The sequence below is a fragment of the Pseudopipra pipra genome, chromosome 7 (assembly GCF_036250125.1).
Source record: "Pseudopipra pipra isolate bDixPip1 chromosome 7, bDixPip1.hap1, whole genome shotgun sequence".
Lineage (NCBI taxonomy): Eukaryota > Metazoa > Chordata > Aves > Passeriformes > Pipridae > Pseudopipra > Pseudopipra pipra.
Window position 1 is genome coordinate 14549034 of NC_087555.1, and position 143818 is coordinate 14692851.

Genomic DNA, 143818 nt, shown 5'->3' on the forward strand with positions numbered 1-143818 from the left:
CAAAAGGGAGGAAGGAGGAGAGAAATAAGCCCCAGTTACCCAGCTGTTGCCCATAAAGTTATCTTACCTTGCCTATAATAGCCCATAGCAGAAGCTGCATCCTTGGGGAGTCAGTAAGCTCACTAACTGGCAGGCGTCCCTGCCAAAGGCAATGTTGTCCTTAGTGTAAAGTTAACTCTCTCTAAGAAAGCACTATCTGCTTTTTATACAATTAATTAAGTGGCCACAACCCCCCTAGGTGGGGCCAGCACCGCCCAGCCCCTCAGTCCCACCTCCCGGTTATGTAAGTGCACCTGTTCTACGCACACGTGAGAACTTCGGAAATCCTCTCATGCATGCGCCATATGTTTTGGGGAGTCTTTCTTAATTGAGTCTGGGGCCAAGCCTTCCTCCTCCTCCTCAATCTCTCCTTCAAGCGACCTTGGAGGATAACTAGCCAATCACAGAATACCAATTAAAACAGTTTCTACAAGAAGCTCTCTTCAAGGACAACTTTCCTGTTTATCAGTGCTTGTTTTCCCATAACTTGGCAGGGAAAGAGCAAAGCTTTCACAGGTGGCAGGGCCAAACACAGACCAAAAGTATCAGCATAAATTCACCCTGGTACACACATGCCTAATGTGTTTTGCTCATTTAGTCTAACATTGGCATTTCTATCCTAATCACCACCTTTAGCTAGTGAGCTGTGCAGGGTCAGAGTTAGTTCAGGTCTAACCAGCTTCTGTTTTGCCAAGTGGTGATATATCAGTTTCTATTAGTCCCAGAATAAAATTTCAATGGAAGTGGTACCTTTTAAATTCCTGTACACTACCTGATGCCTACCACACTACAGGTCACAGCTTTACCTGGGCCAGAACAAATTAAAACTCTATTCTAAGAAGGGAGATATTATTTTGTGCTTATACCACGTTCCAACAGTCTGTCCCAGCCTGTACTGGATTGTGCCAAAAGCTACTGGACTGTCTCTCTGAGGCAGAATTTCCCAGTATCTGCTAATCACACAAAGGAAGGAAAGACACAAAGAATGTTAGTTGGTTTTTATTTTAGTCTGAACTAAAACTATTCCTTAAAAAACCCAGAACACAAAACCGTGGATGGAATAGTTTTTCACAGTCATGATCTGATGCTGTATCACAACAGAAAGGGTAAGTAATAGCCCAGGTAATTAGAAGTTTTGCACCTTTATGAATTGGGGGAGGGGAGAAGAGATAACAGTTCCTTTGCTTCACATCCAGTCAGAAGGAGCATAACTAAGTGCAGGGCCTGCATTTAGACACTGCAGCATGACTTTAATAGGATCTTAGCCTGTAAGGCTCGTTTCCAGCATTTACTAAGTGCTTCTTGAATGCTACAGTCCTGACCACAGCAATGGAACCAAATCCCTTAGTGTCAGGATACTCTGCTCCTGTTGGCACTGAAAGATAAATTGAGAGGGATTGCAACAGAGCTGGCATAGCCCTGTGAACCCACTTATACTCATGGACAGTACTGGAGAGAGGAGGACGGTTCTGATTTGAGGTCAGTTGGACAGTAGGTCACTGCCGGTTTGACCAGAGATGTGACACAGACTGGCTTTCAGACTGAGATAAAGAAATAAGAGAAACACAGATCAAAAGTCACAGAGAGAAACCTCAGGTGTGCTGTTAGGAGTCCAGACCCACATTGAACTTGAACAGTATCACATTCATCTGCATGGCAAAAGTAGGGCCTAGCGCAGCAGCTCAAGGGGTTTAAGAAAACATGATCTTTAAAAATTTTAAGTGTTATGTTCATTTTTGTCTAGTGTTTGAAATGTTACACAACAAAGCACGATAAAGTGCCACATATGCCAGCAATGATAGAAAATCCAGGTACGTGTTTGCTCCAATATGCTTAAGTTCCCACTAACTGTTGTAATTCTTTCTTTGGTTTGGGGCATCTGTATTTGTTTTATTTCCTTTAAAGTGTCTGGAGGAACTGCTGCACTGACTGCGCTCAATCAAGTACCCAAAAATTTTATTTCTTTATTTGGTCCTTGACATTTTTCAGGTGGAATTTCAATTTCGCTTTCATGTAATGCTTCCCACACTGCTGCTGCTTCCTCCACCTTTTCATGGGAATCTCCTCCAATTAGAATATCATCTACATATTGGCATAGTTTCACATCTGAGGGGAGTGAGACTGTAAAAATTCAGCAAGTACATCGTGAGCAATTGTGGGCAAATGTTTTTATACCCCTGAGGGAGCCTGTTAAGAAAATCTAGAACTGGTGAGAAAATGACTGTTAAAAGAGCAAGCACAGGAAAAAAGAAAATAAGTGCAATTAAAAACAGTGCAGAAAGTAGTCCTGATATATCTCAAGGTGAAGACTGTGCTCAAAATGAAAAGATGCTTCTTCAGCCAAAAGTTGCAACATGCTCTACTGAGTCTGAAGTTTGTGAGGTGGGGCAAAAGGCTTGTGTGTGGGCTTTTGACAGCAAGGATAAAGACTTTAGTGTGGAGCACCATTCCCGCTGTCCTGATGGAGTCCAAGATCTTGAAAGTACATTTGTGGTGAATCCAGCACAGCTGCCCAGTCTTGAAGGTGGTGACTTAATGCAACAGGTTAAGAAGGGACCTATCTTTGAGATCCAAAATATGGAGAGTTTATTAAAAAGCCCAGTTCATACCTTCTCAAGTGATGATGTTCCCTCGGGTGATTCCAGGCCACAAAATTTGCTTTTCTTCAGGAAAGAGACTTCAAGTGCCTGTGCTTTGCAGGAGGACTCAAGTGTGAGCAGAAAGAGCATCAGACAGAAAACCAACAGAAAAATTAGAGTAATTAGGCAAAGAGTTGATTCTGATGAGGAGTATCTGCCAAAGACTGTGAAAATACCAGAGGCCAAAGATGAAGAACATCCTAAAAGAAGCACAACAAAGCATGATATGGTGCCACTTACGCTCTCATGTAAGTGGGAGACACCTTGCTAGGGGAGCTTGAGTAGAACCCCTGCCTTAAAGTTTGGGCAGAGAGGCCAGCTTCTGCTTCAGGTTTTCAGCGAGCTTGTCCATGAACTCAAAGGTGTTTAGGTAGTCAGAGCGTGTGACACTGGAGGGGGGGGAAACAAAAAACAGGCATTAGTTGTACGCTCTTAAGTGATCAAAGCAGGGGAAGACTGTTCAAAGAACTCTAAGTCTTGCCTCTAAACCCAAAAGAATTATCTCCTACTCATCAGTCTGTGTTCTTTTTTTTTCTGCCAAAAGGCTCCAGAGAAGAGGGTATACAGGTGATATCTGGCAGTTATGTAGGTTTTCTTCATTTATTAGGATGAAGGTAGGATCTGACCAATGTAGCTAGACTGTCATAAAAAAACAACTCTTAACAGTTCCTTCCTTACTTTTTTGCCCATTCATTTGGTACAATAACAGGGACCAAGCAGTCTGGACTAAGCTACTTTGGTCAGGGAGTGTCTCGTGTTCTGTTTGTACATCACTGAGTACAGTGAGTCCTGTTCTGAGGCAGACTCCTGTTCTTCACCATACTAAAATAACATTTGAGCAAATGCTGTTCAGAACCACTACGTAAAACAGCCTCCTTCAAGCATAGCTGGTTATTTCATACACTTACTTAGGTAGGCCTTTGATACAGGCAGCAAGGTCCTTTGTCATGAAGCCAGACTCGATGGTCTCAATGCAGACTTCTTCCAGGGCAGCTGCAAAGTTCTTGAGGCTAGTGTTGTTGTCCAGCTTAGCTCTGTGAGCAAGTCCTCTTGTCCAGGCGAAGATGGAGGCTGAGAGAGAACACTGGGTTATTCTATCCTTCTAGAACTCCCTGGAAATCGTTCTAAATCATCATGTGAAACAATAATTGGATTTTTTATATCAAAAAAACTGAAAATGGAGGAAAAATATAGAAAATCTGGTATGGGAAAGAGAACACTTATCTTCATCTAGGTATTCTTTGCCTTTTGTGCAGCTCTAAAAAAGAATAGACCCCAGAAAGTACTCACTGCCTCCAGTAATCTCTTCACATGTCATTTTATCTTTCTTTCTGACTTGGGTAGGAACAAAGTATGACATGTGGTAGGACTCTGTGGTTACATAGAACATTATCTTTCTGACAGAAGGGTGCAGTCTTCTTCCTCCTACTATATTACAGTCTGGTCTCTATGCAATTTTAAAGGATTCTTTCCCTTATGTCCCGTTCTAAAGTGCATTGACACTTTAAGTGTGTAGTTAAAGTCTGGGGTGTGGCTGGGTCTTTTGGAGCATCAGAAAGATGAGTAAAATAAAAAACAACCAGTCTAAACCTTAAGGCCCTTATGGCTATAAATCGCTTGCTGAAGAGTGAAAGCATGTCTCAAAGTCTAGGTTAGGTCTGGTTTATTCCTCACACTCACTCCATTCCAGCCTGATTTTGCTCCAGTTTCTGTAGAGGCCCAGAGGAGTTCACTATAGTGATGGATTGTGGTGGTGCATTCCCTTGCCCACCCCCTCAGGGCACACTGTGATCCAAGAAATGCTCAGTAGGCCTTGGCTTTAATGAACCATGCCTGGACTAAGCCCCTCTCAGGCTTATCAGAAACACTGTCTGTGGTGTATGTCTCAAACACCAATAACCAATGTCCATAGACCCAACCAAGGACTGTTGATATTAACATGCTGTGAGAAAGAACAAGAGTTGACTGGAGAAGGGGGGGCAGGTGGAGATAGGGCAGCACTTTTCTGTGAGAGAAACCACAACACAGTACAGCACAAGTGCAAGAATGAGTGGCAGGAAGTAGGCATGGTAGGATTGAGACCAAACACCTCCCTCTCTTTTCTCCTCTTCTTTAATTCTCTCTTTTCCTTTCTTTCTTTCATTCATCTTTCCCTCTTTAATTTCTCTCTTCTCTTTCATCCTATCCCTTTATCCAAAACCTACAGCTGTGTGCTTATATAGTATGTCAGGGACTAACATACCAATTTCCATGTCAAGTGTGTAATTCACTAATAAAACTTTATGATTGTTTGTGGACACTCTGACTTTTGTTGTTCCTTTCCACCAATGAGCACTTATGAATGTTAGATGCTTCCTTCCCATTAAGGGTGGATCATCACAGTCACCACTGAAGAAAAATGCATTATGAACTGCATTATTGCAGTTTCAGTGGTGCAATTCTCTGCAGAAAGGATGCAGATGTTCTCACTCTAAGCTTATTCTTTCATGTGTAGAGATCACTGAGGGGCAGTAAAAGGCAGCTCACCAATGGGGTTAGTGGAGGTTTCTTGGCCTTTCTGGTGCATGCGGTAGTGCCGAGTAACTGTGCCGTGAGCAGCTTCTGCTTCAACAGTCTTGCCGTCGGGGCAGATCAGCACACTGGTCATCATTCCCAGAGAACCATAGCCTACAGAATGATACAAGTTTAAAAAGTTCAGTGTCTCCTTTGGACAGCTCCATTAAATTCCCCTTAACCCCCCCATCCTACAGTACCCCTACATACTCCCAGCCTTGATGTGAGTATCCCTGAACAGCAAGTGCCGCTGCAACTAACTGGCTAATCATAACAGCTCATCTGATCAGGAAGTGCTGCTGAACCATGAGATAGAGATATACAGACATTCTGCACCATTTCAAGAAAATCAGTGTTCTTACCTAACTTGCTGGACAGATTTTTACCAAAAAGTACAGTAAAAGAAAAAGAATCATAAATAAGCAATGTTGGGCTGCTTATCTTCCCCACAGGGAAATAGGAAACAAAACTCCTTATCAAGAGCATTTGCTTTAGTGAAAGGAACAGGAGCTAGTGAAACTGGACATTCAGATCACTTCTAACTCTGTAGATTTCAGAGATGTGCATCTCTGAAAGCTTCTTTGTTTAGTAGTCCAACACACATCCTTGTTCTATGGGAGGCAGTTTAGTGGCATTACTTTATAAAGAGCATATCACGTAAAGCCACACATCTTGTCCTGTAGGATTCTGCATTTGTTTTGGCACCAGGCAGCTTGCTTATGTAGGATGCTGATCAAGCACTACAAGTCTATAAAGTTAAGTGGATCAATCTCTCTCTTTACACCTGACAGATTTTCTTAGTTATCGGCAGAGCACCTGCCAGTACACTCATCACCAGTCAGCAACAGTGTCCCAGCTGTCTGGATACCATCCATTAGAATAAGAAGCCTATCACTTATGTTGGTAGGAACTTCCCTCCTGTAAATAAATACACAGTCTACATTCAATAGATTTTCTTGTAAAAGTGAAATCAGAAAACTGACAGCCTGATATCTCCATGACTAGCCACAGGCTTGAAATGTAAGTTCTGAGACCCAAGACCACCTCCTGGGCCACAATAGAAGATGTGACAGAAAGTCCCAAGAGACTGCCACTGAGCCTACTTCAGTGTAGCACAGGAAGCATCTCATACCTTGTGCAACAGAGTCAGACTGCACATCCCCATCATAGTTCTTGCAGGCCCAGACAAAGCCTCCTTCAGATTTCAGGGCCTGAGCAACCATGTCATCAATGAGCCTATGCTCATACCATATCTTTTTGGCTTCAAACTTGGACTTATATTCTCTGGAAAACAGAAGACAGAACACCTTGCCATATAAACAGGGATTGCACAATTTGTGCATAGAGAGGGGCACAGAGATGAGTAAAAACAAAAACTAAAGTAAGTTTGCATTTTCTTTACTCTTTTTTCCCTTGTCTGCTTTGCTAAGCTACTGCAAGGCTGCTTCAGGACCACAGAGGCACCTACAGAGAATCTGACTCTAATGGAAAGGATAAACACCACAGCCATAGTTAGCAGAGCTTTAAATATTGAGTACTGTGCCTTGCAGGACAAGGGAGACCATGACAGAGAAGGCATCCCCTCCCTCCTGAAGTGCTGCTGAATGTTTTAAAATGCAACTCCCAAGGCTGGAGGGGATGTTCCTGCTGCAGACTTATACAGTAGAGGGTACACAACTAGTTACCTGTCATAGATATCTTGGAAGATGTCTTTAAAGCGGCCATCATATCTCTTCAGAATGGTGTTCTTGGTGCTCATGTAGAGGGGCCAGCCTTTAGACAGTGCCATTTGGAAGGAACTGTGGGCAAAATCCTTGATAGACTGGTCAAGATTGTACATTCCCATGGCTACACCGCCACAGCCTGTTAGTGGAGGAAGAACAGATAGGAATCAACTAGATTTAGTTTTGATTAAGAACTTGACATTCTCCCCTAGAATACTCTGGCTGGCTGGCAGGCTGGTGGTATCCCCAAATGTCTTGATCTAGTTCTCAATTTAAAGGCTGATTCTTCCAAGAGAAGATTCTCTTTGCACTATCAGCTCAAAGCTCCAGCAGTCCTGTGACACATGGATAGGAAGGTGGTTTTGTTTTACAGCTAAGTACATCTTAATACTGTGATCTAATCCCCGTAAGAAGTTTCTTCCTACTCCTAAGCAGCCTAAGCAGCAAAACTGTGACAGAAGTGAGTGTGCTTGAACTCCTGCTAACCATCTAAGCAATACAGTATTTTTCTATCAAAGCAGCAGGCAGCAGCTTGGAGCAGGGGATCTCAGTCAAAGCCAGAAACGGATTTGCTCTCATCTTAAATGCTTTGACTGCAGAACTAACTCCAGCAGTCAAAGACTGCTTTGCCTAGCTCAGGTAAACAAGCTGCCACATGCATTCCTGCATCTTTTCAGCACGTGTCTGGCCTACCATGCAGCTTCGTTTCACCTGCTCAGGCTCACTTCCAGCAAGTTGTGGGAAGAATGTGCCAGTCATGTGGGTGCTTGGGCAAGTCCTGAGAAGGCTCTGAAGAACTATCAACACTCACGTGACTTGGATTGTTAATGCAGATGTGTTAGAAGCATGAATGGAAGTGCCTTGAACTTGCAGCCCAGCTCACCTGGGAGAAAGCAGTATTCAGATCATGGAAGAGGCTGATTTTGGGTGAGAGAAGGGTCATGAAAAAGCTTTGCCACCTTCAGAGCACAGCTCTGTGTTTCTAATGAAAAGCAGATACTGTGCACTTAGTTTTAAGCAACTCACTACCACCACCCCTGTAGTTTTTGTACAGTGCCTGTATCAGGGACCTTTGCTCTGGAAACACACAATTTTTTTTTTTAATACCCTCTCCTAATATTCACTTGTCCTTACCTCCAGATGCTTATTACTACATGAACATACATGCAGAATGAAGACGGGAAGCTAGATGAGGTTTATTTGCTTGCCAAGACAGCAAGGTCATTTAAAGTTGATATTGGCAGAGAATGAAATTCCTGTTGTTACCAGTGAAAATACATGTTGTCCCCATGCCTCTTCTAGTGAGTCAAGGATGGAATAGGGTCTGATCAGCTACAGAGACTGTGTCCTCTGAAGCCATGTTTTCATGGTTGCTAGATGACAGCTATTAAGTTTTATTCAAATAGTTATTTCCATATAGGTAAAAAATATTCCTCATTGCAATCATACAATCCTACTGCCTACTAAAATCTCTTGATTCAGTATCAATGTTGCACATATTAGCATAGTAATAAGACAAGCTTCCCTTATGCACTGTAGAAGTATGGTGGCACAACAGTTATCTGTGGGGAGGGCAGTTCCCCAGAGCAACAGAAGCAATCTGCCATCTTTGCACTTCCTTGCTTTCTGCTTGCTGATGCAAAGCAGAGCAGCAATTCAGACTGGCAGCTGGATGGCCAGACATCTCCAGTACAAGCTCACCAGTTACCTAGCAAATGAAAACAAATTAGGACTGGCAGTTAAGCAGGTGAACTCCAAATAAAAGGCTGTGCAACAAGAGACAGTAGAGATTTAGGCTCTTATGAGGAAGAATGCCAGAGAAATCAAATATTACAAGAGCGTCATATGTCAGTCTCGGTATCTGTTTGCCAAACAAATTGCACACAAACCAGGATTCTGTGGACGTAAGTTTTTTTGTAGCTAAACAAACACAAGTAACCCAACACTCACACATAGGTCACCATGGCTACAAATACTGAACTCTTTGATCACTGATAGACAAGAGAGAGAACTTGTGTGATGTTTTCCTGAACCCTGCCCCTGGGGAAAACAGCCTGAGTTCTGGCAGCATGTGTGTAATTGTTTCCATGCAACAAAGCCCAGCAATGTCAGGACTCCTCCTGAGCCTAGGAACCTGTATATAACCCACACAGTCATACAGACAGGAGGGACACCAAAACGTTTGGGACTGTATCTTTTAAAACACTTAGAACCTACTCCTTCCCACCTTGCAGGCTAAGTGTTAGTTCTCATTTTTATTAAGAGGAAAAAAAAGAAAAAAAAAAAAAGACTGCTTCATAAAGAAGGGCAAAAACTGTGAAGGTAGATAGAGACCAGTAAGACAAACTAAACCCAGAAAGAGTTATACCCGAATTGTTCTTAAATATATCTCCCCTTTGGTCAAGCCACGTTTACACAGCAAGTTTCCCTCTGATCAGAGAGAAAAACATAGATGCTGCTACCAGAGTTATCATACAAAGAGCATGACAGGTGGCCAGTCTAGTATGATTGTGTGTTTGATATGCCTCTTTGGTCCCAGGAAGATTTCAAGAAACCTTCAGTACTTGAGAGATAAATGAAGGTGGTGTAAACTTTCTCCCCCGCTCTACCTCAAAATCATATTTTACCATCAAATAGCTCTAACTGACAATTCAAGGTTGAATTAAACCCAAAATCAGTTTTAATCACTACTTAGAGAAAATACCTACTTTCAAAGTTATGGACCAGATATGTGACTGGTTTGCCTCCATCTGTGGGAGTGTAGGTCATCTCTACTTTTCCAGGCCCAGGAACCACAAAATCAGTTGCTCTGTACTGTTAAAAAAAATAAAACTGCCATGATGATTTCATCTATCAGAAAGAGAGAAACATAAAAGACAACCTTCATTTGGGAGGGCAGGGTGCAGAAAAACAGTTGTATTAAAAAAACCATTAAGTAGACTCTTTATTCAGCCATGTGGTCATTGGATTATTATACTAAGGGATTAGAAAGACAAGTAGACTCATAGAATTATTTAGGTTGGAAAAGACTCTTAAGATCAAGTCCAACAGTTAACCTAGCACTGCCACGTGCACCACTAAACCATGTCCCTAAGTAGTCAAGAGTCTGCCAGTTTCAGGAGGCATCCTCCCCTTTAAGGGAAAAAGCTCACAAATTCTTGGGTCCCATCAATGGGCAGAGGATGTACTTTTGCAGATGCACTGATGTTTTAAAGTGCAAAGACTGTTGTGTGGATGGTGAGTAGAATGGCTCCTTCCTCTCTCCCTGCCTCAAAAACAACCACTCATATCACAACTACTGATCTCATAAATAAGGGGGACTCATAGATCATACAAGATGACATCTGAAACCTGTAGTACAAGTTCTTTGAATTCCATACATGGATACACATTTTGGTCCTCTGAGATACACAGAATCAGAAGAGCAAACATGTATTTCAAGTTTTTAAATATCTCCTTTTCCCAGTTGTCCTGAACAGTACTATTTGAAATTTGTTATCCTTTTTTCCATGTTGTTTCCCTCCTATCAAGGGAACATGTTCCCTGAGCTGTTCTGAAGTTAAGGAAGTGTCTCATATGTCCTTTATAAGTTCTTATATCATCCCTTTCACTTTAATCTCATTCTTTGGCAGAGTTTCAATCCTTCCCCTTTAATCCACTGTTTCCTATTATTATTTTGACCTTCTCAGTTATTCAGTACTGTTAAGGATGTTTAATCCCATTCTTTTCTAGTGTCAAGGTTTTTCAATTATTTTCCTCTTTATTTATTACTTTACCTTCCCATCCCAGGTAATTTTGTGACTTGTGGGTTTACTCATCCATTTAAGCACTTGACTCTTTTAGAAGATTTTTCTTTTGTCATGCTTGGCTGTTTTACAGCATATCATTACCTATGGAGAACAGTATGATTGATTCTTGTCCTCTAGCCTACCCAAAGGGCACATCACTGAGTGCCATGCTAGGGCTTTCCATGGCTTTGTACTACCTCTGGCAGGAGAGCTCTGATAAAGGCTGTTTTCCTACTTCTGTACCACATTCCAATGTACTCACTATGGATACCAACTCTGCAGGAGTGCTGTAAAAGTTAAGCAGCAGATCCCAGTTAAAAAATATAAAAAACCCAAACCCACATCCCTATACAGAAGGCAATTTTGCTCACTTCTAAAAATCACTCTCTTGGGTTCATTTTTGCTGTGAGCAACATCTGGCACCAGAAAGTCCTGAGAAGTAAGAAGATGGGCAGTGTAAAGGATATTTTCTCACAACATTGTTGTGTAGGGAATAGGGTTCTGCAGAGATGAACAATAATTCAGAGGAGTTATATACCCTGTATCTAAGTACAGATCTATCCAATCCAATCCAGGCCTCTGAATGCTGTTTATACAGTGACACTATCTAAGGAAGAGAGGCACGAACCAGGCTCTCCCACACTTTGCCGGGTGCAGTACTAACGAAGTGCTAGCAAGTACCTGCTCCCAAGTGGAGTGCAAGGGACAGAGCAGGAGCACAGGGATGTCTAAGTCTGTAGGTCTACAGAGTAAAGAGTAAGGCTGGTAAAATAAAAAGAGAGGTAAGCACTGAAGTGACTCACTTGATCCCCATAGGCATGACGGCCAATGACAATGGGTTTCACCCATCCTGACACCAGCCGGGGAATGTTCTTGCAGATAATGGCCTCCCTGAAAACTGTGCCTCCCAGGATGTTTCTGATTGTCCCATTGGGAGACTTCCACATCTGCTTCAACTTGAACTCCTCCACTCTCTTCTCATCAGGAGTGATGGTTGCACACTTGATGCCAACATTGTATTTCTTTATGGCTTCAGCAGCTTCCATGGTTACTTTATCATTTGTAGCATCACGATGCTCAATGCCCAAGTCATAGCTGTAACAAACCCACAAAGATGGTCAGAACTGCCCAGGACATTTGTTTATGTCCAACAGGATAGAAATCAGACCTCATACGTGCTTATGAGTGTAGTTCCAGCATTCTGTCATAACTGAAGTTGTCCCTCTTCCAGTTCAAATGCTGCTGGACTGGAAGAAAACATGGACTTATACAGTGACACTTCTGCTGCTGGTAGAGAAGGTTAGAGAAAGGAGAGTTTCAGTTTACAGCTGAAGTTCTCTGCCAGCATGGCACAGTGTCTCCTCTGGCCTTCCCTTTTGAGCTTTCTGCAATGGCAGCTTTCAGTCTAGGAATCTAATAGTACGGAGCAGCACAATCCCCAGATGAATATGGGCCTTTGTTTCAAACCTCTTGTGCTGAGGGTTCTGGGTTATTTCATGTACTGAGCACATGAAGCTACAATTGGCTTAAAAGCTGCTTTGACAATGGACCCACAATCCTACTCTGGCAGAAAAATGGCCAATGTTCCCCTCAAGCAGTCAGAGAAAGCACATTTCCCTTACTCACTGTTTTAATAGCTTTGGGAAAACAATGGGTGCCCAGCATGGGACAGCCCTGAACATGGCCAGCTGTACATAAATGTAGCCCTTGTGCTGCCTCAGCCAGGGGTTTGCTTTCCCTCCTCCCACCCCTCTTTGAAAAGGGATGCTCTCCAGACTGTGGGCATGTATTATACTGCTGGTTTCTGTTTGCCTGGTTCTCAACACCAGCAAGCAGAAAGCCTGATGTAGGTGGTATACAAATGACTCCAGTAGCAGGGGAAGAGGTCAGACTTGTGGGTTTAATTATGGTAGATACCATAGAAGGTATGTCTGTCCACGTGGCTAGGAGAAATGTAGCTGGATGCTTCTCTAATAGTTATAGCCTGGTGGCTAGAAAGGGAAGAGAATATTTGACCTTCTTGGCGAGATGCTGTAGATAGCATGCTCTTTTGGCAGTACCAGCTGCTAGTATTTGTTTTTTCCAGAAGCGAGTGCAGAAGCACAGCACAGGCTCAGGAATAATTGCAACAATTAGCTCACTGTCAACAGCAGAGGTCAAGCTTACAGGCATCAGGGCAGAGTCTATGCCCTACAAGCACCCTTTTGTCCTCTGGGCAGACCTTCAAACAGGTATGGCAAGCAGCCATAAGCCTGCTCAGGGTCCACAGGCCAGGCTGCAGGTCATGGAGTGCCTGAAACACCGCATGTTTCTAACTGTTTAGGCTGTAGGGAGTCACATAGACTGCCCAGGTGCTGGGAAGCCAAGGTACAGGAGATAAAATACAGGTGCTGGGAAGCCAAGGTACAGGAGATAAAATACAGGCCATGTCTGTGAGAGACCTTCTTAGAGGTACAGTACAGGAAAAAAACTAACAATTAAGCATTCACTGCTTACTGCTGTGAGGAACCCCAGAGGGGCCGCTCTCAGCACCATCAGCCTAATGACACATGCAAACTGCAGCACAAAGTAGCCATGTGTCACAAAGAGCCATTACCTGTGCAAATCCAGATCTACATAAGGAAAAATCAGCTTTTCTTTAATCAGTTCCCAGATGACCCGTGTCATTTCATCTCCTTGCATCTCCACAACGGAGCCTCCATGGATTTTTTTAGACATCTTGAGCTGCAATAGACATAAAAAAGCCCAACCTAAGTCAAAACCTACCAATTCCTGCATTTTAACAACACAGCTAGGAGAGGCACCAACATAGCATACAAGTTCTCTCCCAAAGTCTTGAAGATAACCACAGTTTGTCTCTAGTTTCATGCTAACTGGTATTTTTCTTAGAGCCCCAGATCCTAGAAGATCTGTGAGGATAAAAAGGTTAATATCTGAGAATTAAGGGCATGTGCTTTAATTATGGTTGTACAAAAGAATTCAAAAGCATGAACAAATTTCCCCCCCAATTTCCACATAAATAAATGAGCTTTGTTTATTTTAGATTTCACAAGTTCTAGTCCAGTTCCCTGTTTCTCCACCTTTTTCTGAAAAACAGGAGTTAACAGACATGATTACAATGACACCTCATATTGCTGGCACTATGAGGATTAATATATTGTCAGCTTCTTTATTAGCTTCCTCCTCCAGGAAGGAAGGAAACAGGTAGAAAAATCCCAAGGCTAAACATCAAGAGTACTTTCTAGTGGCAAACTTTATTTCTACTGTTAAAATAAATACTGGACAGATTTGTTTTGGTGTAGGGAACAGAGGTTTCCCAAGATATTTGTGAAAAAAGCCTCAAAAAAATAAACTTGAACTCTGCTCTACTATTTGCACTTTGTTCTTTGTCAAAAAACCCACCAGCCACTGAACTGCTCTAACACAGTTCCCTGCTCTCCAACAGCCACAGTTTCTCTGTTCTCAGCTCAGATTATGCAAGAGCAATGACTTGGCAAGCTCCCCTTCCAAGATAGTCCTGTTCTTGTGTGCAGCTGTGGGGACACTACAGTGAGATACCAAGCCCTTGTGCCTCAGGTTGCAGTTTCACAGATACGAAGGGCCATGAATGATTTGACCCAGAATGAAGGGCCCTACTGTCCACTGAATCTGTTCATCTAGACAAAGTTATTCAGAGGTGTGAAGTTTGCAGTGCAAGTGCCCCAAGTTACAAGCATGTGGGGAGATTACTTCTAGGTTCAAATTTTCCCTTTTCTTTTATTTTTTTTTTTAAATTAAACCAACTTGTGCTGTACTTCCAAAATCCAATCCATTATACATTTTCAGTCTGGCAAGAGAATAAACTTTCTAAGCTATGTTCAGAGGATCAAGCTTTTCCAAATCTCTTAAGGAGTGAAAATCTAAAAAGAAAAAAAAATGTAAATGAGGTCATGGTACTGAGAATCAATTTACTATAAGCACTTAAATTTGAAAGATAAACTACATTAGGCATTTCTATCCCAAACAAAGACAGTATCTTGGCTTATATTAGGCCTCTCTAGTCCTCGTAGAAAACTTGAGTTTCATATGACCACACTCTGCCTGAACTCAATTTATTTATGCAAGTATTTTGGGCCCAATTTTAAATTGTTACTACCTAAATAAGGACTGTATCACACTCCATGGCCTAGGCACAGAATTGCTACTCAGGAGACTTCAATTTTACTTTTGGCATTTAGTCTGAGAAACAGTCTGATTCATTTAAGTAAAAATGTAGACAGACACCAACCCACCATCACTTGTTTTGTGGTTTGGTTCTACTTAACTGAGGCAAATCAGAGTATGTCAGTCACAGCAATAGGTTTTGCAAAGCTGGCTTCAGAAGCATATGATGCTGCTGTCACACGGAGAGCACAAAGGCAGTCGACACACCTCCACTGAGATACATCTGCACTGATACGTGGAAACAGCAGCTTCTTCAACGTCTCTGACAGCATCCAACACTTTTATCTGATCATGGCCCTGGTACTTTTCCCCTCCTCAGACAGCAACGTCCCCAGTTTCTCCATGAACAAGGGGCAGCACTGCAGTAGCATCCCTCTCCTGCACACCAGAGCCAACATGCCAAGAGGCTCTCTAGAGAGCACACATTCCTTGGAGTTCAGCTCTGTCACTCTTCCCCTTTGATTTTATACTGAACCAGCAAGTTCTTTCTCCTACAGCAACCCTCCTTTAAATATGCTTGACCCCGGCAAGTAGCCAAGGCAGCTTTAAGGAAACTGTGCATTTCCAAATACTCCTTGGTCCTAAAGAAGGGCTCAGGGCCTACAGGCAATAATTCACTATTGCAACAAGTCCTTGACTGCGGCTTACAGACGCTCCGCTCGAAGGAGGTTCACTCGCTGTCACCAACACAGACCTCGCCTGTTTCTCGGCCGCACCGCCCCTTCCCCGCCCGCAACCCGGCCCAGCTCTGCCAAGGCGATCTCCCGGCACAGCGGGATGTGCCCTCCGGGCTGAGGCTGCGATCCCGGCCCCGGCCCCGCCCGGGCACGGCTGTGAGGGGACACGCGAGGGGCTCCGTGCCCGGCCCGCGCTGGGGACACCACGGACTGCCCGGAGAGCCAGGGACAGCGGCAGGAGACACCCAGCCCAGCCCGGGCCGGGCCGGGAGCCGATCCCGGGGTGCAGCACCCGCAGCTCCCGGGGCACCTCCAGCTACACTCGGGGCGGGCGGGGCGCGGCCTCGGGGGTCCCACCCGGACCGCCTGAAAGAAGCCCTTAAACACACACACAAACCCGCCCCTCGAGGCCCCACTGCGGGGCGGGGGAAGGACAAAGGGTGCGGTGCGGCCGCGGGGCCCTGCGGCGGTGCGGATCCCCGTTACCTGCGGCGGTGGCAGTGCCGTTCCCAGTCCCGGTCCGTTCCCAGCGCGGGGCTGTCGCGATGCGGGTCCGGGCCGTGCGCGGGGCCCTTTATGCGGCCCCGCCCCGCCCCTGCCCCGCGGCGCCCCCTGGCGGCCACACCCGGCTCGGCCCCTCCCCTTGACGGGGCGCGCGCCCGCCAGGGGGCGCTATGTTGGCTCAGGCCCGCCCGGGCCCCGCGCGCAGGTGCCCTCGCGCCAGGGGCCCGCGGCAGCACGGACCGCGCCGCCGCCGTTCCGGGCCGCGCCCGTTCCGCGCTCTCCCGCCGCCCGGGCAGTTCCGCAGCCCCGGGCCGCGCGTGCCCACAGCCGTATCCACCCCGCGGCCCCGCAGCAGCCGCACCGCCCGCCCTGAGGGGCCGCGACGGGGAGCGGGACCGGGCAGGAATCCCGGGGAGAGGGTGGAATAGAACGGAATATTAAAGATACATATAATATGTTATGATTTCCCGGGGGTCACGCGAGCTCTCCCCGCTTCCAGCGGCTCCCGAGGTGGGGCGGGGGGCGGAGCGCGGGGCCGGGCCGCGGGCGGAGCGCGCGAGGCTTCGATTGGCGATGCCTGTGCGGGTGCGGCGCGGTCGGCGGGCGATTGGTCGGGGCTGGCGGCGTTGCCGGGGCCGGGCGGGGCCGGGCGGTGAGGGAAGAGCGGCGGTGCCGCCCCAGCCCGTGCCCCGCTCCAGCACCAGGACTGACACCGACGCCGGGACCGGCACTGACACCGGCACCGGATCGACACCAGCACCGGCACCGGACCCGCGGGCAGCAGGTGAGCGCAGCCCGCCGAGGGCCGCGCGGTGCCGCCCGGGCCAGCAGCGGTGGTTCCCCTGCTGCGTGAGCCCTTTCCGGGCTCCCGGCCCGGCCCCGGTGGCGGCTGCCGGCGGCGCTCCGGGGATCGCTTCCTGCCGCTCCCTCCCTGTCCCGTGGCAGGTGACCCCCGCGTGTGCCATCCCCGGCGGAGGGCAGGGGTGTGCCCCTCGCAGGGGGGAGCGGGGCAGCCGGGCGGAGGTTGGGAGGGAAGCGCGTGTGTCGCGCAGCTCTGTGAGAATTGCGGGAGTTCAGCTGGTGCACCCGGGGTGTATTATCCGGGTGCCCGGGAGTGGCGTCCGTGTCACAAGAAGGGGCCGGACCCTTCCGGCACCGGGCGGTTGTGGTCAGTTTTGTGGGACCCGGGATGTCGCGGGTCTGCTCTGGATGTAGCAGCTGGAGGTGTGTGGAGGCTCACAGCCGTGCTTGCGCTCTGTGTTGTATCGGTGATGACCCGGTGATTGCTGAAGCTGCAGCCTCAGGCGGGTTTAGATGCATTCCCCATAACTGTTGGTGAGGTGATGTACTCTGGTTTTCTGCCTGTTGACCAATATGTGCACCTTGCTTTCTGATTAACCTTAATACACAAATAAGTGACTGTTTCCCTGTTTCTTGCAGTGGGGTGCAGTGGAGTGTTTTCCATTTAGTGGGAGAACTAAAGCACTTTAAGAAACGTTGATGCACTCCGCAGCTACTGTGTTGTGTAGCACAGAAGATCCAGGTGTTTATGGAGCTAGTGCCAAGTACAGTGCTCTTCTTTTCAATGTGTTTTAATTAGACTAGTACTGTTGTAACAGAAGCAATTACTGTGTGTTTTTTGCCCCTTGAAACTAGAGTTTATTTGTCTGTAATCACATATATATATATTGCATGCAAGTTCAGAGACTTCCTTTTTATTTTTGTCTTGCCAGGCTATAGTCAGTTGCTGAAATATGAACATAGTTTCCTATAAAACTTCTGGTTGGCTTTGTAATGGCACTTTTAATGTGGTAGTGTGAGCACAACCGTGTTGTGTATTCAACATTTAAAAAGTCAGCTATTAGTTGTCTTAAGATTGAAGAAACAATTCCAAGTTTACCTGAAGATGTGCTCTTGAAGGAAAATTTTCCATCAGCCCTGGTGTTTAGGCATGTTCAAATCACCTGTTTGAATAATATTGCTGGAATGAACAACAAAACATACCCTGCCTTACAGGGGACAGGAATGCAGAAGCATTCCAGACTAAGCCTTACATGAAGAACCTGACCAAAGTTTCTCTTGAAACTTAGTGAATGATGCCTCTCCGTTTTCTTTCCTAAGGATATGTGAATAGCAGGAGACACTCTGGGCTAAAGGTGCTTGCTATGTTGCAGAGCAACAAGCAGAAGTCCTCTGAGAAATCATGTGAATGACTTGCAGATACTATCTTTTGTGCATTCTTTGTAGGAGTGGTCAAACCTTGCCACATGAGCTATATGCAACTTGTTAGCACTTCCAGTGTCAGTTGCTAACCACGTGGATTTTCTCTGGACTGCATAGATGCTTTTTTTTTTTTTTGGTGTGGCTTCTTAGAACTTGGAAGAAACTATTCTAGTCAGTAAAATATGCCTGTTGGTTCCAGGGAACAGTTGTGGAAACTGGAAATTGGTCTTTCATGAAGGAGTGTGTATCAGCTGCTAAGCGGGAGGTTGTCTTGTACAGCGTTTTGGTCCTTGGCACAGGTAGAAGTCAACCAATCACTCACAGATTCCATCAGCTCCCCGTGTTCCTGTTATGTCAAACATTTCACTCAGTCTTGCTTAAACAAAATGAAGGTAGTCAGCACCTTAGCCTACCAGGCTAAGTGAGGCATTGTGAAAGAAACTGGGTGTCTGTTGAGGAAGAATATGGGCTGTGGGAAAATATGGCTCTTGGCTGTAACAAAGCTTTGGTACACAGTAAATAGGCTTTATAAGTAGGGCTTCCCCTCATACAGAAAGTGGTTCGGATTTTTTGTTTGTTTTTTCGTTTAATAGAACTCCTGTAAACAAGGTAGTTTGGAGGTGGTAGATTTGACAACAAATAAACCACAGTCTGGGTTGCTTCCCGGGTAACCTGCACAACAGTCGGTATTGTAACGTGGAGGGGAAAGAAGCAGTTTACCACTGAGCTTAATCTTTCAGTCCTGCTTTTGTTTGTAGTTCATTCTGTTTCTCATTCTGAAGTTAAGCTGGCCAAACAACAGGTCTTTCTTGTGCTTGCTCAGGCATGCCTGTCTTCAATTTTATTGTTACAAGAGCTGTAGAAGTCACAACATTAAGAGAAGAGCTGTCAAAGTTAAAACTTTGTTGTGATATGTGTGCAGAGTCTCCGTTTGGAAACTTCAAGTTCCCATAAAACCGCAGCTGGAGTGTGTTGCCAGTGTAGAGGCTGTTCCCTGCTCTGAATGTTTAACTGGGTGCTCTGAATTGCTCTCTGCAGAGATGTTGATCTCTTGTCAGTGACTGGGCAGGGGACATGGGCTCCTAACTCTGGCACTCGACCTGTGCTAATAGCAGATGTCTGTGGTCAGTTGGGTGAATGTCTCCTCTCTAGAATCTAATAAGAAACCTCCTCTTCAGCTGACTGAAGAGGTTCTGTTTCACCACCCCTGTATAATGCGTGTTGCTGAACTCTTTCCAGGGCACGTGAAATGGCTGCAGATGACAAACGGTCTCCAACACTGGACTCTACCGGTGATCTACCTCATTCTCCCAGCAGTCCATCTCATCTCACTCACTTCAAACCACTGACTCCTGACCAGGATGAGCCTCCTTTTAAATCAGCCTACAGTTCTTTTGTAAATCTCTTCCGTTTCAGCAAAGGTGAGGGCTGGGGGACTGGGTGTATGTGAGCTGTGTGTGCCCTCTGCTGCCACATAAACTTGTAAAAACACCTCTGAATATAAGAGTGTAATGTCAGATGGCTGATGGTGAGTCAGTTCTTTTTCGAGAAATGTTGGATTTTGATTTTAGGTGACATAGTAGAGCTTTGCTATGGGAGAAGATAGCTGGCATCTTGCAGCTAGAAATCTGTGTCTGCCCATGAAAGTCAAGACAAGCCAGTTAGCAGATAGCATTGTATAGATTCTTAGCTTGACATCAGAATTCCCTTTGCTTATGTGAGGTTTTCTTGGGCTGCAAGGAGTAACTCTCTCCCAGCCTGTATGAGCAAAATGCTTGCTTGTCCTTCCAATGCAAGTTCTTGTCCCACTTGCTCCGTCCCTCACCTTCCTGTGCATCTTCTCCCTTCAGTTGGGTGACGTCTGAGCTGCAATAAAGCAATGTATTTACAGGAAGTCCACACTTAATTTCCATGGCTTAGGTGTTCCCCATTAAGAGGTCTGAAATATTGTGACAGTTTTGTATATCAAAAAGTACTAATTAATTTTGGCCTTTGTGCTGTATGTATCACGAAATATGTTCTCAGTAGACAAGCTCTAAAAGAACTTCATGAGTTTCTTATTTGTTTCAAAGAAATATCCTACAAAGAGCGGTGATTGAACGCACCTTGATTTTGTACAAAGTCTGCATACCTCTACTGGAGATGGCAGACTGGTCAGCTGCTTTTGTTTAGTCTGTTCGTTATCCAGCTCTGCTAAGCTGCAGTGTTTGGGCTAGGGGAAAAGGGCCAAGATAGCTTTTTGCATAAGCAGACTGATCTGTTTAGACTCTTCTTGTGCAGAATGAAAAATAATTATCTGCTATGACTGCTATTAGTTTGCATAGTAGAGTAGCACCTGTCATTGCTAATTTATTGAAAGGAAGATAAGATGTGGTCAATATTGGCTTCACTTGTTTGTTTCTGACAAATGTAGCTGGAGTCAGCAAAGTCTTGTGTTGACAGAATGGGAAAACAACCTTGAAACAACACATGAAATGGACACATTACTAGAATCAATGAGAACCTGGCTATGCTTGATCTGCTGATGGAAATTAAAGGCTGCGGTAACTTTAGTGTCACCTCAGTACTGGCTACTAACATAACTGAAAAACTCTTTTCAGGGCAGAAGCTGATAATCAAGTGTAGCTATTCCATAAAGCAAGAATAATTAATGTTTGCCAGTTTTGTTTTTTAGACACTTTTCACATTAGGGATATTTCTGAAATAGCCTGACAGACAAGTTCTAAATACCTTCCTGTTTCCATGATTTCTATGGTACTTTTAAAATTGAAAATTTATGTGTTTTGTGATGCTTAATCATGATCCAGATCTCAATCTATTTGTGAGACTTTTTTACCTTCAGTTTTGCATGCACTACTGGTTTTCTTTATCATGTCTGAACAGTTGTTTTCTTGCTTTTTGTCAACTCTAGATGATGGCAGGCTTTCATCCCCAGCAGAGAGAGCAGAGGCAGGACAGAGTGATCCACAAGCATTGAGTGGTGGCTGGTCCAGTCCTCAGCCTCCCACCAGGGCTCAGTCTCTGAGATCACCGATTCCTTACAAAAAACAACTGACTGGTGAACTGCAAAGAAGATCTTCTGCGACTCTGGGTAATTTCAGCTCTTTGTGCTATAAGGCCGTGTTGTAGTAGCCAGTCTGGGATGCTTCAGGGTGAGGTGAAAGGAGGTGAGCAAAGGTTCATTGACTGTCCAGTTTTATAACAGAATTTATTATGAGGGTATGCTGCTTCTGTTAGTGAGGTTGCACTTTAACCTCAGAAACATGTTCCCTCCACCCTTCTTGGTGTTCCAGCAAGACAACCTGTTGCTGGGGCTCTGCTCTTTCAATTGTAAAACAGTCTGGAACAGAAGACTGCCAAAACACATCCAGCATTTTAAAGTCGCTGAACCTTGATCCTGAAAATTTCTGCTTTGTCTTGAGAGATGACAGTTTTTTAACATCCACATGCTACCTCTAACTTTAGTGCTCAGTCTGAATGGATTCGATGTTTCTGTCTTCAAGGGAGTTATAAATGCAGGTTTTTGCTTGTAGCTGTTTTGAGGAGAATTGAATAGGAAGTTGTGCTTAAGTATTTTTTTTCAGTTCTACCTAACCCTGGAACTATTGCCAGATGCCATACTGAATGTTTTAGCTGGAATGGGAATTGAATGTAATTTTAAAGGTGCAGCTGTGAATTGGCTTTATGAAGATCGGGAAGAGCTAGGAAGGAGATTTCAGGGGTCCCTTTTGAGATCTACCTGGTTCCTGTCAGCTCTTTGTGATAGCCTTGAGGAAACTGCTGAGCTGGGTAACAATCCTGTGCAAGACAGTATTTCCAAGAGTATGGTGCCTAGTGCAGACAAATCAGATCTTAAATGTTGTTAATGTGTATGGGATTTTTAGAAAGATGTCTAGTCTTGGTAACCAGGCAAAAGTCCAGTAGAGATAGCTAACATTTTCATCTAAGTCACTTGCATGCTTAGTTGAACACATTTATCATCTTCCTTTTTGCCTTCTAGTACTCTTTGTTCTATTTAGTTGTGCCTGTCCCAGCAAACCAATTAAGATTTGGGCGTTTTTTAAAGATCTTTCTGGAATATGCCAAGTACAGCCATGTGCTCTTGGCTGAAATGCCAATCTACTTTATTTTTAATTACCTCATGTAGATCACTTGGAAACTGCCTGGGGATTAGAGGTTAGAAACCTTCAGGTGAGGTATGTTGTTTGGTATTCAGAAGGCAGAGATAATCTTGCTGGTTGACTCCTGCTGGGATTAGGCAGCCAGGGAAATAAGACTTAGTTTAATGTGTAGGGGAGGAACTGTTGCTGTATTATTCCAAATCCTTTTCAGGACCTTCATGCATGTCCCTGGATTTGAATTGCAAGTATGCTTAGAAAAATGTCATGATGAATCAGCCTGGAAAGAAGTAAAGTTAGACCAAGCAGGAATTGCTGGATTTTTGAAGAGATTTCTGTGAAGTTGTGCGCTGAGTGGCCTGACTCCCTGTTGAGTATTTTCCCCCAAATAACCTTGGTAACAAACATGAACTCTGTGTAATGCAAGTAGAAGTATGCTGGATTGGTGAGGAGGTTTTGGGGGAGTTTTTAGGCCATCTCACTTTATTTGAAGAGGGAATTCTTGCATTGCCTTTCTCCAAATTCAGGCTTTTTTGAAGCAAACTTAAGATAATTTTTTTCCTTCATTTACCTTAAAAGGTGCTGAATAATCAGGTCTTTGAGGATTTCTGAACACTGAGCAGAGGAGAATTTTACTTCTGCTACTGCAGGTGATGCTGGGCTGCACAAATAATCTTAGAAATTATTCTTATATCTAATTAATGAAAAGTAGGAAAATAAGTGATGTGATTTACATAAACACCTAGAGTGGTAGGTTGGTTCACCCACTCAGTTCAGTGACAGTGAGGTGTCTAATCTAGTTGAGTTTTCTTGTGGTCTTGTATCTGCAGGCCTGTAAATGTCTCTCAAGGCTTTGCCATTACCCAGATACTTCGTAACATCAGCAGGTGTAGGCAAAAAAAGGTGTAAGTACTTCACAAAAGTCTCTAGCCTACTTGATCTTAAATAATATGTCAAGCAAACTGAAAGGAATGAATAAATAAAAGGCTGCTGCTGGTGCCTCTAAATAGTGATGGAATGAAATTGCTCCTGAAGATGCTGACTCTCACCCCTCATCTGTCCATTAGCTTGCCCTGTATGTGCAGCAGATACTCTCATTGCTCAGGGACCGTGCTGGCTGACAACTGCAAGTGCAGAACAACATGGAGGGGTGGTTGCTTTTGTAGGAAACCACCTAGCATCAAATATGTAGGGTTTCAACTGTCTGCTTCCCTTCAGGACTGCTTACGCAAAAACATTATAATAGCACCTTGTTGGCTTTTGTGAAAATAGGAGAAGCTGTGGGTGCCTGGCTCATGTCAGAGATGCTCTGAGGATTGTATGGCTGAAGAACCAGTGCTGAGACTCTATAATTGGCTTCTGTGGCCTCTCTCTTGGATAATCTCTTGCATCCTTGTGTACTGGAGTAGGGTGCTGCAGAGCAGATGTCACTTCTACAGTACCAGAGGGCTCAGCTGGTTGTGTTGGACTGCATGTGTCTGTGCTGTCAGATGAGGGATTTCAAGGTGCTGGATTGAACCAAAATAGTCTGAGAATGAGACTGTTGTCACCGAGATAATGTCACAATAGTAGGGAACTGTAAAGGAGCTTAGTGGGAGTAAGGGATGGCCAGTGATCACATGGTGGGGGAAGAAGGCCTGAGGAAAGCATATGGTGGTTACTGGGAATCATTTAGAGCATTAATTATTACCAGAGCATCTTTTCTAATGAAAAAATATTTTGGAAAATGAAAATGCATGTTGTAAAATGAAGTTAAGGCCAGCTTCCATACTTTTCATATCAGTACTTTGTATGCAAGTGACTTGAGGAAGATGTGATATTTGAACTGTGGTAGTGAACTTGAATAGGAAATTATATGCTTTGGCAGCAAGTGACTGAAAAAACAATTCATGTTGATTTGTTTTAGCAGAACTGTGGCATCCCTGGCAGGGGTATTTTTTTATTGTTGAAACTATGAAGCTCTCTGTACCTCTTGGGTTAGGGTATGGTCATGTAGTTAAGTTGCAACAAAGAAGTTCTTGTGATGTTTTTGCCTTATCATTCACTGTAAAAAACGAATCCTAAAATACTATATAGTCATGAAAGAAACTCTGTAAAAACATATTTGCATGATTCAGAAGATGTATAGGTTTTACCAAGATCAGCAGCCATGAATACATAGGGGAAGAATGAGGGCTACTGTTGAAATAGGAGAACTTTTTTTTTAGTAGCTGTAGGAGTTAACTTTTAGCTTAAGAATGATAAATAGGTTAGAAATAAGTCAATTTGGAAATCTGTATGGAGTCCCTTTGGTATATTGAGATTATGTTCAGTGAACATGTAGATGGGAAGGGAATGGATAGGATAAACACAGTTGCTGCATAAACTGGTATTCCTGAAAAGATGTGTTCCACAGTCATGTTGCTGTGTTATACTTAAGGGCTGAGATGCAGCAATGACAAATAAAAGTTTGTAGAGCTGATCTGATTGTCATAACAGATTAAATAACACTTAATTCAAGTTTACTTTTATTTTAAAACCTGATTTGTTGTGTGTGACTTGAATTGTGGGTGATGGGGTGTGGGGTTTTTAGGGGTTTTTTTGGGTGGTGTGGATTTTTGTGTGTGGGTTTGGTTTTTTATTTCTTTTAGTAGCATATACTGAGTTAGCTATCTCAGAATCATCAAAAACGCTTACCACTACTTAGATGTATAAGTGTAGGCAACCCTCTTGGACCACACCAAAAGAAGATATGAAATCTCTTAAGATGTGCAATTGATGGCAGTTGGGATGATGATGTGGGCAAAGCAAGAAAAGTGCTCTTACAGTTTGTGTTTGTGGAAGGGAACATGGGTTTTGCAGATTTAATGGTGAAATGAGGAAATATGTTTGCAATGCTGAGAATGTATACATCTGTAAATCATGTGTGCATTAGCTGAGAAAATGACTGTGGTATTTCTAATAGTGATGAGGAGTAAGAGTTAACCTAACGTTGATACATCTACATTCTCTTGTAAGGATGTTGGTTTAGACGCAGTGCATCCTATATTGCAGGAATGATAACTTCTGTTCTTGCTATATGATGTGTTTTGCCCCAGAAAGGGAGAAATCCCATGATTGAGAAGGAAAAGAACCAACTGAATTTTAATCTGAGAATCAGTCAGCTTCTCTAGTATAAACAGGTTAGCCATGTGCTGCTACTGCTCATGGCATGTTTTTTTCTCATGTAGATGATAAATCCCTTTTGACGTTGTTTTATATAACAGAGAAAAGGGCATTTAGCTAACTAGAACCAGTGTGACATTTCCTCATGGCTGTGTATGTTTGTATTTTGGGAGTCATCTGCCTGACAAGATTTGTAGCTAATTAGGGAGGAGATCTGATAATAATTCTTAGAATTGGAAGCAGCATTCCTGAAAAGGAGATACTCTTGAATTCAGAGGAATATCCGGGAAGTAAATGCAACATAGATCTTGTGATAGAAGTAAGGAGGAACCAGAGGTTTCTATGGTATTATCAATGTTTTCTTGAAACATGAAAGACCCTTTAATCACCTTAAAATACTCACCTTGGTATTGCCCAAAAGTCTATTTGTTTGATTTTTTTAAAAAATACATTCCAGGTGTCTGGCCACAGAAATGTGTTTAAGCATCCTAGAATCTCTTAAAAAAAAAATGTCTTGTTGTACATAGTAACTATACGTGGGCTGATTAGCTAAAAATATGTACTAAAAACCTGAAGAGGAGGCATAGACTCCCACGGTTTTAGTCACATTACAAGTGAGGGTTTTGGTCTCTTGCACACAAAGCAATAGCCTGGTTGTTACTGCACTGCAACAGTTAACAGGCTTGTGCCAGGGCTGTCAGCATTCCCGCTGACATCAGTGCTATCTGAGGCAGTAAACAGAAAGCAGCCATGACTGTTCTTCCTGTACTGGGGCAAGCTAAATAAAACGCTAGTCAGATGGAGAGCAACGAGGCTGGTAAGAAACTTCAAACTCTTCAGAAAGTTGTTGATGTAGAAAAGGGACTCTGAAAATGTTTAAATATTTAGGTAAATAGAGAACTGTGTTTTCAAATCTTTCTGGAGGGAAGGATCCTGTTTGTAAGTCATACAGCAACGCTTCAAAGTAGTCAAGCGTTTTATAGGAAAGAAATTAGCTGCATTACCTTTTTATTCAGGAGTCACTTTGCTATAGTTAATTAAGAATGACTGTACAAGTTCTCAACAACTTGGCTTTTTTTCTTAGGAAAAAAACAAACCAAAACAAAGAAAAAACCTTAAATATGTGAACTTCTGGGTGCATTTTATTCAGAGCTACTGTTTTTAATAGAAAATGAGCAATTGAGTCCTGGCATTGACTGTAGTAATTTATAAATAAATTTAGGTTGAGGCGTTGACTTATACCACTCCTAGAATGAATGTGAATATTGTTGCAATTCTTTTTTAAGTATTAATATCCTAGAGGGCATTTTTAAAATGAGACTTCAGTGTTTTGTAAAAGACTGCTACAAGCTTCCTATTGTAGGTTGAAAATCACTTCTTTAAAAGATGTTTTTGTTCTCAGAGAACTTGGGTGGCTTCTTGTAAACACAGAGGATGGTATTTAAAATGTCAGTCAAAGCAAACTATCTGGCATCAGAAACTTCTTTTGGGGGAAGAAAGTGCAAAGGCAAGAAGTGATACACACTGTAACTTTAGAAAATGTAATATATGTAATGTAATACATGTAATGTAATATATAAGTGAACATTTTTCCCTCTAATGGGATTTTGTGTTGTGATGTGGATATTGGTGTATCATGAAAGAAATAAGTACTACTCTCTCTTCCCTTTCAGACAATCGAAGGAAAGTAGAACCACCTCTTGGAGGTCATGATCCTCGAACAGCAGTTCAGTTAAGAAGCCTCAGCACTGTTTTAAAACGCCTCAAAGAAATCATGGAGGGGAAGAGCCAGGTAATTCTTTTGAACGATTTGTAGGCCAAACAATCTAAAAAATTGTCTGTTTTCTGGGCTTCTCTGACCTTTGTTTTTAGATACATTATGATAGGGGTTTTTTGTTTGTTTGTTTGGTTGGTTGGTTGGTTTTTTTTTTTTTTTTTTTTTTTTTTTGATATTTGAAGGATGAGTGAATAAACTCAAAAAGCATTGTGTGAACGCAGGGGAAACAATTTCAGTTTATGCTGACTCTTGACTTGTCAAACATCTGTCATATTGTGGGGGTGAATCATTGCAGTTACTGGGCTTCTTGTGCATGGACCAAATGCTGTCTTTAGACTCCTTCCAGCTTAGGTTGGAAGTATTACCTGATGGTTTTCTCCCTAGAAGGCTAACCATGGGCAGGTGAAACACATTGACTGCCACAAATAGTAATGAGAATTCTGGTAATTAATTAAATCTGCTACTTACTATGGTAATGATTGGTCAGCAGTATTTGCTTGAAAGGCTTGTCTTGTTAATCAGTTTCGATTTAGCTAGAGAAGGATCTGGTGGTTGCTACTGACTTGCTGATTTCACCTCCATCTGCTGTTGGACCGTACCTTTAATAGGAGGATCTAGTTGAGAAAAGAAGCCACAACTATTTATAAGTTATGGTATAAATAGCTGTGTCTGTGGGCAAGACATGAACAGGCAAAAGTACATTTAATTAAACTGACTGAGGAGAAAAAAGGCTTTTGGCTTGATTGCTTTTTCAGTAGACTTTGAGTAAACTCACTTAGCTTCCAGTGCTATTCTGCTTGTAAGAATAAGTTTGCTTTGGTAGAAAGGGCAATATTTTTGAGGGTGAAGCAGAAGTCCTTCATTGCAGTAAGCAGGGCATTGAGTGTGACACCTGCTAATAATTCAGTTTGAAGGCCTTAGAGATTTTCAGACATCTCTGAGTGCATTGGAGAAGTGCTGAAACAGATACGATGCAGCAGTAAATGAATATGACCAGATGTTTATCTGGAAGTGGTATGTTAGTTGTCAGCATGCTGACTTCTGGACTAAAGGTAATGCATCAGTGCCTTTAACTGCAGCCATGTCTTGCTTGAGTCACTCCATGCAAAAGTTTCCTGCTGCTGTGGTCTTGGCCTTTCTCTACAGGAGACCACTCTACTGTTGTAGAAAGCTTTCTCAAATTCTGGAAGATGCTGTTCTAATGAGTATCTGCTGCTAATGGAGGTCAGAATCCTGTTCTGAGCCCTTCCTTGTAGGCTGTTCTTGTCATGAGCATTGGCTCTGACTTGGAAGGCAGAGAACTGGAAGGTGTCACCAGCAGTGGCTGAGTTTTTAGTCATGTCCAAACGGGGCAGAGGCACTGCTGCTTGGAACAGTGAGTCTTTCTGTCGAAGAGTCAGAGACTTGGCTTATCATGCAGAGCTGCAGCAAAACCTGTTATTGGCATCCCCTGCAGCTTTGCAGCAAGTCCTTGGCAAAGCTCTTCACTGCAACTTTCCCCATTTTAAAAATTTCTAGATTCTCCAAAACACGAGACTGCCTCGAGCAGTCTTACACCTCTTTCTGTATGAGTTTTCTTGGGTGAGGACAGCATGGAAGTATTGTCTTGTTGATCATAACTGTTTTGGTCTCAAAATTGGTCTAGCAGCTATGTCAAACTTTACTTTGTGAACATCCAAAAATAAACCCCAATTCAGGGTATGGGGTTTTTTTGATTATGTGAAAATCAGAGCACGGATCACTTTTCTTCTGTTTGGTTACTGTCTTCTCTGGTTGTTTTGAGAAAATACTTGCAGCAGTTTCTCTTCCTAAGAAAAAACCTGGAGTATTCAGTCCCTCTGAAAAGGCTTATTGCCAGAACTGAACTCTTGCAAAGAGTGTTTCACAGTCAGGCCTGTCATGTGACCATTAGCAGTTGTTTCCATCCATGGTAGTTGCAGCTGATGTGCTCAGAATCATAATTGAGAGATTTGTCTTGCTCTATAGCTTCAACACCAAATTGAAGTTTTTTGAAAAGAAAACAAGACAAAAATTCCTGTGGCTGCACCAGTGCTGTAAATCAATATATGTTGTTGTCTGCTGAATGTGAATTCTGTAGTTGTCTTCTCACAGGAGTTATCTGGAGTTTTGAAACATCATCAGTTTGGGACACAGGCTTTTACAACAGTTTACTGGCGTGTTGAAGAATTTTTTACATGTATCTATAATACTTTTAAAATATTAGCTGTTGAAATTATCTTTGTGCACTGATAATTCCTGATGACTTGATTTACCTGTATATAACAGCTTCAAGTAATGTATGGTGGGGTTTTTACTTTTTTAATAATTTTTTTTCTTTTCTTTTTTAACTGTACTAGATGAGGGTCTTTCATGTGCTAGGGTCAAATGAGAGGGAAGAGCAATCAGTATTTGTTTGTTTGTTTGTTTCTTTTTGACCTTTATCTACAGCTCATGATAGTTTTTATCTGCTTTGCTTCTGTCTTGGATCAGAGAGGCCAAGTCTTACTAAATTTACTCTCAGAGTTCAGAGCTCTCAGCCTTCTGGCTCCCTATAAAACCACATGAAAAATCCTTTCTGTGCATGTCTGTGCTTATATGCAAGAGTGTGTACACACACACACAGGTATATGAATATATGAGCACAGTCCACACAGCAGTCATGAAACTAAACATGCTTTTTTTATTTACAAAAAAAGGCTTTTATCTGCTGTCTTCTTTTGTAGGACAGTGACTTGAAGCAGTACTGGATGCCTGACAGCCAGTGCAAAGAATGTTATGACTGCAGTGAGAAATTCACCACCTTCCGGCGAAGGCACCACTGTCGACTTTGTGGGCAGATCTTCTGTAGTCGATGCTGCAATCAGGAAATCCCTGGAAAATTCATGGGTTACACAGGTAGGGTTTATCTGCTGAGGAGCAGAACAGTCTCTCTGTGCTGAGTTCTGTTTGGGCTACTGTATTTTAAATCCTGGCATCTGCTAGAAAATGCTGTACAGGTCTGTAGTGGGCTTAAAAATGAGCAAAAAGAACCACAGGACTGATTCTACCAATTTCTTTATGGACAATGGTGGATTATACCATGCCTACTTATTTTTATCACACTACATCCATCATGACAAAACAAATATGATCACTATTTAACAAGGTTATGCACTACAAAAAGTGTGCTCAAGGAAAAGCTGCTCTTAGTAACAGTAGTTTTAAAATGTAATGATCCACATGTTCTAATTGAGGATGAGAGAGACTCTTTCCAATGCCAATTACCATATTCTAATGGAGGTGATGTTCTCCAGACACACCAGCTGGTATGTCATATCTGACTGGCTATTGTGGTACCATCATTTCAGTGTGCACATGTGCTCTCTCTGTCTCTCTCTCCCTGCCCCCACAACCTGTCTCTCTCTTGCTGGTCATCTGTTACACGTCACTGGCCTTGGAAAAATTCCCCGAGTTCGTAATTATCTGAGGTTTTGCCCTTTAAGGGAATATGAGAATTAGACTTAAACTTGCAAAGAGGTTTTGAAACAGAAAATCCTTCTGTTTTCAGCACTATACACCTCTGATCCTGTAGGAACAGAGTGCTGTTTGTTCCTGTTCACTTACACTGTCTGGTTCCCCTTTCCACAGGGGATCTCCGAGCCTGCACGTACTGCCGTAAAATAGCCTTAAGCTATGCACACTCCACAGACAGTAACTCCATCGGAGAAGACTTAAATGCTTTGTCAGATTCCGCATGTTCTGTATCAGTGCTGGATCCTGGGGAGCCGCGCACGCCCGTTGGGAGCCGTAAAGCCAGCCGCAACATCTTCCTGGAGGAGGATCTAACCTGGCAAAGGTAAAGTGAATGGCTGGATGTTGAGCTCCAGAATCTTAACTCTGTTTTCGGGCTGACAGTTACCTAGATAAAACCTGGTGGTTTCCACTTAGGAAATTTAGAAGTGTATCTCCTGTAAAAAGAACCTAATCCTATGCTGGCTTCCAATATTCTTTTCAAGTTGAAATGTGGAAACTTTTGTAGTGGAGTTTTAAGTTATTTACAGTTCTTCCTTCTACCTACTGAATCAGTGATTCTATGCTAGTGACAGAGCAGACTTTTATTTTCAGAGTTTAAAAAGATGGAGCCAGAATCATTCCTTCTAACCACCAATGTGTTGAGAGGCAAGTTGATGCTTTACCTGTTTAGGTTTTGAATTGGGCAGGAGAATATAAGGAATGCTATCTGTGTAAATAAGAGAAAAATACTGGAAGGAACCACCTGTGTCAAATGAAGTGGGATCAAAAGGACAGCTATAAAGGTTCTCTGATCTCCTTTCAAAGTATATTTACTCCTATTGTTCTCAAATGAAGGGATCTTTATATTTGGAATGTGAGTAAAAGAACACTGTACTTCTCAAGCAGCATGCAAGTTTCTGAGGACCTTGATTTAATTTAATATATGGGGAGGAAGAAATAATTGGATGTGGTATTTGTGCTCATTTCTCTAAAAACAGAAGAAAAGGAAGATGTGAAACGACTGAGGAGGTCTCAAGTCAGAACCTTTAACTGAGAGGTAGTGTTAGTGACATGTGCCTCTCAGCAGATCTCTTCTGATAGTATTAAAAGAAAAAACCTCAAACCCAACTGTCTTCAGAAAGTGCCCTGACTCTGGCTTTGCATATAACTTCTCAGAGTATGGTGCTCCTGTGTGGAAGCACTTGAATAATCAGCTTTAGATCTACATACAGGAAAGTACTTCTGATTTAATTTTATGGTCATTTAAAGCAGTAACGTAACAACACTTGGGATAAATACTGGGGATTTTGAACTGGGGAATAAATGTGTGTTCTCTTCAAAATAACTAAGGTACTGTTAGTTTTGTCTTCTGATATGTTGTTAGTATCTTTATTATGGCAGTTCAGCAGCTTGTAGACATGAACATGTAAAGAAGGTATTTATATCTTTATTTTAGCACTTGGAAAATACTGCCTATTATTGAAAGGCTGATAACTTTCTATAATAGAGCACTTTGTCTTGTTGGGAGACACTGAGTGAATGTGGGCTGCTTTTCTGTGTGACAGGAAAAGAGACTGAGATTATGTGGTTTATTGTTGCTTAGGAGGATTAACATTTTCTTCAATGCTTGTTGCTCTTAAAGTGTACAACTTTGCAGTAGGCTACAGGGCTTTTCTTAAGTACTGTGTTTGGTAGTTCTTGATTGACCTTAAGAGGTTTAAACTCAAAATATTGAATTTAAATGGTACCACAGTTGAAACTGGTGACTCACAACTTCACAACAGAGCAGTGGTTTTTGTTCTAATGTGGGGCTTCTTCGTGAGTAGAAGAAGTAGTTTGTTTCAGAAGAAAACTTAAGAGTTGAGTCTCTTCCCAAAATAATGTATATTTGAGATAAGGCTCTTGCTTCTTCTGCTGTCATGCTGCAAAGCAGGGAGAAAAGCATTTAGGTGGGGTGAGGCTGCATTTACTTGTCAGACGTTGCTCTACTCTTTGAGCAATTGGACGATAGAGTTCCTGCTTTAACTAACTTGAAGGGCCATATCCTTTAAAAGTGGAGTGGTGTACTCTGGGTAAGTACAGCTACTCAGGCAAAGTTGTATTGCTTACAGTTTCTCATGGAGAGCATTTATCACACTAGAGCACAGCCAGTATGGCTGTATCGGTTGGCATGTGGTGGCTTATGTCTGGTATGGTTTTGCCAACAGGATTGATGGTGTATGAACATCTGCTGTCCTTCTTCTTGGTGTAGAAGTAAACAGAGGGGCAAAGGTGGTAGTGATCAGGTTAAACAATTACAGAAGGCTGTCAGGCTATCTTGGTAGAAGCTGTCTAGCAATAGCTATACATAGCATTGCATGGATTGCAAAGGTGATGTGCTGGGGAGGTGGGGGCAATGTCTCTACCTCCAAAGCATGAATAGCAGCCTATAAGGAAGGAGGATGTGTAAGAAAGGGATATAGGAGTAGCAAGTGGGAAGGCAGGATAATAAAAGAAATGGGAAGGGGCTGTATTGTCTAAGACTTGAATTTGAAAAGAGGAGACTTGAGCACTGTCTTCCAAATATCATTGGCCTACAGATAGGAAAGATTTCCCTTTTCCCTTATTGATTTAACAGTCATGAGTGTGAGTGAGAGGCAACTCAACAATTAATTGTACTTTAATTATAGCTGTTCTGACACTTCTGTATGTCACAAATCTCTCAAACATCTCTATCATTCTCCTTTCCATGCAGTTTGATTCACCCAGACTCTGCAAGTACTACGTTGTCTGCACGCCTTGGCTCTGTCCAGGAGGATGCAGGGAAGTCACCAGCTAGAAACAGGTAAACTAATAATTTCTGTTCTGGATGCACTCCTAGCACATTGTTTGCTGTAAGGCCTGTAGTTTTGGGCTTGTTTTTACTGAGTGTGCTGTTACACGTCTAAAATGGGACATGCCACTACCCATATGTAGTAGTGAGGAAAGACCATTTGTGTACATATTAATATTAATAAATGTACTGCTTGTGAAGAATCTGTCATTTGCTGCTGAGTTGATCAAACAGAAGTGGTGATGAAGAAAGGTACAATTCTGAGGAAGTTGAAGAAATGGGAGTAACACGTACTCGGTAAAGGCAGGTAAAGACTGAGGTCATGGAGGAGCAGAGGTGTAGGTATTTTTTATTTGTTTGTATTGTATGCATCTCCATCTGCTCTTCCATTAAGGATAATCTTATTTAAGTTACTAGGTTTCCTTGGGCTAAAATCCCTTCATAGATCTTTATGCAAGAGTGCTGGAATGATCTTTAAATTGTTCATGAGAGCTTTAGTATAAGTTGAGTGCTTGAGCTTAATCCCATTAAATAGGCTGGTATTAGAAGAACAAGCTCCCACTTCACAGTGTTTCTGCTGTGGTACTGGTTACATACTTCTCTTATGGTTAAAGTGAGGAAATAAAGGTAAGGCAAGGATGCCTTACAGAGCAAAGATAACCCAGATTTCAAAATTGGAATCAGGAGACATTCAGAGATTTCTTTGCATTGGTGTAACAGGAGTGCAGAATGTTTAGCAATTTGGAGGGATCTGGCAGGACCAGCGAAGACTAGGGAACTCAGCTGAGAAGGATGCCGGGTGTGCCTTTTGGAGAAAGGCATGAAAGGATAAAAGCTTGGAGCTTTTATCTTCTGTGTGATGAGGATGGTTAGGAGGAGATGCCTGCACACTAACTGTACAGCTGAGAGCCAAAGAGCTTGCCTGGAGGAGTAAAATACTGATGAATAAGCTAGTACCAAAAATCAATTCTGGGCAAACGTGGCAGGAGTTAAAAGTTAACAGTCCAGAGTTAAAAGTTCAATGATAAATATTTGCAATGATGGCAAGAAATGTCTGAAACCTTGAGGATGGTCTCGTACTTCCTCTTTGAATTGATTTTGTTTATTTTGAAAGGCCTTTGTGGTTGTTCGCACATGCAGTAGTAGGAGGGTTCTGAGCTCGAGGTGGCAAGCCAAAATTCCTCATTCTAGTTACATTTTAACTTTCTGGCTATTCAAGGCCTCACCATAGTACTCACCTGGCTGGACACATGTAATGATGAAGTGTAAGGTATCTGTCAAAATTCTGAACCTCTGGAAACAAAGCTATTGGCTTTGGGCTAAGCGATGTTAGCTTTTAGATCTTCTCAAAGCAACTGTAGCCATTTCTTTGAGAAAAGCTTGATTATGCCTCTTTCTAGATGAGGTGAAGCAAAAAAGATGCAGGTTGAGTGCATTTATATGCAGGTGGCAGAAGTTACATATTTCTATTTGTTTTCCCTGTGAGCAGAGGATGTGTTGTTTGTTCTCAGTCCTGTTATTTATAATGGGAAAAACCCCAGCAGAACAGTCAGATGTTGCAAGCAGAGGGATTCAAACTGCTCCTTTGCAGGTCCTTCTAAAGGATAGGTATTTTCATTGCAAGATCTCACCCTCTGTTTTAAAAAAGGATACACGTGGGACTTTATTGTATATAATTGTTGATGATAAAGACACAGATACGAAATCTGGCTGTTCTAACTCTTGTGTAATGCCCAAATAAAAAATCCCTGCTGCTTTTACAGGTGGGTGCCACAGCTAAACCAGCTCTTGCAAAACAACTGGGAGGAGTGCTTAATGGTGGACTTCCATGTCAGTCTCATTTTCCACATAAGATTACTTTCTGTTAAGCTGCATAACTCTGCCAGTTCTGACTTTGAGATCATTTGAATAGTACAGAGTTTTAGCCTGCCATGGATGCCGGACAATGACACAAAGCTTTTGCTTATCACCCCTAGGTATATATGGATGTAGGGCCAACATAGTTTCCTTTGATTCTGCATATAACTTAAAAGGACCTAACTAAACCCCTTTATCCTCAAGAAACAGAGAAGAAGAAATCAGTGATTTTGAGACTGTTGTACCTTCAGTGCTAGTTCCTTGAAGTACAAAAGCTGAAATAGGGTGGCACTGCTATTTCATGTCTGGGGTCAGCCACATCATCCATTGAGAATTCTTGGGAATAACTGTAGTATCTGTTAGCCAGTTAGCAAACTCTATGAAATTATCTGGGTTTCGTTCCAAAGACTAGAGGCTGACAACAGCTCTCATCACTGAGACTGCTGCAAGCCTCGAGTTAGTTCAGCATTGGCATTTTGAGCTTCCCTGTTGCTGTATGCAGAAGTGTTTTCCATCCTCGCTCCTTAGAGTGGTATTAGCACTAATAGCTTACACTGCATGCTTTTTTCTGCTCTGTCATGAGAAGTTGCACTCTGGTTTTTCAGTCTCAGTCTAGTTGTGTGTTAATGGAGCAGAGGGTATCTGGAACTTGTATTTGCATTTATAACTTCACAACAATTATTGCAAAATGGTGTGTTTGTACTGGAGTGCATAGCCAAGATTTCCTGACAGCTGGGCTGAGATAAGGGTGCACCATATCACAGTACAAGGAAGGCTGCCAGTGACCTCCAGCTTCAGAAGACGGTTTAGCCATTCTGGGGAACAAGTGCTCAAACTTTCAGACTCTGCAAGATTTTAGTCATATATTTAAGAGTGGAGGACAAGGAATTTTAAGTGGATCAGGGAGAGGGGGAAATCTCAGTGCTCTGTTACAGAGATCCTGATGTTAGCTGCCCATGCTGACATCTGTCTTGCCTCCAAACTGCTGGAGCTTCTAATTACACAGCATTGCATTCCTTCCTCAGTCTATTCAAATACAGACATATGAATTGGTGTGCCTAAACTTAGTTCTAACTGCTTCATACAAAGAGCTTTACAGGAGTTTATGTTTAACTTAAAAGTTCCAAAGCAATACACTTGCTTCCTAGGGATCCTTTCTTCTGCTTTGGCAAGGAAGGAAGCATTAAGCAGTGAGTCTGTACTGACCAGGGTAAATGATGTCACAGGCTTGAGTTTGTTTTTAGCATGCTGTAAGATAAAGGCCTGCTCTGGTGAAGCCCCACACAATAACAGACTTCAATTCTTCTGTCTCCCACTACAGGTCAGCCAGCATCACTAACCTGTCACTGGATCGGTCGGGCTCACCCATGGTGCCTGCCTATGAGACATCGGTCAGCCCCCAGGCCAGTCGCACTCATATGAAGGCAGAGACCAGCGAGGATGAGCGGAAAATCCTTCTGGTATCTTTCAGGCTTCTTTTTGCCTTGATTTGTGAAGGCAATGAAGTTTGCCTTCCTTGTGTCATGCAGTTAGGAGTGTTTTGCTGCCTTTGAGGACTCTTCTCTAAGCACTCTTATCTGAACCTCTCCTCCAAGTGGAGCAGGGATGGAGAATATTGATGTTGCTTTGGACATTACTGTCTTCCTGAAACAAGTCATAGTTTCATGTGGTGTTTGCATGAAGATCTGCACAGTTTTAGTCTTGATAAGTGTGTTATGCAGTGTGGAGTTAGTGTATGATGCCTCCTTGTGGATTAAACCTGTCATGGTTGCAGCTGTAATGCAATGATCTGATTTTGTGTTTCTCCAAGTTGAGATTATCCCTTTCATAGGCCATGTAATCAGAAACTTCAAATGCCTACTTTGAAATAGTTGCACCGTCATGAATGAATTAAAGCTGTTACAGCTTATTGGGCCAAAACATAACTTGGCCCCTCTCTTTGTTTTCAGAGTAAGTAAAACATTTTGTAGAAGGTTGTAGTGATGCACTTTTTCAAAGAAAAATCAACGTGCAATAGTGTTCTGTGTAATTCTGTTATTCCTTCCCCACAGAGGCAGTGTTTTACGTTGCAGTTACTGTACAACTTCCAGTAAAAAATAGAGTTTCTTTTCTTTGAGGGAAGGGAAATGTTTTCAGTAAAGGAGGCAAAGATGTTGCAGAGGAGGGAAGGCAGTGTTTTTTTCACATCTTAAAAGATTAAAGATCGTTCCCCATTGCCAGTTTAAAATCAGGAAGGCTAGTTCTGTGTTGTTAGGTTCCTGCTGTCAGCAGAATGCATACAAGTATTCCTGAGGGTGCAGGAAGACTAACTCTTGTTTAGTTGCAAAACTACTTTTCAAGTTGCTCTGTAAATGGATAACCACGTGAGGGAGAGACATGTTTAAGGCACATCTTTATACCACCCTACTTCATGCATATATGTTGATGCAGGCACAAGGAAATTTAAACTGCTATGAATGCAACTTGAACCAAGACATTCAATTCCCAATGCACTTCAGCTTCACTTTATTTGATTTTTTGTCCGTTTTCTTCCTTGGGGGAGAAGAGGACTGGTAGTATCACTTCTGTTCATGTAAGAGCAGAAGACACAGTATCGGTTAATGTAGGATTTTCTATGCATTCCCTCTGTTTGTTTAATGCCTTTAGCATGTGGAGTTGACCTTATATCAGCAGTTAATTTAAAGCTTAACCTAGTCCATTCAGAAGACTAATGAACTTTGTTCATGAAATAAAGGTGGGGGAAGTTGTCCATACAGTGGTGTAAGCACATACTTCTGTGAACTAGAGGTCAAAATCCTTGGGTTAAGAGGATTTGCTGTGTTCTGCCACGTTGTCCATTTTACTGTATTCAAAAGTACAAGGCAGCTGAACTGTGAAGTCTCCAGTTGCATCAAATGGTGTTATCCTATCATGTGTTCTGTTACTGATCCATTTGACTCTGTACCTGGTACGGAAGGGGAGCTACTGACATTGGTTTTAGGATAGTGCCCAGGACACTCACTGCTGGAACTAAAAGCAGAAAGCCAGTCCAGTAACAAAAGTGGAGCAAAACACTTGGATCTCAGAGCACTCTTGGGGAAGTGCAATAATGTGGGTCTGGCAGTTAATTGTCAAGCTGCAACCAGTTAAAATTTAATTAAAGCTTTCTTTTCCGTTACACAAAAACAGAACAAATGAGGCATTTGAGAAAGTGAGTTGCAGTGTCTCTTCTCCACCCCTTGAGGTGCTGTGCTGCTTTCTCAAAGTAATCCCAGATCCCCATTTTCCCTCTGCAACAAGATTGTGCTGTGCCAAGCCAGGGCACGTATGTGAAGGTAAAAGGGGCCAGGTGCAGAGAGGCAGCTCAGTTTGGATGAAGCACAGCCTGCACAAAAGTTGGTGCTCATGTTTAACAGGCCCAGAAATAAGTCTGAGGTACAGGCTGAAGTGTTCCAAGTGGTGAGGGGAAGAGATTCACAGATTCAAAAATGGTTAATTGAGTTGGGAGGAATACAAACCTTTTTTTCTTAGTGACCAAAGCTAACAGTGTCTGAAAAAGGCTTTATACTGGACAATACAAAAATGGATCCTCAGTAAGAAATGATATCCTAGAACTTGAACATAGCAGTATGCATTGCTGTGTCAAGTACTTGCTTTATATCTGAGCTTGATATTGGACTAGTATGCTTCACAGTGGCTGGGTTGAGCACAGATAACATAGAAAAATCCCTCTTCCAAAGGATGAGTTTTCATTGTCCTCTGTTTGCTCATACCACCTGAGTTTAAGAATAGGGTGCAAGACAGCAGTAGTGAGGACATAAGTATCTTATGGGCAGTACAAAATGTTCCCACATCAAAAACCCCTTAACTCTGAAGTTGCCTGCTTTGTTTTTACATTATTCTCTACTGGATATAAATGGAAGGATATTAGGAGGTGATCTCATATCTGTTTGCTGTTTGTCCTTGCACCTTTGCATAGGTTGTGCAGAATGGCTTAGATTCTGTGCCTGTTTGTGGAGGGCTTTTGATCTAGAAGCTGATCCGAAGGCCCAGGTTGATGGCTTTGAAACCAATGCTAAGATTAGACTCATAAGTAACTTGCACATCTCCCTTTCCAGGACTCAGTCCAGCTGAAAGATCTGTGGAAGAAAATCTGCCATCATAACAGTGGGATGGAGTTTCAAGACCATCGCTACTGGTTGCGGACACATCCCAACTGCATTGTGGGAAAAGAGCTGGTCAACTGGCTCATCAGAAATGGGCACATAAGCACAAGGTAAACTCGATGCTTTAGTACAGCAGGTGTCTTCTGTCTGTGTGAGAGCAGGTTGTGAGTTTGAGCTGGTACAGGGTACCTTAGACTGCAGAGACAGACTCCTTTGCAGGGAGATGAGAAAGAAAATTAAAATCTCTTCTTTACTGCCTACTGGAGTAGGCAGCATTCTGACTCCATAGGGCCCAAAACAACAGGGGACAGGGGGCTGTCTTGTTTGGAAACCAGTATGGGAGATAGCTTGTGGGACAACTATCACTCACTTTGAGAACAGTGAGTGTATTACAAAGATTGTCCAAAATGTTCACTGATACTCCAAAGAGCAAGTCTGCCTTTGGGATCAGAGATCACTAATAGTGTTTGATAGCTAAATTTTTGGTGAAGCTGGCAGACTCTTAACCGTATAAGTGAATATAAAGAATCTGGTGTATTTAACTGTGTGAGAACAGCATAAAAGTGAGATGGTTCTTAAGTGTAGAAAAGCAGTCCTCCCTCAGAGATGCTCAGTGTATAACTCAAGTTAACAATACTGGAGGAGCACAAACAATGTGTCCTAATCATCTGTTGGACACCTCAGCTGAGTTCAGAGTACTGACAGTCTCTTTATCTGGCTCCATGCTTGAACTAGTACACTGTGCTGCCTCACCATAATATTTTAAATAATGTCTGTTTAAACATGGCAATGGGATACTGAAGAGTCAAATACTGTGTAGCAAATGACTCTTTCTTTTAGTAGTGGGCTTGTACCATAAATCATATGTGTTTAGAACTAGACTTAGAAAACCATTTCTATTCTTATACTTTCAGGGTCCAAGCCATTGCAATAGGACAGGCCTTGGTTGATGGCCGCTGGCTAGAATGTGTCAGTCATCATGATCAGCTCTTCAGAGATGAATATGCTCTCTACAGACCATTACAGGTAAAAGGAGTAGGAAAGCTGAAAGCTATGCTTCTTGCTGAGTTTGGCTGCTGACTAGGATCTTTTCCAATCCTGTTCTCAACAGCTGTGCTATGTTTTCTAAATCAGCTCTCCTGTACAGAAAAAGTCCAGGCCTTTTTCCTTAGTGGGTTGAAGCCTGAGGAAGTTTCATTTTCCCAGAAAGCTTTGGGGCTGTCCTCTGTAGAGGACGAGTTGTTACATGTAGTGCTGTCTAAAGTGAAGGAAAGGGTCTTCAGTCTAGGCCAGTGCCTCTCATGATGGACATCTTCCATAGAGGCTTTGAGATGGTACAGTCTATGCTTGTGGCAGTTGTGCTGTCATGAATCTAGAATCTGTGTGTGTTGGATCTTCATATATAATGTATTAGTGACCTTCATATGAACTCTAGTGATGGCAGTAATAAGGAATTCAGTACCTTAGCCACATGATGCAAGTTTGGGATGGGGTGTTTGTTCATGCCTCCCAAACAGGACTAGTTACCTGAGGAGGAGGCAGGGAACTAGTGACCAGGGATGCTATCCTACTGTGTTTCATTGCAATTAAACTTGCTGAAGGTAAGAGCAGTCACTGGCCTGAGTGATTGTACTGGGTTTTTTAGCTTGAACAAGATATCTCTGAAAGCATTCAGTTGAGATTCTTTCATGTTTTGCAGCTTCTTACAATGAAGAATGTCTCAGCTCTTGGATGCAGTCATATGGTCTTCCATTGGGATTATTCTGGCCTTCATCTGGCATCCCAGCTAGTCAACTGCGCTGTCTCAGTTTGCTAGTAAAAGCTTGCCCCTAACTAGCAAGTGCTTCCCTGTCTGTAACTATTTGTAAGGGGCTAATGTTATATGTTTAAAGCCAGTTCTTGTTCTTGTCAGCTGAAAGCATTGTCTGATTTCCTTTCTCCTGACAAGAGTTAGGAGAAATGGTGTTGTTGACTAAGTTGATGCTGCACTCACTGAACCCAAGGGATGATAGCGAGGACTTCCTCTTGAGGTGCCTGGAGGCATCAGGATGGCTGATGGAAATTACTTACATACTCCCAGGTCCTCTGGCACTCTCGCCAGGCTTGGCTTTGACACAGTAGCCCCAGCTAGAGCCTGACTTGTGATTAAAACTCTTAGGGCTACTTTGGTATTACTGGAATTGCTCCAGTAACTTAGAATTAGACTCCCTTAAAAGCTGCATGTGTTGGTTTCTGGGCAAAGGATGTGGCTGTCACCCACCTTGCCTAGGGATAGCAGGCATTCAAAACTGCTTAGCGGTGACAGAAAATGTGCAGTAGAATGAACTTGTTATTTAGTGCTGCTTAGTCACAACTTCTGTAGAAGCGGGGACTAGGCAGAAACTAAGTATGTGGGAAGTGTAAAGAAATAGTTGTTTCCTGTCATAGAGCGTTCCTACTTCATACCAAGGGGGATGACTATGACTAACTTGGCTCAGCCCACTGAGAGTATCCTCTGATTTTTAAAATGTCTGACCTGCATTTGTAGCAGGCTGCTTAATATTTCAGCAGAGCTACACTTTAACAGCTTTTTTCCCTTCCTTGTATTCTAGAGCACTGAGTTCTCGGAAACCCCATCTCCAGACAGTGACTCTGTGAACTCTGTAGAGGGTCACTCTGAGCCATCCTGGTTCAAAGACATCAAGTTTGATGACAGTGACACAGAGCAGATTGCTGATGAAGGAGAAGATAACTTAGCCAGTGAGTTTCACCTGAATCTTGTTCTCCCTCTGCCTTCTCCCCTGTTGTCCCCAGTCCCTCAGGACATAGTAGTTTAACTGTCTTGCTTTATGTGTTTGTGTTTTTCTGTGTGCGCATGGGGCTGTAAGGATCTCAGCAAACTACAACCTGGCTAGTCTTCCTGATTCTTACAATGGATACAGTATTTTGTGTTTAGTGGAACTGGTAAAGCTTCATACTTCTAATGAAGGAGAAGAATGTAAATTGCTGCCTTCCGTTTCTCAGGCAGACTTCTTGATTTGGGCCCTACAGTAGTGCAGTAAAGAATGTGGCCACATGAAGATAAGATTAGAACTATGAAAATACTGTATTCCTGTAGTATTGCACACTGGTCTTTATGTATTAAAGGCAATTTCTCTCCTCTCTGGTACCCTCATAACACCCATTTGAACCCTTCTCCTCCCTGTATCTTCCCCCTTACCCGACACTAAAAGACTCCGCCAGCCCTAGCAAGCGCACTTCAGTCAGCAGCTTCCAGTCCACAATGGACAGTGATTCGGCCGCCTCCATCAGCCTGAACGTGGAGCTGGACAACGTGAACTTCCATATCAAGAAGCACTCCAAGTACCCACATGTGCCCCCTCACCCTGCCGACCAAAAAGGTACGAGGTAGTCACCAGCTGGAGTTGCACATGATGGAGAGCTGGGCCCTAGTATTACTGACCTGTTTGGACACTGCTTACGTAGCTGTCTTACAGAGGGGAAAATACAGTATTTAACTGGCACTTGCTTGCAGTTTTGATATGTTCACCTCTGAGGACACTTAGTAGACCTGTTGAAACACCTTCTCTGCAGAGTGTGTAACTTCCCCTGTGACTTTCTCTTTGCAGTTGAAATAAAGTCTCTTGCCCATACATAATAGGGCAGATCACGTATATATTCTGGCTAACTGGGGTGGAAAAATAATCCACACATAAAACAGTTTGATAGGTGTCTCTACAGTTTGAGATGGAACTGAAAAAAGCAAGCAAAGAATAAAGCTCCAAACAACAAAAGAACAAAATTAACTTGGAAGAGTTCTGTGCTGACTTATAACTGTACCTTAATAAGCTTACATTTTACAGAATTGTCTTACTGATGAGCAGTAAGACCTAACTTAATCCATATAAATAATATTTGTTTAAAAGAGATCATCCACTTAAATGAAGTAGGAAGAAATCAAATACTTGGTCTTGAAGACTTCTTTTGAAAGGCTTTTCCCCTAAATAAGTGCTAAATTGAAAGACTCTCTAGGCAAAATCCTTATTGAAAAAATAAGGATTGCCTGCCTGTTGATAATTGCATTCTTTAAACAGGACAAGGGCTGTCTGAAACCAGGGCTTGCCACTGGCTTGGGTCTAGTATATTCTAGTTGCTTTACATGCTGGGTAGCAATTGATGTCTTTGTGCTGCTTCCTTACCTAAGGTTACATCAGCTTTGTAGACTTCTGTCTTTGGCTGCTTCTAAGGAGTTTCTTATTTTTAATAATTGTCTCACTCCACCCCTTCAGTATTTCCAACTTTAAAAGATGATCCAGCGTTAAATAATTTGTACTCCTAATTAATTCATTCTTCTATAAAGTCTTAACAGATCTTTTGTGTTGTTCTGGATCAGAATGGAAGACCTGCCTTACGCTTGCATACAGATTATGTATTCTGAGACTGAAATGGTCACTGAAGAGAGTGAGGGAGGAGGAGTGGTCACAGCTGACTTTCAGAGTATGTTAGACATGGGGGACAGAATGAGGCAAATTAGAGGGGGCATTTATTGGCGCCTATTGTGATCACCTTATGTTATTTGCTAAAAATATGTCTAGAAGGAAGAAAATCTAACTGCTTTCCTCGCTGCCCCCCCCCCCCCCCCCAAAGAGAGAAGCAGAACAGGTTGAAAAGTTTGAGTTGATGTCAGATGACTTAGCGGGGATGGATTGTCAGCACTACTGACGCCAGCTTGTTATTGGTTCCTTTCAACCTGTTTCCAGCTCATGCCCTATTCAAATGAAAAGCTAATGCATCTACAGGGAAGGAAACTGTGGAGAGGGTTAATATATCAATGAATTCCTTTTAGGAAGGAGGGATGCTGGATTAAGTGAGCTTGAAACAGGCTCAGGTGTGCTGCAGTATCTTATGAATTTACAGCTGTAGCAGGTTTATCTTTATCAGTGTATGATGGCAGTAAAGTAGGCAGTACTCGGTTTAGGTCTGGCAAGTGTTAGAGGACTTGTAGGGTATTAATCCTGGTTTCGGACATATCTCAGTCTTTATCTCTGTATACAAAAAGCAGTCCATGATGAAGGGGAAACGTAAGAGAGCCTTTCTCTCTCAGAAACTGTTGACCAAATCAAGGCTGCTCATAGCCAGAACTGAAGCTCTTGTGAGAAAGATTTGGATGATGGAGAGCTCAAAGATCAGCAGAAAAGGCAAGTGGTGAGGCAACTAAAAGGAGAAAGACTTCTGCTTTTGAATTATGTGTGTTGGCAGCACTCTGCTAGATTTGGTGAATCTCTGCTGGTGTTTGTTATCTGTTCCTGAAACACGGTCTCTTAACCAGGTTATTCTGTAGGAATATAATTTGTTAGTAGGAAACTGGTAACAATTGCTTCTGAGAGAACGGATTGCCCTGGAGGGGATAATATCAGTAATATTCCCAGAACTGGGATAGGGTGGAGTTGTCATGGAAATGCACTGTGAAGAGGTAGATATTATCCTACAATTTTTTGAAAAATCTATATCCTCTGCAAATATAGAGGACTTAGTGTACTTTTTTTTTTGGTAATAATTCCTGGCATGGTAATCTCTAGAGAAAAGACTTAACGAGGGAGCAACAAGTTTAAATGAATGACAATATATTGAACAGCAAGAAACACTTCCTGGCAATAGGCAGACTGAAACTTTGTAGGTACTTAAGTGGGACAAAACCTTACAGTGCATTCTGTAGTGCATACAGTAGTGAAATACATGACTTCTAAAACTGTGTTCTGGACATACTAAAGTGAGAGACTTTATATAAAAAAATTAATATTAAGACTTTCACCTTTTTTTAATGATTATCCTGGCTATATTGAACGAAAGATGCCATCTAGGATATTAGAGTATCACAATGGTTAGACAGCCAAAACTGGATAGTTAAACATCTATGTAAATGGCCTGTGGTTATTTTAAGAACAGAGTGCTGTAGTTACTCAGTGACATGGTGTGTTTGCTGCTGTCAGGGCCAGTAACTACCCAGTGGCTGTTATGGACACATATATTTGGCTTGATTGTGTTGGCATTGTCTCTTGTCCTTAGACTGGGTGACAGTGACTTGATTTTTTTTTTAAATAATGAAGTGAAACTGAAGATCACACCGTCCTTTTGAGACTTGTAATTTCCTCACAACTGTGTAAATTACAGTCACTGAGGCAAGGACAGACAATAGAGAACATCAAGTGCTAGAAGTGCATCTTTGATGTAAGAGGTTAGTGGGTTTCTTTGAATGATTAAGGGATATGCAATGTCCAACAGTCACAGAGTTCAGCTGCTTTGAAGCAAGGGCGGGTGATGTATCCACCAGCTGTGTTTTAAAACACAGTGGTTTGTATATAGTCTAATGGCAGAACTTATTGTGGTGTTATAGGCTGACTAATGTCTGGTGTTTTTCCTTGAAATTTGAGTGACTCCAAGTTAGCTGAGTATAGTGACTCATTTATAGTATCATCTGCCTAAAGACAAAAGTACTTTATAGTATGTATCAGAATGGAAAACAAAGTAAGATTGTTTTCTGCATTTAAACTGGGGTAAGAGATTAAGTGAGAAATTTTAAATGTGGAGTTTAGTTGCTGTTTTTAAAGAGATACACTTAACAATATGAGAAACTTCGTGTTCTAAATGTCTTTTCAGCCAGCTATCCTTGACCCTGGTAGCAGGTATTTTGGGTGGTTTGTTTTTGATGCCTGCATCTAGTTAGGAGGGGGAAAGAGAACTTGAGTAACCATATACAGTTCCTTATCACCATTGCTTGCCAAGTCTTAGTATGCTGTTGCCAGGAGCCCTTTTAGTTCTTCTTTTGAGAACGTGCCTAAGTTTTCAGGCTACAAAATTTGCTACAGGAACATCCCTCATCCCCCTTCCCCATTTTATGGAGCACGATGCAAGTAGGGATGATGTGAGGTAAGAAATGTGCATGTTAGCCACTCTAACCATCTCAAACTCACACCTACAAGTGTGTTATCTGTCCGGTCTAAGAAGAGGTGTGGTATCTCACCTTGTCAGAACTTCCCTGGGGCCCAATCGGAAGTAGTTATAGGAGCTGAAGCTGCATTGGAGAGAGTAGTAGAATGGCTTGGGTTGGATGGGACCTTAAAGATCACCTAGTAGTCTAAAATCTAACTTATTAGAAATCTGGAAGTGTTCCTGGTTTGGAGGTACAACCTCTCTCTTTGTCCAGAGCATAACTAAGGTTAGGTTTCAGCTGGGAATAACTCCTGCTTTGGCTGTGCCAGCCAGGGATACGTGCCAGACCTCACTGGAGCGTGTTTACAGTAAGAGCTGCCACCCTGAGGCTGTTGCAAGGAGGAGAGGGATGGAGGTCCTACTATATATATACTCCTGATAGGTAGAGCATGACATGACTTTCTCTAGGTAGTCAGTGGGGCTGTGGGTGAATGAATGCTGAGAGTGAGCCAGCTTTTGTTAAGTGGTAGCTTATTGCAGTGCTGAACTCTTAAACTAAGCAAGAGATTGAAGGATTCTGCAAATAACCAGCAAGCTGCAAGGGAGGCTTGTAACTTCTCTTTGGTACATTGATCCTCTATCAAGTATCTATTTGCAAACAAGCTCAGACTTTTAAAATGGTGCCATGTAAGGGGCCTCCTGACTGCTGCTCCTCAGAGCCTTGTGATTGCTTATGTCTTGTCAGCTTTCTGTTGCTTTCTGTTGGTGGCTGAAAGCAGCCTGGCTTTGCATTCTGTTTGTGGCAGTAGATCTGGACCTGATGGAAAGGTGATAAAGGGTTAACTTTGAACTCCAGGTGATCATGCTATATAAGCAATTGGGCTACTGGTTTTTTTTTTTCCCACTGTAGAATCCCTTTTCATATAAGTGAGGAACCAACTAAAGGCACAGCAAGATAATGGCCTCTGGAGAAAGAAAGCATTTTGTAGCCAGTTGTCATAAAAAATCAAGATCTAGCAAGCTAAACAAGATTAATAGATGGAGCTTCATTCTGTTTCCCATACATAAAGTGATATATCTCTTGCTCTGCTTTGTTGCTGGGAGTCCACCTCTGTCAGCACAGATTCCTCAAAACACTTTGAACTGTTCTAGATCTTAGACTTTTAGCTCTTGAAAAGCAGACTGTCTTTTGTTTCCTTTCCTGTATAAGATAAATCTTGTGTCTGGTCTCTCCTTCAGTTTGAAATGGTTCAGTGGAGTGGGAGACCAAAATGGTTTCTGTATTTTTAGACCAGAGTGAGGAGGCTGTTCCCATGGTGTCTGCTCACATTTTAACTCATTTGTGTTCAGGTCTAGAAAAGGACAGTCTAGGAAAAGCGGACTCAACTCCTAGTTCAGTCTTTGCTCGTGTCTACTTTGTTTGTTTTGTTTCTTCACATTAATAAGTACAATTTTCTTGTCATTTAGAATTTTTTTATAAAACAAGAATGAGAGGAAATTCTTATCTTAACCACTCATCAAGCTGTTGCTAAGTTGGTGACTAAAGTCTTAGATGAGTAATGCTGCTGCTTCTGATGTGGGCGTGTACATTGCAATTATATGGACACACCAGTGTAACCTGTCTCTTTTTTTTCTTTGTCTCCGCCTATCTCCCTCTTCTCTCTTCTTTCAGAATACTTGAATCCCGAAAACGGAGGGCAGCAGATGTTCTCTATAAGTGATGCTTTTATAAAAGGTAAGGAAAAACTTCAAATCTTGCAAATGCGCATTTTTTAAATATAATGATGTAAACTCTTTAATACTCCTTTAATAGTGCATTGACCCTTTCAAAATATATACTTGACAGTAAATCTGAACTTATCTGTGGCAAAACTCATGTATAAATTGTGTTCTGACTTTTGAATGCACTTTAAAGCTTAAATTTCTTTTGCTTCTCTGATTTCTTCATTTAAAAGGATTCAAAGAAAAGCTCTTACTTTTTTTAAGAATAAGTGTAAGTGGCAAGTCTGTTCACAATTTCTCCACCAAGAAACTTATATAACCAATTTTAAATTTTCTGTGCAAGCAAATGAAGATGTGATATGATTAATTGCACTGCTTCTACAGAGTGGTTTAAAGCTTCATTGCTTAAATCTTTCTGGGTTTCCTGTCATCACCACCATCACCACTATTACTTCTGAAATGGAAGGCCATTACATTCAGTTTTGAGTTTTAAAACCCTTGTGCCTTCCAATATCATGGCCAGATGCACCTGTGGCCTTTTTTTTCTTCCAGTTAATGCTACTGATTTTGGTGAGCTTGTAAGAGGAGGAAGTAAGGGGGAAATAAGGAGAAAACGCCATTTCAGTCTGTGCTGCCTGAAAAATGAAGCCTTTGATTAAACTGATGCTTAGTTTTTAACTGAGCTTTTGCAGGAGAAAGGGAGAAATCAATGTAACTTCTGTTAATCTTCTACACAGCTAATTTTGTGTGTGGAGCATCTGGAATAAGTTAATAGTTGTTAAGAGTCTTTCTTTTTTTCAATATCCCTTCTTAGATTACTGTTGTCTAAGGATTTTGCTTAAAACTCTGAGGAGTTTTAAGCTTGAACTCTGAAGGCTTACATACTTGCTTGATGAAAATTTATACACTACTAGTGTAAAAGACTTAAAATATAGTCAGATGTTATAAGAATGTGGAAGTTTATAACTTCCCTTTATAATATCATAATACCTGTGAGGGGAATAACCTAGTAACGCTTTCAAAGCACAGAGAACTGTGCTGAAATAACCTCTAATTTTGGTAATGCAAAACAGAGAGCCATTCCAAGGAGTTACTACACAATATAGTGTTTGAAAGTGGCAGGCCTTCTCAAACCGAGGACTATCTTATACTGTTGAAATATACTTTCTGTTTCTAAAATGGCTGTAGTATGTGCTGACATTTAGGATTTTAAAAGTTGTATTCAGTGGATACAGACTTTATTTGCGTACTGTTAATTGTAGCAGATCATATACCTGTGTGTATGATTGTTAGGTGGAGGCAGATGAGAAGATGTGCTGAAATGTTTCAAAAAGCTTGTGCCACTTTTTTGACAGAAGGTCTTTGAGAATTCAGTAGAACAGTGCTGTTCCAGAAGAGAAAACTGTCTGCTGTTTGCTGGCAGTACAACAATTCTGGTAGCTCACTTCTCCATTGTACACTTACCACTCTTATACTGTTTGCAGCATCATGTTGCTACCTTAAACTCAGTGTTTCAAGAGGCTTAGACTTATGTCATAGTAAATTCTTTCCTTTTCAACATAGCCTTTCAGAAAGACGCAGGTATTCAGCTGTGACCTTCTGTTAACAGGATTTGTTTGTCTCTTGCAGAGTCATTATTCAACAGAAGGGTGGAGGAGAAATCCAAAGAACTCTTTTTCACGCCCCTAGGCTGGCACCACAGCAATCTGGATCTGCTGAGAGAAGAAAATGGGGAGAAACAAGCCATGGAAAGACTGCTGTAAGAAACACATAGAAAAAGGAATTTGCGTATCTTGAGTGAAAATTCCTGAAGCCCCTCTATTCCATCAGCATCAACAGTGGACTATACAAGGAACTAATTTGCATTAAGAAAACAGCTTTTTTACAGTATATTTTGAATGAGGTTTTTTCCTTGTGATTTTTATATACTGAAGTACCAGGCCAGAGTTGACTGTAGAACATTCTAGGCAGCTGTTCTTTCAGAGGACTTCCTGTATTGTAAATGTTAAGAAATTTACTTCTGAAATATGACTTCAGCTAGTCGCTGCACTGTATTTTTTTTCAGGAGAAATCATTTTATTTTGCCTTTTTTGCAGGTCTGCTAATCACAACCACATGATGGCACTGCTTCAGCAGCTGCTATACAATGAGTCCCTGTCACTGTCCTGGAGGGATATCATTGTACCTGTGGTCTGCCAGGTAGTTCAAACAGTACGGCCTGATGTCAAGAACAGAGATGATGACATGGATATCCGCCAGTTTGTCCACATCAAAAAAGTAAGTTTCAAGCAGTGGATGTAGGGAAATAAAAGAGTGCAGCTGTTGGCAGCACCCCTTGTTTGAAGAGAATAGTCCCCTTCCCCTGCCCCCAGCATATTCACTGGTGTGTAATTGGCCAACATGGCCTTTTGATAAGGTGGGGTTCTAGAAAAAGTTGCACAGAGGGAACTTTGCATGCTGTGCAAGGGGCTTTAATGCCCTGGAGCTGACCTCTTCTTTCAGGCTGTAGGCTCCAGAAGGTGGCAAAGAGTAGCACTTTTGTAGTGACTTGCTTCATTTTTTTGGTTCCTGCTTGTTTTGTGCTTGAATTTGGAGATGTACCAAATGCTGGATAAGTAGCTTGCAGAACTCAGTGTAGCAGTCTGTTGCCCTATAACTATCCATTATGGAGGATTCAACTCCTCCCATGCCAAGTACAACAACTTTCTTCAAGAGGAAAGCTTAATTGTTATGGAACGGTGCATCCAGTTCTGCCAGATGGCCCAGTGTTGACATTGTTGAACTGTAGGGCTGGAGTTCTGGCATGCAAAGTTTATTCTGAGAGTCTGATGTGAAACTAACGTTGAAGGAGCTAGTGTGACTGATGATTGAAGATTTGGGCTTATTTTTCTTTGACCAAATTCACTGCAGCAGGACTCTTTTGCTTGAAAGCTATGTAAGATATGAGGAGAACCTTATAATTCTGGTGGTGGCTCTGTGGCATCTCTTCAGGCAGCATCACTAGTTCCTGCTTCTCCTGAAACTCCAGTTCAAAGAGCAGTTGTTCAGAGCTGAAAGTTCTTCATAGCTGTCTGCTGTTTTCACATGCTTGTATTACAGTGTCAAATGTTCTCTAAAACATATTATTCAGAAACCTGTTTCATGTCGTTTATTACTCCTGTGATTGTCTGTGACTGTAGGCACACCAGTCAACTGATGTATTCAAATAGTAGGTAGAGGTTTGTTTGGTTTTCTCTCTTCTCTTTTTTTTTTTCTCCCTTTCCTTACAATTTATTTTTTGTTAATAGAAATGGCATGTGCAAAGATATATGCTCCCCATGGCCTATCGAAGTTAGATTCCCTTATCATGCTCCAGAGTATACCTGATTTAACAAATAAACATCTCTTGGGAGGGCTGTAAAAATCCTAGAACTTAGTACTTGTTTTCATGTTGTCCTTAGTTTGTTAGGCTTTAAAGGAAAAGAGTTGTGTGTCCAGCATGACTGTATCTGATCTTTCATCTGATAACTGAGCGTGTAGCTGAAGCCTGCACGTCACCTACAATATGTGTTTTCTATATTAGGTTTACTGCGCTAGAAGATGTGGGAGTGTATGACAGTTCTGAAAATGTTCTTTGTTTTTTTAGATCCCTGGTGGAAAGAAATTTGACTCCATGGTGGTGAATGGGTTTGTTTGCACTAAGAATGTTGCACACAAAAAGGTAATGCAGCTTGATTAATCAAGTGCTTACAGTAATGCATGCTGTGGAAACAAGTGTGCTGAGGCTTGATTTTTGTGTTGTGAAGCTTCTCTCACCACTCAGGAGGTTTGCAAGCTTTCTCTGGTTTGAGACCCCAGACAAGACTGGCTCTTAGAGCATTTCTTTTCCAAGCTGTTTTTTTTTTTTTAGCCCAGAGATTCTAGGGGAGAAACTTTCCTCATACATGCATAGGAAAACAGCCTTTCCATCCCTACCATCACATTAGGCATCTAATGACTACCTCAGCAGTGGCTGAAAACGTCTAGCATTGCCTGCTTACTGGACAGTGGCTGTGAATTTCCAATAACTGAATGTAACAACTTCATAAGGAGGAAGAATATATAGTTGGGTCTGCAGAGTGGGGATAGCTGAGACACTTTTAAGGGAGGGTGAGGACTAGTCGTGGGAAGTCTGTCTCTTGTGTGCTTTTTCCTCTCCTCTCCATGTGTTTGTATTTTTAACTATTTTTGTGTCTTTCTTAGATGAACTCTTGCTTAAAAAATCCCAAAATTCTTCTGCTGAAGTGCTCCATTGAGTATCTCTATCGAGAAGAAACAAAGTTTACCTGTATAGAGCCTATAGTACTTCAGGTGAGAATATGCTTTTGTTTTTGGTTAAAAAGCAAAAAAAATCATGATCAGTGCATTTTTTTCAGCACGTAAGATGGAGCAGAGTGAGTGAGATTGAACAGAAAATAGAAAACTTTCCTCTTTTAGTAAGCTAGCCGAGATAACTGCTGCAGTAAATACCATACAAACTTGTAGTCTTGTATTGAGGGTTTTTGTCTTCAAATTATATGTGCTGAGAGCATATGTGTGTGAGCTTTTGATCCTCACAGTGCAGCATTTTACAAGACTTATTTTGTTTTTAATGATACCTTCTGAGCCTCCTTTTACAGTGTTAGAGCTAGATGAGATTTAGGTGTGTGAAGAAATATTTGAAAAGTTCGTGCAGGTTAGGGTTAGGTCACACCCATGTTATTTCTTGTCAGGCTTGAAAAAAATGGAACAAAACCCAACCTAATGAAGTGATGAACTAGAAAATGTCACTTTGGAACAGGTGCCCTGCCCCGGTGAGCAGGGACGTGCCTCAAATATGCAAACACTGAAATATATAGACCTTTTATTTAACACACTCCATTCTTGTCTGAAAATTGGTCCTCAGGTGTTTGCCAGGATACCTATAACAAGGGTATTTAGTGTTTAGAGTTTTTGTTCTGAGGAGCTGCCAAACTGCTTTTGTGGTATCTTTATATTGCACAGAACTTTTAAAACCTGACTAATGTGAGCTGCAGTAACACAATTGAGAATACCTAGCTTGGGAAGCTGTGTCCTCCCTCTAGCAGTGTAGACCTTTAGTTCTGATGCATTGCAGCCTGATTTCTCTTTCTGTGTGTAGTAATGTAAGTTTGTGTGGGAGTAGTGAGATGAAACCACAAGATGGGCATGGATAGCATTGGGATGGGACTCCAGGAGCACTATCCCTAAGTACAGATTTAGGGACTGAGGATGTGTGTACAGACATGTAGAGGCATAGACCACTGTCATACTTTTCCTGAATGTAAGTATCTCTGAGTGCCAGCACTCAGCATTAGCATGTATCAGAAGGTGGAGAACATAATACTGCAAAGTGCTTTGGTTTATGATGCTCTAGTCCTAGCACCTTTTGAACATGAAGCTTTTTTTATGTGTGAGGATGTAAGGTGCATATATATATGTTTGGATTCTGTTGCAAGTCCCTCACTTCACACTGTCATTGGACTATATTCTCATGTGCAATTCGTGCTTATAACAAATTATTGATAAACGGGGTGTTGTGCTGTGGGAGCATGGAACTGTGCACAACGGGCAACTGATGGTGCTTCCTGGATAGCCATTTTCCCTGTTGTATGGAAAAGGCCAGTATGTAAGTGAAGGGGAAAGTAATATTAAGCATTAAAGCATTTTGGTTTTTTTTCTGATGGGTTTGCAATAGTTAACTGCCATACTTTGGTCCTGTCTGCAGGAAAGGGAGTTCTTGAAGAACTACGTGCAGCGGATAGTTGATGTCAGGCCTAATTTGGTCCTTGTTGAGAAGACTGTGTCCCGAATTGCCCAGGACATGCTCTTGGAGCATGGTATCACTCTGGTCATCAATGTCAAGCCGGTGAGCATTCCCAGTCAGAGTTAGACTGGGCCTTGTAATAGATCTTTAATGTCTTTTTGTAGCAAACTCTCTGAAGAAAGCAAAGAGTTGTATTATTTTCTCCTCTAACCAAATCTAGGCACTTTATTAATAGTACTTCTCTTCCAAGAAGGCAAGACAGGCAAACCTAAAGAGTAGCTTTTCCTCAGCTCTTCGTAGCTACTTTGCTGTGTCCTTGTTTGATAGGACCTTATACCCTGGTTCATTTCCAGTTAACTTTGACACGTGTTTGTAGCAAATCACGCTTGGGTCCTTAGTGACTGTGAGAGAGCCTCTGTCCCTGTGAGGCAGGGTACAGACAGCCGTACAGAGAGTAGCTGTGGGAGTTGGCTGAGCTCCTGGCATAGTCAGCATTATTCTGACTGCACTGCACCTCCTGGAAGTACATGGATCTATTCAAACAGAAAAGTTGGAGGAAGGGCACAATCTTACCACTCACCAGAAATATTTATCCAACTGTCTTTCTAAGATTCTTGTATGTTATGTATGCATGTTTGTGAGATTGGGTTTAACTCAGAATTTGCATCTCTGTGAGAGATTTTCTGGATCACATTGGTGGTTTTTGGTTTATTTTTTAAGATTAGGAGTCCTCTTTGCATTGTAGATTCTTATTGTTCTTTCTGTTTTTATAGCAAGTGTTAGACCGGGTAAGTCGAATGACCCAGGGAGACTTAGTGATGTCAATGGATCAACTGTTGACCAAACCACGTTTAGGAACCTGTCATAAATTTTATATGCAAGTTTTTCAGTTGCCTAATGGTGAGTAAAGCTTGATGTGTCTTAGCTTATGTGCGTGAAAGGATAAATGCTTTGCTCCTTTTAAATAGCTCTAAACTATTGGGTTCCTAGTGTGATTGAGTATTGTCCTACTCATTTTTTGTCTGTTACCTCTTGGAACTACAGTGAACAGGCTGTGTACAGAATAGAATGATCTTACTAAGATGAAACAAGATTTTTGTATAGATTATATAGATTATCTATATTATATATAGATATAGATTTTAATCAGACTAATTTCTTTCTCCCTGTTGTGGTTTGAGCTCCCCAAAAATCCAATTTCCAAGCTTCCCCACAATTTGCTTGAGTGTGAGAGGGTTTTCAGACATAACAGAACTGCTAGCATGAGAAAATTATACCAAAATTTATTACTAACACAATAAATACTGTAGTACATTTATATACAACAATTCTAACTATCTCTCCTATGGTAAAGCAAAATAGATCAAATCCCTCCTTTCCCTCCAATAAAAGTTCAGAAGGAAAGAAGAAAAGGTCTTTTCCACTTTCAGGGCGCAGCAGTGTCTCTCGTCTTCAAGGCAGCAGCTGTAGCTAGATTTGTCGTAGCTGGAAAATATCTCTCTCTCTCTCTCCATTAAAACACAGGGTTTTTTTTCTCACCCCTCTCGGCCCTTCAGCTCCAACCGAAGGTCTCTCCCATGGGCTGCAAAGCAGGGACAAAACTCGCCTTACCATGGTCATATCACGGGGTGCAAGGCATCCCATGAAAGTCCCTTCCTCGAGGGGTGAAGTTCTCTCAAGTCAGAATGGTTTAGGGCTCTCAGTTCAGTTTTTTGCCCCAAGCGTTCTAACAGAGCTCCTTTGCTCCGTCTCAGCTGCCAGCATGGCAGGGGGGAGGGGGAAGGCCACTTCTCCCGCATTCCGTCGTGGTCCAGCTCACAGGACATCTCCGAGTTCTCAGCTCCTCTCTCTTTCTCTAGCTGCATTTTGGGACTCCCTAAAAGCTTGGAAGCCCACCCCTCCTATTCAGGAGGTCTGTGGGTTTTGGGAAGGTAATCCAGTCTTACCCAAAACAGTCTCTGCTGAGTTTTCTCTGCTCTGTTGCCAGCTCTCCCTCCTTGCAGGACATCTCTGCATCTCTCAGCCTGGCTATGTGCCATGTTGCTGGTTGCTGGCTATCTTCTTGGCTTTCAGCCGCAGCTCTCCACTCAGCGCTGCCTCTGCTGCCACTTTTCTGTCTTCTGCTGCCCACTCACAGTGGAGAAACTCCCCCAGCCTTTGGCCATGGCACCCAATCCAGTTTTAATGCTGTTCCGGGTTTCTGCAGCCCCAGCTAGGGGCCTTGGCCCCCCAGTGGGGCTCACTGACCCTCACTCAAACATGTGGCGTCTCAAACCATGGCTGCCTCTCTTCCAACTACATCATCCAGTCTCCTTTTCTGGTCTGTTGTAATATGTTAATTTCACAGGGGCAAATTGTAGCTTCTGATTGGCTCTACCCCAAGAACACACCCCCCGGGGTTAACCACTTTCCAACTCCAGGGGAAACCCCTTTTTAACCCTGGACACTCCCAAACTGTTTTTTCTCTTCCCATGATGCTGTAGTTTGTCTGTTCCAACCTCCTGTTCAAAACAGGAAGGAGTAATGCAGCATCAGATTTCTAAGGCTTTTGTAAGCCAACTGTTGAAAATATTGCAGAATGAAGATTTCGTAGCCTGTCTGGGCAGTATCCTCACTGTAAAGAATTTTTCTGCACTGAAATAGAGAATCACAGAACAGCCTGTGTTGGGAGGGACTTCAAAAGATTATCTGGTCCAACCTTAATGTACCCAATCAAAACTTGCCTTGGTGCAATTTGTGCACCTTGCCCCTTGTCCAGTCATTGTGCATCTTTGAGAAATGAAGTTCCTTTTTCTCTGTAACCCCCCCAAGGCAGTGGAAGTCTGCCAAGGAAGAAGGAAGAAATGCTGCTTGACAGGTTACCAGTGGTGCTGGCACACATAAATGCTGTAGATGCATATCTTTGTGGAGGTGCAGTCTTTGTGTCTCTTCATAGAATCATAGAAAGGTTTGGGTTGAAAGGGACCTTAAAAATAATTTCATTTTAACCCCTCTGCCATGGACAGGTACAGCTTCCACTAGACCAAGTTGCTCCAAGCTCCATCCAATCTGTCCTTGAACACTTCCCTTTCCAGTTCACTGTTGCTCCTTTCAGCCTTTAAATTGCCCTCAAAATGTCATAGGCTTTTTGTCTTGTAAGGATGAGCAAATGTGCCTGGGATGATAGTAGTTCTTTTACTTCACTGCTGCAGGGTCTCCAGTGATCTTAGAATATGCTGTTTAGGCCAGTGTGTTCCATATGACCTTCACTTAGACTTTATGGTAACTTTTTTACAAAACAGGAGAAGTTTTTATGGCAAATGCTTGTTTGCTTGCAAAAATAAGTTAGTACAGTAACCTCAGTTTTTGTAGCTACCGATGTAACTTGCTCTTAGTCTCTGTTACAATCTCTTCAAGTGTGTGAGATACCTAACAGCAGGTAAACTGTATCTTAACTCCTATGTCTTGCTTTTCTACTAGATCAGACAAAACCCCTGATGTTCTTTGAAGGGTGTCCTCAGCACCTGGGTTGTACTATCAAGTTGTGTGGTGCTGCAGAGTATGAGCTGGCTCGTGTGAAGGAGATCCTGATCTTCATGGTCTGTGTGGCTTATCATTCCCAGCTGGAAATCTCATTTCTTATGGATGAGTTTGCCATGCCCCCTACTCTCACCAAAAACGCCTCCTTTCACTCCCTTATTGAGGAGCCAGGAGATGAAAATGAACAACAGAACCTCTTCAATGGTGAGGATTTCAGCACAGCAGTCAAAGACATTGAACTGTCCTCTGAAAAGTTGCCTGTAATCTCTGAGTCAGTGTCCTCTGATGAGGTCAGCTTGCTTGAACCAAGAGGTTTATTTGAGAGAGGTGACCAAGAGAACAATCAACTGGAAACAGTGTCCTCAAAACAGCAAGAGCATCACAAAGTGGAGTCACCATTTGCAGTCTTCAACTCTGTACCTCTTGCAATACCTGAAACATCCCTGCTGCCCCTCCATGGCATGGACCAGCACTTGGTCACTCTGGATAGCCAGGCATTAGAGCCTCTTCAACAGACAGATGATTTGCAGGAGCCCAAGAGTCAGATGAGAGTCTTCAGAGACCCTCTCCAGGATGATACTGGTTTATATGTCGCGGAAGAGGTAACTTCATCTGAGGATCGTCTCAAGACTTACTCTGCAGCATTTAAACAGGAGTTGAAAGATGTCATTCTCTGTATTTCTCCAGTACTGACATTTCGTGAACCTTTTCTTTTGACTGAAAAAGGCATGAGATGTCCTGCCCGGGAATACTTTCCTGAACAAGTTTATTGGTCTCCTCTCCTCAATAAGGAATACAAGGAGTTGGAGAGCAGAAGGAAGAGGCAATTATTGCGAGATCTCTCTGGACTGCAAGGAAGGAATGGGAGTATCCAAGCCAAGGCTATCCAAATCTTACCTTCTCACGAGTTGGTTAATACTAGAATAGCAGAACATCTACGTGACAGCCAGAGCTTAGCCAGAATGCTGGCTGACTATCGGGCCAGAGGAGGGAGGATACTGCAGAAAAGCACAGATCCCTTTGCCCAAACTAAGGATGTGTCTAGTGTCCCTACTGGAAAAACTGGGTGCAGAATTGAAGAGGAGGAGAAGGGACTGGCTCAGAGTGAATCCTCATGGTCTCATAAGGTAAGATGGAGGTATGCTGCTGAGAACCCAAGTTACAGCAGTTTCTCATGGTATATAGAAGGTGTAGTGTCTCATATTAAACCAGACGGTTGGTTTTTTTGGATCTTTTTGTTTGGTTGTGGGGGTTTTTGTTTTGTGTTCTTGACTGGGACATAACTGGATTTTAGATTGAAGTGCTTTGCAATCATTCAGAACAAGAGACTGCAAAATTTCTGAGAAATGCACAAAGTCAGCCCAGAATCAGTGTATTACACTGCCTATTTGACTTGGCTGTACCTAAATGATTTCTGAAAATGTGTCCATGAAGAGGGAGCAAATGTTAAGAAGTTTCTTAAACTGAGCTTTCTTGCTCCTTGTCTTTGGTGATTTGTACAAGTGTAAGATTTTCATTTTCAGAGGGCCTAATGTCATGGAAACATCAGTAGGTTGTAATTACATTGAAGTAATTGATTGATTGTAAAAGTTTGGGTGATCTGAAGAAAAGTGAGAATCTCATAATTGGGGGGGAGGAATATTCTTTGAAATTTCAAAGCATGGGAGTATGTGCTTGTAATCAATATTTAAAGTTTTGGTAAACTACCATGAAAGTAACTGACTTGTATCTGAGGAAAAGGACCTTGGTGTTTTATTGATTTATAAAAAAATCTGTGAATAAGAGTAGCAGAACTGATCTGTTGTAGTAGCCAAACATTTTGGTCCTGGAGCCAATTGGCCCCCATATGCATGAGCAAAAGTCACTTTTTAATTGGCACTTAAATGTAGATCTGTGTAGCTTCACAGGCCATAAACTGTAAGACTAGCCCTTGCTCTAGATCAGACTGGTTGATGCTGTTTTAAATGTATTCAGTGATCAAAGAAAAGCATTTGGTGACTTCATAGTTCTGTAGGGTGTGGAAGGGAAAACAGCTCCATCCCAGCAGCAGCACAGTAAATCTCTTGACAGAGAACAGAAAACTGGAATCGTTCTATAGCCTGAATGAGTAATTGAGGTATAATGTATTGGCAGAGTTTGAATCCAAGGTGTCGTAAACCATACAGTGATTTGGAGACTTTGGATGTTTGTCATGGAGCTTTTGTTGTTTTCTGTTCCTCTTGGCTTCATTTCCACAGAAACACATGCATGTGCTCTGGTTTCATTATGCATATTAGTTATGTTGTTCTAAAAATGACACTTAGCAATTATACATAGTACAAGTTTACCTGAAGCTTGGAGATAATAACACATTGATCTGTACAAAAGGAGCAAGCAGAGTCTTTAAATAAAACTACTAGAATAGAATTTTGTCAACAGAAGTTGTGTGTGAATGGAGGTGTCTGTAACCAGTGAATGAGTTGATTTCTCTCTATTAGGTGGATTGCCTGAGTCCGGTAAACCATCAGAGGCTCTGTGTTCTCTTCAGCAGCTCTTCTGCTCAGTCCAGCAATGCTCCAAGTGCCTGTGTTAGCCCCTGGTATGAAAACTACTCTTTACAGCTTATACTGTTGCTATCCCTTTTTTTCTGAAGTCAAGGTCAGTGCCTACCTCATAGCAGTATTTCTTTGAGGATTCCTTGGTAGGCTGTACCCATCCTGTAACAGGAACTTTTGCCAAAAGGATTTTGCTTTGCCTGGTCAGGTGACTCCTCAGCAGTATTGCATGGCCTCTGTAATCCCAAGGCATGAGTGAGAAAGCCCAGCCTGAAATCAAGTGCTTTAGTTGGTCTTTCACTGCAGGGTAGTGCCTGTGTGTGTAGGGCAGCACTGCATGCAGTGTTGTGGGGAAGAGTCTTAGTGTAAATGAACACACAACAATGTCCAAAAATTAACCTTGTGAGAATCTCTGAGTACTTATAGATTGTATTATCCAAGACTGGCATTTGAATATATTGCTATCTTTCTCAGATTATAGTCATCAGTATTAAGAGCTTTATTTCCATCCTAGGGAGCTGTAATTTGTTAATCGTATGCAACTTATGACACATTTTTATCTCTACTAAACAGGACAGGTCTTGGTGTTTAATCGTTTAGATCAGGGGAAAGTAAAGAGAAGGCCCTCTTACAGGGAAAGGTCTAGAGTTCCTTTAAAAGCTTAGAAATGAGCCAGAGAAGATGGTGATAAGTTCACCAAACAGCAACAATAAGAGGATGTAAATTAGTGATGTTAGAGGTATCTGAATTGTGACACTTTACGCTGATACACATTTTTAATGGCTTGGTCACCTCAGGCTCTGAGGAAACAAAAGTTGCTATTAAATATTCTAGAAGAATAAGGGTTTCTTAAATTTTTTTTCGTATTCTGGATGTACCCTTTTTGTAGCTATTTAAGTGTTAGTGTTTGAAGCTTCAAGGTATCTAGACTTCTGTGCCTAGATGTTTTTGAACATGATCTTCAAAAGTGCAGTTGGCTTGTATTAGACTTTTAAATGTCAAGTTTAAAGTTGTTCCAGTAGGACTCTGATCTCATTATTAGCAAACCTGACAGCAGGGATCTAGGAGAAAAGTCTTATAAGGTATACAGAGCTGTAAACAAGCCAGCAGTGCCTTTAGATCTGTGCACCTAAAGGTCACTGCACACCTAACAGTGGCAATATTGAGTCTCTAAAGCTGTTTTTTTCTCTGCTTTAGGATTGTGACCATGGAGTTCTATGGGAAAAATGACCTAACTCTAGGGATTTTTCTGGAGCGCTACTGTTTCAGGTGAGGAGGAACTTATTCTAAATGTTATTCTAAACAAAACAATAGCTTTTGATAGCTCTGTGAAGTTGACCTGCCACCTTCTATCACTTAGGAGAATAGCATGCAAGTCTGCAGAGCTGGTTGTGTCCTAGTAAAGCTTACCACTTAAATCTGTTGCTCCCTTTGCTTTACTATCATACTATAGTGAAACAGGGACTGGATTTAAGAATTCATTTAATCATGCTCACTCCTTAAAAGCAAATACATCCATTGCTTTCCTACTTTGGCCCTGTCTTTCTTATTTCCTTTATGAGCAAGTGGAACAGATTATGAAACAAGATTTCTAAGTTCATGAAGACAAATGTGTTCACTTAGCACTTTTTTGTAGCAATTAGGGCTCTAAGCACCTAGTTAAGAGTCTGAATGTGCCACATCTTTGTCCTCAGTAGCATGTGCTTTGGTACACTGCCAAAGTGGTCTTTTAATTTAGTGCCAAGCACTTCCATAGGTGCTTTGATCTTTATTTTGTGGATTATATGTAATATGCCTTTAGAAAGTGATTCACTGCTTTTGGGACCTATACAGCCATTGCTGGCAATGGAACTTCCTTACATGCTTCATTTCTAAATGAGTACAGTTCACTTGGCAGAATTAGCCTTCACTAAAAGTTTAGGAAACTTTTTTTACAGTGAAGGTAAATAATAGCATGATATTAAAAAGCTTGTTAGTTAGATCTGTTGAATCAGTTCTTCAGCAGTGCCTAGTTATGATCATTCATAAGTGTTTCTATTTCTCTATAAGGCCTTCCTACCAATGCCCCAGCATGTTCTGTGAAACACCAATGGTGCACCACATCCGTCGCTTTGTTCACGGGCAAGGCTGTGTGCAAATTGTGTTAAAGGAGCTGGACTCCCCAGTCCCTGGGTACCAGCACACCATTCTTACTTACTCCTGGTGCAGACTGTGCAAACAGGTAAGGATGTGGGCTTAAGAATCATTGCTATTCCAGTTTAGTATTCTTGTGACTGGCTTCGTATGAAAAGGCAGCATTTTTGAGAAGGTGCTCATCTCTGGAGCTATGGCTAAACCAGCAGAAAACCTGTTGATGGTACAGATATTCTCATCTTACCTACAAATTCCTCTAGTAGAAATGGGGCTCTTGAGGGTGAAGCATCTTGTGTGAGGCAGTCTGGTTAGAAAGTGTCAAAACTGGCTCTGAGAAGATAGATTTAAATGGAAAAAATGGAGTTGCCCTTTAAGAGATGAAGAGTATGGTCCCTTCCTTGCAGTGAATCAGTATGAGCATCAAAAGAATGTATGTGTGGGGAAGGGCAGACTCCAAGAGCTACTGGGTTAGTAATTGGCTAAAGCCACCTGGCATTCTTTGATCTGCTATGGACTGAACAGCCTGTATTGCATCACCATGACGTCTAGAATTCCTTTAGCCGTCATTAGAAAGTAACATTTTCATTAGAGGAGTGCTAAATTGCTTTAAAGAAAGCCCACAAGATAGTAAGATTGTGTATTATCTGAAACTTCTTCTGTAATTTAGCTAAGAAAACATTGCTAACTGCATCACTAGCTAAACATTAAGAGCCTTCAAAGAGACGAGACTAAAAGTTAATGAAAAAGATTCACACAGTGCCTGAGACGTAAAACATCTCAATTACCCATGTGGATGATTCAATTCACCTGCTTATGCTGACTTAAACATAGGTGTTGGATTTAAAGATACCTGGAGGAAGTTAACGTAATTGCTGACGGCAGGCCCTGCACTGCTGTGTATACACCTGCTCTATAACCTTTTATTTCTGTGTGTTCGTGTAAACACTAATATGTTTGTGGCTGTGTGTCTACTCTAAGCTTGCAAGCTCTGCTGAAGTTGAAATGCACTGCAAAACAATACCAATGCATTTGTAGCTGAAGAATCATGGAGGAAAAGGTATATGATGTAACCATTGCTTCTGCTTGGGTTGCTGGAAATTGTTATAAGCTTCCATCAGGGATATGTTTGGACTCCCCCAACTTAGCACCTGTCATCATCAGCTAGCAGTTGTTGTTTATCAGATTTGTTTTAACTATGTGTTGGCCTTAGCTTTGTACAAATGCTGTCTTTGTTGTTTAGTATGTTTCAGGGTCATGGGCATTTCTGGTACTAAAAATACTAGGTTGCTGTCTAGATTAGCCTGTCCTTAATCTTGTTTGGAGGATGAAATTGAGACACTTGGCTTTCAATTTTTCAGGTGACACCGGTTGTTCCTCTTTCCAATGACTCTTGGTCCATGTCTTTTGCAAAATATCTTGAGCTGAGGTTCTATGGGTACCAGTACACGCGAAGGGCCAATGCAGAGCCTTGTGGTCATTCCATTCATCATGACTATCACCAGTATTTTTCCTATAATCAGATGGTGGCATCTTTCAGGTGAGTTCCACTGCTAAAAACTTCCTTCTCTCTCTAGTACTATATGAAGCATATAGCCCTACTAAGGATTCATCAGTTCTGTTCTTCATTGTGAGTACAGCATGGGATAGCATAACTGTGCTATAACCACAAGTGCAGGATTGTTTACTGGCTTGCAGAGGGCATTGTGGTGCCATCACTGTCCTACATATGGTGAGCAATGTTCTAAGAATGGATGGTTCCAGTTCATGATACATAAGAGAAACACTTTTCTCAATGTAATTCCAAAAGCTTTCAGAATTTTGTTTTTCCAGTACGATCTGTGGTTTTACCTTCTGCCTAGAAGATACATGAACAGGGTGTTATCACTACTAGAAGTAGCAAAAGCCCTGGACACATTGACAGTGCCCTTTTTCATATAAAGGCCTCAAACCTCAGTATGGTGTAGAACTGGTACTGTATGGTGTGAGTCTTGTTAATAGCTGTTGTACTGCCTTCTCAGCTACTCTCCGATCCGACTGCTTGAAGTGTGTGTCCCACTCCCCAAGATATACATCAAACGGCAGGCTCCATTAAAAGTTAATATTTTGCAGGATCTCAAGGATTTCTCACAAAAGTAAGCTTTTTTTTAATGTCTTCCTCATCTTATTTGTATTTTGTACTTTTATTAGCAGAACACATAACTGTTTTTGCTAGTATGATGAGGTTTGCTAAATATTTATTCATTATATGATAGAAAAGTAATGGTTTAAAACATGTGTATATATTTCTAAGAGAGAGTGTTATTGAAATTTTTTTTATTACTTTTACCTGCTCTGTCTGTACTAATCATTCACATTTTTGTCTAGTGGCAATTCAGCTTAAACATAGCCAGTAGAAACTAAGATTCTTTTCTTCTCCATTCCTGAATATTGCACTGATAGCTGAGTGATATAGCATGTTTCTGAATGATGCTGCCAGGTAGCCACTGAAAGGTTGACCATCAACCAGTGTCTGAAATGTCACCTTTTCTTATGAAATGCCTTCTCAAGCACAGCTAAAGTATTTTTAATTCCTCCTTCTAATGCTAAAAATGAAACAGAGAAGGAGGTGGTCCTAGAAGACTAATCTGAAAACTGCAGATAATACTTTGTACCCTTACCCTAACATTGCTATATAGAGCATCTGACTGAGTTTAAATTATGTCTTCATCTCCAAAACCTGCAAATACATTGCTCGTATCTGTTGTCCAAATAGAACTGTCTTCATTATATTGGTCATGGAGCAACTAAACTCTCTGGTGTATAAAAGTAATTGCCTTTGTTAGCTATCGAATATGATGATAGCAGGCAGACAGGTACCTTCTTGTAGTGTAAGGTAAACTACCATAAGCCTAGACATCTTCTATATATAGGAACAAAAAGGTGGAAGACAGGCCTGATAAAAACTGTGTTAAATCCAGCCTGACTACTGTTCTGCCTGGTCACAGCATTTCTGGATAGCTGATGTCTCTGTGACCACCTGACTTCAAAACCTGTGGAGCTTTGTTTAGAGCTCAAATAGAGGTATTTATTTTTTCTGAGTCTGCTGGTGGAGATTCTTCCTAGTCACAGGTGACACAACAGTTCCCCTTTTTTAGTAATGCATTTGTGACATGCATTACATCTCTGACAACTTCCACTGTTAAGAATAAATTGTGAAGACAAATATCAGTTGTGTGGTTTCTGCTGTTACTAATGAAGTTTTTCCAACTTCCTCTCTAAATTCAGTGGGACAGTCTACTGTGCAGGAAGGCTGTCATGTGTTGTTTTTTGTATTCTCAAATGCTAACCTTAAACATGTTCAGACTTTATTATTAGAGAATGTTGAAGATGCTGCAAGTAGTCACAGCTTAACTCTTTGCATCCCTGTTGACAGAGTGTCACAAGTGTATCTTGCTGTTGATGATCGCCTTGCTTCTCTGAAAACCGATACTTTCAGCAAAACGAGGGAAGAGAAGATGGAAGACCTCTTTGCCCAAAAGGAGGTAATAGGCTATTTTCACATCAGCAGACTATAGGCTGGAAAATGTGGGTGGGAGCCACTCAGGTTTTGTGTCATCTCAGGTGACAGAACACTGACAGTTTTTCTTCTGACAGATGGAAGAAGGGGAGTTTCGAAACTGGACTGAGAAAATGCAAGCAAGGCTGCTTTCGTCATCATTAGACACGCCTCAACAGCTGCAATCTGTTTTTGAGTCTCTGATAGCTAAAAAGCAAGGACTTTGTGAGATGCTACAAGCCTGGAATAATAGGTAAGAGGACACATGTTGGAATTGTGAGCAACACTGATACTGTGTTGGTTATAGGAGTGAAGCGGTTTTGCTGTACTGTCTTTCCCTATAGCACAGTTGCTCTTTATAGCTTGTGCTGAATGTCCTCTACTGATTAAGACCACAGAGCTGGTTGATTGAAACAGAAATCATTTGAGGCCATATAATAATAGAGCACAACTTGCATCTGGAGGAAGAAGTGTCATTTAAATAAATGTGGAAAAGATATGAAGAGGGGAGCATGGGAGACCAGTTGATTGGGTGAAATTATCTCAGAGGTGAAGAAAATGTGCTGTCTTTGGCCATTTGAAACATTGCTTTGGCACATGTTAACAGCAGTCTGAGTTTACAGTAAAGACTTGTGAAATCATGCTGGCTGTATTCTAGTATGGAGAAACTTCATAACTTGTGTCAATTAGAAATAGTACCAGTAAACTGTCTTTTGATTAATTTTTCTTTGGTACAATGTTTTATGTGGGTTGTTGTATTTGGTGGGTTTTGTTGTTGTTGTTTGTTTGTTTGTTTTTAATTTTTTTTTATTTAAGATTGCAGGATCTCTTCCAGCAAGAGAAAGGGAGAAAACGTCCATCGGTACCTCCCAGCCCTGGAAGACTGAGGCAAGGTGAAGAAAGCAAGGTATGAGTAGCAGGCTAGAAGCCTCTTAAACATTTTTTTTCCTGTGGCAACACAATAGTCTTAAGACTGGCTTTGGTTCACTTTAATAATTAGTAAACTGGTTTTACTGCATCCTGTAGTTTTCAACTGTAAAAGCTTCAATTGCATGTTAGTATATGTATCTTTTCCTGAAGATATGAACTAAGAGCCATATTATATAGAAGAAGACTTAAGTATGAATAGGAGTTGATGATCTTCTGTGATGTTTGTGTAGTGTTGATATGAACACTACCAGCAGAGAGCTGCAGTCACTGTCATGTGTATGCCTAGATAGGAATTGGGTCATCTGAATAGACCCTACGTTACTGCCCATCAGGTGTATCCCTTGTGAAAAAGAAAAGGCAAAAAATATTGAGAGAGGCAGAGCAAATGATATAGGAAGGACTGATAATCAAAGTGGGATCACCCCTGCTTTGTGATGTGTCATGTGGGAATTGACTGAGGTCCAAATGATTTTGGACTGCTGCCTCAAGAGCTCTGTCCAAGTGTAAAGTTGCCAGCATGCTGAACATTCACCCTGTGGGGAGCTGGTGCTCTGAGGAAAATGTCTGGGCTGCAAGGCAGTCCAGAGTATAACCATCATGCAGGGAAGCTGAACTCCCAATAGTTCTATCATTAGCAAGGTGCACTAAAAAACCCCATGAGACCCTGGATTTGCTCTGCTGCATGGATACACGTCCTTTCCACTTAACACATTTGTGTTAAGCTGCTAAAATAAACTAACCCTTGATCTAGCAGGAAGTAGGTTCATATAGAGGGACAGTGTAGTGTTTAAAGCAGCATACACAGATGATAGCCATCATAAGTATCTTGTGAACCTGGGTTGCTGTTGCTTTGTTTTTCTCCTGTGCTAACAGATACAGTGACAATTCAGAGGCTGAGAAGTGGGTGGGAGTGCTCTCTTGTGGTTCATCTGTTTTTGCAAGTGTTCCACAGAGGAGTGGATACAGCTGTAAAGAGCTTGGCATCAACATTGGTATTTTGTTATTCTGCCTAGATCAGTAGCATGGATGCTTCCCCGCGCAATGCTTCTCCAGCACTGCAAAATGGAGAGAAAGGTCTGTTACTTATTTTTCATAAGCTACCAAAAGAAGCTTGCTGTAACCCTTTCCCTGACATAACAAGGGAGCTTTCGTCAAATTTGATAATTGAGAGGAACAGCGAATCTCCATTGTGTCAGATTTGCTCTTTCTTAATAGTAAGATAGAAATCAGCTATCTGCTGGTAATATGAAGCTGAATTACTAATGATACTAAATTGGCCAGCAAGGGTTTTCTTTTGAACTTGAGTTGAAAAATTTTCAGAGGCTTTCTAAATAACTGAATAACTACAGGGAATTTGGGAAATACCTCTCACCTCTTCTGTGTTATGGATACTGAGACCTCTTACCTGTGAGGCATATGTGAGGCATACTGAGAGTTTGTGGGAAGTGAAGGTAGTAATTATAAGAGTATGCATTTTTTGGAGGTTATGTACTACATGGATTAGCTTGCCCAGTCCTTTGCTCTGTGTGGCCATACCTGCTTTCTAAGTAGAAACTTCTTGAAAGTAGATGCTGGTGATAGCTTGGGCTGGGAACAAGCAATATCGCTTCTGACAGGTATGTAAAATGCTTTCTCATGTCTTTAACTCTCAGAGGATCGTTTCCTGACTACTTTATCAAGTCAGAGCTCCACAGGCTCCTCCCATCTGCAGCTGCCCACTTCCCCAGAGGTCGTATCGGAGCATATGGCTGGTGCCAACACACTGTCTGAACAGGATACAACAAGCAGCTCAGAAGGTACAGTTCAGTTGTGGTCTTGCATTCTTTCTCTTGCTTCTCTGTGGCAAGTGCAGAAGAAGGAAACAGCAAATCTGGTTACTCTCTGGTCTGTTGCCATCCTTCTCAAGTTTGATATTGCGATATAGATTTAACTTATGTCTGTTCCAGATGTGTTTGATGGACACTCATTGGGATCTACAGACAGCCAAGTGAAGGAGAAGTCTACTATGAAAGCTATTTTGGCTAACTTTTTGCCTGGAAACAACTATAACCCCATTCCATTTCCCTTGTAAGTACTGCATAATGTATATAATGTACAAAATTAGCAGCCTGGTCAAATTGCGGACAGAGCTGTGCATGCTTTCTTTGCTCAGTATATAATTTAAGTAATTACTTGAGTTTGCCTCTGAATAAGCCATAGAACTTTGTCAAGCTAGGATGTTTTCTGTGTCCCTTCTAAGTCTTTATGGGTTACTCACCTTTCTTATTAATGATGTGCCCTCATGTAAATACATTATCAGTTTCTTCTTGACCTAGCAGGGATGTCTCCTCAGAACTCTAGTGGGAGACAAATGGGTGGGGGAAAAGGGGAGAAAGGTGCCTTCTAACTTCGTTGCTGCGGGGAGGGAGTGGAAATGTCCTTCCTTAGCAAAGACTTACTAAAGCTACATGCCTGCCTCTTGTTTTTGCTTCCAGACCTCTTCCAAGGGTTGGACTCAAATTGGCATTTTCTGGGTGTAGGTCAGGTTCAATGGCTACTGCATGTGCCCTCAAGTCCCTCTCTCATGTGAAGATGGGCAGGCTGGAAAGTCTTTCAGCTAATTGGTCTGCGTGCTTTGTAGTGTTTCTCGTTTGACATGAGCCTAACGTTTGGCAGCCTGGGTTTAACTTCTGAATCTTACCCCCAGAGTAGAAGCAGAGGCCTTGGGCTAATGAGGAAAAAGCTAAAGGACTGGACCCTACAGATAAGTAAAGAAAATCTTACAGGAACCTAGGAGGTCTTGGGCAATTTTCTGTGCTGAAGTTCAGAAAAGAGTCCAGGTTTGTCCCCTTCTTTCACTCTGCAGGCTATGCTGCAGGACAGTCAAACCAAATTCAGGCAGGTTTCGATGCCATTAGAAACAATGGCTGCTAAACAGACATAGACTCTTATTCTAACTTGGAGCTGGTCTTCTGATATAAGCAGCTTGCTTGAAATGCTGACTGCTCTAACACTCTACCATTTAGAATTAACCACATAGTTATGAATGTGTCTCTTGGCAGAAGCTGATCTGGGAAGCTTTGTTTCCATGATGAGACTTGCAGCTTTTGCCTGGGAGTGCAGTGATGAGATTTGGGTTTTGACCAAAGGTTCTTTTCTTTCCACAAACTTTTATGATCTATTAACAATCTGTCATTTTCATTCAGTGACCCGGATAAGCACTACCTAATGTATGAGCATGAACGTGTACCTATTGCTGTCTGTGAGAAAGAACCAAGCTCCATCATAGCTTTTGCTCTCAGGTACTGGTGTGGTTTTGCTGTTCATCTGACACACTTTGTACTTTTGCAGCTTTTGTGTTCAAGGAGTATTTAAATCGTAATGGTAGGGAACATGACAATCTCTTCATTAAGCCATGTTGAGAGTTTCTGCCAGAGCTGAAGTTCTCTCCTTTTACTAAGATATGGAAAGTAGACTTACCAACTTGCAACTAGATTTCGGACTGTTTTAGTTGAACTCTAGTACACAAAAATTAATTAGCTGTGTAGTGTTCCTTGTAATGAGATATTAGAGAAAGAAGTGCAACTAAAGTTTGCTCGGCCTCCAACCTGGAGGAGGTGCAACTGAGTTAGGGAACAAGAGTTGGTATTGATACTGCAGTCTGTCCCTTGCTACCTTTGGTAGCAGCTCTTGCTACTACTCAGCTCTCCAAATCAGCTGCTTCAGTAAACCTTGGGGATTGTGTGTCACAAGGGAGTAGATTTTTTAAGAAGCACATTCTTAAATTGTGGGTAGAGGAGAAACAAGGGGAGATTTTTCCTGCAGTGTTATTTAGAGCAGCTTATGTTCTAAGGAAATTAGGTTCTAATTATAAGAAAAAATGAAACAGGGATTTTTCTACTGTGATGTATTGTTTCCTGTGGTTGTCTCTGAACTGAATTTTTGGGTTGGTGTTAGAGTCTTGCAGAGAACACTTAACTCTTCATTTTTGTTGAGTTTTTTCCCTTTCTTTCTTTTTTTAATTTATTTTCCTTTCCCCTTCAGTTGCAAGGAGTACAGAAATGCCCTGGATGAGTTGTCCAAAGCATCTCTGAAGAACAGTTCTGAAGAAGTACTACAGCTGAACAGGTTACATGCAGTAAATATAGTACACAGAGTGAAGAGACAGTGATTGTAGTGAATAAGCCAAAACTAGATGGGGAAGAACCTTCAAAATATGCCCCTGTTAGGATCTCTGCTTTCTGATGGAATCTGACACATTCCATGTAACTAACACATACTTGTAGTACGTGAGTTTCCATTTCATGTTAGGGGCTGTACTGGCTTCATCACCTAATCCCTGGACTGTGTGCATGGTAGCATTACTGAGCCTGCTTACCTTTCCTATGGTGGTGGGTGGAATTGTTGCTATGGACCCTGAGTGTTTTTATTTTTTAGGAAAGTGGAGGAGGACAACTTTGGAGAGTCCTACACCATTACAACTTTAAACTGTGTCTTCTTCCCTTAGCAGTACTTAGTGTTAGGCATGGGGGAGAAATAAATGTCCAGGCATAAAGGAGTAGCATCTCAGGTGGCAGTATTTTTTGGGTTCATGACTAATTTTTCTTTCTCCTTTCAGCATGTCAGACAGCAAACCAAAGAGCAGTAGCCCTGTCCGCCTGCCCGAGGCCAACATGGGTCCTTCGAATCGCGGTGCAGAACCAGAACAGCGTAAGACCTTTTTGCCAAAATCATATCCATGATGCTTATCTCAGCTCAGACTTGAGTCCACTTAACCTGGATTCTAGATGTGAAAGTTAAATTAGAAAAAGGAAAAAGCATTCTGAATTGAAATCATAACTAGTCTTAGAGTTGACTTCATGTAAAACATGAAAGGTGTGGGTGTGTGTGGGTGTGGGTGTGTTTGTTTTTTGAAGTCTATGGCTTTCTCTGATTCTTATGAGATCAGACTCATTTTTTTGATTTAATATTTGGACTTAGAGTTGCCTGTTTGGTACGATGCCCTCTTTTGGCATTGCCTTCTTTAAAAAGATGGCAATTAAAATATTTTGGAATGAAGATACGAAGTTCTTAGTATGTTAAAGACGCTCATGCTTGGTCTGTTTTCAAATGACTGCATTCTAGGGTGCTACTCAGAACACTATATCAGCTAACCTCATGGACCTTGGTTGCCTGTAGAATACTAAATGAGTTACAGTTGAATGACTTCATTCCTCCAATTAGAACAATGAATGGGGAATACTCATATGAATTATGCTTTTATTAAACTGCCCATGGAAATGCCAACACCATCTTTATTTCTTTTCACTGTAGCAAAGAAAACATCTGGTGTTCTGTCTTTCTTCCGTGGCACGGGAGGGAAGAGCCCAGACCTGTCTTCCCAGAAGAAAGAGACCTTACGTGGTGCTGACAGTGCTTACTACCAGGTTGGACAGATGGGCAAAGAGGGAGCAGAAAACCAAGGAGCAGAGGCTCAAGGTACAAAACTGCTGAGTCCATCTTCTCTCTTGGACTGCTGCTCCTCCCAAACCTCATTCATATATGTAAGGCCTAGAATACACTGCTCCTCATGCTTTTTCAACAGTCCAGGGTTACTCAACATACACTGAAAATGAGTCGTTTGAACGTCAAATGTGGGTTTCTCCTAAAGACATTGCTCTGCTTTGTGATAAGGAAAATAGGATCTTTCAAATCCAAACGATAGGTACATTGAGTCTGAGTTTGAACGTCTTAGGATTGAGCTGACTGCAATTAAGCAGCCCAGTTGCTCTTTCTCACTTGCTGTTTAATTTTCATCCTTTCAGTTCATGGAAAATGAGCGAAGAGAAAGTTTGGACTTATGTGTCCATGAACAGCAGTGCCCTTCTAGCATATGTGTTATATCATACAATTGTAGTTGTATTTCTAATTCCCTCTGTATTCTTGAAAAAAAAAGAAAAGATTTTTCTTGTCATGTCAGTTTACAAGTAGAATCTGATGTGGCTTTCTCAGTAATAATGATGAACAGCCCTGACAGAATGGTCCCTTTATGCCTTCAGATGACGGAGATGGAGGAGATGGACAGAAGAAACAGCTGGTGAATCCCCATGTAGAGCTCCGTAAGTAGTTGTAAATAATAACAAACTCCTTTCTTCATGCAAATGTAATGGAAATCTTGAAGTTAATAATTATTTTTTCTTTGTATTTGGCACAAAGGAAAAACAAATCAAGAAAAAAAGCAGTGCAATTTTTACTTATTGTAATTAATTTCTATTGCAAAAGTACCCTATGAACTTTTCTTTTTCAACTGATCTTTTATCTGATTGCTATCCCATGGCATAAACTGTAGGCTTACCTAAAGGGAGTTGACTGTCCTGTGAGTTTTCCATTTAAATCCTATTCGTTGAAACTTCCAAATTACAATAAGCGTGAGAGGGATGTTTAGCACAATAATATTCTTCTAGACATCAGTTAAATTTCAAAGTGTCATCTCAGTCAGTGAGTATTGCATATTGCTGTTGAAGAAAACTGTTTTTTGCAGAGTTTTCAGATGCGAATGCCAAGTTCTACTGCCGGATTTATTATGCTGGCGAGTTTCACAAGATGCGTGAGGTGATACTGGGAAGCAGTGAAGAGGACTTCATCCGGTCCCTCTCCCACTCTATGCCCTGGCAGGCACGAGGTGGCAAGTCTGGAGCTGCATTCTATGTGACTGAAGGTAAATGCAGCTTCTTCCCCCTTTGTAATTGGATGGCATTATTTGGGAATGATGGTGGTTAGTGTGTCATTTAAAGCCTGATTATCTCTATCCAGAGGGTTGCTGACTGAAGTGGCCGCTTAAAAAGGGAAAGTTAAATGGATTGTTCTGGCGTCTTCAGTATCAAATTGTTTGTCTTTTTGTGTGTGCAGAAGAACAAAATGTAATTCTGTTTTTCAGCAGTAGCAATTAGGAAGGCCCATTGAGCAGAAGTGTTATATTTTCTTAGGCAGGCTTTAGAAAACAAAAGCTTGGGTATAATTCAAGAAAAACTGGTTACTAAAAACACAGTGTTTCTTCTAATATCATGTGCTATGGTTAATTTATTTTTTTTTTTTTAAACTGTGACTGTTTCTAGGCCCCTACTTGAAACAAGTACTGAATGGAAAGGTCTGTAGGCTGTTTCTGTTGTCTGTATAGGAAGCCCATATAGATGAGGTAGATCGAATGTAGGCTGTCTCTTCTCCCTGATTTACTAGAAGGCTGAAATCCAGAGAGGCTAAAATTCTGAAATTCAGAATATGTGAAGCAAAAAGAATCTAAAATTGAGCTTCTTTAGGTAAGGATTTAAGAGAATGTAGTAATTTAATTTTTCAAACCTTTTCAGCTGTGTGACCGTCCTAAAGAAATTGCAAATAATACATCACTTATTGTATGTAACCCAATTTCCTCTGTCTGATGTTAAAACAGATGATAGATTCATCTTGAAGCAAATGCCTCGTCTGGAAGTCCAGTCATTCCTTGATTTTGCTCCACACTACTTCACTTACATCACTAATGCAGTTCAGCAGAAGGTATTAAAAAAATTCCTTTTTTTTTAGGCAATGTTCTGTATTTTACAGACTAGTAACAGTTTCTATCAACCCTTTTCATTTAAATAAAAGAAAATGTCAGAGGGTATGAGATAAACAAATAATTTGTTTTTGAAATATTCAGTGGAAATTTTGCTAGGGCTTCTAAGCTGAAATACACAGTCAGAACAGTGGTGCTTCTAGTATTTGATTGCTGATTGCCTCTACATAGGGGTTTTAACCTATGGCTTCTCTTCACCAGAAGCCCACAGCGCTCGCCAAAATCCTTGGGGTATATCGAATTGGTTACAAGAACTCTCAAAACAACACTGAAAAGAAGCTGGATCTGCTTGTTATGGAAAACCTTTTCTATGGCAGGAAAATGGCTCAGGTAAGAATGAAGCGTTTCTGTTCCCTTGCAGTGCAGTTGTGACTGGGAGCATGTGCTGTCTGTGCCTAGCACTGCTCAAAGATGACACTTCATGCCCATTTCCTTCTTATGTGATCCTCATTAACTTAGTGCCTGTATTGGCTAGTTCAGGTAGCTGTAGTGCAGGGTTCAGTTTTTAGAAGTCTTGTTTGTCCCTGTATCTCTCGTATTTGAGAGAAAGCATTACCAGCCTAATTAGGAAATTATGAAACCTTTTTACAAAGCTTTCAGAAAAACTGACTGGAATTACAGACTGATTTAGAATTAGAGCCTCACTCACAGAGGTTGTGAGTTACTGTAGTGGGGGGAACTATTAATGTTTTCAACCCACTGTTCTTTCTTGCAACCACTTCAGGTGTGGGACAAGATTCTGAGTTTTCAGTCTTGCTCTTAGTCAAGGAAAAACAATCCTTGTCAGGCTGTAGAATGAAGACCTTAAAATGATTAGAGGGAGATTCTTTTCAAATAGAGATTTGGTGCTGAAAAAGAAATTCGAAAAAGCGTCACTACTTAAGTAGATAGTATCAGTTCTTTCTACCTTACCTCCCAGTGCCTGATCTCAAACAGGGGATGTTTGTGGGAGGAAGTGAAATGAGGGAATTTTAGATAGATGTAAAGGATATTGTTGTGGGTTTTCTTTTTGTTTGTTTGTTGTTTAAATCATGAGGAGGGCTCAGGCACTAGAAAATAGAAACCCAGACAGACTCTATTCCTGAAGTTAGTTAAATCTTGACTGAACAGAGCTTGAACAACCTTCTGTAACAGGGCCTGCTTCAAGCAGGACTTTGGACTGGAGACCTCCAGAGATCCTTTCCAACCTAACGATGGTCTGTCTCTTGCTTTGCCAGTGTTAACTTTGCCAGATGTTAAACAATGATTCATGCACGACCCACCTCCCTCTTAATTGGCTTTATTTTTGCCAGCATGGACTCTGTAGAAGCTGGGTGGAAAACTGAGTTTATCTAACCAATATAAAAAAATAGGGACACTTTTTTTTCCCTTAAATTAGACTAAATATTAATGAAATTACTTGCCTAAAACTTGTGAATTGAGGTGGCAGAGCTTTCAACTAGGCTTACATGCTACTCTCCACTCAGGAAACTAATTCTTGCAGTACAAAAATACTGTTTGTTAACTGTCTTCCTCCTGCAGAGAAGGAAACAGTTGCTCTGCTGTGTTGCCTTCTCAAACAGTTAGGTGTGTTGAAGTCTTTAACTCTACAGAAAAATGGAACAAAGTAGTACTGTTCTCTATTTGCAGGTGTTTGACCTGAAGGGCTCCCTCCGAAATAGAAATGTTAAAACTGAAACGGGCAAGGAAACTTGTGATGTAGTCCTGCTGGATGAAAACCTTCTGAAGATGGTTCGGGACAATCCTTTGTACATCCGTTCCCATTGCAAAGCTGTGCTGAGAGCTTCCATACACAGCGATTCCCAGTTCCTCTCCAGCCATCTCATCATCGACTATTCCCTGCTGGTGGGTCGTGATGATACCAACAATGAACTGGTTGTTGGGATCATTGGTAGGTTGTCTTTTTTGTATTTTCTTGCTTTCAGATGGTGAAACAGCTTTCTTCTGGCTTAGGTGTTTACAGTACTCTTAGAACTGTACCACCACAGAGATGTGTGTCAGGAAATCTTGTCTTCTCACTGGTGGAATACCCGCTTATGGGTATTCAAAATGGGGACAGGAAATCCTCTTTCCAAGTCTTGTATAGACTTACTATTAGCATTTGCATTGCTAAGAGGATATACAGGAGGCCTCACAGGTAGTGAAAAAGCAGTCAAGTTGGTGTTTAACCTACCTTTGACTCCAGTTGAAGCAGGGAAGGTTATTTGTATGCTTTTAATTAATCTTTGAACTTTAGTCATTACGGAGTCTTTTAAATTTTAACTCATGTGGAGGGGATCTAAGGAGAAACAGTATTGGTAGGATTGGAAGGGGGAAATTAAACATCATGGGATCACTGGTGATCATGTAGTCTGACCTGGATAAATGGGTGGCAATGCAGTAATTACCTTGCTGCATCCTATGACTTGTGATGGAAAAGTAGAGCTTTGTCTTTAGACAGGCAAACTTGTGTTGTATAAAGGACTTGGAGACTTGTATAAAGGATGTGGAAATGATTCGTGGAAATGAATTGGTCTTGAAACCTAGCTCAGAAATGCTTCCAGATGAGATCTCAAGCCAGGAGATCTGGATTACTCTTATTCTGATAAAGCTTGAAAGCCACTTAATAACATTTCTAGTTGAGAATTAAAGTCCCAGCTACAAAGAACTGCAAGTTATTATTACTTTTGGGTTTTGTAGACTCTTGAATATTTAGGTAAATAGGATGAGATTGTGCTCCTTCTGTACGTGTGGCTTTTTGTTGTCCTGTGTCAAGTCTTATCTGATTAAAGAGTATATTTTATATGATGTTTAAACTAACAGTTCCTTCACTGTGTAACAATAATTATCTGAAGGAATTTGTTGAAAACAAATATGTTCAAGAAGAGAGAACGTCTGCTGTATCAGGCTATCACAATGTTCTCAAAATGATACCCCAAGAACTTACAAAGTACTCAAACTAAATTTGCATTGGACTGGAACTGAAAACCATTAGCTTGGTCTGCATTTGAATCTGAGGTCAGTAGCTCTACCCGTCTTAGATCCTAATGTGGTACAAGAAAGAGGTCTGTAAAAAGCTTTGAAGACTTTTTTTGTAGCCCCTGTTATGTGGGACTCTGGATCTTGGGGCATGAATTGACAGTATTTAGTGCACAAACTGATGATATCAGTCCCAAAACACCAAGGAGTGTTTTCAAAGAGTATTCAGATAAAAGAATAAGTGTTAAGATTGCTAGGTCTGGATGAGTTCTTGTAAAGCACAGCTTAGATACTAATAGTGGCCTTCTGTAAATATAGAAACAGTAGATTCAAAGTTGTATGATCACAGTTGTAGTCAAATATTAGGAGGTAATGATATCCAGTAATGAAAAACTGATCTTATTGCAGCTTCAGCTTTGCAGACTGTGGTGTTCATGTGCTTGTAATGACCGAGCGTGCTTTCTCTGAAAGGGGCTTGGAAACAATTTCGAAGTCATCTTCTTGCAGCCTCCTCTTCCAATCAGGGTCACTGGTGATGTTTCTGCTCTTCCCTAACATGAAGTGGAAAGGATTTGCTTTCTGTTATCAAACCTGTAGGTGGCTGCAATGATGAGAAATACTGGCTTAAATGGAGAGGTGTCCAAGCCTTGATGCTGCTGGCTGTTGCAGTAAGGCGGTGGGAGCTGTTATGGCAAAGTGGGGTTTCTGGGATAAAGGGTGAGCTAAGTGACTCTTGTAAATGAACCCTTGATACTCTAACATGGATAAGACAGACATGCCTGGGCAGTCTGTTTTTTTAGAGATGGGAGGAGTTGATTGTGCTCTTGCTGGGCTTTGGAAATACTGTATTCACCCTACCCAAATATAATCAATGCTACAGATAGTAAGGCAACTGGTAGGGAAAACACTGAAGCTCTGACTATGAAAGGCTACTTCTTTCTTGCCCTTTTTGGGGGAAAATGGATACATTTTAGAACAATGTTACTTGAGTTATAGCAGATAAAACATGTTTGTGTGTGGATTGTTTTTTTTTGTTGTTGTTGAAACAGACTACATTCGCACTTTTACCTGGGACAAAAAGCTTGAAATGGTAGTAAAGTCAACTGGCATCTTGGGAGGACAAGGTAAGTCCAGAAGGAAAGTGAAACTTTTGATCATGTTTTCTTGTTACCTGGAAGCTTTCTTTTAACTGTGCTAATAAATCCACAGCTTCCCCACCATGAAAATTTGCGACAGTAGATTAAATTGTCCAGAACAGGGGAAGGAATTGTAGAATACCAGGTTGGAAGGGACCTCAAGAATCATCTGGTCCAATCTTTCTTGGAAAAAGCGCAGTGTAGACAAGATGACTAAGCACCTTATGCAGCTGAATCTTAGAAGTGTCCAGTGTTGGGGGATCCATCACTTCCCTGGGGATATTATTACAATGGCTAATGGTTCTCATTGTGAAAAATTTTACTCCTATATCTAATTGGAATCTGCCCAGGAGTAACTCATACCCATTACACTGCATCTTCTCCGTGTGACTCCTTGTGAAAAGGAAGTCTCCATCTTCTTTGTAGCCACCCTATAAGTACTGGAACATGGTGATAAGGTCTTCTCTAAGCCTTCTTTTGCAAGGCTGAACAAACACAGCCCTTTCATCATTTCCTCATGTGGTGGGCTTCCCAGTCCTTGTATCTCTGTGGCCCTTGTCTGGACCCTCCAACCTGTGCACGTATTGTTTTGTGTATCAGGGACCAAAACTGACCACAGTATTCCAAGTGTAGCCTGGAAGTAGCACCTTCCAGGTGAAAGATAATGCTTTGATTATGTGAGACAATGATTTCTTTACCTCTGCTGCTGATGCCCTTGTTGATACAGCCCAGCTGGCTTTCCCTGCAGCAATAGCAGCACTGTTCACTCATTTTGAGTTGCTGGTCCACCAGGACCCCTAGGTCCCTTTTACAGAGCTTCTCTCCAGACAGGTAGATCCCAGCTATGCTCCTGGATTATGTTTTCCCAGGTGCAAGACTGTACACTTTTCCTTCTGTCTTGCTGCCTTCATGTTTATGCTGTCTAGTGATATAATCTCATGTGACATCTGTCTGTACTGCAGTATACTCTCTAACCCATTTCTAACTGCTCTTGACTCTTACACCTTAGGTAAGATGCCCACTGTGGTCTCTCCAGAACTGTACCGGACCAGGTTTTGTGAAGCTATGGACAAGTATTTCCTGATGGTGCCAGACCATTGGACAGGACTGGGCCTGAATTGCTAAGTTGAAGCCCATATTGGGAAACAACAAGAGGGCAGTGACATTATAGGCCACTCTCGTCCAGCAGTCTGTCCAGAGGATTGCAATTCCATGTTTACACGGACCGTGTGTGTCATGTTGGGAAGTGTGAAATCTGCTTGTTGCACTTTAATCCTCTCTTGGAGGATGCTAAGCAAACCTGCCTCAGTAAGGATGTAAGATGTAAGGTACCACAGAACAGCACTGATGAGACATCCCTTTTGTCAGTAGGGAAGGTGATACTCCTTGCAAGAGTACTGAAATGAGATACTATCCAGATCCTGATGGTGTAGAAGTACATGATCTCTGTAAGTCTTGCACTGCCGAAATGGTGTTGAATATGTGCAGCTCACGTTTCTGTAGCAGATGCATGGTACTGCAAATGTGAAATAAACCCCCTGTGTGTGGATGGGTGAGAGAAGAACGAAGTTAATTCATGAGTTCTACTATTGTTGCAGTGGTCTGTAGTTGACCTGTTTAGGATCCATTAATACCTTGTCCTGCTTATGTACCGTAGTTTGAATTTTTCCTGGGTTCTGTGAGCAGTATTTTTTTAAGGCACCTCCACATCTATGATGCCCTATGACTCCATCTTTTAAGTTGTATTACTGCAGTACAACTCTGTCTTTATCTGTCATAATTTCATTTTAGCTGAATCCCATAAAAATGGGTTGTCAGCCATCAGCATACTGCAAACTTGAAAACATATCCTGTCAGTCCTAAACAGTACTTTGATCTGAACGTTGCCCAAATCCCTGGAAACAGGTAACAAAAAAAATAAGCCCTTTAATTTAACAAGACTTGATCAATTATAGTTATGAAGCAGAGTAACCCTTTCCTTAGTAGAAGGCTGTAAGTTGCTAGACAAAGTGAAGCATACTGCTTTAGAGCAACAACTTTCTTCTTAATGCAACCATCATTCCTGGCAGATCACTTCAAAGCCATTTCAGCTCCTCTGGACTTTCAGGCAATGCATTTACCTCATTGTGAAACTTTGCCAGGAGAATGTTTTTCTTGCATTCATGACATGAATATTTTTTTTTGTCACTGAGATGAATGTAGTTGTTTTCTGTAAAAAGAAAAACCTGTACTACTAACAGGTGTCTTGTATGATGGATAAGATGTACAGAGATCTGTGAATCTCTATGTTATGACAATAAGCACTTCTTTCCATTTTTATTAATTTTTACCTGCTTTTGTAGGTGATGAGTTTACTTTTTAGTGTCATTATAATATAGGCCAGTAAACAAGAGGCTTTTTTATGAGTTTAAAAGGCAAGAATACTGTCCTTTGATTTCCAGTTTCTAATGGAAGGACTTTAAATGAACATGGAATCTGGGACAGGATAGCTCTTTGTGATCACTTGCTTGTTCTAACCAGTTGCCTGATAATGCCTTCTTCACTGTACTACAGATTGAAATGTGCATTTTAGTCACTCCTCCTGTGTTCAGTATTTTCTTCTGCAGCAGATGTTGGTGGCTGTTCAGGAATGACAGCTAGGCAACATTGAGAAAGAAAAAGGCCACAGTGAGAACTGAGCTGTTGGCTCCAAAACCAAACAGCTCACGTCTGAGCTGCCAGAGGCAATAGTCATTTGTGTTGGAAGAAGTCTTCCCCACCCTATTGCAAAACCGTACTAGAGGATGAGCAAAGATGCTTGAAGCAGCAGAAATTAAAGTATTCTCACTTCCTCAGTAAAATGTAATAGTTGTTTCTGGGGGTGCAGTGATGTGTGCTGTAGAAAGATGACACAGAACTCCTTGCCAGAATTCCTTAAGTCCAACATAGTGCATCAGGTACAGCTGATCATTTCTGGGATACATCTTGCCTCCTTTGTTGACATGTACTCCCAGGATGCCTAACTGTGTGTGGGGCCTTGTTCAATGAGGTCAACCAGTTCATCAGCTCAGTGCTGCTCTCACTTCTATGGCCTTTACCTTCTATCTTGGTTCATCGATGTGAAAGAACAAGCCATGCAGCCTGAATCTGTTCCAGTCTCAGTTGAAGTTTACATATTTCCTCCTCCTTCCCTTCCTAAAGTTTACAGGGAAAAAACTTGACTTTCAGCTAAGGTGACCCAACAGCAGCTAATTATGTTAGCTTCCACCTTTGTCAGTATGTGGATTGGTTGATGGAGCACATCATGGCATCTGCACTAGGCTAATGTAGAGCTGTGACATGCTAGCCCCATCCTGTCACTAGTAGCCCTTACTCCTATGATGTGTGGCTCCTCTATACTGCTTGTCTTCCAGAGTCCCAAGCAGCTGGCTCTAAAGCAACTTGATCATCTGATGGTAGCTAATAATCCCCTGTACATGACAGCATGAGGCCCTCAGCACTGTAGAGATGAGAGAACCTTCCAATGTTTCTCCATATGTGTTCACAAATGTGTGAATTGTGACCTTCTTGGGCTGAAGTTACAGCAGTTGGAGAGATTTGCAGGAGTGACCTTGAACTGGCATTAACAGCTGATGTTGGGCCAGGATGTGGCTGATAGACTAGTCTTGACTAGACTGGAGTAAATAGCAAACTACTGATTATGAGTAACACAGTAGCTGCAGTATCAACTGGAATTGGGACATCTTTGGGCGTTATGTGACATGTAAGCATTTCTAGTTCAAATCCCAGCAGCTGAATGGGTCTCCTCAAATGTTCCCTGTTCAGAATAAGAGTTGTCCTGGCATTTCAATTGCTACAAAGTTGACTTTCTCAGGAGAGCAATGCTTCATGCAGAAGAGATCTTGGAGAGAGCTCCTTTGTGAGGCTGTGTTAGGTCTGTGTCCCTGTAGAACACCTAAGGATGAACCATTTGGTCAGAGTTTATTTTCCTTACAACACAGGTTTAGTATATATGTGTGTAAGTAAATCTCAGTTTCAAACATGAAGACTGCATTTCTTCAGAGCTACACTGGCTCTTTTTCTTCTGTTGTTTTGATCTGAGGCCTTGTGACAAATGTCTAAATCTTGTCCCAGTCAGAAGCAATGACTTTGAGTCATCATGTAGACAGCAGAATGCCTTGTAGTGGCCCAGGGGTGCATTCTGTCCCCAAAAAGCACGGGGGACTCTTGCTGATAAAGGAGTTCAGCAGGGCTCAGGGGAGTAAGCTACCTGTGGACTCTCCTCTGTGAGAATGACCAAAACCAAATGAATTGCTCGCTAGCTGGTGGCCAGACTAGTCAATATTCAAAGCACTTAATGTACCATAATGTATGTATTTCTATTCTACCTTGGTTCAGCTGTATTTTATAAAATTGATGTACTAAACTATTTGAGAATAACCGCCTTGACTACCTGGAGAATCAAAATGTAATGTATATAGATACAAATAAAGTGACTAAAATACATATACTTGAGTCTATTCCATGTGTGGAGCAGTTAGGTCTCATAGCACCCCATTTTCTTGACCAGGCTGAAGCCTACTGCTTGCTCTGCAGAAATGTTGTGCTGCAGAGTGCCAGCCTTGTGTGCAGTGCAGACATGCCTGTCTCTGTGCCTTGCAGCTCCTCCTCTAATGGAGCAGCATCTCTGGGCAGCTCCCCAGGGCAGTGGCAGTAGAATCTGCAAATAACCTTTCATGCAAATCTGTCTTCTTCCAGCTGCTTTTCACCACAGTGCTGATCCAGTTTTGTCCAGCAGATGGTGGTGTGCCTTTGCCCAATTTTTCCAAGATGCAGAACACATTCCAGGTATTTCCATAATCTTAGGTGGACTAGATAAACAAAAAAATCCAAAGAGGTCTGAAAATAAATGTCATATCTTGATTGCTTTGTATTAACCTGGTATATAGTAACCTCCTTGCTAAGGCTAGGTCTGGGAAGGGGATTTGTTGGTTCCTAGAATATAAAACTCAGTCTAAAACATAAGGATTTACCTGTCTTATGTGCCATAACCGGTTTTTGCCAGGTGAGTTTGAGTTCTTTTATCTGCTGCAGTATGAAACGGCATCAGAAGCTGTCCCACCATGGGGGTGTGAGCAAGGAAAAGGTGAGATACTCAATTCAGGGGCAGTGTTGCCTTATGCTGTGTAAGTTTGAGTGGTGGGACTTGAGGGACTTCTGGCACGAAGCCAGAAGCTGTGTTGAAAAGCACAAACGCAGGGTTATCAGAACAGCATTCCTGTAACCCAAGTGGGACTTCCAGCGCTTGGTAAAGGACTGCTGCTGTCTGCTGGCAATCCAGGTTTTCAGCTCTTCTAGTGCAAGGGCTGGCTATGTGTTTGCTTAAATTGTCTCACAGGACATAAAAAGTGTAAGAGAAAATATGATCTTAGTGACAGCTCTGTACTGTTTTCCCGATCTCTAAATGTGCTGTGAATCTACCTCTGAAGAGGTAGAGGACAGAACCCCCATAATAACTGAATATGTACCTCATAAAAAGTTGATTTCATAATCAAATCTGCATCTCTCACTTGTCTAAAATTTCGGAGGCATTTTGTTTAATACTTTTACGTACATTGCAATGTTTATTTATTTTTAGCCTGTTAGATTCCAGTGCTTTACTAAAGGTTCTGCAACAGAATAACAGGAAGACGTACATTGCTACAGCTGTAATTCTCCCCATGAGCCTTTTTCTCGCAGCAGTGACTGGAACAGGGGTACCTTACAGCTGCAGCTGCACAAGTGTGCTCATGCTAAAGAAGAACAAAGTGTAACAGGAGGTACTGCAAGAACATTAACTGGCACTTTGCTCTATGGCTGGCCAGGTACACAGGCACTTCCTGCATGCTGTTCTAGCCTCAAGCCTGAACAGAAAAACTGAGCACTACAACCAAAGTTCCCTCGCTGTAGCATATAATTGAAATAAATAAGTTGCTCAAGACATAATGATCCAGTGATCAAAGGTAGGATAATAAAGTAGGTGAACATAATTACTGAAAAGAGCATTGAATTATGGTTGAAGAGACAGGATGATAATATGGAGAACTTTTCTCCATTGTTTACATAGGATATTTTTCTAATATAGCCTCAGCAAAAATGAAACACATAGTATCCTAGATATGGGCTCCTGTTACTGAACTAGCTGGGATCTTCTGACATATCAAAAGTAAAGCCTATTTAAAACATATGCTATAGGAAGAAAAGTATTTTCTGGAAACAGGGCCAGGTCAGCCATATAAATTTCTAATGGCTGATCTGTAATCAATTCTGATTGAAGTGTATTCTTGCTGATATGTGTGGTACTTGACAAGGTAGGAAAAAAGAGAATAACTGTATATGACTCCACAGTAGCCTATAATATGCAGAAATTATATTTCCTTCATGTTAGTTTGAGCTGCCTTATGGAAAAACAATATTCTACTTTCTGTCAATTAAGCCCTAGAAAGCAGAACATCTTTAAGGCCCTATTTCGCATTCCAGCTCAGTTGAATAGTAAGAATTCACCAGAACTAATGAGTTTTGACAATAACACAACCCAGCCCCTACTTAATTCAGCTCTTGAGTGTTTTTTGAAACTCTGACATTTAAGTAAGGTAGCCATTTTCTTAGAGGCTGCATCAGCTCATTAACTCGGCAACGTGGCTCTTGTAGTCTTAGTCAAGAAATAGTCTGCAGAATACAGAGGTCATATACGTTGATTTAGGAAACATTCTTCTTTATGCTCAACTAACTGTAATGAATATCTGTTGGCAGATAGAGAAGTCTATTAGAGCCTAGAAAGTTAGCAGTACAAGGAGCAGTCTGTTCAATGTTGGGGATAAGTACTTCAACTGTTCATTATTGAAAGTGTGGTGGCTTACAGGTAGGTGGATTTAAAAATTAGTAACCAATTCTAGCATAGAGAGAAGACCAAGGTTGAAAGCCTTTGAGCTTGGAAGGTCACTGTTTTCAGATGCCAAGTTTCAGTAAACGAAATAAGTTCTTTTTGTGCATTCCTGGTGAAAACTTTAAATATTAAAACATTTTAAGTCTCTTTATAAATTGAAAAAATACATTGAAATTCCACAACTAATTAAATGTGAAGCATGCCCATGAATGGAAAAAAATCAAATTTGCCAAGTTTGATCAAAACATGATCTTTCCAACTGCCGACCGTATAAAACCAGTATGTTGCTTGAAATTTTTGCTATATTCTCTCTATTTTTATACCTCTTAGCAGCAGTAGAAACTAAATGAGCTAAATGTCTTTTAGGAAATTTGTTGGTTTTAGGATAGAGCATGATAGCTAATCAATTCAGTAACACTTAAACAGCCATTCAAATCCTCCTTTTAATTAAAATAGGATACTAGAGATAAATTTAAAAGCCATTAGACTTCCGTATCTATTTTTCCACCTGTTGTACAGCATACATGTATTTTGTGTTTGGTTCTGTGTTGCCCTTTTTTTATGAGTGCCTAGTAACATTAGAAGGAAAAGGCAGCGATGAACCTCATGGTCTGCTGTTTGTCATCTGAGAATATGCCAAGGCTGCCAGTTTACTTCATACCTCAGCAAGTCCTAAGCAACAGGGGCCCTGGGAGAGTGTTCTTGCCCTGCTTTGACTCGATTGAGCCACTTTGTGTCATTCAGTCAAAACCCACAGGTCCTCACACTTGTCCATTCAGTTGAACAAGTTACACTAGAGTGGAGTGAGGAAAGGAGTGAAGAATAAGGGGTGATAAACACAATCTACAGGTAGCTACAGGGAGAAGCAAAGCAATCTTGGTTATACAGTGAGAGTAAAATTGCTATTCACCCTTGGGATTTGAGAGGGGGATTAAGGAATGGTGGAGCATTATTTAAAATTGGAGCATTCACTCACGTGCTGTTTCAGATTCATCTTCCACTTTGTTTATTGCTTGGATACATGAAGTTGAAGGTTTTTCTTTTAAAATATGGAATTAAATTTAAGTATCAGAACAGTTACTAACACAACTATAATTTGTTTTGAACTTTTTGGTTTTGGGGGTAGGGGAATATATGTTAAAATATTTGTTGACCAATACAGCTTGTCATTGCATTTAGAGAAGATTTGGATTATTCTGTGTGGTTTGGTGGGGTTTTATATTTGTTTTTTAATGTGTTTTTTTAGTTGGTTGGGTTTTTCTTTATTGTAATTTGATTTCTGAAGAATGAGGCAATACTGGCACCTCCATGATTCTACAGGAGAAAACTGAGGGACCTGGTTAATTCAAGATATTCTTATTCTGTAATAGTGCTGCTCCACTGGTCTTGAATAACCAGTTTAAACCCTTGATTAAAAAAAATCAGATCATGTAAATATATGGATTTGTCCTTAGAGAAGGCTGGAGATACAGCTATGTATAAAAGCTTTTATTTATTTATTTGTATGGCTAGGAATAAAGGCAAGATTTTATTACCCCCTCCATCTTCCCCCCAGGCTGCTTATTGAAAACACAGAAAGGGCAGCTGGCAAAAAAACCCCAAACATGAAAACTTGGAAAATCTTAGAAACTTACATCACCTACAGCTTTTTTCTGTTCTGAAGGTCATTTTCCCCCATACACATCCATTTGGGCTCTAGCTTAGAAATTTAAAACTCTGGATGCAAAGAGAATATCATGATGCAGAATTAAATCTTAAAAATTAATTTTATTGATATTTAAACTAAATCCTCTTACCCACAGTCTAAATGAATTTTGAAACCAGTTGCCAAGACAAAGTAAGTCAGGGTAGAGAATATTTTGATGTGGGCAGCAGTGTTGTCTTCTCGTAGTATTTACCTATATTGCTTTAGATGACTGACCGAGAAGGAAGTGATACAGTAACTTTTTATGAAGAACTGAAGTATGACTAAAGCCATAGCAAAACTAGAAAGTTCTGAAGTTACCAGCATCTTATGGAGGAGACTGTTCTACTAGTCTGTTCCAGTAAGCAGTAATAAGAGAGAAACTGAGTATAAACAGGCATAAAGAAGAAACTGTACAAATGTCTGCACTAGGTTATTTTTAGAAGGTTTTTAACAATAGAATCCTAGAGTATGTAACCATGACCTCATTCTCCAGCATTACAGTACAGCATGGGAACTGCAATTACAGACATGCAAAAACTGACCAAAACAGAATTTGTATTAAAATTGTAATTTTTGACTGTGATTGAGTTTGAAGTTTGATTCGGATGGGGGATGGTGTACTTCATTAAAAATAGATGCAATATGTTCTCTTCTTTCTCAGAATAATGTGCTGCAAACCCACAAATCAGTAGAGGCAACTCTGACCATTGGGGAAGAAACATTTCAATGTCCCAAAGTTATCTGAACCTCTTCCTTTCTTGCTGCCTTCTTTATGAAAAAAATTACTTGTAGATAACAATGTATTTACAAATTTGTAATACTCATACTAAGCTGACTAGTCATGCCAGATCTAAATATATCGAGAGCAGGGAGAGAAGTTCATCTGACAAGTTCTCAGCAGCATTTTATTGAACACATGAAACAGTTGTTTGCAGACATTTTGTCATCTTCTGTAATTTTTCTTGTCTATTGAGAAGCTATGAAAAATATTATTCTTTAGAGTGGGAATTCTATTAAAAACTAGGAGGAGATACTGCAATATACATTGTTCATTATTAAAGAAGGCACTTGCTATCCTGCTTGCCTAAAGGTTATATAAAAAACAAACAAACCACCTAAAACATATCTCCAGAGAAAGGGACAGTGGTAATGCCAAGAGGTTAACTATGTCCACAGAATACATTCATATTTAAATATCTAAAAAGACAATAATAAAAGTTATGACCTAATGACTTAACCAGATGCTTCAATGGCATAACTTAATCTTTGAAAGTCAATGAAACACAGAATTTGAATTACTTTATTTTTTTTTCTTACTTAAAAAAAGAAAAAACACAACCCCAAAAACAAACCAAACAACTGAAGAAGCTCTTCAAAGTTCTGTTCATCCAGGCAGCACCACCAGTGCTGCAGAGTAATCCACTCAAGGGCAAGAGCAATTTAATTCAATAAACATCCTGCTACCATTTCTTGATTTTATTTCTTAACAATTGACTAGACAATACTGCAACCCCAAAGCAGAATAATTATCAGGTACAATTGTTTGTCTTTCAAATAGACAATCCCTCATTATGTTTCTGCATTGCAGAGTGGTTTGAGTGCATATTCAGCCACAGGCTGAGTGCCACATTCAAAAAGCATTTGAAAAGAGACAGAAAAAAATATAAGGAACTAGTAAATGGGTAGGCAAAAGTAATAGAGTTCACATTGCTGGTCAACTCCGGTGTTTGGCCAGGAAGAAGGTAGCTGGTATATCAGAAGAGGGACATGCAGAAACATTGAATGCCTCCACCAAAACCAAAATGCTTTAATCTCCCCACAGTTTAACAGAATTCATACAGTCACATATGCCTGTGAACTCAAACTTGTTTTCATCTCTCCTGTCCTGTCAGGAAAGTAACCATCCTTATATTTTCCTTGTGATGTCTTCTATATTCACAGCTTCAGAATATCTTGAATCATGTCTAACTTCGGTACCACTTAGAGTTCATCCTAGTGACAAGAAAATAAACAGTGGAGTTTCTCTCAACGTACGAATAAAAATAATTTTCTCCTGTCATTTTAAACTTTTCTGTAGTACCAATTTTTCAACTGGACAAATGTTTCTTAAATAGAATTCAGGCTACTTAATAGCTGTGTGTTAATATCTTCTGAGTTAAAATGTCAACCCCAATCTTGCAATGATCAGCCTCTGTAATTTGGTGTCTGCTTACTAAATCTAGTCCAAGGATTACACTTGAAGATACAGTGCAGCTTAACCATCTATCTCTAATGCAGCTGTGCCACAGACATGTCCATGTCCCATAACGTCCTGCCACAACTGATGTTGCAACTGCAGTGTTCTCTGTTACATCTGTAGACATCAAGAACTGAGTTTGAATGAATAACAGTAACCAAAAACAAGACTGGAAGTAAAATGTACCTGGTACTATTTGAAGATACAGCATTTAATACTACAGATAAAGAACCAATACTAACATCATTTTAAGCAGTTATTCTTTACAGCAAGTCTTTTGCAAGAGGCCCCACAGTAAGTGTTCTTACCTTATTTCTAGATTTTTTTCTTTTTCCTTTATTTTGCATTGCTTCTAATTTTTCATTCAAAATGTCAGCAATACCTTTTGCATCTCTGCTGTCTATATATTCCCCAAGAACATTTTTCTTAAAAGAAAAAAAAAAAAACAGAGCATGGGTAATATACACCACAATTTTACACTGAATAGAAATCTGTGTACTTTCAGACAAAATTCAAGAGCAATGCAGGGCAGAATACAATGGCTTTGGTAGGCTGATTTATGATTCATGGATATATTTTTGTCTCTGTTTAAACAATGCTAATTGTCTTTACTGTAAGAACCACTCTTAGCTCCCAATTTTCAAAACTACACAAATTTTGTCTTGATCCTTAAAGGAACCTGAAATAGTTACAATTTGCTCACCTATTCAGCTAAGTACTCAAGGTAGAAAGCTATTACCAAGTCTGCCACTTTTTTGAGACCTATAAAGCCTCTACTCTTTATTACAGAAAATCTTATTGAATTTGGTGGGATTGTGTGAGGAGGGATTTCTAGAATTTCCCATAAAATATTCAGTGAAAAAACCCGTAAAGTATAATTAAGAGAATTACCTTAACTATCAGAAATCATCGAATACTGAAATCATTGAATACTTTCTCTTCAGCATTAATAAGTTTAAAAAGATGGCTATAATATTCTTGAAATTTAATATATTTTTAGCTTAAAATACATTATTTAAGTCAGAATTACTCTTTTAATATACTCAGATTTCTCCTTAACCAAAATTATATTTCTCCTTAGCCAAAATGAAGTTGTCCACATTTCATTTAGAGAGAGACTGCCTGCCTGCTTTTGGGTAGCTGGTGATAGAATTGGTAAAGGTTGAAAAACATTTTGTCGCCTAAGACCCCTGCAAAATCAAACCCTTGTCTGTTTAAGCCCACATCTGAGTTACTGTTTTACTAATTTGCAGTTAAGTATTACAAAACTGATTATTACTGTTTCTCCAAAATATATAAATAATGCACTTTAATATGTTACAGAAATATTCTCTTCAGTTTTAATGTGAAATGAAATACATCTACTAACAGTACCTGCTCAGCAACAGGTGACACTTTACCTTTGTTCCTTGGTAGGGGTAAAACTTAACAGTAGGATAGGCTCTGATATCAGCAGTTTGACAGGTCTGACCATATGCCTGACAGTCTACTTTCCCAGCTTTTACTTTTCCTTTAACGGCCTAAAAAGAAATGCTTATTAGAAACAAACTTCAAGTTTCCACCGGTGAGTGTAAGTAAATAACTAGAATAAGCCAGCAATAAAAGTAAACAACTAAACTGCAGCTAAAAGTAAACAAAAAAGCTGTTACTCAAATCTTTTAAATATTTCAGCATAGTTGCTTGCTTGCTTCCCAGACTGTTAACCTCGTATCAGGAGTCTCTATGTGTTCAGCAGAGCACTCCAGATCAGGGCAAAGCACAAAAGCACATCACAGCTCCAAAGGTCACCCCATCATAAGTTGAAATCTGTCTCAAGAGAGGGTCTGTGTGTCTGAGAAGGAGGCTCATTGCAGTGCTATAGTTTTTGGATGACTGCTGAGAAATAAAGTGCTGATAAATAACGTTTTAACCATTACAAGTATAACAATCTGCTAATACAGTTAAAAACCTACCCTTGCAAGGATCTCAAATTCAGGAGCAAAATTTTGGCAAGGTCCACACCAAGGAGCATAAAAATCAATGACCCAGTGATCTTTCCCATTCAGAACTTTTTCTGTGAAACTCTGAGGAGTGAGGTCTACAGACACTTGTGGTAAATATCTGTGGAAAGGAGGAATAACAGTCATAATACATTCAAAACTTTAAACAATATCCAAATTCCATTTAAAAAAAGATTTCAAAATTAAGAATATTAGTAGTCTGGAAACCCCTACTTCACACTTTGTACTATAAGAGAATCACCTTTTTAAAAGTGGTAGACAAAATAATAATATGGTCTTCAGGAAATGGGTGGACAGCAAGGAGTATGCTATTTCTGCACATTTTAAAAACGTAAGATAAAAGATGTAGGAACTTTAACATCTTAAATTAAGCAATACATATACCTAAGTGTTTCTAATTCTTGATTCACATAGTATTTAAATATGTATTTCTCCTAGCAAGCAAAGTATATAAGCAGCTCATGAACAAAGTTTAATGCAGAAACCTACCCCAATGCCCAGCCTCTCAGTGAATAGGAATCTCTGTGCCATCCATTGTAGCTACTGTATTAAAGAGAAAACAAAAATCCAGTTGCACAGTAGTTTGAATTATATTGGAAAAAAACCCAACCTCACTCTGAAGAGTGAGGATAAACAAATAAATAATGTAAATGCATATGTTTTAGGATATATTTCTACCTTGCTTTGAAATCTGAATGAATGAAAGTCTTGTAAATACAATTCAAAGCTACAGAATTAAGGACTAGATGATCAAGAGAAGAAAGAGAAGAAAATTCTATGTCAAGGAAGCACATAACCTTTGATATCTAGAAGTATTTGGGATTAATGATCCTTGGTAATACTCCAGATTAAACTGCAAGCTCTAAGAAACATGAGAACTAAATCAGAATATTGTAATATTTTCATGTTATGTTCATTCATTACAATAAAACAATTATATACGTATATACATTTCCCTTAATTTAACATTAGAAAAGCCAGACAAACTAGTTACTTGGACAAGGATTTAGTATTTGGACTTTCCAGGCATTGCTTAGTTTTGAAATTTCAGTCTCAGGTTAGAAAAAAAAGATAAGTTCAGGATTCATATCCACTGATATCATTGATATCAGTGAAAGATATCATATCCACTGCTATGATCCACAACTTCTTAGCAAAGTATTTGTCAACAGTTACCTGCTCAAAATTTGATTTGATAGTTTTTGGTGATCTCTGTTTCAAGACACAAATTTCCCTATCTTTCCAGAAAACAGCTGGCTCATGATTAGAAATTTGGCACTTAACAGTCATATTCACCAACATAATTGTTTTAAACAAGAAAAAAAGTTTTTCTTTCAAGAGAAATTTTTTCTAGAAGAACTAAATAAAAGCAAGCAGTGCAATGCTGAAAGCTACTAAGTCTGCTATTGCATACTATGATGAAGAGGCATTACAATTTACTATCTGCCAGCATTTAATAGAAGTTCCAATCTGTGAAATAATGAAGCAACACATCTGCTCTTTCAGATGGTTATCTGTCTTTAAAATATGTATGTGCTTCCTGAAATCCCTGGATCTTCAAACTGTACTGTGAAATGGAGGGACAGGCTGTTTGTTTGTGGACAGATTTTATTTCCGTTAGAATTTTTTTTGTTAATTAATAATATTTCCACACTAATGACACAGATGAATGGATGACTACATGCAATGGACAATTTTTGCAACGGTGCTAACAGATTGTTGACAGGGAGGATGAGCAGACAGCTACATCACTCTGTTCTCTAAAGATAAAGCTGCAATCAATTATGCCTAGTGGTATTTTTATATTATATGATTTAAATCGTCTACTTTAACAGGCAAATTAGGCAATTAATAAAGAACATGAAATATAAATTAAGATTCCGGTGTCACTTCAAATTACTGAAATGGCAAAATAAAATGACAGTAGTTTGAAGTAACAAAACCAATGGCATCCAGTACAGTAATATCATAACAGCCTATTTTAATAGTTGTGATGATTTTAATACACAACAGTATTTGTCTTGTTCCACATCATGAAATGTTTCCCAAATGGAAGCAATGTACTTACTAATATTGATGAGCTGTGTTTGATTTTTGAGGAAAGAGTCTTATTTCAGGATATCCCCGAACACTTTCTTGGTGACAGAAAGAATAATATTTTTGACAATCCACACTGCCTACACTGATTAATCCATTTAACATCTGAAAAACAAAGAAGAAAACCTACAATCAAATATGTTAATCAATACTACCACAATTTCAGTAATTCTTCAGAATTTCAGTCTTAATCACTTGTTTCCAAAGCTCTATTTTTTTTCCAAAAAGTTTCTAGTTCAAATTCCTGGAAACACCTCCGGGAATGGTTGTCAGTATAGTAATATTACTTCTTCAAATGAGAGAACACTGTAATGACCTTGCAAAAGAAAAACACCCGCCCCAGTCCCAAAAATTCCATATTTGAAGTACACGTAATTCAGCTAACTGATAATCAGCTTTGAAGTGTATGGGATTTAACATTCATTTATTTTCAGGGAAGAAAACAAGATCTCAGAAAAAAAAATCTTCCTAAGATAGGAAGTAATTAAATTGGACACGACTGAATTCCTTTAATCTGAAATTCAAGTCAGAGGTTTCACCAAGGTCTCAGTGCTTCCTTCAACAAGCACTTCCTCAGTGCTTCCTTCCTCGTGATCATAAAGAACACTGAGAACAAAGTGGCAAATTATTTCCACCAATTCTTACCTAATTTATTATAAGTCTTTCTGTCGTATTTTGTTTTAAAAAAATGCAGATCTGTTGCCTATATAAAGCACTAAGCACCAAGTAAAGCTAGTTACTCTATAAATTTTCTTAGATATTGGAAAATACACTTGTAACCAACAGGAAAAACTGGATTATAGTATCTATGTATTGAATCTTTTAAAAAACCAAATAAAAACGTTGTATTTGAAACAATATAAAACTGTTTTGTCTGCAATATAAATCTCTAGATTTTCTCAGCTGACAGTTCTTAAGAAACCAGTTGCATCATCTCAGTAGTTCCCCAGAAGAGGGAACAAAAGCAGAAAAATATCTGAATGTCATTTACCCTGGCCATTTTTTTCCATTCTGGCATTAAAGCCTGACAAGGTCCACACCACGGAGCGTAGAAGTCCACCATCCAGATCTCCTCTCGTTTTCTTCTCTGAACTAATTCAACAAATGTCTCTGGTGTTAGGGAGACAACCGATGGATTCCTAAGATCCTAAATAAAGACAGCTTATGGACATACGCTGTGCAACAATAAGTTATTCCATATCTAGGCCCACCATGTACAAACAGACTGCACCAAATTCTGAGAATGTTCTGTGAAATTTGCTTGCTACTGTGTTAGGGAAGTCTCCACACCACTGAAAAGCATGGAAGCATTGAAAGTCATCCCTTCAGCCTACAAATCATATGCCTGATTTGTTAAGAAAAGCTATCAAAAAATACATCCAGGCTCCAAAAGGGAGGTTTTCTGCCTTTTCTCAATAAAAGGAGGTAAAAGGGAAGAAATTCAGTTTACGTGGCAAGAACAGGCATTATGAAACTTAGCCATGCTATTTAGGCTGGAATGCAGAATACCTAGGGCACACCATGGGCCTCTGAATATCAACTGTAAAAGACTAATCTCCACCTGTTTCTGCATGTGTTTCTTGCACCTGCTTTTTCTATCTGGGGAGAACAGTCTCTTCAAAGAGTGGAAAATAGCCCGTGGATATAGCAGTGAAGAGAACCTGAGTGCTGGAGCAAAGCTGGGTGCCACAACTCCAACAGCAACAATGACCAGTACCAGTGATTTGCAGTTCTGTGGGTTAAGAAAGTTCAAGGACAGCTAAGAAATGTGTAGAGCAGCAAGCAAACTGACAAAAATGTGAACCTTATCCTATGTCAAGGTGTGTATGTGAAGCATTTTCACCTTAAAAATATGAAGTGCTGTAATATTACTTCCCCTACCCTCCCTGTGAGATGGAAATCATTACTCTTACTTTGCAGATTGGAAGAGGTCTTAATTTATTTGCTAATGATCTCAAAGAAATTACTTGACAGAGTAGGGGAATGAGTCCATTAGGTGTCAAGTCCCTGACTGACAGTTGCTGGGTCACTTTTCTTGCCTGAGGTTTTTTCACCCTTTATCTTCCTAGTCTAAGTAATCAAAAAAAAAAAAAAAAAAGAAATCTTAGAATCTTCCAACTAAAGAACATATTTTTTTGGATGAGCTGCGTACAGGACTGCAACAAGCATTATAATTCACATACCTCTATAAACTCCAAGATCTGCTCAGCAGAGTGATGTCCTTCATATTCGTGAACATCAGACTGGTTGAACACAACCGTTGTTGGATAAGCTCGAATGTTATGCTAACAAAACACACAATAAGAAATTGCACAGAATGATTAGCTTTCTGGTACTCACCTCTAACTGGCATTGCTATTGGTGGCTCATCCATTCAGCTCATCTATTCTGTTTGTACAGTGCAACTGCTCAGACTTACACGCAGGTGGGAATCTGACACCATTAAAATCAGTACAGAGAAGATGCCAGTTGTATTCAGAGATGGCATAGTGTGTTCTCAATTTAAAAACCAGCCAGTAATTCTTTTGCTGTGCTCCACAAATACAAGAATTAATCCATGGGCCCTCTAAGCCTTAAGTTTAAAGCTATTCCCAGTCCTCAGGTGGAAATGTTTGTACTGTATGAATAATTATTTTTTACTATTGAACACAGACACCTCCATGATTTGAATTCTGATTTAGATGTGTGTGAACACATCTAAATAAAACTTGAAAAAGCTTGTCCTTTTTTGCTCATTTTCCATGTGTTTTAAGACATTAAAAAAAACTCCACAGGAATTACTAAATTCTAACACTTCTAGAGTCTTCCAGTAACACTATGAAATCAGAACAAAATGTGACCTGTATTTTGTGTTAATATATTTTCTGTAGTGGTTACATAGTTTGCTCCTTTGAAAAGGATTATGATACGAGTGCCTGTTCAGTTTACTACCCTTTAAAAAGTGACATTAAAGGACAAGCATTGTCCTTCATAAGTCCTTGATAAGGACTGCTCTTATCCCTCTACCCCCAGCTAGAAGAAAATAATATTCTTTAAAAGGATTATATTTCTTTACTTTTAGTTCCTGCAGCTTACCATATTGCAAAGCCCTTCATGGACAGTACAGTCTAGTGTTCCAAATTTAAGCTGACCATAAAGATGTTTTGATGCTTTTCTCAGCTCTGGTAACAAAGCTCGACAAGGAGGACACCACTAGAAAACAAAATGCAAGTAAGTTCAATTGCTTTCCCTGCAGCTGGCTCTCAGGAGAATGTTTAAGATTAATAATACGCTGCTTTGACAACAGACTCCACTAAATACAAAGCTCAGTCTAGGAACTAGTGCTGCCAAGGAATGAGGAATTAGAATACTGTCTCATGATCCTCAAGGAGTATCCTTCTAAGATACTCCTTAGTACCTCTTTACATAGTTACAGAACAGATTTTAGAAGAAGAAAAATGTAGATATTAAATATTTACCGGTGCAAAGAAATCCACAAGCCATGGTTCCTTATCTTTTTCAGGAAAATTCTGAGGTCCCAGAGTGATGACATGGGAGTTCACACTTTCTTTGGCAAATGCAACAATGTCATATAAGATCTTCTTTCCTTCAAAGAACAATGTAGAAGAAAATTTTATTTTTTCCTATGAGAAATATCATTAGAAAACTCTGTGAAAGCAACAGGAGTCTTTCAGTTCCCTTGTCTGATCTTTAAGCATGGCTTGCTTAAATAAATTTAACAGGTACTGACTTGCTTTTTCTCAGGAAGATAAGGTTAAACTGTCCAAACCTACACAGGCAAGACATACTGTAGGTGATAGTTGATATTTGGCTAAATATTAAACTGGATAGTTACCCAATATTAGCCAAATAAATGTTTTATCCAAGACAAAGCATGTCTTGGATAAAACAAAATGACTGAATTTTGTGGCTGTGTTACTGTCTTACTATCGCTGGAATTAAAAATTACTATTCTAGATACACTTGACTTGGCAAAGGGATTGACACAGTAAAAACTTCAAGCAAAATAAGTAATATTGATAAATCACAGTTTTTTATGTGTAACTGAAGTTCCTGCTCACACAGCTCCAATGGGCAACGATCAAGTATCTTCATACCCTTTGCATACATAGTTGTCAGCAGGAATGAGAGTTTGTCTTGAAAGAACTTCAGGATGATCAAATCTTAAGTCACTGCACAATGACTTTATAAGACTTATTACTCATAATAAGTAATTTTAAACTGTTGAAGCCCTTCAACATAGCTTATAAGAAAGCTTGATCCTTTTGAGTATTACTTTGTCACAAACACTAGAGTGAGATGATTATTGGTAAATGTTCTACATACCATCTATTTTGTAAACAGTAAACAAAACCATTCAGAAAAAAAGTGTGTACTATAGTCCAATGCACTTCTCTTACACTGTAATCTATACCATTATAGAAATGCTGTATGGATACGACCCTTTCTTGGCTTCCCTGCAGGAGTGGAAATTGCAAAAAGTATATAAGGCTTTTCCTGGCAGCAATCATTAGATGTATGGAATCATCTCTTGCCCTTAGGTAAATCTAATATCTTCTAAGTAGTAAAAAACTTTTTTTCCTTTCTTGTTCATTACAGTATTGAGGTTCTGACTTAATTCTACCAAGCTGTTTCTGATACTTCAGAGGCTGAAAAATGAGAACTTCATCTTATGTAACTGCCTTGTGCCACATTCTGGATGAATTACTGCAAACTACAGTTCTGCTTCTGGCTCCCTTCTTCTTCAGCCAGCATTTTTGAATCCTTTCAGCATTAAACAGTAACATAGTCCCAACTTTTCCTGAAAGGAAACTGCTGTGTTGAAAATGAAAGTAAGTGGTAGAAGTCTCAGTTTTCTTTTGGACAGAAGTTAACAAAGCACAGAATTAGTTCTACTGCAGCGATACATGAAAACAAATCCAAGTTTCTGAAGTTGGCTGCACTGTGTAACTAGCATGTTAAGCCTCTATGAAGGGTGTGCCTTACAGCATTCTTTGGCTATCCTACCCAAAGCAGGAGCTGTCTTGATCAGCTTCTGAGATTTCATTTGTAGGTAATTATGTAAATGATGTTGAAACAGACATCATAATAAGGACTAAATACATCTCTTGGCATCTGATAACTGCTTACCCAGGAAAAATAGAAAAAAGAAAACCAAAGGAAATTGTAAGTTTGTGCAAGGCTACATTACAGTCAGAGGAAAACCAGCAAATATTAAAGCTACAAAACTGTTCTTTGGGAAAAAGAATGCAGTTTGCCAAAGATATTGTCATCTCAAAGGGATTACGTAATGATTTAAAATTGCGAAAGTTTCCCCTACCATGATGAATTTCATAATCTCCAGTTCCTTTTCCTTTGAAGACTGCTAAACAAGGCTGATAGACATACAGTTTGTTGCAGATGGTTGGTGAAGAAAGGCAGTCAAACTTGCCAACCTGTTTAACAGACAGTGCCATTTTAATTAAAGTAGCCTAATTTATATACATTAACATATCTTGAAAGGCAGTAAGAGTTAGGAAAAAAGGTAAAAATATGGAAAAGTAGTAGCCTTTTTATAAACAACAGAGGTCTAAAGACAAACTAGGATGTTCAAGGAAAACTACCAGCACAACTATGTTAGGTTGCTTGCTAATTTTTAATTTAAAGGCCACAATGGGGGAATAAAAACTTAACTCCCTTTACCCCCCCCAAATAAAATAGCAAGGAAGCAGAAAGACATCTAAAATAAATGTGACATTAGAATTCTTCTATTCAAAGCAACAATTTTTTAAAATACATATCTTCTAGAATACTACAAGCCGTAGTCCTTTAGTATGAAGTTTGAATTTGGTTTCTTTTTAAGAAAATGTTCAACATGATCACAGGTTTTTCTGAATAATTAAAAAATATACATACATACATACATACATACATACATAAATTTGATGTTGAAGTGTTAACTTGGAATTGTTAATTGAACGGGGTCTGCAGCAACATTTCCCATTAGAGAGCAGATTTAAAAGACAATCTTTCCTAATTACTTTTAAATATTCAAGCTGCATGGGAAACTTAATTGCCTGCTTTAAATAAAAAACTTTTTTACAGAGCTACCATATTATACTGCATCTCTTTCACTACCAGAGGTGGCAGGTGGTAGCAACTGCTAATAACAGTAAAAACCATACTTTCTTGTTCTCAGGATGTAAATGGAATTTAACATTAAACGAGTGAGCAGTCTTACCTGAATATGTTCATCTTTAAGTAAAAATTTAAGTTTCTTAAATTCCTGTACATTTGATTCACCCTCCCCAAACTGGAAGAAAATCAGCCACCGGTGATGAGCCAGACGGTCCTTTAAACCAAGGGAAAAAAACAAACAAGAAAAACACAAGACAAAAAAATTTAATCCCAATTATACCAACCTGTAAAATTCTTCTGTGTTTTATAAAGGCAAATGCCCAGTTATTCATCTAATCTCCGTGTGACCTCCTAAATAAATTCTTTCGTGTACTCCTTCCACTAAACTTCCTTTTACTGCATCACAATCAGGAAAGAGGAAAAAATCTAAGAACAAGCTGGCTACAAGCTACCCTCTATACTTTTTGTTTTCATGTGCATTTCCTATTGTAAAGTATTCTGCTAACAAAAGACATTTAAAACAAAATTCTCTACAATGTAGTTAATTTAAAAAATAACCAGAAAGTTACAGTTGCAGAGTGAGTTGCAATAGCAATTTCTGTGGTTTTTATTTTCCTATGAAATTTTCCCCCCTTACTTTCATTGTCTTGCTAAACAACAAAAATAAATGTAGACAAACAATGTTAAATAATTTTGGGTACAGAGAAAAAGAAGTAATTTTCAGTTAAATACTAGGTTCTTGTGTCAATAGGTTTTGAACACTGTAAAAAATAATAATAAAATATATAAGCGATATATATATATGCTATATTTTTACACTAATATATAATTTTATACTATTTATACAATGAAATCTTAACATACTTTTAAAAAATTACCTCTAATGATGCTGCAGAAATAATTTCAAAGTCTGGTAGATGCTGCATTACCTCCTGATATATTTCTCTGGCATCCAAGGAGTTAAGGAACTAGGACAGAAAGTTAACTGTCTTTATTACAAGGAATTGCAAGCATCAACCTGATTGTTGATGATCAGTACTAAAAGTGTCAGGGAAATTATTCTGATTTTTTCCTTTCCATCAACTGGAGCATGCAGTTAATAATATGCTATTTGACCAATTTCTTTTCCATACAAATAACTTCACAAACATCACTCTCATAATACCACTTTTTAGCTCATTTGCCTACAATATTAAACTCAAAAAATTGTATTTTGTCAAGAAAAGGACTAAAAGTCTGAAATTCAAATTTCATGCCAAACCCAACAGTGAAGTTTATAAAATTTCCAGTCTAGTTTTACAGCTTTCCTTAACTGCAATGTACAGGTATTTAAGTTTCTGTAATTTCTAAAATTTCGGAAGTAATATGAATCAGTAAGTCAGAGTTGGTAAGTTACAAGGTTCAAAGTAGGTAGGTTACAATTTCCTCCTTTGAAAGAAATAGATAACAGTAGTGACAACAAAGGAACAACCATGCCTCAAACAGAAATGTCTCCCATCAATTAAGAACGTTAAAACTACCATACAAATGTAGGAGGAGGTTGTAATATTAAAATAGAGCTGAGCAGTAAAATCTGTACTGACAGACACTGTAGGAGTACTTTTATCACACATGTCAGATAACAAATTTTTGCTAATATTCAATCTAAACTGGCAGAACTTGAAGCCATTTCCTCTTGTCCTATGACTTTTTACTTGGCAGAAGCTATCCTTTTTACCAGGATAGCTGGGTAACAGCTTTAGAAATAGCTCTTGGGCCTGACACACAGCACACCCTACTCCTGGATTCCCACAGCTGCTCAGGGAGGCTCCTGAGGAGGTGGCTTGGCAGAGCTACAGGCTGCTGCTACTGCAGTGTACTCCTGTGCCCTCTCCCAGCACACCAGCAAACTGGAGACCACCTCCAGGATCACTGCCTGAGAAGACAGGAGGGATATAAACTCACAGCAGAGCAAACAAGCTTAGAAGAAATAAGAAAAAAATATCTTTTCAGTTGTATATAATCAGTGTGAAAATGATTTAGACATTCCTTTAACATGGTTATCACTTTATCTAAATATAGAATGAAAAACAGTTCATACCAAAACACCTCCTTTCTCTTTGTTATTTATGGTGGCTCCAGGTGGAAAGTATGCAGTAGTACTAGATGAGACATCTAAATTATCACAAAGCTCACCCTGGGTGCCACAGTCCATCCAGCCTACATTAACAAGACCTTCCTGTAATTAAGAAAAAAACAACACAAACCAAAAACAAAAGTGCAAAACCAAAGCAAACTATTTTTTAATTTCAGATTCAGAAATGCTCTTGAAAATCCCAACACAGGCAATTATATACAACATTTAGAAAATGGAAGAAAACCACACTGTAATTCATTAGTTATACTCATTCATATTTTATAAAATTCTTAAAAAAGTTTAATGTTATTTCAATAGCCACTAAGTCAAAGTATTTTACTTTTCGAAAAGTTAATGGGTGAAATCTTGGTTCCACTACACTCAGTGAGAGTTTTAGCTACAATTTGACACTTTCACTTCTGTTATTTTGTTTTAAATATAACAGGTAATGCTTTCAAAGTGAAACACTGCTTACCAACATGCCAGCTAGCTTAAGGCGTGTTTGGTAACTCAAGCAATCTGTAAAATAAAAACGATTTATTTACAAACATAAAACTTTGCCTTATTAATGTAATAAACCTACTCCTGCTTAGAATTACCCCTTTCCTCCCTCCAAATGTGACCATTTGTAAAGGCATGCTTCCTAGCTGTTCATCCAGTATTTCAGTGACTTGGAGTTGTAACACCTAGTAATGAGCACTTAATGACTGTCTACGCTAAATTAAAAAAAAACATGAATAATGTTCTCTTGCTTCAACATAGAAGTCTCATTTTAAAAATGTTACTATTTTATTTGCTATATTGAGACTGACCTTTAAAATTTGTTAATCAGTGTTTAAAAAAAATAAATCCAAGAGGTATCTACACACTGTCTTGGAATGATATTTCAATAGAAATATCCATTTTCTGTGATACAAATAATCGCCCACTATAATAAATACATCACGTGCTTTAATTACCCATTCAGACTTTCAACAGTTACCTTTGGATGCAGATTTTTTTTTGAAATAAGAAGATGCATCTCCTTAACTGAACCACGGCTGAAAAATTATTAACAAGAAGGCTGCAACTTGAAATCAAGCTATTTACAAATGTAAATCCAAGACTGCAGCTCTAGTTATTCAGTTCACAGAACAAAGGTCTCTTCATAAGGCTGAGAAATCTTTGTTTGTGAAAGGTGTAGTGCATTTACTTAGCACTACCAGCTAACCAAGGAAATGTTCTCATATACTTTATACTGATCCCAAAAAAGCCAGTGACAAACGGCTACAAAAAATAATGTGAATCTAAATTCTGCCATGAAACCAGTGGTAAGAGCCAGTTACTATGTCCAAACCTAAGTGAAATTATTCAGCTAAATTTTGAATACTGGTGGTTTAAAGGGGAGATACATCCTTTCTTCTACTCAGCTACCATGACAAGCTGGCATGTACCTATGCAATATCTGTCACTTGAGCTTCAGCTGGAAACTGAAGGTAGAAGTTTTTACTACCACTTCCCTTCCTGATGGGTTACACTTGAGTGCTCCTTTAATGACTCAAGGGACATTACAGAAGCACAGTAGCATAATTTTTCTATTAATGTCCCTTTTGTCAAAGTGCCTCTAAAACGGAGCTTAAATGACCCACAGTCCAAACACTGTGATCACCTAAGATGTTTTACCTTTTTTTTTGGAAGCAAAAGGTATTATGCCACTGTCAAAAAAAGTACTTCTTTTTCTGTCACCTTATTTGAAAAGTATTTAATATACCTACCCCCACGTTCAGCACAGAAGGTGATCAGCCAACCAATGCCAGAAGCAAATGAAGTTTCGATAGCATTAACAAAATTTCCTAAGAGTGAAACAATTTGCATGAGTTTGTGACTAGTTAAATGTGACTAGGAAACAAGGTTTATATTAGCAAATTACATAAACTGTTTTTAAACTCAAAAATAAGATTTAGCAACAGTTAAAAGATTCAGTCGTATACAAAAATTCTGCCATATTTGGAACTGTAAAATAATTTCAAGAACAGCCCCCCAAGGAAAATCCATGAACATTACCTGCCCATAACTCAGTGACTGTGCTTGTAACATACTGGATGGCAAAGTTCTTTAAGCTCTCTTTTGACCTGTCTCCATAATATTTCACTGGTTGCTATAGAAGACAAAGAGTACAGCTTAGAAAATTAAGAAAAAAAGAAAATAAAAAAAAAAAATTCCCAAACCTACTGTGTTTTTATAACTGTATTTATGCAACTGCAGGACCACTCCTGCCCATCCCCTCTAACCTCTAACTGTTCTCTCCCTCCCATATTGCAATGTTTGGAATTTAACCTTAATTTGAATTTTGTAATGTGATTTCTTTCCAAATGCAGCCACATAAGGATAATTTAGCCTTAGAAACACCAACTCCCAATGACTGTATTTCTTTTTAAATAAAACTTGCTTGCATCACTCCACTTAGCGTTTAACCTCTCAAAACTTCTCGTTGTCAAAATGTACCCATCTATTCAAGTGCAATTTGTACACCAGCCCAGCACCACTACTTAACAAGCAGCTGTAAAGAGCAACATAGATAATGCAGGTAGCATGGAGGAAACCTCAGGGAAGGACTTTCCAAGTTTCTTTAGGCATATGGTCATATTCTTTAGACTCAAAACCACAGACTATGCTTCGTATTTGAAAAGTCCATTACAACACTATAAGAGAAACTGTTCAAGGAGACTTGTTGCTTTGCTATAGCACTGCTGCTCACACTAGCTTCCTGAATCAGAAGTGAGATGTTTCACACAAAAATGACTCAGAAAAACCATTCTAAAACTACACTATCACTTATTTTATTATATATATATTATATAAATTATATATATGAATAAGTATATATTTTAAAGTTCACTTTAAAAGTTAAATTTATTAGAGGGAGTGACATATTGAAAGGAAGATCTTTATATAAATCTCTATGACTGAACGAGTATTAAAGAAATACTGTTCCAGATTTCATTCTAAAAACACTTGAAATTTTATCACTCACCATTCCAGTTTTGAAAACATACAGACTGGGGTAACTGTTAATCCCTTTAATTCGACAAAGCATTCTGTTATCTCCACAGTTGACAGCTCCAATGCGTATTACTCCATCCATCTCCTTAGCAAATTCTCTCCACTGAAAAAAAAAAGTAAAAATAGAGGCTATTTTCCTATCAAGATATAATGAAAAATGAGCACATGTTTTACTTCTGGCATTCTGAACTGTTGTCTTTGGTTTCAGATTCAGTGTAAATATCCACTTCATTAAGTTTTATGCTACTAAAAACAATGAATTTTCAGAGTTAATTTACTTGTACATACCGTAGGTGCTAAATCATGGCAGTGGGAGCATCGAGGAGAATAAAAATTCACAAACCATAGTTCTCCTGAGTTAACAGCAGCATCTAGATGGAGAGAAGAAAATTATAGGTAAGTCATGCACATCCACAATATAGTTATATCTAGACTGTACATTTTTACTATATTGTATTCCCCAAAAGCTGTACTAAGTATTTAAATGTCAGGCACAGTAACAGTAACACAGATGAGATAAAGATCGTATCTCACTTGCACATACTGTTGTAGGCAGGTGCACAAAAGTCACATTTAAGAAGCTATCAGCACCCTGACTTTCAGCATCTGTTCTATTAATTAAGAAAAAAAGTACTCTCCACAGATAAATCTAGATGAAATGTGTGATAGTTCAAGTCTGGTTACAAAATACAAGTTCTAGAAGATTTTTACCCACTGAAACTTTCCATTTCCTTATATCACTTTATGTATTTAGTGGGTTCCACCTGGCAATCTTTCTATGTAGAATTCGTGTCTAATACGCAAAAATCCAATTTAAAAATCCAAGTTAATATGATTACTAGAAAAGTCAAGGGAAACATAATTAAATACTCTTTCTTATGAAAGAAAACAACAGCAACAAAATATATACCCAGAGCAGTTATCAGCTTGAATTACATAGCTTTCAACCTTTCCAATTTTGGACATAATTTTTATAGTGGATTTTCTAATTTGTATTTGCCTATATTAAAATAACCTCACAAAAAAGACAACGAAGCAATGTACAGGCTCTGCAAATTAACCAAAGCAAAACCAGGTTCCCAGGAAGTAGCATCATGAGGGTCTGCTAACAGAAGAATTTACAAAACTAGTTCGACATGTAGATCCAGTCTGTACAAAGGAAACTGTATTCAAAATGCAGATGAAAAATCACATAAAAATCTAAGATTTTTTCTCTCTAGTCTCTCTTATTTATAAACAACTTAGCTTTAATTTTAAAAGAAAAAAAAAGGACGATATTCTCACTGAAAGTGTTATCTTTCCACACTTTGTTTTACTTAGCTGTGTTTTTTGTATTTGGTATCCCCTTCTGGTTTTGAACCTCTTGTGCAGCCTCTTGTGCAAGGCACAAGTGACTGGATTTCGCAGAAAAAAATGATAGAAAAGTTCTATCAAGTGCATTTTTATACAAAAGAAATAGCAATGGTAAATTAGGAGAAACAAAATTTTAATTAAAATTATGTCCTTTTACAGATCTCACAAAGTATCTTTCAAATTTAATCTAAATTGTTTATCAATACTGATCTAGTTGCCAACTAGCATTATCAGGAAGCACTGAGGGAGTTTTTTTTTTGTTTTCTCACGTGAAGATGATTTTCTGACAGGTTTTTGTATGGATATGTAATAGAAGCCTACAGATACACAGCTCAACATATAAAAATTGTTACTCTGGATTGCCATGTTGTCAAGCAGACAGCCATTTATTTAAAACTTACCAAATTCTCCTCTATCCAATGTTATAACTTCAGGATCATCATCATAAATACCTGTTAAAAAAACCCAACAACTGCTTTTTATTTTTCCATCTCTAAAATAAAGAAACAAATTGTCATCTTATTCACAAGACAGAAAACAGACGACACTAGATTTAAGTTGAAATACTAAGCTGACAAAGATAGTTTTTACAAAAATGCTATATTTGTTTAGTAATACGTAGCCTTAGTTTAACCTCTTGCTAACTCCTGCACTCTCATGCTACAAAAGCAACTATCAGAACAGAACAGAACAGAACAGAACAGTTCTTTTGGTATTTTAGCAGACCAACCACTGAGCAAGCAGAAAATTATAACTACTGCTCTTACGGCAAGAGTATCAGAAATAACATCAACCAGCTGTCAGATTAAAATTCAAGGAGCTTCAGCTCTCATTGGGAGGTTTATGCAATGTCCAGAAGCCTTCACATTTTCTCTCAGCCTCTGGTTATTTAAACGTTTAGATCACAAAGGTGTTTCAGCCACAAGCTTTTCCTCTGACAGAATGTATAAATGCAGTGGAATGAAGTGGACAAAATAAAAGCAAGGAAGGCAAAGCTAACCAGTCCCACCTAGGGCATCACTACAAAACACTACTACTTCAACTACACAAGAAAGGCAGCACAAAGTTACCAAAAATACTATTACGCCATATTATATTATGCTACTATGGGGACAGATCTTTTACAGTACCTAACATGGTGAGATGTCATTTCACCTGAGGTATACAAGGATTAAATAGAAATAAATAATGAGAGAAATTAATTTCTACAAGTGACAAGGTACTTTTTACTATCCATTTATATCTCCTGTAATATAATACATATACTCACCCATATATATATATATATAAAGTATATATATAAATCTATATTTTAATATATACACAGACATATAAAATATAAAAATAGGTGCTCTCCAAAAGACTGGTTAATAGACATTTAAGTATATTGTTTTTTAATCAAGCAGTGCAACTTAAAGCAGATAAAATTTCTTAAATCTGTTTATCTGAAGAACTTTCAGGATAACTTCCATATTTTTTTGTGATAGCTGCAACATTGGTTTATTCAATTTTCACAGACATGAATTTCTTAGAGATTGGGACATACTAAATCGAACTATACCAGAAAAAATTATTGCCAAGGTGGAGTTTCCTTTCAGCTCTTTATTTGATCTCAATCAAACCATGTTCCTCAGCTTCCTGTTTTAGCTTACTTGTGTTACAGAAGCTCTGAGAACTGTTTATTGCAGCCTTTCCCTATGACTACCTAAAATTTTTTGAGACAAACATTAAATAACTTGTCTCAAGATCATTTTAGGTATGATTCTGGTTTGTTTTTTTTTTTTTCATTTTCTGCTACCTCTTTACTGATCTCTAATTGTGTAACTTCATATAAAATAGGCTGGACAGTGCAAAAATCTCCTCTCAAAGTCCACTTGAAGAAAATTTTATCTAAACAAAAAAGGTCCTTCTGCATTAAAAAGAATCCTGATGAAATTTAAGTGGAAAAAAATCTTTGCAATTTAAAAAAAATAAATGAGAAGTTAGATAACCTATAAAAAGGTAAGCAGCAGGAACAAAAGGCTAGGTAAATAGATTATTACATTTTTGAGTAGCCATTAACAGGGTAAATAAAATATTGGGTCAGCAGAGAGAAAATGACAGCTACAGAACAGACAGAAATCTGGAGAGGATACATCAGAAACACATAACAAGATCTGATATTACATTCACTGGTGACTGTTTTAAGCAAACCACAAACATACATCATAACTTACCAAAATCATAGCGATAAAAGTGCCAGCTTTCATAACGACCTCCTTGCTGCTGATCTTCAAGACCCTTCTCTCCATATTTATCATACTTCTTCCGTAGATCTTCATCTTTAAGTACTTCATATGCTCTATTTATTTTCAAAAAATTTTCATGTGCATTTGGATCATTCTATGTAAAGAAAACTATAATTAGTAATTAATTAATAAACCGTGTAACGCTGAGAAAATAAACTTTGGGAATCCGACTTATATCCCTACTAATGATGTCAGTTGTGATAGAAGCAGACACTGCACAGCGATCTCCAAATAAACTACAGTAAAGTTTTCTTTTCCTGAAGACAGATGTGTTCTCGCCTTATTTTTTCATCCTCACTAAACTACCAACTGAAATACAAAGTGAACTGGAAGGAGGCTGTAACATTCTCCAGTGATCCCTCTTCTTTCAACTCTCTCTCTACAATGGAAGAAAAAAGTACTCAAGAATGAAGACTTACCATTTGCTCTATAATCTTTCCCACTCCCCCAGAATCCCCACTCATCCAGTTCAAAATCTCTGCTATAAAGACAGATTCATCCCTTCTGGTCTTACAGTGTAGACAGATGCCCCCTTTTTTTATTTAAAAAACGTTCTAGCTCTAGTTGCTTTGGAATTAGAATGGTGAAAAATCTGCAGACATATTCTGAACCCAAGTTTGGGTTCTGTGCCAGTGCAGTGTAACAGTGGTGTGCAAAATCCGCCACTCTCCCACTCTTTCAACTTCTGCTTACATGTTTCATTCACAAGACACTTTTCTTTAAGATACATGGGAAATTAATTACCATTATGGAATTTGTCTAATAGCTTCATCTTCTATATATCATCTTTAATGTTGAAAATAACCTGTTGAAAAATCTTTAGGAGTATCTGCATACTTGGAAACTACAGAATCTGACCCAAAATGTCATTATTTTGAAGGTATCAAGGTAAGGAAAACAAAATTTGCAGTTAATAGGTCCAAGTTGGCATTTCTAACTTTGTTGACATTTGCCTTTCTCTTCAAGCTCTGCTAGAGGCTCCAACATAGACTATGAAGGCAGGCCCTGAGCTTATATGGAATACTGCTGTCTTTTAGGGCTCCATGCAGGTACAGTTGTACATATAAAGATCTAAACCCTCATATTCCTGTGAATTTCTGCTTATTTCAAGTCATTTTGAGGAAAAGGTGATGTTGTTTAGGTTTAAAAGTGATTTCTTTACATTTCAGAAATATGGTAGCACAGACTGAGCCATTTGAAGTCCTCTCTCTCTAGTCTACAGCTCTTTATAACCTCCATCATTATGCCTTGTCAGTCCCAAAATTTCTGTTTTGTCCTATCTGATACTTGGAGACTGATGTCTCAGAACAGGCTGTTGTTATTTGCTATTTAGATGAGACTGGATGGTAGGGAAACAGTAAGTTTCCCTAAGCTAAATGGAAAGAGAAACTCATCATTACCAACAAGTAATACAGTACACACATAAGTTTTCCTCTATTTACAAAAATAGAATTGAGAATTAAAGAATCTTGACTCTCTTTACTACAGCAGTTTAATACAGCCCAAATTCAACACAACCGTGAATGACAAGTCTATCCCTTTTTGTAAATTTTCTCTGCAGAAAATCTGAGTTGAACAGTGTTATCAAGAGGTTACATTACTTCACAATAACAGAGAAACCTTTTAGATAACAGCCTTTTTTGTTTAAACATTAAGATCACAGAATAAATCACAGGATATTCTGAGTTGGAAGGGACCCACAAGGATCACTGAGTCCAATTCTTAAGTGAATGGCCCATACAGAGATCAAACCCACAACCTTGGCGTTATTAGCACCAGGCTCTAACCAACTGAGCTCCACTAACTCTACAACTTTGACTCGATAAAGATGTAACTTACCTGATTTTTATCAGGGTGCAACTTTAATGCCAGCTTTTTGAATGCTTGTCGTATTTCTCTACTACTTGCTTCTTTGGACACTCCAAGTAAACTATAGTAGTCCTGATCAGTGCACACAAGAACTATTACACATACTAAAACCAGCAATAAAGATCTTTTGAAATATCTAATATAATCTCCTTTGGATGCTAAGAACTCCATTATGAAGCCTTTGGAAATTTTACACGTTCTGATTCGAGCAGGCTTTGGGAAGAGGCTCCAGTAAATCTGCCAATGTTCAGAGATACAGGTGTATTTACAGCAGAGCTCTTCAAAATGCTGGTTGCTCTACTTCATGTCATAACTTGCAAAAGTTACAACCTATAAGAAGAGGAAAGAAAAAATAATCAAATAATACTTATTCAATAAATACAGGTCAGTAACGAGCCTCACTACCAGCTTGTGCAGACTGCACGTGAATATTGTTTGTTGACGGCTAATTACCTTCCTTCTGAGGACCACACAAGTGACAAACCATCTCTTCATTGTGAATGAGGTAATCACGCAAAGCTTCACTCAATTACAATAATTGCCACTCACCTGTATCACATTAAAAAAGGAGGGTTTAGCAGGGCTCACTTTTCCTTCCAACTCACCTTCAGTAGCGTGGAGGGGCATTTCTTCCGCAGGGGCCGGGTGGCTCTGAGCCCGCCGAGGGGCGGGGGCTGCTCGCCAAGGAGACAGCGGACGCCCCTCCGGAGAAAGCCGGGCGGGCGCCGGAGGTCGGAGCACTCGCGAGGGGACCCGCCGACGCCGGAGGTACCGGGGCCGGGGGCGGCCGGGCCGTGCGGGAGGGAGGCACCGGGGCCGGGGCGGGAGGGAGGCACCGGAGCCGGGTCGAGGCTGCCGCCGCGCTCTGACCCCCCGCGGGCGCGGTGCGATGCCGGGCCAGCCCTGGGGAGCGATGCGGCGCCGACGGGGCTGCGGGAGCCGGCGGTGGGAGCGGGCCGGGCGCGGAGCAGGATGGGATGGCAGCGCGGTCCCCCCGGCGCCGGCGGAAGGGCGGCGGGATCCGGCTCCGGGCCGGAGGCGGGCGGGGCGGCTCCGGGGGTGACGTGGCCGCCGCGCCCGCTTCGGGCCGGGGGCCCGGCCCCTCCCGGCCGCTCCCTGCGGGGCGCCCCGGGCCTGAGCCCGCCCCCGGCCCGCCCCTGCTACAGCCACGCCGCCCTCGGCGGCCGTGTCCGCTGTAGGCACAGCGTCCCCGGGGACCAGCCGCCGGTGGAGGGGGCCGGGAACAGAGAGGTGCCGGTGGTGGAGTTGAGGAGAGCCCGCCCCAGGCTCTCGTCCAGTCCGTGCCCTGAGCCCAGACACCCGAAGGCGCCTCACGAGTCCCTACAGCGAAGGGGCCCGTGTCCCCACGGGATTCCCCGCAGCTCCAGGAGCTGCCTCGGCTCCGGCAGGGCCGGGGTGGGGAGAGGCTCCCTCGGGCGGGCCAGGGCCTGGTGGTCTCCTCTGCAGGCCCACTTGCCTTGCCCGGCACAGGTCCACAGAGGCAGAAATGTCCGCAAACAAACAGGCCTAAGGCACTGCCAGAGACTTCGCGGTGAGGGCAGAGGGCGGCGGACCAAGGACACGCAAAGAGTAATTGGGGATGCTGGATCCCTGCTGGAAGGCACTGTGTGCTTGGCCTCTCTGGGATCAGGCTGACAGCCCAGTCCAGACGAGGGTTTTGAAGGGACTGAGCAGTGATTGGAGGTTGGAGAGGACTTCTTTTACAAGTTCAGATAGGGTTGAGAGCTATTAAGCTCTCAATAACCAGTTGTTGCTGTTTGTGGAGGCAAAACGTACATGATTTTATAACCAGGGCCCGGAAAGCAGGTTCTCAAATACATATACATTGTAAGAAGTCTTTGCAAGAATTTTTTGTTTCGAAGATAATTCTGGATTATATTGCAATTATTATAATCCAGAATTTCTTGCAGTTTGCCCCTCCGTCCACTTCCTTTGTTTGAAATTATGTCAAAAAGTCTTATGGTTCACTCTCTGAACTTGCTCTCATTTCCGTAGGTGAAACCTATCATGAGTTCTAATTGCTTCTGCTTCAGACGGTGTTAAACTGACCTAGAAGTACATAAGGTTCATTGTTGGAAGGGAATTGATTCCTTTCGTATTTGCTTCTTGGTCTCGGCTACCTGAATAAACATTTCCATTGTGAAATATTTGGGGGGAAAAAACCTATTTAGTCAACAAACACAAAACTGTATTCAAGTATAGTGTACCAGAGAAATTAGTTTATAATTGTCATGTTATTACAAACTTACAGAAACCAAAAAATCTGTCGAACTAATGGTGAAAAACTGAAACAGATTTACTTCCTAATGATTATGTGACAAAGTAGGTTAGTGGATGGTAGCTTTGTTTCTAGTCTTCAATTTTCAGAATTTAAATGAGACTGCATATAGAAGGACTGACTTTTTGTTGCAACATTTGTTTCTCTATGTGCATATTCAGTGACTTGGAGTCTTTCAGATGGGGTGGAGATATTGTCTTGCAAGTGTTAAAAGTTCATTTAGCGCACGATGATACATAAAGTCTCTCAGGGGTATTAAGAAAAGAATGCATGCTAAAACATATGAAATATGTCAGTCTGAAATTAGTTTAGTGTAACTAACTGCCAAATGTGTCTTCCTTTTTTCCTATGCTTCACTTAGAGGAATATAAATAACTGGTAGGTAAGTGAAATCCGTTCTCTCTCTGAACTGGCAGTGAACTATATATCGTGAAACGGGTAAAAGCTCTCCTGTTTAGCTAGAGGAATACAAGAATAGGCATTTCACTCATGATTAAAACTTTAATAGTAAGTTTAAATTAATTTAACTTAATGTTATATTTTTGAAAACAGTGCATGCCTGAAAATGTTCACTCAAATATTTGCTTTAATTCCTAGTGGTAGTGAATTCCATGAGTCATTCTGCTGTTCTTTTTGTCAGTGGCTTTGAATGCCTAATTAAAGGAGGTGGTGAGCAGATACTTTTGTATAGTCTTAAGGATTCTGATCATTTTAGCAGCTACCTATCTTAGTTTTATCATATTACTGCAATTTTTTTCAAGTTGATATTCTGATAATAATCAATAAAATGTTCAATAAAATGCTTCAGGTTTTTTTTTGTTTCTTTGTTGTTGTGGGGTTTTATTGGCAACTACTGTTTTTTCTCAAATTACATGTGTTCATATCTGGATGGGAAAATAGGGTTACCTTTCTTTGTACACTGTACTGATCGTATATAAAGAATTGTGCTGTGACACAGCTGCATTTCACCAATTAAAGAATATCTGTGAATGTTTTGGTTTTCTTCCCTGCTCATTGATGTGGGCTTGTGTCGGGTCAAGAAGAGCCAGGTGAGAGGCTTCAAAGGTTTGTGAAATTCTGAGCTGCCAAGTGCTGAACAAAAGCCTAGAAAGAACCAGGCAAAGCTGCTGTAGTTTAAAATGTGCAACCTGCCCTAAAACTGGAGCCTTTGGTTTACGTGAAGGGTGCAATGACTCGTGTCCCTCATGGCTTCAGGGGACTCACAAGTCACTTAATTCACACTTCACTTTATGATAGCCATTTGTCATCTGCTTGCGTAAGGATTGTATTGAAGTGTCACTGAGCAGGGCCATTTGTGCACACAGTACGTTACCTTTCCTTGCCAATTTGAATTATAAGTCCCAAGAACAGAATTAAATTCTTTCTAATCTAAGGTTGTCTTTAGTAGTCACACAGTTAAACAAGGCCCTGGCTCAGTGATTATATTGTTGTTTTGTCTATTTCTTCCTTCTACGATGTTTGTTTTGAATCAGTTTTAGAAAAGTCATGACAGAAGCTTAAAATAATTGTGAAACCCTTCCTTTTGCTGGGATTACCACATGAAATTTATACTTGGTAAAGATTTTATGAAAACTTTCCTCACTGTGCTCAGTCTCTTCTTTTCATCCCTTTTTTTCTTCCAACTGTGTGATTGTGGCTCTGTAGAACTATGTAACCTGATTTTGTTTTCCCCTTGGGAACTTGGGGTCAGCATACCTTTTTTTAGTTGTCTTTCTTCTGTGAAATGCTTCCTAAGCAATTTTGTTAAACCTTCTTTATCATTACCTCAAATCTTTCACAATCATCAGTAGTTGTGTCTTACAATTATGTTACTTATCATGATGCTTACTATCATAGTAGCATCCATACCTGTATCTTGTTTGGAGTTGGTTTTAGGGTTTTCCTAAAATAATTTCAACTTATTTTTCCTGTTTTGCTATTTTCGTTTTTGTGAAGGGAATGAAAAGGGAAAAGCTAAAATACTGGCTTTTAAATTAGGACTATTTAAGATAAAGGAACACAGTAGAATTATGAAAAAAACAGTATTATCATGAAGAAGAAATAGGAAAGAAGTGGACAATTAGATTTTTCACATGTGTTAGAAGCTAGGTTGGTAAGTTAGTATTGGATATGAATATATTAATTATCTGGTTAATACAGTGCATACATAAAATTACTTTGTAATTTAAATTTAGAAAGCCAATCAGAAAGAATGTCATCAAATACCATTTTATAGAATATATAAAATATTTAATTAAGCAGTAAAGCTATGTAAACCATCTGCTTCTGTTTAAATAGTCAAGATGTTAGAAAGCCATTTCTTGTAATTTAAAACATCTATGCATTTTTGATTGCTTTAAAATTAGCATTCAGCTTTCCTAAGGACTTGCTTATTTTTTTTCCTGCAGTGAAATATGCAACGATTGTTAATGAAGAGGGCTTGAACAGAAATCCTGTTCATTTTCGCACATTTTGAACTTTAACATATCGATTTTTGTCGTTTTAAGTTTTTTATTCTTGCTAGCAGTTTAAAGAAGATCAAAAGCTAAAGTAGACTGCTGCAGTTTGAAGCTTTCTGTACGATGTATGGTGGGTAATTTAGGAGGAATTGGGTCTTATTTTATTCCATTTGTCAGTGGGGCCTTTTCTGCAAACTATTTCATCGATGCTTAGTAGCTGGAAGGGTCATGGGATACAGCTGTTTCAGGCCATGGTGTGCAAACTAATTCCTGTTGAGGGCTGCTGAAGAATCCACATGAACTCATGAGAATCACATAACTCCTGTTATGTGAAGCTGTCAGGAGAAGGCATGTGAGCAGAAGGAATACGTCTCTTCAGTCATTCCCAGTGGCAGAATTCCTGAGGAACCCTTTCACAACTGAAAGCCACGTGCCAAATCCAAATTAAACCCTAAGCATTCAAAGTTGCTCACCAGGAATTCCATAACCTTGTTAACAAACTTTCAAAATCTCCTATAAGTGGAGTGTGGTGTGTCGAACAGGCAGACCCGTATTTGTCAGGAACTTCCAGATTTATTTAGAGATTCTCTGATGCAATTGAGAAGCTATTTGCAAGGTGCTTGGCTCACAGGCAGTTTCTGACAGTTTCAAAAAGATGAGGAGATATAAAACGAGGTATTGCTGTGGGGGCAGAAGTTTCCTGTAACATATACCTCCCAGTCTAGGGGTTTCTTTACAGATCTTGAACACAAAAATGTGCTTTCTGTCTGACTTGGTCTGCCACTCATTAATCTTTTGAATTTCCTGATTATGGTGTTATAAAGTGTTTTCTCCCTTGTACATTCCAGGGACTTGTGCCTCACAGAAATCTTTATAACTGTTTTGATGCACAGTTTAATACATACAGACATTGTAATAAGAACTTTAAAGTGTTAACATCAGTGCGTTTGTAAGTCTAAATAGGATAAATTGTTTTGTACTAATGAGCTTTGAGATCCAAAATTTTATAGGATTTTCAGAGGTGATTTTGCATGTATAGGATCTTACGTGAAGAGAAGTTCAGAGATGGCTTTACTATACTCCACTAAAAGGTTAAAAATTTGGGCAGATTTGATTCCAATACTCCTGTCTTCCTTTATTCTGTCATGGCTTAACAGTTTTTCCTAATTCAATAATAATTTAAGGATGAGTGTGACTAATTTGTATACAAGGCATCCGTAAACTTGCCTGGATATTAAAAAGCTCCATATCTCCTGCAGTGAGACTTCACATAGAGGGGCATGCAAACCACAGCAGTGTAGCAGCTGATGGAGATGTCTGAGTATCCTTGAAGGAGTTTTTATTAAAGGAAACAGAAAAATAACAAAAGTGCAGCTCTTCAGAAAGTCTAAAACTAAAGCACAAATTTTGAAAAATTATGATAGATGTGTCACTTTGGAGAGAAAAGCAGTGGCAGTCTTCTATCAATGTACCAAAACAAAAAGGCAAATAAATGGAAGCTGTTCTTAATATTCACTGTATTTAGTCAATATGATGTAAGATGAGCTTGCTTCTTCTCGTTTATCATTTAAAATTCCTTTGGGGCATTTCAGATTTTTAGCAGCCTGCTCTAGGTCTGCTGACTTCCTGCCGCTTTGCATGCTGCACTGGCCCCTTTTCAGCAATTCTGACCTGTCTAGCCCTGTTTGCAAGCAAAACAAAGCATTCATAGTGCACTCCTGAGATTTCCTATATTCATAAATGATATACTATGGCCTTTAAAACAGCAAATTCAATTAATTTCTTCAATGAATCTCTATGTATTCTAATGCAGATTAGGAGCAAACTGTGTGGTAGCTGGTTTGCAAACTAGAAACACAACTGTTCTGTTGTCACTGAGAATTAAAATCATCCTCCCTTTGGACACATAGGTCATTCACTTGGTTTTATTTAGTATTTTGCTATTGAAGAATAATGAAATAGATGTTTGACTACTGTTGTTTATGGTGATGATACTGCCCCTTCCACTTTGTGAGTAGATATTTATTAATTACGGACATGTTCTAGAACAAAGGAAACATTAAATTGCATACATTTATATTCTGTATTAACATGACTTCTACCCATATTGTAGCTGTCTTAAAGTACAATGGGGTTTTTTTGCATTAGGTATCATGCTTAATTTGGTTTCTGAAGGCAGCCTTGTGAGAAAAAAACATTCATTTCCACAGGTATGTCATATATCATTGTTTATATATCTGACAGTACAGGATGCTGCAGTTTAAGCCTATGAGATAGTACAGAGAATTTGAAACTGATTTGTTTGCATTGTTCATTTATTTACATTGTATTTATAACTTCTGATGAAAAGAAAATGTTTTAAACCCCCAATGGATAAAGGAAATATATTATTTTAAATTTCTTGTGATTCACATTTAGATATCTTTAATGAGCCTGAGGAATGATCGTCAACTAAACTGAGCTCATTAATTTAAAACTGATGTTAATGACATTATTTTTATCTGTATTCCTTTTAAAATTGTTCCCTGTGCTCCTGTTAAATTCATGATCCATAAATAGATTCCTAATTCATGTTCTGAATCATCATACAGTTATAACTTCAATGGTGAAATTGTAATGAAGTGAAGATTTCTAATAAACACTAGCTTTTTAAAGCATCGATCAATTCAGTCAGCACTTGAGATTCTTGCATAAACATATATGCTAAAGTCAAAAAACCAGTGTTCTAAATGCCCAGTCTGGTTGCTGGGCTGGATCCTGACCTGCTTTCCTTGTGTTGTGAACTGGTGTAGTTTTAGTGAACTCCTTGGGAACTGTCACTTCTTTACTAAGTGTTATTTGAATTAAGAAAAAAAATGCTTGTGTTTGATTTTAAGTCTGTCCTTAATTTATGTTTAATGTGAAAGGTTGTAATAAAATATGTGGTTTCATATAAGCAAATTGTAAGGATATTAGTAGCACTATTATGAAAGAAATGCTATTCAAAGTAAGAGGAAACTGTTCAGCACACATGGTCTCAGTTCTGTAGGCATTTTGCATTTGTGTGCGTTTATTTAAAAAAAAACCCAAACCTATGATTGCACTGAAGGGCTTTATACTTAAAAAAAAAAAGGAAGTTTGTTTGTGTGAATGTTTGTAGAACTTAAGTCTGTACAATCAAGGTCATAGATTTAACGACTACAGAAATGCCATAAAGCATTTGCTTGATCCAAGAGTTTATGAGAATACTGTGGAAGCCAGTTACTGTGATTCATTTTTGTTATGTAAACTATCATTCACGCATTGCAAATCAATGTGCTTCAATGCTGACTGCCTTTGGTATTTATTGTAAATATGTAAGCAATTTTTAGCTGCTTGGCATTTGTTCAAAAGTGCCATATTTACTAAGAGCTTGGTGGCTGCCTTTAGAGTAAATAACTTTACAACCAGCGTTCAACCACTGCTGTAGTTTAAGCTGGCTATGCTGGGACATAGCAGGTGTGGGCTTGCACTCAAGCAGCAATGGGCTGCCCTGAAACAACAGCAGAGCTGGGATGTGTGCAGATCCCACTTTTGTTGGTGACGGGCATTGCCAGTGTATGTGGCCTTGCAGTGAAACCTGGGCCCGTTGGTGTGTGGACTGGGTCTCACCATAGGCTCAGGTCCCACCTGGACCTGCTTCCCTACTCCAGTTGGGGCTGCCACTGTGCCAAGGATGTGAGACTGCAGACTTTGTCTGAAATGGACTGCAGCACAGAGAAGCTGCAATTCACTGCTCAGTGATGGGAGGGGGAAGCGGTAGTAGTGTTATGAGGAGTGATGGATCAGAAGGTACTGGGTTCAGTTGAAAGGGATGTTGCTTCCTAAGGAGGGAGAAAATGTGATGCTTATCTCAGATAGGATGCAGCAATTTAATGCTCAGATCCCTCTGATTTGACTCTATCCCATGTACCTTATAAATCAGAGCTCCCAGAAGTGTGCTGCCTCGGTTTGGGTTAGGAATATTAGCTGTGGCTCAGCCCCAGGCCAAACAGTCAGCTGGCCTAGCTGCAATAAGAGCTTGGAGTTGCAAAGTTACCCTGTTGGAGGTAGGGTAGGGAGATGGCTGTTGTGGCTGCTGATTTCCTAAGGAACTCAGTAGACAAGTGCTTTAGAATCATAGAATTGTTTAGGTTGAAAAAGACTGCTAAGATCATCAAGTCCAACTGTAAATTTTTCCTAATATCTGATATAAATCTCTCATGGTGCAATTTGAGGCCATTTCCTCTTGTCCTCTCACCACTTCTTGGGGGAAGAGACTGACCTGTGCCTTTCTACCACCTCCTTTCAGGTAGTGGTTGAGAGTGATAAGGCAGGTGCCCCCTGAGCCTCCTTTTCACCAGGCTGAACTATTCCAGTTGCCTCAGTCAGTCCTCAGAAGACTCATGCTCTAGACCCTTCACCAGCTTCATTGCCCTTCTCTGCACACATGCTTTAGAGTAACTACTTAATTTATTCATGTTTGAACTTATTTTTTATAGGATGTTTTTATAAAATTATTTTAATCATAAGACTAAATTTTACTGTGCTTTCTGCTGGTATCTTGTAGAGTGCAATGTTTTCAGATTTGGGGATGAACATTGACTGAAACCCTTTTACATAAAGTAAAGAGCTACCAAAAGGTGTTCACCCTGAACAAACTTAAATTTATAGTGATTAATTCCTTTGATTATTCTTCAGAACTTTACCTTCCAAGCATTCTTAAAAAAAAACCAAACCCCAACTTCTACCCAGCTTGTGGGAAGCTGTAGGACCTGTGAAAGACATAAGGAAGCAAATATGAATTCAAGGTAAAGTGAGCTTTGTAGAAGGTCCTGAATTAATTTTGTGTTTGAAGACTTAGGTGATGTTGTATATTCTTTTTGACAATCCTTTCCAACCCGTAATAATGGATACTAGCTTGTTTTGTAATAGCTAAAACTAAAAGGAAGTCTTAACTGCATTAGTAACGAAAATCAATGTGATGTAATTACAGATGTACTTTGTGCTGAAGAACCAAGAAAGGAAAATATGATATAATGCATTTATTTCTATTTGTCTTGGTTCTTACTCACTAATGTAAGGTAATCTAAAAAAATGAGAAACTTTATTAGAATATGGTTAATCTCTAAGCGAGGAGTCCTGTCAGCTGACTAAGCTGTGGAATGTGCATACCAAAAGCCCAAGGGACTGCATGATCCATTCAACATATTCTTCTTTTAAGCACTGCTACTCTTTAAGAGATTGTACAGATAGTTTTCTGTGCTCAGCCAGTAAATTTAAGGAAGACTGAAATAGTTAAGGCATCAGACTCTACTCGTTGTACCTTTTCCCTGTATGGGCCATACTCTTAAGAGCTGGAGTTGATGATCCTTGTGGGTTCCTTTCAACTCAAAATACTCTCTGATTATGTGTGATCCTGTGACTTTGCAGAGGATGACTGATACAAGCCCTAGAGATGCAATGCACTTAGCACAGTGCAAAGGAAAAATGTAGGTTAACTAATAATCTGCAGTGGGGAAAAAAATATTCTTAACTGTTCTAAAGAAAACTAAATAGCCCTCTTAATCAAAAGAAGTGCTAGATGATTTGTTTTGTGTTAGTTTTTTTTTTAAAGTACAGTGTGAGACTTAGATTGAGAACTGTAGAGCAAAACAAGGGTGTGAATCCTAGCATTAGGAAGTGAGGGAAGCATTTATGATTTTTTGTATCTTTGTCAATGAGAGATTCTAATCCATGTGTTTATTTTGGTTGTAACATATGTGCAGCTCTGTTAATTATGTACATGTCAGGTTTATGAAGAAGTAATGTTCTCTTTGCTCTAGAAGAGGCTGTCACATTTACAATATAATATATTTTTCTGAAGGCAAAGTCATGTGTTTTCTTTCCCAATGAGTGGGAAACCAAAGTATGTAAAAACACAAGGCTGGGAAGGTGCTAGATTTACACTGGGATTTTATACATTTAAAAGTTTTGGTGTTTGTTTTTTTCCCCTCAGTTTGTTTCTTTTGTTTTAGCACTTTATAGAAAATATGATGAAGCAGTTAGCTAATTGTTGTAAAATTCTTGTATGCCTTATCCCTAGGATTCAACACTGCTGCTTGTATTAGGTAGAAGAAGAGGTACTAAATATTTGTGTGGAGCTGCTCATGACACTGTCAGGGACTGTATTCTGAGATTCACAATGTGGTTTCCCTTTGCTTAGGGAAGAAAACGAAACCATGCCATTCTTTTTCCTCGTTCAGCCTACTCCCTCATCTCTGCTGCTTCAGCTCTGCTTCTCTGGTGTATTTGTCTTCCATTAGTATGGGTTATACTACAATTTTCACTAGTTGATGGCAAAAGATGTATATCCACAACTTCGATGCCCTGCTCTAGTTACTGTGGAGCTAATAATCTGCTTGCACATTCTCATGCTTGTATCAGTGGGAAAGCATCCGCTGACCTGAATCAAACAAGGTCAAACTCCAGGTTGCTCTGAGTACTACTTGAATTACTGAAACAATTTAAAGAGATGTTCAAGGGGAAAGGGATATTTTTATGTATACATAAGGGGTTTATTTAAAGATTTATTTTTTTTTAATAGAGATAGAGGATTCTACTTCTAAGCTTACCTTCAGGTTTTTGAAGCACCTCAAAATGAATATGATGTCTTTTTTTCTTTATGCTTCAGTGCAAAATTGCATGTGTAATTACATATTTGGAACTTGTGATAGTTATGTGGAACAGCAAAATTTACTACACTTGTTAAGAATTTAGTTGATCTGTACAAATACATAAACCTATTTAACTGGGAATGTGTGTTTGGTTTTTTTTGGTTTTTTTTGTTTGTTTGTTTGTGTTTTTTGTTGTTTTTTTTTGTTGTTGTTGTTGGTTTTTTTTTGCACTAACTGGACTTTTTTTTGAAAGTAACTAAGTAAGATGTTGACACATATAAATGACCTATGTAATCTTACAATTCCAGGTTTATGTCAGAGATCAGACTCTAGAGGGAGCCCATATCACAGTTTTCTGTATTGAGAGAAATGCCTTTACAAAGATAATAGAACTATTTCTACTAATGAGTAATTTAAAGTAAAATTTCTTCTGGCTTTGCTACAAAGGAAAATATCACAGGACTCTAGGACACTTATTTGCAAACATTTTTAGAAATGTCTCAATTCATAAAGTCAGTTCTACCTTACCATTATCTGCGTTTTTTGAGTACTATGAAAAGGAGTACAATAGAGGCATCTTTGTTCTGGTGCTTACATAATAGAAAACAACTTATGGCAGTTCTGTTTCAAAGAACTCTCAAGACCCCGTGAGTGCAGTAACACAGAGGAAAGGTTTAAGTACGTTTGTGTTGTGGCATTCTACTTGTTCAGGAAATGTGGAGACACAAGATTTTTGAGAATCTGTTAGAATTTTACATTTGTTTGTGAATGTCTGTATATTGCATATAACTTCCTGCCACGTGTCAGTGAGCACATAATATATAGTTCATGCAGAAATAACTTTTTTAGTCATGGTTTCTAAACAGCTGGCTGTGTGTCAGTAGACACTGGGTGAAAGACCTTGGGTAATGTTATAGCAGCTTAGGGGTCATGGCTGTAGTAACTATATAATTGCAGTCCTTGACCTGTTGCATTTTTTCCTCACTAAATAGAGAGGCTTTAGAATATAGCAAGGTTTTTGTCCAAGATGGATTGCTTAAGGCTGCACCTGCACTGCATGACATTGTTTCCATCCTGTGTGACTGTTCTTCCAGGTGATGGTGCCCACCCAGTCTTCTCCTCCTGTTATATAGTCAAAATGCACACTCAAGTCCACAGGATGGGAAGCATTCCCAGTTTAAGTCTGGATGCAGTTGAGCTTGCCCAAAGTGAGAGTGAAAGTCTAAATGAGAGTTAAAAGCAGTCTTTAATTTCAACTGCCCAACCTTATATTCACTATGCTGAATATCTTCATTTCAAGAAACTGGGAGATGTAATGTTTTCAAAATTTGTATTAATAGAGAATAGTGGAGAAAAACCTGTTGTTTTTACAAAATACTGAAATACAATATTTATTAATTCTGAAGACATTTTCCATATTTCATGTAGCAATTTGCAAGGGATTCAGTACTGAAGACATTCAATATCCTAATTGCATTTTGTTTAGTCTCTAGGTTGATAAACATTGAAGCTAAATCCATCAAAATCTGTTGACAAAGGCAGTATTCACTATTAACTGCTTTTTGCTTGCATTCAGATCCCTTTGTCATGCTTCTAGCTAACAGCAAGCATTTTTTCCAACACTTCACATTAGCAGAAGATTATGTAAGTGTGTACTGCAACTTATTCACAGGGTAACTAGTATCAACATGGTATTTACAATTCAAATAGGAGCAGAGGTGTATGCAATTTATCAGGACACACTCTCTCTATCCATCTGTTACACTGTGCTCCTAAAAATGCTCTGTAACAGAAAATACTAACCCAAACATGTTTCCTCAGTGTATATACCATTTGTCACTATGCATTATACTTGTGCTTTGCTCCAGGCTGTTTTTCCCAGGCTATTGTGGTTATAATCACAAAGAACTTGACTGAAGTAGCTTTGCTAAGATTAGTAGGAAACTACTCCTAATAATTAAAAATCTGAGTTGCTTCTGCAATTTTTTAAAATTAGCAGCTGTTATGGATGTTTGTGTTTTAATATATCAAAATACATTAATTGAAAGATTGTATACATGTAGTGCAAAGCTGTTATTAATATTGTTTTCATTGTTTTAGGAGTATTCAGTATTTTTTCTAAAACTCTCTGTCCATAGCAGAGAGTGAACACAGAACTGATTAATTTTATAGGTCTTTGTGGTGCTTAGCATGGATGTACAAAAAGGTTTGTAAATACCAACCAATTTTCACAACATGCCTCTGGAGCAAAGGGATATTTCTATTCCCATTTTAAAGCTGGCAAATATTATATTCAGATCAATACTGAAGTAACAAGTAACTTTATGTGCACCCCTAAGGAAAAGAAAAAGCAAAAACTTCATAGCCCTCCAAAACTGAACATTAAGTCTAGATCTTCTTCTAGTTCCACCTGTACTGACAGAGCTTACTAGCACTCCTGTTTTCCTGAAGGTCTGTGACATAAGCAGGTTCTTACCCATTAGAATAAAAATAAACTGAGTTAATTTAAACAGTAGGAATATAGTTCTTCTGATACAACTTCTCTTTCTTACTAAAAGAGGTCATGGTATATTATCATGCAGCAAATAGGCATCAGATTTGGAAGATGTGACACCATATTTCAGGAAGCAGCTAGAGACAGAATGACCTGTTAAACGTTTCAGCTAACACAGCAACACCAGGAAGAGAACATAGTCCCAAGTTTGCAGGCTACTTGCAGCTTAACAAACTGTCCTGTTAGGAAATCTTTTATAACTACCCACTACTTTTCCATTAACAAAATAATTTGTATTTGCTACACAAAGGCATATGAATCCCAGTTTGGCTTTTTCAGTTCCCTGCCTTCTCAATGTTCACTTACCTGTTCTCATGAGGGATTTGGCTCTAAAAGGCACCTGGTAGGACTGTTCAAGTAGCTATTTCTGTTAGATGTGCAGCATAACAAGCTTAAATGGGAGAAAGTCTGTCTCTAAAGGACTGGCTGGAGACAACCACCTGTTTTTCAGACAACAGTTGACCTGGCTGGGATTGATGTATTAAACAGTCTTCAGGTATTGGTGGAAGGCTGTACTTGCCAGATTTCAGAAATTCAAGTTCAGATGGGCCTGGAGAAGTACACAAACCCGTGGATCTCAGAAGTTTCCCAGTAGCTGGAGATGAAGATTTCTGGACACGAGTGAGAGAAAGGACCTTTAACAGAAGTAACAACTCACAAATAGTGAGGGACTGAGGTTAAGTAGGTGTGAAAATCTTCTGAAAGCATAATTTGGAGGAAAAAAAACTACTTGTTTGAAGGATTGACAAGTCAATCAGTAGCAATTTACACATTTCCATTAGACTAAGCAAAGTGTATATGCTAGTCCTGCATCATACTGATGCATTTAGAAAATAACTAGTTTTCTGTAATCGCTTACATGAATAACAAGCTGGAAAGAAAATAACTGAAAATTAATTGTTGACTCTGCTACCAGTCATGTATACAATTCTATTTCAAGATAAATTTTTGATGTGCTGTTCAAACAAAATTGTCTTACATTTTTGAATTAAAGGTGATTGCTAATCTGCAGAAGTAAACCTAGCAGGGTTTTTCCACTTGCTAGAAAGGGGTGGTGGTGGTGATGTGTGTCAAGTCCCAAGCACTTGCCTACTTGTTCCATGTACTTTCCAGTCTATTCTTATGTAAAGAACAAAACTCATAATATGGCATTTCTTTTGTATTTACAATAACTCTGAGGAATATTTTGTTTGCATTCCCTCTATCTGCTTTGTGAAATATGTGAAAGGGTGGAGCTGCAGCGGAAGTAAGAGGTCTCTTGGTAGAACCTTGTGCTATTTCAACTAGTTATCTTGACCTGATGGTGTGGAAAGAGAAATAATACACTGGTTGAAATCTGTATTTAACTGTAGCTATGGAAACATATGTGGTGGAAATAGCATGTCCTGTGGTCTGTACTGCCCCATGTAACTGGAAACTTTATGTGGGCTTGAATTTGTTTGGATGGACTCTGATGAATTTGAGTGGGTTCTTTTTTTTTTTTTTTACTGCTGCGAGTAAACACAGCTTCTCAAGAATGGGCTGTGTTTTAAAGAAGAGCAGATACACAGATGATGAGCTTTGGTCCAGTGTCTGTCTTATTCTAGATGATTCACAAACTAGAAACAAGATTTGGTAAAGGACTTCGTTTAATTCAAGTGATAGGGACACATGTTTCTACAATAAAATATCCACGGCCTGCGTTTCAGAGGCTGAGTGAATATAGACTGATGTTTCACTGTCATCATGGCCAGGCTTCATGAATGAAGATTTGGGAAAGGCTCTATCCACATTTGTTACAGGCGCACTGGTGGCTAAAAAGGCCAATGCGAGATAGACATGTCCGATTGCAAAAGGCACAGCAAAAGGACTCCTTAGGTGGTATATTCTGCAGGACACGATTCTTTCTGCATTCTTTTCTCCTCGAGAGTGATCCTGCAGGTGTTCTCAAAGGAAGCAGCAGCGTTATAGATGGTGTGTCTCCAGACCTCCCGATTTGAGGCCAGAGTAGACCAGTTATGTCGATCAATATGGCCAAGGCTGAGATGTTGTTTCAGGGAGTCCTTGTATCTTTTCTTTGGGGCTCCTCTCATGTGGCAGCCGGTGGCAAGTTCACCATAGAGCAGGATCTTAGGGAGGCGGTGGTCCTTCATCCTGGAGACGTGTCCTGCCCGGTGCAGCTGTGTTTGCAGCAACATGGCCTCAATACTTGTGATTGCTGCTTGTTCTAGATGTTTTCACTGTATGTCTATAATAAAAGATTAATTCCATAATAATATGCTTGTTTTAACTAATTATTTACACTACAGCAATTGTTTATTATTCTTTTGGGGGCAGTGTTTTTGAGAGACTCAACTGTTTTTGTTACTGATATCAGTGTAATTGTGAAGACATGACGAAGTACATATTATACTTGAGAGGTATGCAAAGTAAATTGCAATGAAATATGGCTCATATGAGGATTAGTTCATATTCTGTGAGAAAGAAGAAAGCAAATACTTGCGATTTAGATCTGAGTTACATATTTGATCCATCCTAAGGAATTTACAAGTTAATTGTGCTTTCCTTTTCTCTTGATTCCTTAACCTGATGTGGTCTCTTTTACCTTTATGCAGATGCTTTTTGTACACTGTTATGCTTTACTGAACAGTACTTAATTTCTTTCTGTACAAAGACAAAATTCTGTGGTCTAAGCTGAATGAAGAGGGGTACCATCATGAAAACTGAAGTTACTTTAAGCTAGAGGGTGATCAATCTGTGGAAGAGATATATGACAAGGTAGGGGTTCCTATGAAGTTAGGAACTTGCAAAAATAACATTTTCTGTGACTGTCTTGAAAATTAGATTGTCTTGTTTACTTAAAATATTTGCTTTCTTATTTAGGAAACAGAGGCCCAATCCTGCTAAACAATGATCAGCTTCTGTTTTTCTAATGACTTTTCATGCCTCATGTTGTGAGGAATACTTGGGTGAACTCTTTTGAAAGGTAGCTTCAGCTGTCTGTAAGCATGAGTTACTGTGTACTGCATAACAGTAACAGTAAGCTGAGGTAATATTATTAGCAAATACTCTGACTCTCTGGGAACATCAGTATGACTCATGGGGTCAAAAAGATTGTTGATTTTATTCCCTCATGTGGAATCTTGATTCCACTAAAGCAAGTCTCCTATTTACACAAAATTACCAAAACCTTTCAAACTTTAACATTCTGTAATGTGTTGTGTTTTATATCCTTCATCACATGTCCCCAGTGCTAGTGCTGGCAGATGGATTCTCTGTTGTCACATGTAGGAAATATCCCATCACCACTTATGCGATCAAAATTTATAATATTTTTTTCCAAATCTTTGTTTGCTGTGTGCGTTTTATGTAGTCATTTATTTGCTAGCATGTGCTTGTGGAGCACTGCAAAAATTCTGACTGATTGTCTTAGAGTCTTAGAAAAATAGATCTCTTTGCCTAGTTTGAGCATTAATTGATTAACTGTTCACTTCAGAAAAGGTCATGTTAGATATGTCTGATTTTTGAAAGTCTTTCAGAATCTGCATGTACAAAGATGAGTAAGAGCTATGCCTAGCATTACTTTTGACGTAGTTTTTCCTTTATATAATTGTAATTCTATAAGCTAATTAATTATTTCTGCAAATTAAACAGGAAATGGGTACCGATAAATTATATTCCAGTGCTGATTAACAGTGGTTACTTTATTAAATGTGTTATGTGTTTGTTTAGAAAAGGCAGATAGATTGTGTCACTTGCAGCATGAGCTATAGCTATTCACATCATCACAGCTAAATTGCTATTCACATCATTGTTCTATTTTTCAAAAAGCAACTATTAAAGATAAAGCCTGACCTTTCAAATATGTTGCAAGTGAGATTAATGCACTTACAGAAGTGGAGAAAGTATTTTTTTTGGAGACTGTAGCATTGTCTAGCAAGTATAGATTAATGTGATGTACGTAAGTCCAGCCTCAAACTACGGATGACTTGATTTGATCTCTTTGCATTGTTGTCATTCAAAAAATAGAATCAATCTATTAAAAATGCTGAATGAAAGGAATCTATACCCTTTTGTTCATCTGTGGAATATACTAGAGAATCCCAACTGAACTGGATATAAAAAATTGGAATATGTAGCAATGCATATACATACACATATGTGTATATATGCATTTACATATATATGTATATAACTTTATGTATGATGCTTTTGTACTCTGCTTTTTGTAGAATCGTTGATACTATTTTTCCAAAGGAGATCCTATTTTTTAGCTATAGTTTCAATTGTCATATGATTTTGAACAGATATTTCTTCCTGAATATACTTGGTGTTAATAGGCACTACAACACCATTTACAGACCTGTGGCTTGATGGTGTGCATCAAGGTTTGTTTAACAAGAGTAACCACAGTAACATGAGTGCATGTCTCTGTAGATACAGAAATCACATGGAAGTTAATGTTAACAGAGTGGTGCAGCAGAGAACAGTAAGAGTGCTTAAATTAGAAGAGAGGATTGCTGCATTAGATGCTACAGGTGACAGAAATCAGTGTTTAATTTGCTTCTTTTAGGTAAGTGCTGCAATGGTAAAGGCTATTTTATAATTTTAGAATTTTAAAAATATTTTTGTACCTGTGGAAAACAGCTGTATTTCTATCATGGATTTGTGGGCATTAACATTCCACCATTTTGTTCTTAATAGGATAAGATCAATATGTTTAATTTTCTTATAGAAGTTCAATTTTGTATACTATACACAGTTCTGTAACTCAGAAGAAAAAAAAGGGAATAGGTATCAAAAAAACATTCCACAAAAATTGTTCTTTTCGGTTAATACACAGGTCATATATAGTTTTGCAAAGCATTTTTAGGTGTGCCTTTTTGCCCCTTGGGCCTGAGTGACTATAGTTATCTTTAGTGTCTTGTGTGTTGTGTAGTGAGACCACTAGAAACTGGTATTTTTATAAGTGGGAACTTCCTACAGTTAAAAACACCTTTGTACTGGGCTGGTGAGATTAAAATTATGGGAGAAACCAAGGCCACTTTTTATTATGAACCCTTGAATCAGAGTGAGTGGGGCAAAGATGTGGAGAAAACCTGTGTGTAGACTGATGGGAGAAAACAGAAAACCATGCCCTTTTTGCACTAAAGAACAAAATGCCAATAGAGTTTTATAATCTGGAAAGAATATATAAATATAGTGCTCTAGCTGCCAATTCTTTTGTCTGTTGAGTGCTGGGTGGGTGCTATAATGTTGGAGGTGCCACTTTCTAAAAGGAGAAACTTCCAGTTGCAAGTAAATGTCATTGTCAGAGAATGGGAGGAAATAGGGATATAGCTATCCAATAGTTTCAAATGCATGCATTTCCTTCAAGGTGTTCCCTTTCATTGTACAGGCAGTGACATTGCAGCAGTCCTGCACGAGTCAAGGTTGTAGAGCTCAGTGATGCCTGTATATAACTTTTGCATTCTTTTCAAAGGCAGGATGTTCTATACCCAGACATTTCTAATAGTAGTTCTTCCTGTTTTCTTTCATGTCGAATGCTGAATATGTAACTGAACTTACATTCAAGATATCAAGAGCTGAAATGTAAGAAGTTCTGGGATCAAAATTCAGTGTTATGAATATCTATGTCAAGTATTGGAAGGATTTAATTAAATCCTTATGCATAGTTGAATACCTCCTGAATTTCATTTCAGTTGCAATCAAGCATCTACAAATGGAGTTGGTGTAATCGCATGTTTTGTGACATTTGATGAAGGATTTTTTAGCAGTCTAAATCAGCTGCAAGATTTGAGAATACTTCATTGCAGTTTTGCAAGTTCAGTAGAACAACAGGGTTTTATTTAATGAGAAGTCTAGTTGATAGGATGCTTTAGGAAAGGAAGTTGTTTAGGAAAAGAAGTCATTCAAGGAGTAAAGGTCCTAAAGTTTTCATTCAGCAATAATCAAAAAGTTAAGATATTATGCTTGAGGATTTTGTGCTTTTATGCAACTGCAAGGAATCAGACTCCCATTTCCATTTCCTCAGGGAACTGTGGGCTCCGAAGTGCTCGTATCTTTTAAACAAGACACACATCTCCAAAAAAGGCAAAAATGTCATAGGAATGACATTTTAACATAAACTATGTTTTTCTGCATTAAAGTTTCTTGTTGAAAGGCACAAGTTCCCTCACCCGCACCCCCTTATGGTAGAAATAGACTCAGTTTTGCATAACTACTTCTGCATGATAAATTATCACGTTGGTCTTGAATACACATAAAAATGTGACTGTGTAAGAAATAGAATTGAAGAAATTAGATTGTGTTTTTTGGTCAGTAATGAAATTGCAAAGCTTTGCTTGCAGATATATCCATGTGATGTGAAACAAGTGCAATTCAGATGTGGTTCGTTTCCCTGAGGAACCCTGAGCAGTGGTGATGCCTCAGAGAGATAATATGAAAGAGTGGCTGTACCATGGAAATATATTGAAGAGACAATGAAATTAGGGGATCTGCAATTTGAATTGTTACTTTCTCTACTTTATGCATTGAGGTTTTTACACTGATTAATTCACTCCCCACCTATGATTCATTTAATAGCATACCCAGCCATTGCTTTCATGTTTTGGAGCACTGACTGCAGAGCTACTATTTCGGTCTGCAAAGCAGGCTCTCTGTTTTATGAAGTGTGCACCATTTATACAAAGTTTCACCTCCAGAAAGATAAGAACAGTGTTAGTTCAGTAGACTGATGTACTTAAAGAAGATCATAAGCACTCCTCTGTAGTCAAAGATCTGTTACTGAACCAAATATCTCTGGTTTTAATTACTAAGGAAATGGTGATCTATTTTACAGTACATCTTAATTGAGGATAGAAGATGTATAGTCCATGGCTACAATTTCCATTCAGACTTTAATTTACACTGTGTCTCTGAAGTCAGTGTTCTTAAGCCAGGCTTTTATTAAGAAAAGAGATCCTGCCTTCCGTTTCATCCCCTGCCATGTGTTTTGCCCTGTCCTTTGGGCTGTTGCCAAGGGAGCACACAGTATACTGGAGCAAGGAGCCAAGCTGTTTGAAAGTGAACCAGATTTTATGGTTTTCTTTTTGCTTCTTAGTTCCATCCAAATCAGTTTTCTGATAAGCTAACCATGCAGCTGCATGAATACTGGTTCTAACACAGGGGAAGCAGCAGTACAAAACTACCTAGGGGAGGGAGATTGCCCCTTTAGGTATCCATGTGATATTAGATCAGATTCATGTGGTCCATTGAAGGACACTCTTTATCTGGCATTAAAGAATTAGACTAAAGTGGTTGCACTTATGTGACTCTTATCACTTATGTCTAGGGTCCTTCAAAGGGTTGGAAGTGTCTCTCACCTCTTCTAGTCTCACTGCCCTGCTTCTCTCAGCAGGTCCATTATGCCAGGACTGTATGGCTGATGCTCAGTTAAGCACAGCAGTTGAAAACTTCTTCCTCCCCTCAAAATAAAAATCTGCTGCTGTTGCTGTGTGAGGGAAAGAGTGGTCTTGTGTGCACAGGCACATATTACATCATGTGTCCAGCAACAGTTAGCCACAAGCATAGTGATGCTGAGGAGCTTTAAATGAGAGAAAGAAAGCAAGCTGGCTTCCAGGAGAGGTAAACTCTGCTGTTAACAGGGTTAGTGCTGTTGTAGATACTATTTTTTTGTTTATATCAGTAGTTCAATCATTGGTTGCTGATACACAGATTTCCTGTATTAGACATTTTTCCTGTCTGTTTAGTTATTACTCCTTGCCATCCTCAGAAAGATCTTCTTCTAAAAGTACCTAGGTCTTAAAGGAAGGAATTTAATATCTGTGTTCTAGACATGCAAATTATCTTCCATGGTCTAAGATGCACATTCAAATCAGGGCTTTCAGTCCAACTGCCAGTAGAGATTGTTGCTGCTACTGCTCCTGCTTCAGAAGCATTTTACCCCAACTTCATGATTTTCTTAGTGGAATTTAAATTTTGTGTTGACATAGCACTAGCCTTTAGGAGTGACAAAGATAGATCCAAGAAAGGTGTACAGCTGGAGCCTCTGAAATGCACTAATGGACTGTTCTTTCCTTGGCCATTTGTTTGATCCTTATTTTCATAAACCGTAAATGTATGAACTATTAATATAATTATATTTTGAGATAGTTGAGAAATTAACTGAATAGGCAGAAGATTAACAGAAGCACTTAGTGTAGGACATAGACAATTTTTCACACTGCACTGTTTCCATCGGCTGCATGCTCCCAGGAGGCATGGTTGCATTGGCATATTTCATTGCCAGCACATCAGCACAGGTTTCTTAGTAGAAATTCTGCATGGTAATACTTAACCTATTGCTAATGGTTTTTTTGTTTTGTTTTGTTTTGGGTTTTTTTGTTTGTTTTTTTTGTGGTTTTTTTTTTGTTTTGTTTTGTTTGTTTTTTTTGGCTTTTTTGTTTTGTTTTTTTGTTTTGTTTTGTTTTTTGTTTTGGGGTTTTTTGGTGGTTTTTTTTGTTTTGGTTTGGTTTTTTTGGGGTGTTTTTTTTTGTTTTTTTGTTTTTTAGTTTTCTTGGTTTTTTTTTTCTGAGTGGGGTTGGGGGAGTGTGTGCTTTGTGTTTTATTTGTTTGCTTGGGGTGTTTTGTTTGTTTATTTATTTCAAAACCCGTTTTGAGTTTTCTTTTCCTGCCTACTGATTTTTGTAAACTTTCCAATGCTACCTGATTTTTTCATACTGGGGCTATTCTAAGTTTTAGAACTTTCTGGAGGATTTTTACTAAATGCTTTTTAACTTGTTACTGTCTCTGCTTACTTGATTCTCTCTAAATGTGAAATTGTTGTGATTAGTCTTCAGTAGGATATGGGTATATGTTAGGATTCCCGGATGTTATGCAAGTTTTGTTTTACATCTCCAGAATAATCCTGCCAAAAGCAGAAGCACTTCTGGCCCTGGGCGGAACATCTCAGTCTCTTTCCTGCTTTCTGCTTTGCGTTCCTGTTGCACTGACTATGGTTTGGCCAAAAACATGATTTGGAAAAAGGTTACTGAAGATATTATTCTGATTAACACCAGCATGACAGAAGAGTATCAGGTTAAGAGTCCCTTTGAGTCAGATTGCACATCTGTTTGCAGCAAGAAACCTTAAAGTCTGTGCCTTCAAATCAAAGCCATATGATTACTTTATTGCTGCAATAAAATTTCTTATTATGACAGAGGATGGAGTTCTCTAAAGCACAGAACTGTTATGTCCCACAGAGTCCAGCATTGTGTACAAATTGATTGGGGTTCATTGTCCCATGTTTATATGCTGTAGCAATAATCCAGAAAGTTTCATTGTAATTCAGAAGTGTCTTGAATCCTGAGTTGTCTGTTGACCTCGGTGTCATCATTTTGCACGTATTTTTTCCAGTTCAGCAGTAGATTGTAAATCAGCTATACTCTTGTAGTTTGCCAGTTCCTCTGCTGATATACGTGAACCTCAGAGGAGTCATTTGCAGATTTAATTTTGAAAAAATTAAACTGCATAAAGCTCTGAGCAACCTAACCTCAGATCTGACCCTTCTTTGAGCAGGAACTGGGACAAGAGACCTCTTGAAGCTGCCCCTCCCTCCCGCCCTCTTTTTTTTTTTTTTTTTTTTTTTTTTGGCTCTATTGTTGATCTCTTTTTCCCCAGAATGGGACTGCAGGAATTCAGGCTTAGGAAATTCTTTCCTTTTGGATCATTCCAGGGTCGGGAATATTGAACTGGAGTGATCACATAGGTGGATGTGAGAACTGATTTCTACCCCCTTTGACAATGGAAGTATTTGTTTCACTGAATAGTGCAGTTGCCTTTTCCTTTGGTCTTTCGCTGTGGCTTTTGACATGAATAATCTCAGCTTCAAATCACAGTCAGAAAAGAGGATCCTGGGTTACACATTGGCATTTTCTACATTGTCCTGTTTGCAGTATGAGTGTATTTTTTTTTTTTTTTAGATAAAAGCAATGCATGTGTTTTATGCTCATTAAGTAACCATCCCTTGGGAACCAAAGGCAGGTAGTGACATCTCCTGTCATTCATCTCCTGTCTTCATCCCTTCTAGGTATATATATTTTGATCAGAGGTTGTAATTATAGGTTGCAGATGCTTCCTTTATGTCTCCAAAAATCAGCATGTCAGAACTGACCTTCACTACTTTACAGTGAAGAATCAGAATTTCCCCTTTGAAACTGCATGGGCAAAGGTCTGACAGCAAAGGCATGTGTAGTTCATCTTGAAAAATACCTTTGTTTTTCTTTGGCATTACTGTAATGATAATTCTTAATGAGAATAGACAGTTTTGTATGCACTTCCGTCGTGAAGTTGGTGGTCACACACTGGCACAGGTTGCCCAGGTAGGTTATAGAGATAATACATACAGATATTCAAATCCCATCTGGAGATGATTTTGATCAACCTGCTGTAGGTGAGCTGGATGATGTTGACTGGTCCTTCCAACCTTGACTATTCTGTGATTGTTTGAAAGTTTCCTTTCAACAAGAGAACTATAGTTCCTGTTTTGCATTGTGTCTATACTGTCAATAATACTGTCTTGAATGACCTCAATATTTTTCTCACTGTGTACATCATCCCTAAGGCATTTAATCACAACATAATATCCTGCTATTGATTCTTCATTCCAAATTCCTGCTGACTCCAAGGGGAGTAATGGCAGAATATGGCTCTGAAGAGATCAATCAGTATCATACCCAGGTCTCCTAACCCCCAATTTCCTACATGACTGATGTTCTGCACTTGTAAAATTTACTGCCTAGTGATATTTTTAAAGGGCCAATTTGATTTTATAAACCATCCCTGAGCAATCAGGGACTACTTGGAAACGAATTACATTGTGCAACTGGGAGCTCTTGTTGTATGTATAGTGAAATATGAAGTGTTTAGCATCTGGGTACAATAAATTAGTCAAAAATTATAACAGAAAAAAACAAGGCACCTATTAAAATTTATTTGACTTGCATGGGGAAAAGGCAGCACTTTTACCTAAAAATGTTGTTTAATCTTTATAATACACTGCTGAGTCAGTTCACAACTGAAATTTGACAGCAATAACTGTGGGTATTATTTTAAGTTTCTATAATGTAGTAATTCTGTATTTGATCTCCTCCTATTGTATAAAATTATTATAGGAAATAACTACTAGGTAGAAACACCTGATGAAAGAACAACGTATAAAAACATGTTATAAAATGTATAAAAACAATCTGAATTGGTCCGTAGGGTGAGGAGGAAGTAGTCATCAATGTAATGTCACACTCCTTGAAAAAGAGAGGATTCTCCCCTTCCTCTCTGACATCAGCATCATCTCACCACCACCATGCTCTCAGTGAAGATTTGTGACACTGAGATCTCACTGTTATGTTCCTGTGGACTGAAATATCTGACCTTAGGACCGAAAGGGGCAGTGAAAGGCTGAGCATAGCATCTGAGAAAAATGGGTGGATAGTAGAAGGCTTGCATGTATCAATTTTGACCCAGTAAAATTTGAACTATAATCTTAGTAACATATTTTAACGGGACAAATAATTCTTTGATTAGACTGTTAAGGCTTTAATTAAACAAATGTACATTGTAGCTTTGCATTGAAAGAGTATTCCCTCCCCTTTTTTCCTGCCAGATGTTGAGTACAATGTGAGTCAGCATCAGGCACATGCACACACTCTGCTCCTTCCCCACTCAGTTCCACAATGTGTGTTCACATCCTGCATTTTGGGGCGGAGTGGAGGGAAGAGTTATATGTCTATCAGATACACAGCACAGAACTGAGTAGACTGTAATAGTTCATACTATTTTTTTCCACCCTTCTTTTTTTCTCGGGTGATCTGTGTATGAACAAAATCTTCAGAGACCAAAGATTCTGCTTATGACTATGCATCTGCTGTCTCAAAGGGCTCAAGAGGGAACATTTGGCTCTTTGTGATTATAGTATTTTTCTCTGATAATTTCTGTAACGTGCTAGCTGGCCTCCTGCATCAACTCCTGAATGGCAAGTGACAGCATTTTTTCTTCATGAAAAGAAATTTTTAATGGGTTGCACCATAAATAGCTGGAACTTGCAGTCTTATGTGAAAAATACAGGATATGAGTCATTACAAACAGCAGGAGACCTTAGATCTCTGTAGCTTTACCCATCTTCTGTGGCCATATCAAGGACTGCATTTAATCTGAGCAGCACATGTTTGCTCCAGATAGCTATAGGAGGCAACCTGGCTCCCACTGTGTGGTTTTGTAGTACCTGCTCTCTAGTAAAACATAGTCCAGGCTTTAAAGAAACTCCAGTTCATTTTAGAGTCACTCAGTTTCTGGTACCTTAAAGTAAGACTGAAGAAAATACAATAATGAGTGGATTGTCTTTGGTATAAGAGAGAGGACTTACTCAGGAAGCCAGACTTCAGTTTTTTCCAGATTTCTGATGTCCCCTGTTCTGGCAGAGGGGTCACTTTTCTGAGGTGTAAATTGTCTTTCAATGAATCTTTGAAAATTTTAATTAGGTTAACGTTTTGAGCAAAAAGAAATTAATTGTTATTATGACAGTTTCTGTAAATCTCTATTTCTAGTATTTTTAAAAATTCAGTTCAAACAGTGTTAACTCTTTTTCCTCATGTTCCATTCCCAAGAGCTACATGGATTTGAAATTCTTGAATGCAGTTTTGAATTGCTTTACAGTTCAGTCTCCCAGAGATAAAGAAGCCAAAACACAAACATTATAACAACTTACTTTAATGTAAGGCTCAATGGGAGAGTACAAAAGCAATACCTTTCAGATCTTTTGACCCCCGGGACTGTGCTTAAATCAGACACCATACTTCTGGTTAGTTTAGCAGTAGTCTGCTAAGCAAACTCCAATTTGGGGGAACTTATAGCTTGAATCTAAGGTTGAATAAACAGCTTTAATGCTTCACATTTGGTAGGTTGATTCCCAAGTCTTTTAAGGTAAAAAGTTTAAATGTTTGTTTAACACAAGGTGAGACAATAGTACTGACACAAATGGTAATGGCTGAAAAATCACATTTCAGGGGGTCAGGAACTATCAAGGTCCTTGAAGAGGAAGCAAGGTCTGCATGAAATCACTTCTCCACTTAATGTCAGCATGTTCTGTTTTGTTATGTTATTGCAAAACACCAGAAACAAATATTGGAACACAGGTGATAACACAGTTGTCTGTGTCCTAGGACACTAGCCAGCAACTTTGCAATAAAGTTAGGCTGTTCTTCTGTACGTTATGTTTATCCTTCTTTTATGCCAAGAAGGCAACATCTTTTAAGAAAAGCACTGACTGAGTGCTTGGGGCCACCTGTTCCTCTTAGCCTGATGGCAAAATAAACTTTTGACAAGTATGACCCATGAAGATCATATTTCTATGTCCCTTTGTGGGTTTTAGGCCAGAAAGACTTGGAATGAGAGGCTGAAATGAGTCCAATTACTGTAAAATGAAAAATTACCTGTGATTTTCTCATTAAGGTTGCTGTGTTTGAGTACCATTACTACAGATGTTTCTTCCCATCAGATCTTTCATATTTCATTTTTTAAATTAGCCTTCACAAGGAAATGCAGAACTAATTAATTGCAATTTAAGCTTCAGATTTGCAATTGTAGCTACAGTGAAATCCTATCTTTTAAAGAGTGGATGGAGAGAACTCTAGTACTAAAGCTCTTTTTTCAAGAATGAAAGTGAATAATTCAGTCAGGATTATGTTTTCTCAACAAATTGCTGTTCTGGGTGAAAATGTCTATTTTCCCCCTTAACACACGTGATGAATAAATACATAAAAATATGGAGAGTTCTTTTGAATTGAACTTAACTCAACTATTTCAAATATTTGGCATGGAAACCGCTAGTTTGGATTTGTCCCCATGAAAGAAAGGAAAGAAAAGGCTCAGGAGTATGGTTGGATCTCTGATAATAATACTAATGTGTTTTTTGGACCTCAATCTTTATTTATTAAATGTAGGGTAGAAGCAATACTTGTACTTCAAATGTTAATAAAGAGTTATCCCCCAAGCAGTATAATTTTATGGCTGGCAGTATTTAATCTCTTATTTTAAATTCTCATACACAAATTGCCTGTTAGGTGGTGATGATGGCCTGGTACTATGAGGGGTTTGTTTTCACATAATGAAGCCCATTCCCTTGTTGCTGTGATATTATACCTTCAAAGGGACCAGTGTGTACTAGCACCAGTTTTCTGCATATGTTCCAGTGGAAGAAGAGGAAAATGACATGCAACAATGCCAACATTCTATGGGAAGTAATTTGGATTGGTCAGAATATATAGCACTAAGTGCTACTTAGTGCCATGAATCAGCAAAAACTCTAATCTGAATTTTTTTAGGTGCTGTGAAAACATCTTCTGTAACTGAACTTATTTAATGCTTATACTTTTATCAGGAATTGCATAAGGCATTCCTGCAAGTATTGTGAACTTTATGGTATATTAGGTCATACTGGAATACTGGTCAAACTAATTTCTGTGTCTGTGACAAGTAATAATGTGGAGATTTTGCCTGTGGAATTATGAAAATCGGTATCCCACTTATATTAGAGTAACTGTACCATGACTGGAAGGACATACCCATCTGTAGGGTAACCACAGCTGAAGTTTAAATTCTGGTCTAGAGTGGCACCTAGCAAACCCTGATTTCCAAATGCTTTTCATCTTCAACTTCCAGTGCAAGTATATGAATACTGTTATGCTAAAGCTGCAGAATAACACAGTGCCAGGGAGGCTGCTGCAGTCACTCAGGTGGAAATCTGGAATGTTTGGACTGTAAGAGTAAAGACAAAAATCTTACAGCTGTGTCTGACTAAGCTCCTTATGATATTAGTAAGTAAATAAGTAGGGTAGGGCTGATGGGCCCTTGACTAACCTTGAACTGTCAGATGTCAGGCCAGAAAAACAATGGGCAACTATGAGCTTTGTATTTTTGGATGTCAGCTTGAAGCTGATTTATAGTAGCTTTCCAGTCTCAGAGCAAACTGCTTAGGGCTTCAAGGACTGGACTGGGTGTTATGGACTTTCCAGAATGTACCTAGGCAGCTCAGAGAGGCTTTAAGTATGGAAAATGGGAGGTCAAATTAGGAGATTTGGAATTCACTGTAAATCCACACCCTGAAGTTAGTCTTTCTGCTTTTTGAGATTTCCAGTTCTGAAAGATGAAGTGCATAATCTTGAAATTTGGCAAGCACCAGTGTATTCTAAACACCTTTCATTTGTGAGAGGCTAAGGGGAATAGCCAGGAGGTAAAGATAAGTATTGCTTCTACATCCATCACTATGTATGCTCCCTGTTCTGTGGCAGACAGTGAAGCCAACTAAGCAGTAGTGGCTCATGGTATTCACTAAGTGGCTGTCCCAAATTTCATATATGCTTTCCTCCCATCTGGTAAGTGGATGAGTCATTTATGACTCAATTTTCTCCACTTGGCTTAAGAATAATTCCTAATGACTCACATAGAATGTTTTCTTGCTGTTGGAGAGCACTTCACTTCTACTGCTCGTCTTCTCATCTCTCCCGTACGGTGGACTGCGGTTTAACTTCCAGAGCAAAATACTTTTACCTGGAACTCAGTATTGGTGCAATTGCTGCTTTAGTGAGCTATTTTTGATTTAAGTATGACTTTTAGCTTTGTCTGCAGCATGTCACTTTGTGAGGTGGAAATCAGCCTCATGGATTATGTGAATTAGGCAGTGTAGGTAAAACCCAGGTACTGGACCTCCTAGAGGTGGTCCATGCTTGTGGGGCACACAATGCTCCTGCAGGGTGTGCTAATACAGGGACAGGACCTGCCCTTTCTGGTGGCCATGTCCACCAATGTCAGTGGATGAACATGCTTGGGGCTGTCTAATCCAGAGCCTCAGCAGCATGGGTACATGCTGGAGGACATCCATAGGAACAATTAGGGTTACAAGTTTGTAATTCCTTCCCTTGTGCACAATGAACAGGAAGAGGTGGCCTTGCCTTTTATACTAAATCTGTTTTAATTCTGGACACATCTTTGTATGTTGGGTACGTGTTTGAAGTGCAAGTTCAATATAAATCCGTGTTGTGGGTGACTGTACTCTAACCCAAGTATGCAACAACACTGCATTTGGTGCAGAGAGCTTAAGTAACTCTTTTAAAGTTGCTAGTGAAGTCCATAGGTGATAAAGAGATGTTAAAGGGATGGCAGAGAATTTTTGGTGGACTTATTCTCTTATGTATATATGCACATTCCTGACATCGCAGCTAAAAATGTACGTAAACGTACACTTCCTGTAGAGAAAAATGCAGATAGTACATCTATGAGATGCAAATAGCAACTCACGTCTCTTACAGTTTTCCCAACCATATGGCCAGTCCTGTAGATGTGCCCCTTATGTAAGAGAGGCCCAGTTCTAAACTTCAGCGATGCGTGACTATTCACTGGAAAGGGAATTAAGAACCACTAATTGAAAGAAATGTCAAGTCTCTTCCGTATATGAATTTTTAATTTTCAAATCATTCCATTAATAATCAAAGTTTGTACACTTAAAACTGAATCTTTGTACTACAACTCCTTTTCCTTATCTTTCCATTTAATTAGAACTAAATAGCTGTTTCTTCTCAGCTCTTTCTTTTGTCCCTGAAGCAATTTCTTACATGTCCTCACTAATTACTAAAATCACATCTCAATAGCATCCATTCCTGATGGTTCTGTGATTGTTTAAGGGTTCACTGCCAGAAATAACATTTGCTTTGCCATCTATATCTGAAATTAAATACCTCATAAAAATGTAATTTTCTGTTTCACTTTATCCTCTGTCAGCAGATATTTTCTAATTGGAGTTTAAAGATGATGTAGATATTGCCCCCACATTGAACTAATACTTGGCTTCTTCTTTTATTAAGAATGCAGAGGCAAAAAAAGGATGGTTAACAGAAATAACAGCATGAAAATGAGTATTTCTACATCTGGAGGGAAAACCAAAATATTTTAATATGATCACCTGAAAGGGATAAAATTATTTCCTCTTCATATACTTTATAGCCATGGAATGTGGAAAGGTTTTTATTTTTTTGTCCAATTGATGTTTAAAATACTTGAAGAAAGGGAGTGAAACAGACAGACTGCAGACCCCTTTGTTATCAAAATAATAATAAAAAATCCTCTTAAACACATTTTTGAAGGACACAGTAATTAAGCAATCACATTTGGGGACAAACAGTTACGGAAAAGAGAGACAAAAATGGGCCAGGGCAAAGTGAAAACAGTCAGGGTGTAATAATGTTACTAAGTAGTACTCCCAAACATCATCCTATAGCCTGGTCTTGGGCTTTGGTCTTATTGATAGCCATTGCACAAAAAGTAGGAAAGTACTGTTTTCAGTTTATCCATGCCACAAAGTTAGGAGGTACAAAAGAGTGAGGGTGATCATAAACCTGCTGCATAAAAACTGCCATACTGCCATTTCATGGCCTTGTTAAAATAATAGCAATAGGAAATTTAATATTGGGAAAGGTAAGGCTAGGCTTCTATGGATTAACATTTCTATTGGAAACTGGAGGCCCATCAATTGGAAGTGGTGGAGAAGATCAAGACTGTTAGTTGACTAAGAGGCATAAGAAGAAATAAAGTCTTGAAAAAAACAAATGTTCCCAGAAGCATATTGGCTGAGGTCACTGCAGCAAAGATGGGTACCCAAAAATATGTTCAAAGCTGTTGAACAAGGGGCTGATTAATCCTTACATGCTTCAGCACACTGAAGCCTTGCTTGTCAGAGGAAAAAAAAAAGTATGCAAACTGTAACTCTTAAATTCAGCATGCTAAACAATGTATATAGATTACATACTTATGTGACTGTCACTCAATACCTTTAGTGAGTGTAGAGATGGTTTTTGCATCACTGGAGATAATGCTATTCATTACAGATTTTATAGCTTGAAGAAGACTGTTCTCTAAAATGTGGTTTTCCAACTAAGTAGTTTGATTCATCTACCACTAAACAGATCTACATTTAATTATAGACTTTATTGGAATCGGGAAGGAACCCAAGAATATCCATATTGGTGTCTAGCATTTTGCAGATGCCTTTGGAAAATCTGGTTTGCAGAACTGATCAAGAATAACTACTTCCCTCATGAAGTGATAAGAGGAAAAGGTCTCTGAACTATGTAATTTTACTGCCATTTATTGTAATTTTACTTAAATTAGAAGGAAAGGTAGGAGACAACAGTTAATATCACACATACTGCATATCATTCTATATTCTTCACTTATATTTTCTATAGCACAAGCTGCCAAGTAAAAGTACATCTGCAAAATAAGTGTTTGGAGAGTGTCCAGTAACAGGCTATGCCAATGAATCCTCCTGGATTAATTTTTGTACTCTAAACAAAATGTAATAAATGTTTAGACTCAATGTTGATTTAGCTTGAAAAGATTTATTACGTGAATTTCTTTTATTTGTTTTGCTGGAATAAATGATGCAGTAAAGTAATGGGGCCAAAATTCTCATAACTTTTACATTATTTTGTCATCAATGAAACACGTATAGATTTACATGACTCACATCATAACTAGGATCACTAATGAAATATGAACTAAAAAGTAGTTACTGAAATATTAACATCCTGGGTTTATCAGGTGAGATACTCCTGTTAAAGAGCTCCAACTGTTCAGGCAGGGTCATCTGAGCTTTGAATGGATATTTTGGGTAAAATTAACACAAGTAGTGTTGCAAGAGTAACTAGGAGCATTGGAGAGCTGGAGTTCTCAAGGTGTTGAGGACAGAAGGCTTTAATATGTAAGAGTTACACCTAGTCTAGGAGATAATTCTTAAAACTATTGTAAGTGATCTAATTTTTACTTTAAAGAGTTAAGCAGGTGCATCTGCAGTTGTCTTCACTTGGTACTTGTGTGCTCACTTCTGCAAAAGGGTAGTGCTAGGATCCTTCAGGATATAACCCACTCACTGTTTCCAGCTGTATTAGGCTCAAAGAAATCCCTGCATGTTTAATGAGAAGTGTCAAAACAAGTTTTTGTATGATAGTTTGACCTGATATGTCTTACAGTAGTTTAAAATTGTTTATATGCCTGGAAACTAATAAAAAACCCCAACAAAACCCCAAACTTTTCATTCAGTTTAATTCAGTCTTTTGCAGGTGCATATTTGAAGTAATCTTTTTTTCTCAGTCATCTTTGTGGCATTATCTGTTCTCTGTTTCCTTTGACATTTAACAGTAAACTGGATGTTGTCAGTAGGGATTTCCTTTTGGATGTACAGGAACACTTCTCCAAGGTATTAATAGTGTCTCTGTCCTCCTTCCAAACATGTAAGCCTATGATCAACTTGCTATAGAGAAGACAGATAGAACAGATGGTCTTTGGATAATAATTTGTAGTTCACTGATTAGTCCTTGCTTTAGAAGTTGTGTTTGAATTTATTGCTCCATTGCTCTAAAAAGAAAGGATGAAGGTATTTTTTCTCCACAAAGCAAGCATGTGGCAGGCAGCTGCAGCAGCATTAACTTGTCCACACTCCTCTTGCAAGGTATTTGGCTCCTCTGCAGGAGCCATCCCCTGTGTGAGATAAAGCACTTATTTCTGTAGCTGTCTTAGGGCTTATGATGGCCAAAGTGAAGTGCAGTTCTACTGATGCTTTGCACTCCTCAAACTATGTTAAGCATTTTCTTCATCGGGAAAGTTGCTAAGATTTGCTTTATATAGCCCACTGCAGGCCAAATTAAAAATATTGGAGAGAT

General features: G+C 39.7%; 4 protein-coding genes across 9 annotated transcripts; 2 read left to right on the forward strand and 2 right to left on the reverse strand.

Annotated features, from left to right (window-relative positions):
• Positions 1–1022: 1022 nt before the first annotated feature.
• IDH1 (isocitrate dehydrogenase (NADP(+)) 1) lies at positions 1023–16240 on the reverse strand. The gene is made up of 9 exons (XM_064660686.1): positions 16110–16240; positions 13340–13467; positions 11547–11838; positions 9664–9769; positions 6917–7094; positions 6364–6515; positions 5205–5345; positions 3587–3749; positions 1023–3067 (listed from the first exon to the last, which is right to left on the reverse strand). The coding sequence occupies exons 2-9, from the start codon at positions 13459–13461 to the stop codon at positions 2974–2976; spliced, it is 1248 nt and encodes a 415-aa protein (XP_064516756.1). The 5' UTR covers positions 13462–13467; positions 16110–16240; the 3' UTR covers positions 1023–2973.
• A 506-nt stretch (positions 16241–16746) lies between these two features.
• PIKFYVE (phosphoinositide kinase, FYVE-type zinc finger containing) lies at positions 16747–82905 on the forward strand. Of its 6 annotated transcripts, none has more exons than XM_064660668.1 (43): positions 16747–16911; positions 19590–19771; positions 21262–21441; positions 27286–27404; positions 30113–30284; positions 31017–31224; positions 33616–33705; positions 36872–37010; positions 39648–39805; positions 40610–40721; positions 42287–42434; positions 42908–43075; positions 48277–48339; positions 49956–50085; positions 50423–50603; positions 51952–52026; positions 52548–52655; positions 54070–54210; positions 54882–55008; positions 57568–58754; positions 60105–60205; positions 61359–61430; positions 62211–62382; positions 63653–63831; positions 64313–64426; positions 65707–65815; positions 65928–66082; positions 66646–66736; positions 67773–67833; positions 68412–68555; positions 68706–68826; positions 69234–69362; positions 69945–70040; positions 70783–70866; positions 71357–71448; positions 72052–72216; positions 72777–72836; positions 73259–73435; positions 74165–74268; positions 74528–74656; positions 75956–76217; positions 78334–78408; positions 79430–82905. In XM_064660668.1, the coding sequence occupies exons 2-43, from the start codon at positions 19600–19602 to the stop codon at positions 79543–79545; spliced, it is 6486 nt and encodes a 2161-aa protein (XP_064516738.1). In that variant the 5' UTR covers positions 16747–16911; positions 19590–19599; the 3' UTR covers positions 79546–82905. The 6 variants fall into 6 exon arrangements, with proteins under 6 accessions (XP_064516738.1, XP_064516742.1, XP_064516739.1 ...); XM_064660669.1 differs by having other exon boundaries at positions 16748–16911; positions 69234–69278; XM_064660672.1 differs by lacking the exon at positions 42908–43075.
• A 4166-nt stretch (positions 82906–87071) lies between these two features.
• Positions 87072–110905, reverse strand: DNAJC10 (DnaJ heat shock protein family (Hsp40) member C10). Its single transcript, XM_064660677.1, has 23 exons — positions 110735–110905; positions 110100–110459; positions 108189–108354; positions 106374–106424; positions 104908–104990; positions 104591–104722; positions 103621–103714; positions 103332–103409; positions 102053–102096; positions 101542–101679; positions 100340–100429; positions 99565–99675; positions 98665–98779; positions 96803–96930; positions 96420–96536; positions 95528–95629; positions 94336–94491; positions 93316–93449; positions 91737–91790; positions 91200–91347; positions 90648–90767; positions 89556–89672; positions 87072–89003 (listed from the first exon to the last, which is right to left on the reverse strand). The coding sequence occupies exons 2-23, from the start codon at positions 110298–110300 to the stop codon at positions 88992–88994; spliced, it is 2391 nt and encodes a 796-aa protein (XP_064516747.1). The 5' UTR covers positions 110301–110459; positions 110735–110905; the 3' UTR covers positions 87072–88991.
• LOC135417541 (basic proline-rich protein-like) lies at positions 110302–112811 on the forward strand. Its single transcript, XM_064661863.1, has 3 exons — positions 110302–110360; positions 110741–111681; positions 112790–112811. Exons 1-3 carry the CDS (start codon positions 110302–110304, stop codon positions 112801–112803), a joined length of 1014 nt encoding a protein of 337 aa, XP_064517933.1. The 3' UTR covers positions 112804–112811.
• The last annotated feature ends 31007 nt before the right edge of the window (positions 112812–143818 follow it).

What these genes read in the sequence shown, in the direction of transcription:
- IDH1 (XM_064660686.1), bottom strand. Translation starts at nt 13,461, where the DNA reads ATGTCTAAAAAAATCCATGGAGGCTCCGTTGTGGAGATGCAAGGAGAT. An exon ending in GTCATGCCTATGGGGATCAA is followed by an intron (nt 9,770 to 11,546) that starts GTGAGTCACTTC and finishes TTTTTTTAACAG; the next exon opens with TACAGAGCAACTGATTTTGT. An exon ending in TGTATCAAAGGCCTACCTAA is followed by an intron (nt 3,068 to 3,586) that starts GTAAGTGTATGA and finishes CCCCCCCTCCAG; the next exon opens with TGTCACACGCTCTGACTACC.
- PIKFYVE (XM_064660668.1), top strand. Translation starts at nt 19,600, where the DNA reads ATGGCTGCAGATGACAAACGGTCTCCAACACTGGACTCTACCGGTGAT. An exon ending in AAGTGATGCTTTTATAAAAG is followed by an intron (nt 48,340 to 49,955) that starts GTAAGGAAAAAC and finishes TGTCTCTTGCAG; the next exon opens with AGTCATTATTCAACAGAAGG. An exon ending in CTGGAGCGCTACTGTTTCAG is followed by an intron (nt 61,431 to 62,210) that starts GTGAGGAGGAAC and finishes TTTCTCTATAAG; the next exon opens with GCCTTCCTACCAATGCCCCA.
- DNAJC10 (XM_064660677.1), bottom strand. Translation starts at nt 110,300, where the DNA reads ATGGAGTTCTTAGCATCCAAAGGAGATTATATTAGATATTTCAAAAGA. An exon ending in CTTCTGTGCTGAACGTGGGG is followed by an intron (nt 102,097 to 103,331) that starts GTAGGTATATTA and finishes TTTATTTTACAG; the next exon opens with ATTGCTTGAGTTACCAAACA. An exon ending in AATGGAAAAAAATGGCCAGG is followed by an intron (nt 93,450 to 94,335) that starts GTAAATGACATT and finishes TTTGTTTTTCAG; the next exon opens with ATGTTAAATGGATTAATCAG.
- LOC135417541 (XM_064661863.1), top strand. Translation starts at nt 110,302, where the DNA reads ATGAAGCCTTTGGAAATTTTACACGTTCTGATTCGAGCAGGCTTTGGG. An exon ending in GGCTTTGGGAAGAGGCTCCA is followed by an intron (nt 110,361 to 110,740) that starts GTAAATCTGCCA and finishes ACTCACCTTCAG; the next exon opens with TAGCGTGGAGGGGCATTTCT.